This window comes from Molothrus ater, chromosome 26, assembly GCF_012460135.2.
Source record: "Molothrus ater isolate BHLD 08-10-18 breed brown headed cowbird chromosome 26, BPBGC_Mater_1.1, whole genome shotgun sequence".
In the NCBI taxonomy this organism is placed as follows: Eukaryota; Metazoa; Chordata; class Aves; order Passeriformes; family Icteridae; genus Molothrus; species Molothrus ater.
The window spans coordinates 1,128,407-1,250,302 of record NC_050503.2 but is presented as its reverse complement, the minus strand read 5'-3'; the positions used below and the strand labels follow the sequence as shown (position 1 = coordinate 1,250,302).

The 121,896-nt window shown below is 54.4% G+C and overlaps 3 protein-coding genes across 13 annotated transcripts; all 3 read left to right on the top strand.

Moving 5' to 3' along the window:
- The first annotated feature begins 211 nt into the window (after positions 1 to 211).
- Positions 212 to 85,319, top strand: TCF3 (transcription factor 3). 9 transcript variants are annotated; one of them, XM_036399323.2, is made up of 20 exons: positions 212 to 342; positions 2,420 to 2,521; positions 9,761 to 9,833; positions 43,639 to 43,712; positions 44,748 to 44,841; positions 53,946 to 54,013; positions 57,523 to 57,652; positions 59,229 to 59,278; positions 65,796 to 65,898; positions 66,422 to 66,561; positions 66,650 to 66,776; positions 67,613 to 67,671; positions 68,324 to 68,402; positions 69,421 to 69,494; positions 70,095 to 70,298; positions 71,738 to 71,861; positions 72,568 to 72,715; positions 76,810 to 77,036; positions 77,731 to 77,875; positions 78,775 to 85,319. In XM_036399323.2, exons 2-19 carry the CDS (start codon positions 2,447 to 2,449, stop codon positions 77,871 to 77,873), a joined length of 1,992 nt encoding a protein of 663 aa, XP_036255216.1. In that variant the 5' UTR covers positions 212 to 342; positions 2,420 to 2,446; the 3' UTR covers positions 77,874 to 77,875; positions 78,775 to 85,319. The 9 variants fall into 9 exon arrangements, with proteins under 9 accessions (XP_036255216.1, XP_036255215.1, XP_036255211.1 ...); XM_036399322.2 differs by lacking the exon at positions 76,810 to 77,036 and adding an exon at positions 73,638 to 73,876; XM_036399318.2 differs by lacking the exon at positions 76,810 to 77,036 and adding an exon at positions 73,638 to 73,876 and having other exon boundaries at positions 72,568 to 72,730.
- Positions 85,320 to 87,908: 2,589 nt separating this feature from the next.
- Positions 87,909 to 91,579, top strand: LOC118697102 (cytochrome b-c1 complex subunit 10). Its single transcript, XM_036399589.2, has 3 exons — positions 87,909 to 88,023; positions 89,172 to 89,306; positions 91,337 to 91,579. The coding sequence occupies exons 1-2, from the start codon at positions 87,974 to 87,976 to the stop codon at positions 89,290 to 89,292; spliced, it is 171 nt and encodes a 56-aa protein (XP_036255482.1). The 5' UTR covers positions 87,909 to 87,973; the 3' UTR covers positions 89,293 to 89,306; positions 91,337 to 91,579.
- A 5,380-nt stretch (positions 91,580 to 96,959) lies between these two features.
- On the top strand, positions 96,960 to 114,834 carry MBD3 (methyl-CpG binding domain protein 3). Of its 3 annotated transcripts, none has more exons than XM_036399542.2 (8): positions 96,960 to 97,158; positions 100,976 to 101,032; positions 103,024 to 103,183; positions 105,258 to 105,395; positions 108,856 to 108,946; positions 110,303 to 110,480; positions 111,662 to 111,859; positions 112,998 to 114,834. In XM_036399542.2, exons 1-7 carry the CDS (start codon positions 97,145 to 97,147, stop codon positions 111,852 to 111,854), a joined length of 831 nt encoding a protein of 276 aa, XP_036255435.1. In that variant the 5' UTR covers positions 96,960 to 97,144; the 3' UTR covers positions 111,855 to 111,859; positions 112,998 to 114,834. The 3 variants fall into 3 exon arrangements, with proteins under 3 accessions (XP_036255435.1, XP_036255436.1, XP_036255437.1); XM_036399544.2 differs by lacking the exon at positions 96,960 to 97,158 and adding an exon at positions 97,968 to 98,015; XM_036399543.2 differs by lacking the exon at positions 100,976 to 101,032 and having other exon boundaries at positions 96,961 to 97,158.
- Positions 114,835 to 121,896: the final 7,062 nt, after the last annotated feature.

Sequence of the window (121,896 nt, the reverse complement as noted above, 5' to 3'; positions counted from 1 at the left end):
GCTGCCGCCGCCGCGCGGGGAACTATGCAGGGACCGCGGGGCGGGCGGGCGGAACAGCGGCGGGAGGCGGAGCGGCAGCGGCGGCCCCGGCGGCAGCAGCAGCAGCAGCAGCGTTAGGGCCCGGCCCGGCGCGGGGCGGGGCCGCGGGGCGGGCCGGGGCGCACGCGCCGCCCGGTGCGGGGCGATCGCGCCGCTTCGCTACATTGTATCCGCCGGCGGCGGAGAACAATAGGCGCCGCCGCCGCCCCCGGGCCTGGGCGCCGCGGCCGCCCCCGCCCCCGCCGCGACCCCCGACACCCTTCATGCGCTTCCCCTGCCCCGGGCGCGCCGGGCCTGGAACAGGTAAAAAACAAAATAAAATAAAATGTAGGAATAATAAAATAATAACCAAGCCAAGCCGGCCGCGCCGCCCTGGGGCTGCGCGGAGCGGGGGTCCCGGCGCAGCGAGCGCGGGGGTGCCGGAGCTGTGGGTGCCGGTGCGGAGGGGCTCGGAGCGCTCGCGGTGCGGGCGCGGAGCGGGACGGGACGGGCTCGGCGCTATTGTCCCCTCGGCAAAGTTTGCCGGGGCCGGGGGAAGGGGGGCGGCAGCGGCGGGGCGGGCTCGGGGGCGTGCGGGCCACGGGGAGGGGGTGCGCGGTCCCCTGCCGGGGAGGGGGGCCCGGTGCTCGGTCCTGCCGCGAACTTCAGCCGAGCACAGCCCGCCGCGGCCCCCCGGGGGTCCCGGAGCCCCTTCCCGGCTCGGGGGCTGCGGGAGCCGCGGGACCCAGCGCGGGGGCGGCAGCTTCGGCTTTCCAGCCCCGGCAGGGAGGGGAGGCTCGTGGGGGCCGCTTCGCCCTCCTGCGCTCCCCGGTCTGGGCGGGCCTGCCGGCCGGGACCCCCCTCCCTACGGCATGGGGGGCAGCGAACAACTTCAGCCCCGGCCCGCGGCCGTCCTGGGGCAGCCGAGCCTTTGTCCGGGCTGGGGAGGGACTCCGGGGGCGCGGACACTTCGGGGAGGGGGTCCTGGCCCGGCGCCCCGGCCCCGCGGGCTGCTTTGGGGTCAGAAAGTGTGCGTGGAATAAATAAAAATAACCCTCCCAGCCTGGCTTTGGGGCGGCCAAGGGTTTTGTTCACGTTGTCCCCGAGTGCTTCGGGGGTGCAGGGTTTGGGGGGCTGGGAAGAGATGTGCCCTCCTCCTTCCACGGCTTCTCCTGGGTCTCGTGTCCCCCAGCCCCGCTTGAGGCACCGGGACAGAAGGTTGGGAAAGTGGCTTTAAAAACACTGACCAGATGCACTGATGACACTTTGAAAAAGGCTTTTCAAAGAAAATGAAAATAAGAAAAAAAAAAAAAAGAAAATTCCCGGGCTGTTTTTTATAGTGGTGAAGGCTTTTTACACGCTGGGCTGATTTCAGCCTTTTTTTATGAAACTTCATTGAAATGTAGTGGCTGATCCTACAAACACTTTGGATCGTGTGGAGTTTTCTTTTTTTTCTTTTTTTCTTCTTTTTTTCTTTTTTTTTTTTTTAACCTTATGATTAATGAGTTAAATTTATTGGCCAGCTGCCCTTTGTAACCATGAATGAGTTCCTAAAAAAAAGGCCAAAAAAAAAAAGGAATCTTTTATCTCATCCCAGGCCTCTCTTCCTCCCTCCCAAAGAAATATTTTTCTATCATAGCAAGCTGGCCAAAAAGATCAATCTCCCTTTTGAAAAAAAATAATCTGTAAAATTAGGAAGAATAATATTTACCTATCTTGCAAGGTTGCCTGGAGGGCTTTATTTTTGCAAAAACACTCCGAAAACAAAATTTTTTTGTTTCCAGCCCCTTTTGGGAGTGGAGAGGTTCAGTTCTCACTGAGCACGGCCTGGCTGGGCATCCCCAAACACAGCCCCTGAAAAAGCAGCTGCAGGTGCTCGGCGACCCGAAGGAAAGAGCTGTAACATCAGACTTTTTTTTTTTTTTCTTTTCTTTTTTTTTTTTTAAACAAAACTCGGCAAGGACAAGAGAGCCTCCTGCGGGGAGCAAGTGTGGGGGAAGGCGAGGGGGCGAGCTGAGCCAGACAAGCGCCTGAGTGATAACTTGCCTGAACCCTTTGATAAATGAGTTCACTCTTTTTCCCCCCCCCTTTTTTTTTTTTTTCCTTCTTTTCCCCCCTTCATTCGCCACACGCCAGGAACAGAATTGGCCTGAACTAGTGGAATTGGCAGCAAAAAACTAACATACAAGTGTGTCTGGTCAATAGAAGGCTTGTTCCTGCCGCTGGGTGCTGTGTGAGGACTCCGACTGTGCTCTGGCCCCAGAGTTGGACGCTGCAGACACGCTCAGGGTTTTTCTTTTCTTGCCCCTCCACTCTGTCTTTTTAAAATATTCATCAATGGGGTGGGTAGTTTGCTGTAGTCATTAAAATATCTCTCTCCCCTCCCCCTCGCTTTCTGCAGGACTGCCACTGTTGAGTCTGTGGGAATATGAATCAGCAGCAGCAGAGAATGGCTGCAGTTGGGACAGACAAAGAGCTCAGTGACCTGCTGGACTTCAGTATGGTGAGTGAGCGCGGCCGGGGGCTGCGCAGCCCCGGGGCTGGGAGCTGCACAGGGGAGGAAATGTGAGCCTGTAAATTGGACATGATGGGTTTCAGATGTGCCGTGTTTGTGTGCGTGCACATGTGCTGCAACTTGTTTATTTTCAAGTTAAAGCAAAGCCTCTGCCCCTCCTCTCCCCCTCTTCCCCTCAAACGTGTGTTGTTCCCTCGCAGGGAAGGCAGAGAGGTTTCTTCTCTGGATGGGAAATTTTGGGGGAATTAACAGAGTTGTGTGTTCTCTGTTTAAATGCTCACTGGGTGACTGTTTCTGCAGCCATGCAGGGATGTAACTTCAGTAGCTGATTAATCAAGCCTTTTTTCCTCTCCCTAGATCCAGACTATTAAACTTTTGCTCCCACAGGTTATTTTGTCACAGTTTGAAATGTGTCCAAGCTCTCCAGCGCATTATTTTTGCAGGAGTTGGACACTTGTGCTCCCCATGCTCTGCTCTTCTGTATCCTGGAAACCTTGAGCTGCATTTAGGAGCTGTTTATTTTCAAAGAAACAGGACCTAAGAGTTCCCCCTGAAGGGTGTGCACAGCTCGGAGGGAGGAGAAGTCCCTTTAGTCACAGCAGAGCGGGGTTAGTCCCTGGCACATCCCGCTGTGGCACTGCCAGCGCTGCTGCCTCTCCTTGGCAGGTGACTCGTGGAGGGCAGAGCTGCTGTTCAAAGGCACATAACTGTCTGTTGGGTTCCTCTGTTGTGTGCTGCACCCTCATGGCACTCCAAGCCTGTGTCTTGCTGTGGAGATAAGCAAACGTGCTGCAGAGATAGAAACGACAGCTCCAGGAGGGGGAATGGCCCTGAGAGTCACCCCAGCCTGGGTCACCCAGCCCACAGCCCTGCTGGGCTGATGTTCCTGCCCCGTGGAGGAGAAGGGACAGAAGGTGGTGGCAGAGCTAGGGTCACCTGCTGTCCTGGTGGCTGTGGCACCTGGGGGTGTGCTGAGGCTCGTCTGCTTTTCTGCATCCGCACACTGAGGTTCAGCCCTGGGAAATAAAGCTTTTTCTACAGCTGGGGGTTGTACCTGTCCTGACAGGGCTCTGTGCTGCAGGGGGCAGGGGGGTGTCTCTCAGCCCCCCAGGAGCAATTCTCCTGCAGGAGAGGCCCAGTTCTCCCAGTTTCATCCTTCTACTGGGAGGCTGGTTCTGTTAAATTGCTGGTAATGGGCTTTTCTGGCAGAATGTTTTAAAGTGGCTACAGGGACTGCAGTGATGGTATCCCTGTAAAACCAGGCATCTGTTCAGAGTTTTCTGTGGTTATTTGTCCCTCTCAGAGATCCTGCAGGTTGGCAGGAGCCCTGGGGCTTTCCATCAACTGCACTTGGAGTCAGTAACCCAGAATCTGCTCCCTGATGGGGGCTGCAGCAGCTCCTGCTTCGCTTTTTCTCTTCCTTGGAAAAAAATCAAATCCCATTCACCATTTAGAGCTTTAAAAAAACCCCAAGACCTTATTTTCCAATTTAACCAACCATCCTCATTTGCATGCCTAGAGCTGTATTCCCAGGAGGAGTCTTGACCTGGTCCCTCTGTCCACAAATGTTTCTGTCCTTGGAGGTGAATCCACACCAAAAAGGTTAAATTTGGGGTTGGATTCAACGCTCTTGCACTGCTGTAATTCTGGGAAGGACCAGAACTTATCCTGTGCTCTCCAAGGCTGGTGTGGGGGTGCTGGGGGTTGCTGGTCACAGCACCAGGGCCTGTGGATGTCATTTGCCAGCAAATGACTCGAAGATGTTCCCTGCAGGATCCGTTGGCCGATGGGCTCCGGCGCAGCCTGGACTGCAGCCAGCTCTGTTTCACAAACCCTCATCTCCACACACCCTTCTCCTCTCTTTGCATAAAGGGAATATTAACAGCTCTCCTCGAGGATGAGGAGCTGAAATGGAAAAGCTTCCTAGAGAGTAGATGGGTCTGTTGAAGAGGTGCTCCATGGTCTGCTCTCTGTGTCCTTGGGATACAGGATTTTTGACCACAAAGCTCGCTCTTTCAAGCGTATTTATATTTTTCTTTGAATAAACAGGAGTGGAGCATTGGTTCAGTAATCCTCTGCAGGAGAGTAGAGAGGAGGGAAAAGTAGAGATACTCAGAGCAGCTGGAAGCATTTGCTTCAGATCAGTATTTTGATTCCTTTTTTCTAGGAAAAATGTGTTCAGCCCCAGCAGTCTGTGGTCCAGCCCTGCAATGTGTTTTGCTGTGCAGGGAGGGAATTTTAAGGCCCTTAGGGGGTGGCATGGCCTGCCATGAGTTCCTGGGGTCAGTAAATGACAGGGTTGTGTGAGATGCTGAAAACTGGGCTTGCAGTCCTGAAAGAAGAGACTCATCCCTCTTTAATAAATAAATCTCTTGGGTAGATATTGAACTCCAAAGCACTCAACAAAAGCTTTGTGCCACTGTAATTTGCCAAAAAGGGTGAAAATCAAAGGAATCAGTAAGTGAGCAGGAGTCAAAGGAAAGGCCCAGTGATGGTTTGGGGTGTGCATGGCAGCACACTTGCCTCTACCCCCAGATAAATTGCCTTTTCTAATTACCCCAAAGTGCAGGTAATTTGTAAGCTTGCCTTCACCACTGCTCCCTGGCAGCAGGCCCAGATGGGCTGCCAGATCTGGAGAGGAGCTTTCGAGAAAACATCCTGCCTATAGACCCGAGTGGGCAGCTCAGCCTATTGATTAGGCTGGGCTTTGGTGGCTGCCAGGCTTTACAGCTCAGCCTATTGATTAGGCTGGGCTTTGGTGGCTGCCAGGCTTTACAGCTCAGCCCATTGATTAGGCTGGGCTTTGGTGGCTGCCAGGCTTTGCAGCTCAGCCTATTGATTAGGCTGGGCTTTGGTGGCTGCCAGGCTTTGCAGCTCAGCCTATTGATTAGGCTGGGCTTTGGTGGCTGCCAGGCTTTACAGCTCAGCCTATTGATTAGGCTGGGCTTTGGTGGCTGCCAGGCTTTACAGCTCAGCCTATTGATTAGGCTGGGCTTTGGTGGCTGCCAGGCTTTGCAGCTCAGCCTGATGGGCACAGCCTGTGTATGGGGGAGCTGCCCTTGGCCTCTGCTGTTGGGAGATGCTCAACCACAAGGACTTGGATATGAGGAAAAGGTTCTTTCCCCCGAGGCTGCTGGGCACTGCCCAGGCTCCCCTGGGAATGGTCCCAAGGCTGCCAGAGCTCCAGGAGCGTTTGGACAGCGCTCCCAGGGTGGAATTGTTGGGTGGCTGTGCAGGGACAGGGGCTGGACTGGGTGATCTTTGTGGGCCCCTTCCAGCTCAGGATATTCCAGGATTCTAGGACTTTTTGTAGTTACTGGTTATCCCAGGCAGTGTCTCAGCTGTGCCAGGGCTGCTGTGCAGTGGGGAGGTGCCACACAGGTGTCCTGGCTGGGCTGGGCTGCTCTGGAGGACAGGGACAGCCCAGGCAGGGGACAGGGGAGCAGAGCAGCCCTGGGGGTGTTGGTGCCACCGAGCGCCAGCCGAGCTGGGAGCGGCCGCGTGCCAGTGCCAGCCGGGGGCTCTGGCAGGAGCGAGGTGCTGTTAACAGCCATGATTATTAGCAGAGTATTAACCATATGCTGCGGGGAGCTGCCTGGCAGAGGGGGTTTCTGGCTCGCTGCAGGGTGGGCAGGGGCTTGAGCAGTCACGCAGGACCTGCCGCTCATCGCTGCTCCCGCTGCGCCGCGGCTCCCGCGGCTCCTGCCCCGCATCCGGGGGTGGCAGCCGAAGTGTTGGCAGCAAGCAGGGCTGGAGCAGCTCCTGCTGCTCTGCTGGAGGATGCTGAGGCTGTGCCCTGCTCCGGCCAAGGCCCAGCACCTGCATTTCCATGGTAAAACTCGGAGTTCTGTTCAGAGTGAAGCAGCTGTGGAGTTTAAAGTTTGACTACACACACACAGGGGGCATTTGGGACTGTAGACAGGAAGGTCTGTCTTAAGTGAACATGTATAACATGTCCTGCTGTATGTATTTTGAGTCAAATTCCCTCTTCTCCCCAAATTAACAGCTGGATGCTTTCCATGCTGCAAAATAGATTTCGGGTTTGGAGTTCAGGCCTGAGGTTGGTTCAGCCTGGAGTTCATCAGGTGGGAGAGGAGAGAGAATGAGCACTGATTTAATTTGAAAAGAAGTGCACTTCTAGATGTGCACAATGAATGACATGCTGCTTGATGTTCCTCGTTTCTGGCAAATTCCCTTTCTTTCTTGGGGGTTGCTGTATGAAGTGTGGGGTCTCTTGCCTGTAACCTTCTCAGGGGAGGGTGCAGGCATTTAGATCTTCTCATGCTCTGGATTTGCCTCTTTTACCCAGGGGGAAATGAAGGGAGAATAAATTCTTTGGAAGGGGTGGAAATTGAGCTAGGAGGGAACGAAGAAGTTGTCACCTCTCAGGGAGGTTGGAGATAGGACTTGAAAAACCAAATACATCAACTTAAGATAGGGGATTTTACATAACCGTTCAAATCTACATTATTCAAATCTAACAAAAGCCAACTAATGACCCAATTACAACTCTTGAGAGCTCGTGCCTGGGTCCCTCAATGCCTGGGTCCCCTGGTAGGTGCCAGCTCTGGTTCATCTCCTCCCTCCCCCCAGTTTATTTTTAAAGCAGCATTTAAAAGCAGAAAGGAAATTTGCAGTGGGTGGATGAACTTTGCCTCTGAGCAACACACGCCAGCGAAGGCACTTCACGTATGACTTGTGCCGGGCTCCTCAGGGCAGCTTCAGCCCACACCACAGTGGAAAAAGAGGCTGGGAGCAAGTAAAAAGCCCAAAACGCCTCCTGTGGTTGGCAAGTGATAGGTGTGGAGGGGTAATCTGGGGTTCTCTGCTCCCCATCATCCCTCTTTGACATCATGAGGTTGTGCCAGGCCTTGGCATGGAGCTCAGGGCAAGGTTCTTCCCCCCGAGGCTGCTGGGCACTGCCCAGGCTCCCCAGGGAATGGTGCCAAGGCTGCCACAGCTCCAGGAGCTCCCAGGGGTGTTGGGGTGGCTGTGCAGGACAGGAGCTGGGCTGATCATCCCTGAGGGTCTCTTCCAGCTCAGGATATTCCAGGATTCTTTCCTTTAGCATCTCTACTTGCCCTGCTGCAGGAAGGGGTCCATGACTCCTAAATCCCCTGGGGAGGGAGAGCAGGAAGGTGTTGCATCAGCCTCAAAATCTCTCTCCAAGCAGTTGGAGGAGGGGAGAGGTTCTCTGGGCTGTGTGGGGGTGTTTTGGGGGTGCTGGACATTGCTGTCCTGGGGGGACACTCCTGTTCTGCACAAGCAGAAGGTGCTGGGTGCATTATGGAACAAGGCTGTTCCTTTTCTTCCTTCATGTTTGCTGCTCAAACCTTGCACTTTTCATCCTCAGCAAGTGCTGAGCAGAAATGCTCATGAAAAGAGCCAGCAGTGCCGTTTTGGGAGGGGGGGGTTGTTTGTTTGTTTGTTTGGGGTTTTTTTTGGGTTTTTTTTTTGTTTTTTGTGTGAGTGTGCTTTTTGCTAGTCAGTTCATGATGCATCCCTTCCCCCCTGCTCGCACATGCAGACCTGCCCCTTGCCACTTGGCAAAAAGGGAGTTTGATCTCAATCTTCCCTACCTTGAGAAGAGGGAGTGAGCGCAGGCAGGGTGGGATCAGCCACCTAAGTTCAATTTTCAGCACGACTGGAGATGTTTGCAGAGCCCCCCTGCAAGGGGGAGGGGATGCAGGGAAGCCCTGCAGCAGTGCAGAGGAGGGTGAGCTGCAATCTTTGGGGTTTGTTTTTATTTTCTAGCCCAACTTCCTGAGGAAACAAAGCTCATCCGATGGTGGGGCTGCTGGGCCACCCCAAACACCTCGGGGTGAGCAGCAGCCTCGGGGCACATCTGAGGGGGCCAGGGGGCTGTGTGCAGGCAGGTGAGGGCAGGTGTGTGCAGGCAGCTGGGATGAACACTAAACACTGTTTACACCTTCATTTAAATCTGTGTATAAAACATCTACACCCTGCACATGCATATATATGATCCCAAATTTGTGCTCTTTATGAATGGCAGTTGGTTCCTTAACTGCTCTCTTTGCATCTTTACCACATTTAACTGTTTTTTGTTGGTTTTTTTTTTTTTTTTTCTCCTTCCCAGCATTTGTGAAAACAAAGCTGGGCAGACGGTTCTGTACAAAGGAATGTTTCTGACCACAGCCAGACATCAGCTATGTCAGGGCATGAAACGTTGCCTTTCTGTAGGCTCTTGTGCCATTACATTGTTTAATCTTCAAAGCATTAAACTTTTGAGTTATTCAGACATTACAAAGCTAAAAATAATAAAAATTCAAATGACTTGGTGGTGAAAGTATCTTGAGTAGAAAAAGGATATTAAAATGTTAATTCACTAAGCGTTTTCCCACCAGTTGTTTTATTGGCTGGAGCTCCATTTGTGTGCAGGAGAATTAGTTTTCTTTTCTGCTGCACGCAGGTGCATGTAAATTATTAAATAGCAGCCTCTGAAACTCTCCCAACTTTTATTAAAAATATTTATACAGGTTAGGTGACGAGGTGTGTTTTTGAGGAAGCTCCTGGCAGGAGAGGCTCAGTTGTGATAATGAAGCTGTAGTGATAGAGCAAACAAGTCCCCAGAGTGACTAATTCTGTGAAATATATTAATTTTTTAAATCCTGAGTAACTGTATTTGCCCTTGGAGCAGCTTCCTCTCCCCAGGCCCCAGGTCTGTGTCAGGTCCTGGTGCTGCTGGAGCCCCTAAAGCAGCAGGGTGGGAGCTGCTCCATGAGGATGGGGGCTCATCTGTGAGCCCTTGTCCTGCCCAGGCACTGCACGTGGCTGGAGGTGTGGGATGGGACCAGGACTCCTGTGGGAGCTGGGATAGTGAGGGATAAAACAGCTTTGCTGTCATTATCCTGCTGGCCTTTTATCAATGGAGTCGGCCTTTCCCCAGGGCTCACCTGTAGCCAGGGTGAGCAGCTTTGGCATGGAATGTTGGTTTGGAGCACGGCAGGGATGCTCCCTGGCTGGTCTCCAGCCGCCCCTGCAGAAGCAGGGGTTGTACACGAGGGAATGTGTGTGAGAGCAGGGCTGGGCCTCCCTCCTGCCCCTCCTGAGCGATGGAGCAGGGACGCCAGGAAAGGTTTTTGCATCAATAATGGGCTGCCTTCCCCCTCCCCTCCCCCAGTGTGACCCCTTTGCAGCAGCACAGTAAAACCAACATACTGAAATCTCTTTTCTCTTCCCTTCTCTCTCATCTCCTTGTTTTTCTAGATGTTTCCCTTGCCAGTGGCTAATGGAAAAAACAGACCCACGACCCTTGCGAGCACTCAGTTTGGAGGATCAGGTACTGTCATCTTGTTTTTCCCCTTATACCATAATGTTTCTTGCAATAAATTTGTGTTTGGTTCCAGAGACACCATAGAGGAGGGTGTTCTGTGTTTTGGTGATGTATTTTTCGGGTGGTGCTCTGCTGCTGTTTCTCTGGATGGTTTCCTTGTTGCTCCATGTGTCTCTGGGTGGGCAAAGCTGCTCTTGCTGAGCTGTCTCCCATTAAGATGTTGCTGCCTGAGCTGGAGGTTGTTGTCCCACTGCTCCAGCAGCCTGGGAGCAGACAGGGCTGCTCTCTAAGCTGCTTAGATGTGTCTGCACTGCCCTGGAAGACTTTTGCTGTTCCCTTTTGAAGATGGGTGGTGGTGGCTCATTCCTGGCACACTCTGGGGATCTGCTCCATGCAGCCCCTCCAGCAGCTCGCTGCTGTTGGGTGGGATCTCAGCATTCCCAAAGGGATCTTGCAAAGCCTTCCAGGGTGCCAAGAGGGGAGCAGGGATACCAGCATCCAAGGGCTTTGGGAGCAGGGCAGTGGGGAGGAGTGGGCTGGAGAAGTGGCTGCAATTGGAGGCTGAAAATGTGCTGGTTGGTTTGAGGCTCAGGGGGAGGATTGCTGGACAGTGCTGGGCCAGGGTTTTAATGCCCAGGGAAGCTGCTCTGTGCAGGGCTCACACAGCCCCTGGCACGAGGGAAGTTCAGCTAATCTGCCCTCCTTGCTGAATACTTTGTGGATGGTTAAACTCGACCTTCCCTGTGCAGGGAAACTCCTGGCTGTGCTGTGACACTGGGAGCATCCCAGAGACTGGGCTGGGATTTCTGGAGAGCAGCTTTGATGCCCCAGTGGGGCACTGGGAACCTGCAGCAGCAGGGTGGGAGCTCTGCCCTGCCTTGCCCTCCTGCTCCTGCCCTCCTGGAGCAGGCAAATGTGATGCTCTCCAACTGAGCTGTTTAGCTGCGTGTCAAGATGGTTTTGAGCAAACACTTTGGCAGGGAGGGAAGCTGTTGAGTGGGTGCTGGAGGAAATTGGAGGGGAGAAAACTCTCGGGTTAGCCCAGATGGAAGCTGATCTCTTCAGCGAGTGTTCCTTGTGTGCCTTCTGCTGTTAAAATAATCCACAAAAGACGTGCTGCACACTGGGGGGAGTAGAGCAGAGCAGGAGCTCCCATTAACCCTTTTCCTGCTCAGAGCCTGCCTTGGCTGCCAGCTCCGTGGTGCTGGCCAGGAGCAGAGCCTGGAGCAGGGCCCTGCAGCACAGCCAGACCCCCTCCAGCCCAAACGACACCAAATCTTTGATTCTCCCCCCACCTCTTCTTTTCTTTCGGGTGAGTGAAAGGTAATGTTGACACCACCCTTCCTCTGGGCTGCTGCTCTCTGGGCCTGACTGGGAGCAGTTCATAAAAACAGAGCACTGGTGTTATACAACTGCACTGAGGGACATTGCACAACCCCTGCTGTCCCAGCCTCGGACACAGCAGAGGCTCCCTCATCCTGCTGTGGGCATCCTGCCTTGGGAATGCAGCTCAGGGCTGGGTGTAGGGAAAGAGCTTTGCTCCAGCAGCAGATTTATCCCTTGGTCAGCCATCCTTGGTCTCACCTGGAGTTCAGGGGACAAATTTCATTTAAGTGTCAGCTTTGGGACTTCTTCCTGCTCCTGCATCTTTGGCTTTTTGCTGGTGGGTGAATAACTGCAGTATGACATCAGCGAGCTGTGCCATGCAGAAGGCTGTGCCCTGCCTGTTAGAAGGATCCAAGGTGCCTAAACAAGGCCCTAGAAAATGGCAAGAGGTTGTTCTCAGAAATTGTTGCTTTGTTGGTTTAGCTTTATTCACAGATGCAATCAGGTACTAGTTAGAATTGCAGAATCATGGAAGGCTTTGGGTTGGAAGGGACCTTAAAGCTCATCTTTTTCCATCTCTTGCCATGGGCAGGGACATCTTCCACTAAACCAGGCTGCTCCAAGCCCCTTCCAACCTGCCCTTGGTCATCCCCCAGAGTAGTTCATCCCCAAGACACAGGCAGTCATCCAGCTCAAAATTTGATTTGAAGTCATCATTAACCTTGATGTGGTCACAGGGTGGAGAACAAAGGTCTGGGGGAGCAGAGCACCTCACAGCCACACCATAACCTGGACCTGGAGGTGACCACCCTAGATCTTGCCGTGCAGGAAGGCCTGGGCTTCTTCTTTAATGTGCCACATGTGTTCCAAGCACTTCTCAGCCAGGGGCCTGGACCAGCAGTGAAGGCAGTGCAGCATTTCCCCTCTGCCTGCAAAGAAGAAGCAAACACTGATTTGTCTGAGTCTTAGCTTGGTGCTGTGCACCACAGCACCAGGATCTCTTTATTTGGGCTTGTTGTGGTAACCTTAAGATAACAAACTGATGTTGTCTTGTGTGCCAAGAAATAATGGTGTTTTATCCTTCCCCCAGGATGGGAGCCAGTCCCTGGGTTGGTGTAATTGGGTTGGACATGGGAATTCATGATCTCCTCTTCCCATCTCAATGTGGAAATGCTGGGGCAATGTGCAGCTTTTATTCTTTTTCCCCTCCAAAAGAGCTGTTATCTCCAGGCTCTTTCCTCCCCAGGGAAGTGAGGAGGGAAGGAGGGAAGGGAGCAAAGCACTGACTGATCAGTCCTGGCCAAAATGAGATTTTTGCTTCCAAAGCCCAGCTGGTAAATAAAGGAACAGAAGCATTTGAAACAGGCAATCCCAGTGATAAAATTGTCCCAAATTCAAATCCTTTTCAAATTCAACATTTCTTTACCAGAAGTGTTGTTAACCATTGCCTGCCCAGAGCAGGAATGGAATCACCCTCCCTGGAAGTGCTGAGAACAGGTGTTGATGTGGCACTTGAGGACATGCTTTAGTGGTGAACATGGTGCTGGGCTGACAGTTGCACTTGAACATCCTAAAGATCTTTTCCAACCTTAACAATTCCATGTTTCTAATAACTGCCCTGGCCAAGCTGCTGGTGGCTTCTTTACCAAGGGAACCCCTTTTTCTCCCTGGGACCAGAAAAATTCAAAGTTTTTATGCAAACCCTCCAGCTTCGACATCCCTTTGCTTTCCTATTTACCTCCTGCTTTTATTTTAAGCCCTGCCACTGTTTCCCTCATTTCTGTCCTCAAATGCTCCGGGGAGGAACTGGTTTTGCTCCCCCGCCGCATGGACAATTCAGCACCTCCGCTTTGCCTTTTCTTGGCAAGGAGAGACCCAACAATTGCCACAAGGATGGAGCTGACGTCACCCAGCCCGTGGCTGCAGCATTTATAGCACATATAGGTCACCGCGGGAAGTTGGTCTTCCTGGGGCTGGGAGCTGCAGCCAGTGTTTGCCAGCATGGGCTGTTTTCTGCTGGGCTTTTATTTTAGCCAGGGTGCTCAGCCCATGCCTCTAAGGGGTTCACCTTCCCTTCCCCAAAGTGTGTTTGTTACTTGCAGTAGCAAAACATCTCAAAGCGTGTCCCCCGTCGTATCATAGTTCATAAATGACTAATCTGAGCTGCAGCAAGCTCCCTCCCAGTGCTTCATCGAGCCCTGCCTCAAGCAGGAAACCACTGGGGCTGAATTTCACATGGAAATGACCATTTTAATTGACATCGAGGCAGTGGGAGTGGCTGGAGGCAGCAGAGTTGTGCTGTGGCCTCGTGGCTGCTGAGTTTTCGGCAGGGTTGGTGCGTGCCGGCTGCGCCTTTGCTCCAGCAAAGGGGTTTGGGCTCTGCAGAGAAGGGAAATAAACCCAAGGCATGTGCTTGTGTGTGAGGGAAAACATCTCCTGGAGCAGCAGACGAGCAGCACTTCCACCTGTGGGTAGTGTGGGGGGTGTGCAACCATCTCCCTTCCCATCCCAAATGTTGTGGGGTGCCAGGACTGCGTCCTCATGGGACGGGAGCCATGGGGTCTCCTGCTGACAAATTATTCTGCTCTCAACAAGAAAAACCTCTGTTAATTTTTGTTTTTCTTTCCCTCCCTTTTAAAATAAGCGAATTCAGCATTAATGCCTTTTTCTTCATGCTTTGTGCCAAAGTGGGTTGGGCTCTTTGCTTGGGCTCTGGGGTGGGTTTGGGAGGCAGAGTCCCCTCCTGGCCCATGCTGTGATTCCCACCCCCAAAATTCGTTGGGTGCTTCCTTGCTCGTGAGCTGAGGCTCCCTGTGAGGGAATTGCTTTGATCAGGGGAAGTTCATCAAGTCCATTTGAAGCTGGTGGAGCAGGGAGTTTTTCAAAGGCTTACAAGCTGGTGCATGTAACAAATTTTAAGTTATAGTCTGGTGAACAAAGCAAATGGATTCTCCCTGGAGGGAGGCGAGCCCGGATCCCCTTTGAAACTCTCTTTAAACAGTGCACAAACTCAGATACCTGTGGCAACAGCACCGAGAGTCATAAATTCTATGAAAGCTGGGGTTGTCTCTTTAATTGGTGCTATGGGGGAGCTGTTTGAAGGTTTAATTATTTTGAGTGTACAGGCAGCCCTGCGTTGGGAAGCACTGAGCAGGATGGGCAGGGTCTGGTACAGCAGGATGGTGCTGGGCTCCCCTCTGCCCCTGGAGCTGGGTGGTTTGCAGGGACACCACGGCAGGCAGGGCTGGGAAGAGCCAAGCACAGCGTTTCTGTCACCATGCTGTCAGCAGTCGAGTCCCAGGCTGCAGAAACCCATTTGCAACTGTTTTCCATAGTGAGGAAAGCAGGAGCTTTTATTAGCAAGGCTGTATCACGTTTTCCTACTAACTGCCTCGAGTTCCCACATGTTTTGCTTATGCTGAAGTGGGAGTGCTGGGCTCTGCTTGCTATTTTGATGGATGATGAAAGGCAGACATGAGGTGTGCAATATGGGACTCGATATTTAGAACTGGCACTTCCCCTTCAAGTTTGGGATCCGGGCTGCGTGTTTTTGTGGTGTGCCCATGCAAACTGTCACCAAACACACCAAACACAAAGCCACCACAACACAAAAAGGCAAAGCAGGAAAATTCACTTGCCAGGCTGTTGGTGTGACCATTTGTTTCCAAGTAAATGTTATTGTTTAGCCATTATCAACTGAAATCAAAGGAGAGCTGGGAGTGTTCACCTGGAGAAGAGGAGGATCCAGGGAGAGCTCAGAGCCCCTGGCAGGGCCTGAAGGGGCTCCAGGAGAGCTGCAGAGGGACTGGGGACAAGGCCTGCAGGGACAGGAGCCAGGCAATGGCTCCCAGTGCCAGAGGGCAGGGCTGGATGGGATCTTGGCAATCAGGAATTGTTCCCTGTGAGGGTGGGCAGGCCCTGGCACAGGGTGCCCAGAGCAGCTGGGGCTGCCCCTGCATCCCTGGCAGTGCCCAAGGCCAGGCTGGACAGGGCTGGGAGCAGCCTGGGACAGTAGAAGGTGAACCTGGCCACAGCAGGTGTTTGGAAGGAGAGGAGCTTTAAGGTCTCTTCCAACCCAAAAACCATTCTGGGATTCCATGGAAAATCCTTGCCATGGCCAGGTCCAGCTTGCTCATTCCTCCAAGTACAGTCCCTGCCACCCCTGCTGTCCACAGTGCTGGAGCCTTTCCATTGCTGCTGCTGGGATGCAGGAGGATGCTCCAGCCATGGCAGGGACACACCTGTGTGCTGCTAACAAAGCCTGGGCACTCTCAGTGAGTTCATCTCCTCTGTGCCAGTCAGGCTTTCTGCTTTGGTTTTGTCTTTGCCCTTGGGAAGCTCCTGTTCTCCTCCCTCTCCCCTTTCTGCTCCCTGTTTTTCCCATGGGCCACATCCCATTTACCAGGATATGGAAAGCAAGGTCTGGAAGAAAAGAGTTGGAGGGCCCAAAAGCTGGGGGCAGGAAACAACATGTTTGGGCAACAAATATCAGGGGGAGGTCTTCACACCTGTGTGCCTTAATGCAGGGTCACACCCCAGCTCTGATCCTCCTGTCCTGGGCTGCATGTTCCTGCTCCCAGAGGCTTCTCCTGGGCCCTTGCAGTGATGTTGAAACACAATCCCAGAATGATTTGGACCCATCTCATTCCATCTCCTGCCATGGGCAGGGGCACCTTCCACTATCCCAGGTTGCTCCAAGCCTTGTCCAGCCTGGCTTGAAATATGAAGGGCTCTCTCTTTCTTGTGGTTAATTGCTTCCCCTTGAATTTTATTTCACTCTTGGGACTGAGGGTGTCCTGTCCTGCCAGAGGGCAGCTGGTTTCTAATGGACACACGAGGAGCAAGTCTGGGAAGAGCAGGGACATGGTGACAGTGCTGTGGGGATGCTCTGGCAGCAGCTCAGGGCTCCTCTAGCAGCTGGGGAGAGGCAAATATAACCCAGTGCCTGTCTCCCAGTGTGTTTAACTTGAGGGGTGAAGGGTGCATGCCTTCAAGGGAAGGTTTTGGGGGGGTTTTTTTGTTCATCTTCCACCTTGAGAAGAATTCTCCTGACTGGATTTAAGATCTTTAACTGTGAAAGAGTACAGAGAATGCTGGGTGTGCCAGAGCCAAAGCTGTACTGAGATAAGTGACAGCTTTTGTTTAGAAACTGCCAGTTTGCCACAGACCTTGTTTAAGCACAGTTTTAACTTTGCCAGAATTGCTGAGGCAGTGCAGGGCTCTCTTCCCAGCAGAGCTCTTTCCTCCTCCCATGGATGAGGCAGTTCCAGGCTGTGAGGCTCAAGGGGCTCTGATGGGATCAGTGTGTGTTGTGTAAAAATCTGAGGGGCTGAGGGGAAGCTGGGCTTGGTGTGCACCCTCTGAAAGAACAGGTACAAGCTCCAGCACTGCCCTGGCTTTAATGAGAGAGCAGTAATTAGTAACTTCAGCTTTGATATTGGGAAGAAATTCTGCCCTGGCAGGGTGGGCAGGCCCTGGCACAGGGTGCCCAGAGCAGCTGGGGCTGCCCCTGCATCCCTGGCAGTGCCCAAGGCCAGGCTGGACAGGGCTGGGAGCAGCCTGGGACAGTGGGAGGTGTCCCTGCCATGGCAGGGGTGGCACTGGGTGGGTTTTAAGGTCTCTTCTAATCCAAACCATTCTGGGATTCTGTGAATTCCCTCTGCCTTGTTCCTCAGGGCTCTCCTGTCCATTCTGAGCTCTTAGATGGTCTCTGGGGGCAGGACTCAGGGGTTTGGTGCAGCTCTGCCTGAGCTCACCTCCAGTCCTGCCCCAACCCAGGGCTGCCTGAGCAGCACATGTTGGCTCAGCCTTCCAGCTCCAGGCCTCCACGCTCCTTGTGCCCTTTCCAAAGGGGAGAGATGGCTTTGGAAGGGGCCCAGCAGGTCTGGCAAGTGTTGCTGCTGGACCTGGCTGCTGCTAATTTGCAATTCCTCATGCCCTGTGGGGTGCCCTGCTGCAGCACGTGTCCCACGTGTGACCAGCTCCTCAGCCTGGTGCATCTCCATTGTTAATGGTGGTGCGCAGTGACACTCAAACTGCAATTATTAGTAGTATTTTTAATTAGAGGCAACAAATGGGTGTCTTCAGGGGGTGGATTTCATGCAAAGTGCTGTTTGTTACTCTGGAGGGCCTCATCTCTCACCTGGCACTACATTCCCAGTGAACACAGCTGAAGGACACTGTGTTGTACCTGACTCCTGACTGTTGTCTCTGGTGTCTTGGTGGCCTGGAGAGGATCCTCTTCACTCCTGCCCAGCCTGTGCTCCCTGCTCTGGGTGCAGGATTCACTCAGGGCCATTTCCATCATGGAAAGGGCTGAGCCCAGGGGAGCCAGTGGTGGATGTAGGGACAATAGAGCTGTCTCAGGGATGTCACAACGTTTACCTACATCAGGTGAGAGGAGGCCACAGAGATGCTGCAAGGGCTGGAGCCCCTCTGCTCTGGAGCCAGCCTGGCACAGCTGGGGCTGCTCACCTGGACAAGAGAAGGCTCCAGGGACACCCCAGAGCCCCTGGCAGGGCCTGAAGGGGCTCCAGGAGAGCTGCAGAGGGACTGGGGACAAGGCCTGCAGGGACAGGAGCCAGGCAATGGCTCCCAGTGCCAGAGGGCAGGGCTGGATGGGATCTTGGCAATCAGGAATTGTTCCCTGTGCAGGGTGGGCAGCCCTGGCACAGGGTGCCCAGAGCAGCTGGGGCTGCCCCTGCATCCCTGGCAGTGCCCAAGGCCAGGCTGGACAGGGCTGGGAGCAGCCTGGGACAGTGGGAGGTGTCCCTGCCATGGCAGGGGTGGGAATGAGCTTTAAGGTCCCTTCCAGCTCTCATCACTCTGTGGTTCTGTCTGCCTGTTAGATTCCATCTGTCTGGGTTGGGATATCCTGCCCTCTTTGAGCACCTCCAACAGCTGGAAGTGGGGACACTGAATTGCCCCCACCAGTCCCTGTGTGGCCAGGACCAGGGACCTGGGCAGTGCCAGGACCAGGTGCTGTTGTTTCCCTGGCACATCCCAAGCCCAGCTGGATCCTTGCAGCAGCCTCAGTCTGATGAGCCTGGGAATGGCAATGATCCTCTGGGTGCCCCTTCTCCCCAGGGCAGGCACAGGGGCAGGGGCTGAGCTCTGCTCTGGGACAGGGACAGGAGCCCAGCAAGGGCTGGAGCTGGGCCAGGCCTTGGCATGGAGCTCAGGGCAAGGTTCTGCCCCCCGAGGCTGCTGGGCACTGCCCAGGCTCCCCAGGGAATGGTGCCAAGGCTGCCACAGCTCCAGGAGCTCCCAGGGCTGCTCAGGGTGGGGTTCTTGGGGTGCCTGGGCAGGGATGGGGCTGGATCAGTGATCCCTGAGGGTCCCTTCCAGCTCAGGATATTCCAGGATTCTGTGATTTCCAGCCAGTGGCAGCTCCCGCACCCTCAAAGCCCTGGGATGATGAGTTGGCCTCACTGCAGGTGCCTGGTGCTGCTGGAGGAGGGGTTGCATTTTAGGAAATCTGAGCTCTTTCAGGGGCTGGTGGCTTTCCCTGTGCTTGGGCAGTGCCTGGTCCCCTCCAAGCTGAGCCCATCCTGTGCAAACCTCAGAGCCCCCTCTGCCAGGAGGTCCCCAAGTACCTGGCAAGCTTTGATTAGCACATTAGCTTAAACAAATTGAGTTATTCACCCAGGGAGGGAAGAGGTGCTGCACTCCTTCAGTGGTGACTTAGAGTTTAATTAATTTTGTTACCAAATGAGGCATGAAATACAGTTTGAAATACATTGTGGTGCTGAACATGTAATTGTACAGGGGCCTGGGAGCACGGCTGAGGATTGGGGATCACCTGAGGCAAGCCAGGCACAGAGCTCTCGTGGCCCCAAAACGGGGCTGTGTGACAGCAGAGAGCCCATCTGGGGGACAGACAGACAGACAGAACCTTCATAATGCTCCCCAGTGGGGACCAGGCCAACCCCCCATCACAGCAAAGATGTCATTGTGCCCACAGGTGTGGCACTGTTTGGGTTTTCCTGCCAGAGGAGCCAACTCCTGGGCAGGATTCAGAGTGGTGGCAGTGTCCCCAGGTGTGTCCCCAGGAGCAGCCACTGTGGCCATGCTGCCTTTGCCATCCAAACAGGGATTTGCCTTGGCTTTGGGTGAGGATGGAGGGTGGGGGTTTTGCCAGTGGATTGCAGAGATCCTGGCCTGTCTGGCCCTGTCTTGCAGGGTGGAAGTACATCTGAATAAACATCAGAAAGGGAAAATCTGAGCCATGAGAGGAGATTCTTGTTCAGCTTTTGAGGGTTTCTGCAGTGGCTGTTTGGATGCTCTTCTCCCTGCCCTGATTAATGTTTCTGGAGGGAAGTTGCCTCCAGTGCCTCACTCCCCCAGTAAAGAAGGGAAAGAGGCAGTCCAGGACATCTGCCCTCATTTTTTAATCCTGAATTTTTCAATTAACCCACCAGGTAGGCCCAGCTCCAAAGCCAGCAGGGAGAAAAATCTAAAAAACACTGTCCATCTGCCTGTGAAACCTGGGAAGCACATCCCCACCTCCAAAGTGACCTCAGGCAATGTCTTCCTCTAAATTTAGCTGGGGATTGCGTCAGGAGTAAGAAGGAGGTGAAGTTAATGTGGCATAAGCTTTTTCTAGCAGGGGAGTTTGCCTGGTTAGACAGGGACTGAAAATAAATAAATGAGCTTCATATCAGAGCCTCTGGGGCCAAGGCTGGGAGGGAGGGCAGCCTCAGCACGCAGGGACATGAGGAGGTGGCTTTTTTGGGACCAAGCAGGGCAAGGGACAGTCATCTATAAGCCTTGACTTGTCCTGGCTGGGAATAACCCTGCAGGAGAGTGGGTGGGCACTGGATGTGGCCAGCAAGCTCTGGGGTCACCTCTGGTGGTGGCACCTGCCTGTCCTGGGGCAGGTTTTCTGGTGGCTGCTGGGCACTGCTCAAAGCAGAGCTGTTCCTCCCCTTCTTAGGGAGTTCTGAACCATCTTCTGCCCATCACTGCTGCATCCCTGGCCCCTGGGGTGAGGACTTGGTAACGTTTTCCCCCCCCCTCCAAAAGCCCTCTCAGATGTGTGTGTGTGTGGCACCTGGGGACAACCTGACCTGGAAGAAGCCAAAATCCTCCAGGAAAAGCCTTGGGGTCACTGGTGTTGCCAAGCCCCTCTCTTACCTTTGTGCCTCATCCTTGCCAAGCTGGGGGGACAAATCTCACTTTTGACAAGTGACAAAACCCATCCTGGTGGCGGTGAGTGCGTGACCTTCCCTGAGAGCGGGGGTGGCCTGGGCCCCTTCTGCTTTCTGGGACATTTTATTCTGCAGTGATGTGGTCTCCCTTGCAAAGGCTCCTCCTGCCCTGTTAACATTGTTATACAAAGCAGCAGTTTGCCATCTAATTAGGAAAAATACGCACTAACCTCTACCATATGTTGCTCTCCTCCTCGGATTTGCATTTGAAAGTCCAGCTGAATTTCAATGTGAAACTGGATTTTATCCAAATGATGAATGGCCCAAAAAGCTGTGGGAAGGTGGATGTGCCTCCCCATCACATATGGTTGGTTGGGGTTTTTTTTGTCCTTTTTGAAGAAAAATTTTAAGGCAGGGTTCCTTCATTTCTTGTCCCATGGTTCAAAGTGTTCACACCTTTCCTCCCAAACTGGATTTGTCTGGCTGGGTGGTCATTGCAAGGCCTGTGAGGTGCTGGAGCTCCAGCCCCATGAGGGAGACGGATTAGATTTGCTTTTAACAACTCATTTTTGGTGGCAGCTCCACTCCTGGCTGTGTCCTGGGCTGAGCCCCCAGCGTGGGCAGCAGGGGACGGGGGGGATTCTGCCCCTGTGCCCCTGTGCTCAGGTGAGACCCCACCTGCAGAGCTGCCCCAGCCCTGGGCACCAGCAGCAGGAGGACGTGGAGCTGCTGGAGCCAGGCCAGAGGAGGCACGGAGATGCTGCAAGGGCTGGAGCCCCTCTGCTCTGGAGCCAGCCTGGCACAGCTGGGGCTGCTCACCTGGACAAGAGAAGGCTCCAGGGACACCCCAGAGCCCCTGGCAGGGCCTGAAGGGGCTCCAGGAGAGCTGCAGAGGGACTGGGGACAAGGCCTGCAGGGACAGGAGCCAGGCAATGGCTCCCAGTGCCAGAGGGCAGGGCTGGATGGGATCTTGGCAATCAGGAATTGTTCCCTGGCAGGGTGGGCAGGCCCTGGCACAGGGTGCCCAGAGCAGCTGGGGCTGCCCCTGCATCCCTGGCAGTGCCCAAGGCCAGGCTGGACAGGGCTGGGAGCAGCTTGGGACAGTGGGAGGTGTCCCTGCCATGGCAGGGGTGGCTCTGGGTGGCTTTGAGGTCTCTTTCAGCCCAAACCAGGTGGGATTCAGTGCATTTCCCAGCCCATTCAGGTGGGTTTGTGCAGGAGCCCCTCGTGTTGCTCCTGCTGCTCCCTGCAGGGGCTCTGGCTGCAGCCCCAGGCTGGGGATTGAAGCTTTTTGGTTTTTCACTTCAGTTGGAGCAGTGGCTGCTCCAAGCCCCTTCCCACACAGGGCCCTGCTTGGGCAGTGCTCCCCAGGTACCCAGGAACAGGAGCAGGGCTTTGGGAGCCAGAGGATTGCTGAGCCAACTCTGCACATCCCCACAGTCCCTCCGCGCTGCCTGGACTTCCCCCTTGGCTCGAGGCTGGATTTTTCCCCTCGGCTGAGGTCTGTTTAAGCTGAGTTAAGCTCTGTGACAAGCTCAGCGTTACGTTGCTGAGCTGGGTGTGCTCACATGGCTCTTACTGACCTTTTACCTCACCTACCTGGCAGAAAGAGCTCTTAAAAATCACATCACATCCTGATTATTTCACATCCTCCATGAGTCTGTCATCAGAGAGTGTCTTGGGTGCCGGGCTGGCCATGGTGCTCACAGGGGGAGCTGCTTGCTTTGGGTTTCTGACTTTTGTTCTCCTTTCTCTTCACTCCTTGGAGATCAATTCAATTTTTAAGACAGTTTTTGTTGGGGTTTTTTGTTGTGTTAATGCAGCTGAACTAATATGATTACATTTCCAGATTTGGGTAATGGAATAACAAGTCAGGAAGCTTTTTTTTTTTTTTTTTTTTCTTTTTTTAAAGAAAGGAGAACTTATGTCACTTCCAAGTCTCCAGTTGGGAAGCCCTTTCCCTTTATCAGTTACTCAGAAAGGTTGGGGGATCTCCGTCCCTGGGAGTTTCCAAGGCCAGGTTGGACAGGGCTTGGAGCACCCAGGGATAGTGGAAGGGGTGAAATGAGATGGGCTTTGAAGTCTCTTTCCACCCAAACCATTCCTTGATTCCATGTTCTGCTCCTGGGGGCTGTGGCCATGAGGGACACCTTGGGCCAGGGTGCTGCACTTTGTGCTCCGTGTCCTGGTCAGCCACAAACACAGAGAAGTGATAGAGATGATCTGGGTGCCCAAAACGATGCATCTTCCCTTTGCCCTGAGAGCTGCCAGGCCAGAGGGGCAGTGTCCTCTGCTTGGGGCAGAGGCCCTGGCACACCCACCCCTCCTGGGGCAGTTCAGTTCCACCAGCATCTTGAGACATGTTGCCTTTCCTCATCTCTGTGCTTGCTCTCAGGTTTAGGGCAGGGATCTGGAAAACAGCTCAGCCAAAGCATCTCACAGTGGCAACTTCCTTTCTAAAAAGAGAAGGATGTTGTGGAGTTGGTGGCTTCCCATTATTTGCCCCAATTTGAGCTTTCTTGCCACTGATCCTGCAGTGTCAGAAGGAGCCAAAGCTGTTGGAGAGTGGCCAAAGGAGGGACACGGAGCTGGGGAAGGGCTGAGGAGCAGCTGAGGGCACTTGGCTGGTTCAGCTGGAGCCCAGGAGACTGAGGGGAGGCTCCTGGGGGCTGCAGCTCCTGCCCAGGGCAGGCACAGGGGCAGGGGCTGAGCTCTGCTCTGGGACAGGGACAGGAGCCCAGCAAGGGCTGGAGCTGGGCCAGGCCTTGGCATGGAGCTCAGGGCAAGGTTCTGCCCCCCGAGGCTGCTGGGCACTGCCCAGGCTCCCCAGGGAATGGTGCCAAGGCTGCCAGAGCTCCAGGAGCTCCCAGGGCTGCTCAGGGCGTTGGGGTCTCCTGGTTAATGCCTGGATGATCCCTGTGGGTCCCTTCCAGCTCAGGCTATTCCAGGATTCTGTGATTCTGTGTGTGTCAGGCTGTGTGTCCTGCTCTGCTGCTGGAGCTCGCTGTGGCTCAGGGTGTCACACATTGTGTCACCACCTTGTGTCCCCGAGCTGCTGCTGCCCTCAGGATGGGGTCCTGGCCAGTGGAGCAGAGCAGGAATGGGGCCGTGGTGTTTTCCCTTTTTGGGAATGCTGTAAGAAGGTAGTGACTCACTTTCCATGGGGCTGATAGTTACCCTGCTCCTGTCTTGGATTTGTGTTGTGTAGCCAGCAGGATTATTTATAACTTAGCCAGCATCCCGAGTCTATTGTTTCTGCAAAGAGCAGGAATGACTAGATGACTTCCTGAGATTTTTTTTTTTGCCACCCCCTCATTTTTTATTTTTTTTAAAATCTACTTTTCCTTCCAAGTATTATATTTGCCAGTTGGATGCTTTCCCCCCACATCTTCCCCTCCTGATTGTGCATTTGTGCTGCTGACAATCCCACTACCGGTGTTGCTTTAACTCTAAAATCTCTCCCAGGAAAGGCTGGGGGCTGTGCCCCAGGAGGGCTGGGGCACCTTCCCATGGCAGGAGAGGCTCTCTGGCCCTGCAGGTGCTGGACACTGAGGCAGGAGGCTCTGAAGTGCCATCAGTGGCAGGACTGTCACCTCTGTACTCTGTGGATGCTTTGGGATGGGAGGTGCATGCCCAGAGCAGGGTTGGTCTGATCTGGGATTGCACCAGCTCTGGGTCAGCCTTGTTGTCTCTGCCTCTCTGAGGGGTCACTTGGGACAATCCAAAGGTGTCCCTGAGCCCAGGGATGTGCAGAGCAAGAGCCATTTCCATCCTGGCACAGCCAGCCTTGGGGATGTGGCACAGGTGGCCATGGAAGGAGTGGGTCCTGAGCCCTGTCCTCAGGTGTGTGGCTGCTCTCTCAGGGGCAGTGATCCCATCTGGGCAGTGTTTGCCCCAAACCCTGGAGCCCTCCTGGTTCTTGTCCCCCTTCTCTTTGCCCACCCACCTGATTCCCTGTTGGTATCATGAAGCCCAGCAGCCATCACCACTTTAATTAATTAATAAAGCACTTCCATGGAAGTCAGTGGGGAGTGAAGGTGCAGGATGGAAAGAAAGGGCAGGGTGGGTTTGGCCAGCTGAGCTGATCTGAACCTTTGGGGGGTCCTGCATGTTGAGCTTCCTTGGGGAGCACCCCCAGTGCCCCAAGGCTGCCATCCACAGCTTCTCCTCACCCAAGCAGCTCCACTTTGCACATTCTTGCTTGACCCTCACACCTGAGACTCCTGGTTTGGGTTTGGTGGAATCCAGCTCCCTTTTGGCCAAGTGTGAGGCTCAGTGGTGCCTGTGCCAGCTGTGCTTCCCTCACTGTCTGCAGCCTGGCTGTGATGTAGGAGCAGCCTCTGAGGCTGGGGGTGAAACAGCTGAAGGGGAAGGAGCCTGGGCTGCCTTGTGGGCAGCAGAGCCCTGCTCAGGTCCTCTCAGTTTCCATCAGTTCAGAACTCAGAACCTGGGGCTTGGTGAATGTTAAGCTGCTGTTTCTGCCTGAGGTGCCTGAGGTCTCTGCCCCATGGGTCACCAAGAGCTGCCTCGTGTCCCCTCCAGCTCTGGCTCCTGCCCAAGCTGCAGGGGAGCCCTGGAACAGGCTGGCAGTTCTGGTGCTCCCCCTTTGCAGGGCTCGTGGCACTGAGGTGTTGCTGTCCCTGTGCTGACTTTCCAGGAACTGCCTGGCTCTGCAGGGAAGCGTGAGGTTGATCCAAGTGGAGTTTTGTCATGCTGGAAACACCACTTGGATAGGAGCAGCTTGGAGTGGAAAATGAGTCCTGAATTCTGTCCTGTGGGGTTTTTACATGCTCTTCACAGAATTCCAGACTGGTTTGGGATGAAAGGGACCTCAAAGCTCATCCAGTGCCACCCCTGCCATGGCAGGGACACCTCCCACTGTCCCAGGCTGCTCCCAGCCCTGTCCAGCCTGGCCTTGGGCACTGCCAGGGATGCAGGGGCAGCCCCAGCTGCTCTGGGCACCCTGTGCCAGGGCCTGCCCACCCTCACAGGGAACAATTCCTGGTTCCCAAGATCCCATCCAGCCCTGCCCTCTGGCACTGGGAGCCATTGCCTGGCTCCTGTCCCTCCAGGTCTTCTCTTCCAGGTTTCCTGTGGCACAGAGCACCAGGTGTAGGTCAGAAACTGGAGGAGTGTCTGTCACCTCAGATCCTGGGCTTGGGGGAGAGATGGTGCTCTGAGAAGGGTCTGGGAATTGAGGCATCTCAGGGAAGTGATGTCTGGAATCATGGGTTCACACCAAACTTCTGGGGCTCTCTTTGGTCACTGTTTTAGTCACCACTGGAGGTTCCTTAGGCCTGGACTTCACTTGCTTCCCCTGGGAGCTGCTCCTGACACCCTTACAGCCCGAGCAGAACAGGTTTGTGCATCCCAGGGTGCCTGTGCTGGGCTGCTCCTGCTGCTGCTTGGCTTCATTCCTGTGAGGTTTTCCAGCTGCCAGGGCACCCTTGTGCTGGCTCCTTCCCATCCCAGACTCTCAGTGATTTGGGGTTTCTCCTGAGCTGGAGCTTACAGGCACTGAGTGATGTCCCAGGTGAAGGCTGGTTCAGTTCCATCCCATCTGGCTCACTGCAGGCTTTCCCTGCAGCACTGGGCAAAGCACTGGGTGCCACTGAATTCCCAATTCCTGCTGGCCCTCAGGTTCATTAAATTGAAACACAGGGGAAATAAAGCTGGGTGAAAAGATGGGGAGCTCCCTACAGCCCCCATGGACCTGAGAGCCAGGCAGGAGCATCCCCCAGCTCCCTGCCCTGCCCAACCCTCCTGGGTCAGCTCAGAAATAGAGAAGAGCCCTTTTCCCCCAGCTTGCTTTGTATTTTTAAAATCATTGTGGTTTTTTGTTCTGTATTCTTTAAATAATTTTCTAAAAAGTTGAAACTATAGAACTGGGGTTTTTTTAGTTGGTTTTTTTTTTTTGCCTTTTTTTTTTTAACCCAAAAAAGAAAACTGAAAGATGGGTGAGACGTTGTGGTTTGGAGCACCAGTTGTAAATAAATTTTTGGGTGCTCCAGCATGCCAGGCTTTCCCACCTGGAGAGTGAGTGCTTCTCCCAGGAGCTGTGTTTGTCACACAGCTCTTCCAGGGATAATCTGTGCCACTGTACTTTATGCCAATAAAAAGCTGAGCTGGCTCAGCTCTGGGCTCTGCTGCCTCCCTTAGCTCTGCCCTCATTTTTGGGCAAGTGTCTCCATCTGTACAATAGCAGAAAGAGTTTTGTTCCCTGGAGAGGCTTCGAGGTTTAACGTTTACAAAGTGCTTTGAGATCTGCAGATAAAGGAAAGCCAAACAATAACCCGTGCTCAGGGTTGTGCCAAAGGAGTCCCTGGATCACCATGGCAGAGCTGAGCAGGGTTGGGTGGAGGTGGCTTTTGTGAGGGGGCAAAAACTGCTCCAGCTGCAGCACTGGTGCTGACCTGGCCTTTAAAGGGCTCCTGGCAAGGAGATTACAAGAACATTATGGGATCACAGAGTGCTTTGGGCTGGAAGAGACCTTAGGGATCATCCAGAGCCACCCCTGCCATGGCAGGGACACCTCCCACTGTGCCAGGCTGCTCCCAGCCCTGTCCAGCCTGGCCTTGGGCACTGCCAGGGATGCAGGGGCAGCCCCAGCTGCTCTGGGCACCCTGTGCCAGGGCCTGCCCACCCTCATGATCTGTAGATCAGAGCATGACTGAAGCACTTGGGTGATTTTTGTCCAGGGCTCCCTATGAACAATCCTGCTCTACATTGTTCAGCAGGTGCTGCCCGTTTGCTCTTTGCTCTCCAGGCAGCGCTTCATAAACACCCCGGTAAACCTGATCTACCCCATAAACTTCATTCAGTTTCCTTTCCCTGCCCCTGCCTGTGCCAGCAGCGAGCTCCCTGCAGTCCCCAGACAAAGGCAGGCGGTGGTGGGCAGGACGGGACGGGACAGCGGCCCCGGGGCTGCTCCTCCCTCCCGGGGCTGGGCTGGAGCTCTGGGCGCAGGGGCCGCTCCTGCCTGCCGGCGGCTCGGGGCCATGGCAGCCCACAACGGCCTGCCCAGGGGTACGTGCTCCTGCCACACGGCTGGCAGCGTGTTTGGTGAGGGCTGGGAGGATGGACTGGGAAGGGCTGGTTTGTGGTGGGTCAGATGGGAGTTGGACTCTCGAGGGATTGGGGGGCAGGTGGGCTGTGGAGGGGCAGGCTGGAATTGTGCAGGGATCTTCTTCCTCATGTTCTGGGTGCTTTTTGGTGCTGTTGGGCAGGAACTGAGAGCCTTAAAGCTGCTTGAGGACACCCAACCCTCTCTGGGAGCAGGAACAGCTCAGCTGTGTCTGCTGCCTGCCCACTGTGTGTGCCCAAGTCCCCTAAGCCTGTTAGAGCTGTGACCAGGGCAGGTCTGTAGGCTGGGGACACAGCACCAAGTCCAGGTGCCAGCTGAGGGTGTCCTGTGTAGGGTCACCGTGGCCCCCACCCCGTGAGCCCATCGCTGGCACTGTTAATTGCTGTATTGTTAATTGCTGTATTGTTAATTGCTGTATTGTTAATTGCTGTGGTGACACGGCCTGGGTGTGGGGTTTCCTTGCCCTACAAGGGGCTCGTGGGATGGTTTTTATTTCAGGTGATTTTAGATACGAATCGAGGCACAGCTCCCTGGAGGTGGTCTGGCTTTGATTGGAGTTTTTTGTGTGTGGAGTTGTAACTTAAGAGGAACCATTTAGTCTGAATCGTTGCTGCACGTGGTGCCTGCTTTGAACTGAGGTGGGGTACAGGGACACCTTGGGAAATCTGCACCTCTGAGTTTTAAATAAACATGGGCTTGTGTGTAGGTGATGCAGCATCCTGGGTGCAGCCTGGGCTCTCTCTGGGATGCCAGGGAGCAGCTGAGGCTTTGGGATGCTGCAAGATCAGGGGGAATTGCAGGGTGGACAGAGCTGTGCAAGCCCAGGAGCAGGTTCTCATGAGCACCCTGGGATAGGGGAGGGTGTCCCTACCCATGGCAGGAGGTGGAACAAGATGAGCTTTAAGGTCCCTTCCAACCCAGCCAATTGTGGGACTCTCTGAGAGAGTTCAAGCTCTGTGCCCGAGGTGGGCAGAGGTTGGTGTGTGCTCCTCGCCCTGACCACAGCAGTGTGGGCAGGAGCTGCATGAACCAGCCCAGAGTGTGGTGGATCCTGGGCACCAAAGAGATTGATAACAGCTTGTTTCCCCTTGATTCTGTTGGGAGATGAGGGCTCTGGTGGGAGCAGCCAGGGCAGTTCATTCCCTGTGCCATGGTGGCACCAGCGCTGGGGCTCTGAGAGGAGAAGGTGTGGGGCTGTGGTTTTGCAAACCAGCTGCCAGCTGAGATCTTCCTCTTCCTGTCCATCCTGGCCTGCCCCATCTTGGGGGCTTCTGGGGCACGTTGTGCTCCAAATGGGGAACTGATTTTCTTTGGGTTTCCTGCTGCCTTACGTGTTCAGCAGCCCCTGGAAAGTCCAGCAAGCCCAGAACTCACTCAAGAGAAATGCAGGGTGGGAAGGGCCCTTTCCTCCCACAGCAGCCAGTGCTGCCATGCCCTGAGCCACCCAGGAACCTGGTGCAGTGAGCACCTGGAGGGAGCTTTGTCAGGGGCCAGCATGGCCCTGGGTGTCCCCAGAGCAGAGGTGGGAGCTGCCAGCAGAGCTCACATGCTGGAGGCAGTCCAGGGATTTGGGGATGACTTTGGTCTTTGTTTTCCTTGCAGCACTAGTCTGAGAATGGCGTGCTTTTTTCCCCCCATTCTCACTTTTATACATATAATTTTAATTTTTTTTTGTTTGTTTCAAACTTGCATTTGCAAAATGCAGCCACTTTCCCTCAAGACAGCAGCTTCTCATCCACAGTGGTGAGCTCAGCTCTCACCATCCCAGCAAACTGCAGCTCCAGGTTTTTAACTGCTGCAGCTCTTTTTGTTCATGTAGGAAAACATAGATAGTTAAAAGAAAGCAATCTTTGAGCAAAATATCAGAGGAGCTTGTTAATGGTCAATTTTCCTAGACAGTTGTATTAGGATTCCTGATAAGGAGTGTTAGTGCTTGGCTTGACAAAAGCACAGAAATCGAAGGCTCATGTAGAGGAGACACAGACAAGATAATCTAATGGGTGTCTTTTTGTCTCCAGCTTGTTCTGAGCAGCAGAGAGCCCTGCAGGGGCTGGGATGGGCTCTGAGGCCAGGCTGGTGCTGCTGTGGGTTTGCCTGTGGAGCAGGGAGGGGAAACTGCCTCCCCCCTTCCCAGGGTCACCTATCCACAATGGCCAGCCTGTGCCCAGGGTAATGTGAGAGATGTCAAGAAAAATCATAAAATCTGCTTTCCTGACATCTCTGGGCTTCCAGGGGACTGGGCAGTGGGGATTTTTTGGGGCATTTTGGGGATAAGACCAAGGAGCACCAGCTCCTGCCAGCTGCTGTTGAGTGATGCCAAAGCTGCACCCAGGCAATGGTTTGAAATGTGCAGGCAGGAGGAAGGTGCTGGTTGGTCCTGGGAAAGAGGAGGATCCGTGCTACTCATTGAGTGCCATCTACTGGCACCTCACCCGTGCCACCGTTATCCCAGGGCAGTGGGTGCCCAGCCTGCAGGGATGCTGAGGGTGGGCTCCCTTTGCTCCTCCAGCCCTGCACTCCCTGCCCCTCGTGGGGCAGGAGGAGCCTGGCAGCACCTGCTGAGGTGGCACGTGCCAGCCAGAGCTGGTGCCACCAGGATCCATCACACACAGGCTGGATCCAGCCCTTGGCTCTGTCCTGTCCTCCCCCTGGGGCTGCCCCAAGCTCTTCTCTACATCCAGGTGACACATTGACATTTATAAAACCTTCCTCCCCACCACCTCAGTGCCTCAATCCTCCACCAGTGTTTAGGCACTGCTTGGAGATGTGTGTTGGAGCTGGATTTAGGGACAAGGGGCTGAGGGCACGAGGGGCTGGAGCAGCTATTTGGTGTCCCCTGAGTAGTGTGTGGCAGACAGGCCCTGGAGGGCTGATTGGCAGCCTGAGCCCACAGTGCCAGGCATCAGTGACTCCTGCCAAGGGCACGGGGTGATGGCCCTGCCCCATACACACCACAGCCTTGGTGGCCTTAAAGCTGATGGATTGGGATTTGTCTTCAGGTAAACTCTTCCTATAACTTGTCCTTTTGGCATCAGGGCTACAAGGGGAATTCAGGGCATGGGGTATGGTTATACAAAGATGTGAATCCTTTCAGGGCAAGGGACAAGTGAACATCTTGAAGTGTTTATGTTTAAAGAGGGGGAAAAAGAGTTGTTCATGGAAATGGTGCTTTGTAGGAGCAAGTGGATTGAATTCAGCCCTTTTAAATGCAATTTAAATAATCAATGGTCTATTCAATTACAGAAATATTTGGCAGAGCTCTAAATAGGTCACATCTGTCTTTAAATTGTTCTTCAGGTAAATACCTCACTGTGTGGTGTCACATGGACCAGATTCTGTAAGAGTTGTTGTCTGGGAGGGAGAACTCCTTGGCTGTACATGCAGTTATCCCCAAAACTCTGCACCTGGTGTGCTCTGACCCATGGATTTGCTTTAGGGATTCCTTGGGAAGCCTGGCTCGTGTATTTTGGGTTATCCAGCTCCTGAAGCCTGCGAGCCCTGAGGTTGCTGGCTGTAACTGGACATGGCCAGGGGCTTTGTTGGCAGCCTCTGTGTTGCTCTTGGGGGCCAGGATGGGATCCTGAGCCCGCTGTGCCCCAGGAATGCTCACCTTGGGAAAGGGGAAAACAAAAACACCGACTTTTGTTGTGGTGACCAGAGCCCCGAGGTTACTCGCGAGCAGGAGCCGGGGCTGAGGGAGGCAGGTGGTGCTGAGAATGCTTTGTTTGGGAAAGTTTTCCTCATTGTGTCCAGCAATTCTTCTGAGATGATCCTTCCTGTGGGCTGAATCATCGTCTGGGCCAGCGCTGGCTCTCGGGCTGCGCCCGCATCCTGAGCCCCAGGGGCATCCACAGGAGCCCAGCAGCCCCCAGGATCACAGGATCACAGCCCCTGGTTGGAACAATCACCCCGGGCTGTCTCCCTCACCCTTTGGGGGCTGTTTTCCCCGAGGAAGCTCACAGGGACTGGTGCATTAGAGCACAAGTCATTCCCCACCATCCCTCTCCCCGCTGGAGGAGGCTCACAAACAAACTGCCAAGGCCACCCTGGTAGGGGTGTACGTGTGTTTGGCCACTTCCCCACATCATTTCCACATTATTTGGAAGCCATCCTTAATTTGTCTAATTTTTAACAGCCTCTGGCCTCCCTACCTGTAGGGCTGCAGCAGTGCAGGGCTGGGAGGGAGGGCTCACATACACACGGCTGGCACTGCCTGCCTGTTTGATCTCAAATGCCTCTCTGGCAAACTTCTGGGGGTTTTTCTGGTCACTTGTAAGTAAACAAGCTTCTGTCCCCATTCGTCTTCTTGGTGAGTAATGGAAACCAAGTGGGAGAAGATTTTTGTTCCCCAGTGTTCCGGTTGCATCTCTGCGGCTGTAATTTGATTTTACATTGCAAATTAAACAATACTTGGAAAGATGCAAATCACAGCGGAAGTAGAGGTGGCTGCTGCTAAGTGGAGTAAGTGGGGGTGTTGCAGCTCCTCTGTGCATCTGTGGGGGTGTGCAAAACACCCCATGGCTGGAGGAACACGAGAGGTCACTGAGAGTGTCCCAGGGGACCTGGTGTGTTTCAGTCCTCGCTGCCTCCAGGCTGCTGAGTTCCCTTGCTCACTCAGCAGAATGAGTTTTGTCTCTTTGGACACCAATCCATGTGTGAGTGAGCAGTGTCTGCCCTGCCATGAGTGTGCAGCTCTGTGGCACAATAAATGACCTGGAAAAACTAGGATTTGGATTTCGACTCAGTCTTTTCCCTGAAGCTTTCTGTTTAATGGAATATAACCCCTGACTTTGGGAATTGCCCCATATCTCCTGAATTTCAATTGTTTTGTGGTAGCAAATGGGTTTATCTTGTTGAGTGTGTGTGAGGCAGAAATAGGGAAGGTTCTCCATGGGGCTGTCTGTGTGTTTGTGGGAGAATGGATCAGGAGCAGCCCTGGGGGAAGGACTTGGGGTGTTGGTGGGTGAGAGGCTCAGGCTGCCCCGGCCATGGGCACTGAGCCAGAACCCCCCCCTGGGCTGGGCTGAGCCCCCAGCGTGGGCAGCAGGGGAGGGGGGGATTCTGCCCCTGTGCCCCTGTGCTCAGGTGAGACCCCACCTGCAGAGCTGCCCCAGCCCTGGGCACCAGCAGCAGGAGGACGTGGAGCTGCTGGAGCCAGGCCAGAGGAGGCACGGAGATGCTGCAAGGGCTGGAGCCCCTCTGCTCTGGAGCCAGCCTGGCACAGCTGGGGCTGCTCACCTGGACAAGAGAAGGCTCCAGGGACACCTCAGAGCCTCTGGCAGGGCCTGAAGGGGCTCCAGGAGAGCTGCAGAGGGACTGGGGACAAGGCCTGCAGGGACAGGAGCCAGGCAATGGCTCCCAGTGCCAGAGGGCAGGGCTGGATGGGATCTTGGCAATCAGGAATTGTTCCCTGTGAGGGTGGGCAGGCCCTGGCACAGGGTGCCCAGAGCAGCTGGGGCTGCCCCTGCATCCCTGGCAGTGCCCAAGGCCAGGCTGGACAGGGCTGGGAGCAGCCTGGGACAGTGGGAGGTGTCCCTGCCATGGCAGGGGTGGCACTGGATGGGCTTCAGCATCCCTTCCATCCCAAACCTCTCCTCTGTGATTCTGTAATGACAAACATGGTGCTGTGTGCACCTTCCTGTAAAGGGGGTACCACAGCTTTGGGTCTGGCCACCTCCTTGTTGTTCTGCAGGGCTGGGTTTATCCCAAGCTACTTCCAGAGCTTGGGGACATCCCCTTGTGCCCTCCCAGCCTCCATGGTCCCTGTCACCCACCCTGTCACAGTGGCTGGCCAGGCTGGCTGTGGGTCCCCACTGTCACCTCCCCCTGGGTCTCTGTGTCCGTTGCACAGGGGGAGCAGAGCTGCCCCTCCAGAGCAGAACTGATCCCAGGACAGTGAGGAACAGCGACTCCTCTGACACCTGTTGTGGGTCTGACTCAGCCCAGTGTTATTCTTGGTCTGTTTCCCTGCACTATTGTCCCTTGGACCCTCGATGACATCCTGCTTCTTGCAGGGCTGTCAGGCTTGGATGGAGGCTGGGGCTGAGGGACAGGGATAGGTTTGTCCTGAAGAGGCTGGGGACAAGGGACACGGTGGGTTCGTCCTGCAGGCTGGTGACCTTTAAAAAGCCCTGACTGTGTTATCCTCCATCCCCTTCTCCTGCCTCTCCTTTGTGCTCGTGTTTGGTCACTGCTGGCCTTTGTTTTTACAGCTGGGGGAAGTGTTTTGAGCTTTAAAGTTTATTTTCTTCCCTCTGGTTGTCGTCACAGGTTTGTTTTCCTTCTCCGTGTGGCATCTTGCTGGCTCTCCCAGAGGCTGGGAGAGAGACTGGCTGCTGCACTTGGGGCTTTCCTGCTGGAGGGAGCAGGATCTTCCCTGCATTTGGGAGGCCCAAAAGCCTCTCTGCCTTCACTTCTTTTACTGAATTTTTATCAAAAAATCCCAGAATGGCTTGGGCTGGAAGGGACCTCAAAGCCCATCTCATCCCACCCCTGCCATGGAGGGACATCTTCCACCATCCCAGGCTGCTCCCAGCCCTGTCCAGCCTGGCCTTGGGCACTGCCAGGGATGCAGGGGCAGCCCCAGCTGCTCTGGGCACCCTGTGCCAGGGCCTGCCCACCCTGCCAGGGAACAATTCCTGATTGCCAAGATCCCATCCAGCCCTGCCCTCTGGCACTGGGAGCCATTGCCTGGCTCCTGTCCCTGCAGGCCTTGTCCCCAGTCCCTCTGCAGCTCTCCTGGAGCCCCTTCAGGCCCTGCCAGGGGCTCTGGGGTGTCCCTGGAGCCTTCTCTTGTCCAGGTGAGCACCCCCAGCTGTGCCAGGCTGGCTCCAGAGCAGAGGGGCTCCAGCCCTTGCAGCATCTCCGTGCCTCCTCTGGCCTGGCTCCAGCAGCTCCACGTCCTCCTGCTGCTGGTGCCCAGGGCTGGGGCAGCTCTGCAGGTGGGGTCTCACCTGAGCACAGGGGCACAGGGGCAGAATCCCCCCCTCCCCTGCTGCCCACGCTGGGGGCTCAGCCCAGCCCAGGGGGGGTTTCTGGCTCAGTGCCCATGGCCGGGGCAGCCTGAGCCTCTCACCCACCAACACCCCAAGTCCTTCCCCCAGGGCTGCTTGCTTCCATCCCTCCATCCATCCATCCATCCATCCATCCATCCATCCATCCATCCATCCATCCATCCATCCATCCATCCATCCATCCATCCATCCATCCATCCCCTTTTTTTGAGTTTAATAAATCCTTTCCAGTCTGACCCATTCTCCAGGAGGAGCACAGCCCAACACTTCACTACTGGTGTGAACCTTGGCACCCTGAGTCAGGTCTTTGGCCATGTTCTGGGCACAGGGGATGGTGGCTGTCACCCAGTGCCACCATGGGCACCCTGTGCAGTTGTTTTGCAAGGCCTTGATGAGACTTGGGCTGGCCCAAGTCATTAATTTCCTTAATGATGGCTTAAAATAAAGGCAAGCTTTTATTTTGATTACCATAAAACCACTCTGTAAAAAATGCAGTGGGGACCTTCCTATACATCTGCAAATGTGATTTGTGTCTAGTTTGAGGGATGGCCAGATTTGCTGGTTGGGTTCTGTTGATTTTTCCAGAACTTCCTCACTCCTGTGCTGGGCACTGGTTTGTACATTTATTATTGCGTATAATTATTACTGTTTCTGCACATGGTGGGATTGTTGGGGTGTCCTGAGCAGGGACAGGAGTTGGACTCAGTGATCCTTGTGGATCCCTTCTGGCTCAGGACATTCCAGGATTCTGTTTCTGGGATGCCACACCAGCATCCCCAAAACCAGCCCAGGGTTTGCCATGGAGCCTGCCCTGCCCTTTGAGAGTAGGTTCAGTGATGCCAGAGCATCTTCCAAATGACCAGGAGATGCTAAAGAGCTTCTTTGACTCTTTTCCCTCTTTCTGGCTTTGTTTGGTTTTGGTCTAGGTTCTGTTTCTCCCCATAGTTACCCCTCATGGAAAGCCATTGGGGAATGGATCAGTTTCCTCCACTCCTTCCCTGGTTCTCTCCTATTTTTCCCCAGCCCCAAACATTTCCTAAACTCCATCTGTGTGTGCAGAAACTGCTGAACTGGAATACAGTGCAGGAGATGCTGAGCAGAGGAATTAACAATCACCAAAGTGGTGGCATCAGCTTTTTGAAGTCAAAAATTATCCCTGAGTGCACATTTGGGGAGGGGGTGGCAGCAGCAGGTGCTTCCCTGGATCAGGGCTGTGTGTGGGGTGGATGGGGCTGTGGTGGCTTTGGGTTCTGGGTTCATTCATCATCACAAAGGTAAAGGGGCAGAAGCTGCCCCAGAAATGGTGCAGGGACCTGTGAGTTTGATGTGGGTGCTGTGTCCCCCCTGGGGTGCCTGCTCTGGGGGATGATGTCACTGGGCTCTCCTGGGCCAGAGCATCTGTTCATGGAATCCTGGAATATCCTGAGGGGAAAGGACCCTCAGGGACGATCAGTGCAGCCCCAGCCTGCACAGGCACCCAACCCCTGAGCAGCCCTGGGAGCTCCTGGAGCTCTGGCAGCCTTGGCACCATTCCCTGGGGAGCCTGGGCAGTGCCCAGCAGCCTCAGGGGGGCAGAACCTTGCCCTGAGCTCCATGCCAAGGCCTGGCCCAGCTCCAGCCCTTGCTGGGCTCCTGTCCCTGTCCCAGAGGGAATGGGGGAAATGCCACCTGAGCCACTTGGTGCCCCTGGGCAGGTCAGGAGTGGCAGCACATTCCACCCCTGCCATGGCAGGGACACCTTCCAGTGTCCCAGGCTGCTCCAAGCCCTGTCCAGCCTGGCCTTGGGCACTGCCAGGGCAGCTGAGCCTCACTGTCCCCACAGTCAGCTCTGGTCCAACCTCACATTTCATAGCAGTGAAGGGGTAAAACATCCCCTGCCCTGCCCCATGAGCAGAGCCCTCCAGGGTGGCATTGCCAGGGACCTCGTGCTGCCCTCCAGGTGTTCAGGGTGGGTTTTTTTATCCAGCCCCCCCTTATTTTTATTTTAATTGTTTTGTCGTGCACCGGGAAAAGGAAGTGAACAAATTGTATGGTCCCCTCTACAATCGACGTCCTGTAAACAGCTCCCGGCTGCCTTCCACTCACAGCTGTTTTTTCCTATTTGGGGGTGGATGGGGCTGGTAAATAAACAGGAATTCTGGGAGCTGCTTCCAGCACCCCCTTCTCCCCCCCAGGGCCTGTGCCAGCACCTCTGAGCCTTTCCTGGGGGTGCCAGGGTGGGCTGATCCTCACGGTGTGGAGCAAACTCTCCTCAGGAAAAACAACTTTGCTGGTTTTCCTGCGACTAAAGCTAATTACTAGTCAACTAATTTTATTGATTTCCAATCCCTTTTAGCAGAGATTTTGCTGTGGGGCTGATTGCCAGAGCGATTAGCACACAAAGCTGCTTAATTTGGAAGTGTTTATCAAGCAGCCTTCTGTCACCTCTGCTTCAAATCAAATTACAGTGGCACTGGTGGCCCTGCCTGTGGTGGCTTGTGCTGTCCCACCCCCGAGGGAGGCAGGTGGGGAGCAGGGCTTCTCTGCCTTAAATAACTGTGCCAGGCTGTTTGGAACTACGTGGTCTTTAAGGCTCCTTCCAACCCAAACCACTCCATGGATCTAAGTATTCCATGAGCTGCAAAAGCTGCTGGCTCTGGGGTTTTTCCTCCCAGCTGCCACCACATCCTTGTCCTGCTCCAATCCTTGGGCACTGCTGTGGCTGCAGAGCTGGAATTTCCCTCCTGGCCCTCAAATCCCCACCGTGGGCACTGTGTGGTCTCTCTGAGCATGGAAGATGCACCTTCATGGCAGCCACAGCTGCTTCCAAACCTCCTCTAGCCACAGGAGGGATTTGGCCTAAATATTTTTAATAGAATTTCAAAACAAAACAAAACAAACAAAAAATAAATAGGCAAGCCTGGCCCAGTGGTTTTGCTGGAATCAGATTAGGGAGGGCAGATTGTGGAGGCCAGGGGGAGGGAGAGGCTGAGCCTGGCTCAGTCACAGCTCCAGCAGCACAGAGACCCCAGCAGTGTCCCCCAGTGTCAGCCCTGGGGCTGCTGGGAGGGTCCCTCGCTGCCTCCTCCTCCTGACACACAAAAACAAGGTGCCTTTGAGACATTCTGAGTCACAGAAATCCCAGAAATTCCTCCCTGGCACAGGGTGCCCAGAGCAGCTGGGGCTGCCCCTGCATCCCTGGAAGTGTTCAAGGACAGGTTGGATGGGGCTTGGGGACAATGAAAGGTGTCCCTGCCATGGCAGGGGTGGCCCTGGATGGGTTTGAGGTCCCTTCCCACCCAACCATTCCATGATTTGAGCCTGCAGCACTGCAGCTTTCCAGCACTGCATGTTCTCCTCAGGGTATCCCTTGGTACAGGATTTAAGAGCAAAAACTCTGTATTTGCTTTACAAATGGTATCTGAGAGGGTTCAGGAGCACAATATCCCATTCTCCATCCCTGCATGTCCTCTGGATGCAGAGGGATGGCTGCACACCCCACGAGCTGTGCTTTGAGCAAGGCAATCGTTAGGGACTGAGCTTGTTCTAAAAGACCTTTCACAGACTCCTGGAATATCCTGAGCTAGGAGGGGCACACAGGGACCACTGAGTCCAGCTGCTGACCTGTGCCATTCACACAAAGGCTGAGGGGTCCTTGGCTGTGTCCAGGTGGTCAGAGCTGCCTCCAGAGCCACATTCCCTCCCGCACCACCTCCAAGTGCTGTGCTCAGTCTGGGGTTCAGAGCTCAGGGCTCAAGGACCAGCACCTGTGCCCACGTGGGTTTGGGGACTCTGGAAACCAGGGCAGCCTCTCCAGGGCAGCTGGAAAGCACAGGCTGGGAACTGAGCTGGAAGGGTGTGGGATGAATCACAAAACCCTGACTCCTTTAATGCTTTTACATAGAATCCTGGAATAGTTTGGGGTGGAGGGACCCCAGAGCCCATCCTGTGCTACCTCTGCCATGGCAGGGACACCTCCCACTGTCCCAGGCTGCTCCCAGCCCTGTCCAGCCTGGCCTTGGGCACTGCCAGGGATGCAGGGGCAGCCCCAGCTGCCCTGGGCACCCTGTGCCAGGGCCTGCCCACCCTCACAGGGGAGAATTCCCTCCCAGTATCTCAGGTAAATCTGTTCTCCTTTAGGTCAAACAGGTCCCCTTTCCTGTCACTCTCCTGTGTTTTCTTGTTGCACTTGTGTGTCCAAAGTGGTTCTGTTCCTCCTGGGTGGGAGCAGCTGTCGTGGCTCTGTGTCACTGGACACTTGTCCACAGCCTCTACTGGGGTTCATTGCTGCACTAAGGATGCTTTTTCTGAGCCTAAAATGTGGTTAAATTATTTTTATCCCTGCTGAAGCTTAGGACAGCTCTTGTCTATCAGCTCTACTTGGCTGTGGCAGGAAAACCGTGAGGAAAAAAAAATGACTGTCTGACAGCTACATCTTATTCTATTAGTATGTTTTAATTAGAACATGAGCAAGAAATGTGTTATGAATATTCATGCTCAGGGTTATTAAAATGCACAATTAATCTGTACTCAGTTTAATAACTGTATTAATGGCGAGAGGAGGTAGCTCCTATTTTTGTCATTTCTCAATTGAAAGTGTGCCTTAACTTGGGTAGCTGGGAAATGGGGTTATTTTAAAATCAGCTTGGATCCTGCCAGCAGCACGGGCACGTGGGTGTCTCCAAAACTCACACACCTCAGGGTGGGAGAGCACTGGAGGGGTGGCAAAAGCGAGCCCTGCCACGATGGAGCTCCCTTGTGCAGACAGAATTCAGCTCAGTGCCATGGGAGTTTTCAAAATCACAAAATCCCAGAAAGGTTTGGCTTGGGAAAGACCTTAAAGCCCATCCAGTGCCACCCCTGCCATGGCAGGGACACCTCCCACTGTCCCAGGCTGCTCCCAGCCCTGTCCAGCCTGGCCTTGGGCACTGCCAGGGATGCAGGGGCAGCCCCAGCTGCTCTGGGCACCCTGTGCCAGGGCCTGCCCACCCTGCCAGGGAACAATTCCTGATTGCCAAGATCCCATCCAGCCCTGCCCTCTGGCACTGGGAGCCATTGCCTGGCTCCTGTCCCTGCAGGCCTTGTCCCCAGTCCCTCTGCAGCTCTCCTGGAGCCCCTTCAGGCCCTGCCAGGGGCTCTGGGGTGTCCCTGGAGCCTTCTCTTGTCCAGGTGAGCAGCCCCAGCTGTGCCAGGCTGGCTCCAGAGCAGAGGGGCTCCAGCCCTTGCAGCATCTCTGTGGCCCTTTGGCCATGATTGATCTCTTTGGTGACTTGGATTTATGGGTTTTTTTGCCAGCCCTGGGGTGTTTTAAGGCAGCTGATGTGTCCACAAGTATGGAGCAGTTGGGGCCCAGAAGATTCTCAGGGGATCTCCATCTCACCTGGGGCAGCTCCTGGGCAGGAAACACCCACGTGCCCCAGGGTGCCTCTGACCCTTCCTGGGCACCTGGGTCACCTCTACAGCTGCTGGGGTGGCCTTGGATGAGCCTTGGGGCTGCTGAGCCGTGTTCTTCCCCCCTTTCCCCTTCCTCTCCCTCCCTTCATGTCCAGCCTGGCCGCTCCCAGAGCCAGGGTGTGGGGCTGTGTTTGGGGTGACTCTGTGCTCAGGGCTTTGTGCTGTGAGTGAGCAAACCCTGCTGATGGGAGCTGCTCCAGACACACCTGCCCATGGTCAGACACTGGGCTTTGCAGGGCTGCCTGGGGGCGTTTGCTGCCAAGTTGTAGATCCTTAGGAATACGAAGGGAGGGGAGAGTGGGCTGGCAGGGAATGTAGGACAGATGCCAGACGTTGAAAGAGGGCAGTCTGCTTTTTCCTGGCTTCATCCCAGAAATCCCTGAATTCCTAAAACACCTGCAGGTGCTGAAAATAAGGAGATTTTTTGCTGTCACTTTTCAAGCCAGTAGCTGCAGCTTGGGAAGGTGCAAGACTTTATTTTCCAGGAGACATCAGACAGAGCTGGCATGGGCGCCTTCAGAGGTGCTTCCAGAACCTTGGGATGCTCTTGCTGCTTTGTGGGAGAGGGGAATCACATTTCACCTTGGCAGCCACAGGAACTGGAGGCTTTTCTACCCTTGGAGGGTGCAAAAAACCTTTTGGGTTTCCTTGGGGGTTGTAGAATCCCAGACCAGTTTTTGGTTGGGAGAGACCTTAAATCCCACCCAGTGCCACCCCTGCCATGGCAGGGACACCTCCCACTGTCCCAGGGTGCCCCAAGCCCTGTCCAGCCTGGCCTTGGGCACTGCCAGGGATGCAGGGGCAGCCCCAGCTGCTCTGGGCACCCTGTGCCAGGGCCTGCCCACCCTGCCAGGGAGAATTTCTTCCTGAAAGAAAGGGTTGGTTTGCTGTGACCCCATTTGGGGTGACAAAGGGGCCAAGGAGGAGCTGGGGACCTGTCCTTGCTCTGGATGAGTGGCTCATGCTCTGCAGCTGCTGTTGGAGCACTCAGGGCTTTGCCCCTCTCCAGGCTCTGTGCCATGCTGGTGGCACCACAGGATGCAGCAGCTCCAGGTGCCAGGGCTGTGTCCTTGTGGAGGGGATGTGTGACCCTCACCCTCAGTCTTTGCCTCCTGTGCCACTCTGTCTCCTCTCCTTCCCTCCTTGGGGAGACCAGGCAAGGATTTAATTTTATTTTTCAGGAATTTTGGCACAGAATCCCAAAATGGGGCAGGTTGGAAGGACCACAGTGGCTCCTCTGGGCCCATCTCACAGGGCACAGGATTGTGTCCAGACTGTTTTGGCATAACTCAGAGAATATCTGAAGGGACATTCAAGGGAGGAAAACTCCACATCCTGAGGAAGATTTCCCTGGTCTTCCAAGGCCCCTATCTCCCTCCAGAGCCCCCTGAGCATCCTCTCCAGGCATATTCCAGCCTGGGAATGCTGCTCTGTTGTCTGTGGGGTGGTGGCAGGACCAAGGGCTCTGTGAGGGGTCTGGGTGATCCAGGGTGACCCAGGATCCCCAAAGCCCATCCTGCATGGGGCAGGGGTGGCTGTGAGGGTCTGGACCCCCATACCTTGGCTTCCCCTCTGCCTCTGAGGCTCCTGGGGTTCCTCATGGGCACTGTGGTGCTGCAGTCCTTGTCCTTCCAGCCTGAAGGGACCATTTTTCCAACCATGTCCAAGGCTGCTGATGCTGCTCATGTCTTCTCCCCGACCCTTGGGGAGCTTTAAAATCACCCGTGACAGCAAAATGACTCAAAGGAGCATTTCTGCCTCCTGCCTCGCCAGGGTTTGCAGGGATTGCAGATGAATTGCTTTGGAAAAACACATTAGCAAAGCAAAAGTTTATTCTAGGAAGTAGGAGGTGGGAGAATTGGCAGTAATTCTCCCTAGTATCCAAGGTATTATTAGAGGCTTATCCCTGCTCTGCACAGTAATCACATTGGAAATTTTTGATTAGAAAACAAAATCTAAATGAGAATTATGAATATTCATTAGGTGTGGAGATTAATATGCATAATTATGCAAATTAGACAGCAATTAAACACCAATTCTCTGGGGAAATGATTAACACAAAGGCACAGAAATAGAAGGATGTAATTTGAAAGAAGTTTCTGGTTAAATGAACAGTGAGGGGAGCGGAGGAGACAAATCTGAGGCATGTTTGCCATAATAATCAGCTTTGCCAAGCGAAATGGGAGTGAGCCCTGACCCCCTGCCCCCCTGTCCTTGCTGCCACTCAGCTCCTGCTCCCAAAAGGGCATCCTGGGGCACCTGGAGGTGCCACCCCCGTTGGAAGAACCAGCACAGGACAGGTCCCCAGAGAGCCACAGGGCCCTGGTGCTGCTGCTGGGAGGGTCTGGTGTCACCCCAGTGTGCCCCTGCTGGGGACAGGGGGTGTCCATGGCTTGGGAGTGTCCATGGCTGGTGCCACCCTCACTCTCAGCCTTCTGCAGATCTGGGATTTTTTCTGTCCAACCCAGCAGAGTTTGTGCAGCACCTCAAAAGATGATGGATGCCCCCACCCTGCCCAGCCCCTCTCAAATCCCTGGATGTGCCCCCTTAGAACACCAACTGCTGCTCCCCAGCCCCATGTCACCCACTGGAGCAGGAGGTGGAGCAGCACAGTCAGAGAGCCTGCAGCTGAGTCAGGTCGAGGCTGTTTTCCAGAAGGTTCCTTCCGTGTGGTTGTGGTATCAGCTGGAACTGTGGGAGCTGTGCTGATGCAACATCCCAAGGATTTTGTGTCATGGTGGACATTCCCAGCTCACTGAAGGGGCTCCAGGAGAGCTGCAGAGGGACTGGGGACAAGGCCTGCAGGGACAGGAGCCAGGCAATGGCTCCCAGTGCCAGAGGGCAGGGCTGGATGGGATCTTGGCAATCAGGAATTGTTCCCTGGCAGGGTGGGCAGGCCCTGGCACAGGGTGCCCAGAGCAGCTGGGGCTGCCCCTGCATCCCTGGCAGTGCCCAAGGCCAGGCTGGGTGGTGGAAGGTGTCCCTGCCATGGCAGGGCTGGCATGGGATGAGCTTTGAGGTCCCTCCCAGCCCAGCCCATCCCATGTTCTCTGCCTGCCCCGGGTGCAGCCCAGGAGGTGCCGCCTGCCTGGGCTTGGCAGGGGATGAAAGGAGCCGAGCTCCCACCGCAGCCTGTGCAGGAACATTGCAAAACCTTCTGCCTGCTCCTCTGCTGCTTGGGGTCCCTTTGTGCTGAGGATACTCTGGGGATGGCTAAAGCTGAGAAGGCTGGGGCTGTGCTCTGATGGCCCCACTTCCTCAGGGGGACCTTGGGGGGCTGAAAGAGCACCCCCAGACAGGTGACTCTGTCATGGTGGACCCCCAGAATTCCCACCTGAGGATTTCACCTCTGGGCACTCTTTCACTCTGCTCAGATTGAATAGAGTTTGGCCCATGATCTTGTACCACCATGGGCAAAATTCAAGTCCTGCTGGAGCATCCAGATGGATGCAATGTGGTTTTGATTTATAGTTCAGTCCCTTTACTGCTGCTCTCCGGGGGAAGGAGCTTCGTGGGTGCTCTCTGCAATAAAGGAGTTAAAATTCTTGTTTCTCCTCTTCCCACTGTCCCATGTTTTGAACCATTTCCAGGCTGTGGTGGGATGTGCTTTGAAGTTTGTGGAATAACTCCCAGTGGGAGTGGGAAGGTGAGGAGGCAGAGGGGAGGCTCGGTCACGCCAAGTGGAAGTGGTTTATTAATGAAAATATTGTTTTGTTTGTAGAAGGAAGAGTTAATTTTACGAGAACACCTTTGAGGCTTTGCTGATAAAGCAAAGTGTAACCTTTGTTCTTCCTGTTTTTCCGTAGGCTTGGATGAAAGGCCGGGATCAGGTTCCTGGGGAACGGCAGATCAAAACAGCTCCACGTTTGACCAAGGAAGGGTAAGGACAAAGCACAAACACCAAACTCCAACCAAAACAGACGGGGTCTTTCCCAGGCCTTTCAGAGCCAGGTCTAACCCTGGAACAGCTTTTCTTGCCCCACTTTGGACATGGGTTCTGTGAACTCTCTAGGGTTTTTCCCATCCTCATCTCCCCAGGCTTTGCTGCCTTGAGGTCCCCTTGAGGTTCCTCCTCCAAAAACCTCTCCCAGAGCTGCACTAGGATGGGCTCCTGTGGCTGCTCAGGCATCTCCCCCCCTGCACCCAGTGCTGGTGTGGGGAGAGGGGACCCAGGGGATGGGACAGGTCCCCAAAGGAGACACAGATGGGTGGGTCGAGGGATCTGAGTGGGTTGAGGGATCTCATCTGATGGCAAAGCTTCCTGAGCATCCACCCCACAAGACTTTGGGAACCTGAGGAGGGAACCCCTACAATCCACCATGTTGTCTGGCCATGGCACCCTTGGTGGGGATGGAGACCTTGGGAAGGGTTTTGCAGGGAAGGAGTTGAGGCTGCAACACTCATGAATGGGGTCTGAGTATGGGAAGAGAGAAATGCCACAAACTTCATGGAAATGGTGTAATTTTTGTTTTAATGGGTTTGTGTGATTCATTTTTGCAATGGCACCTTTCCCTCCCCTCCCATCAGCAGCAGAGCTGGGGCTGTGCTGTCAACTCTCATTTGTGTATTTAGAATTTATGCATTTATATAAATATATCTAAAAATATACATTTTTATTTATCCAGCCTTTTTCCCCTTCACCCCCCTGGTTCAGGGAGGGGCTGCCTGGCTCTTACCTGGTGGGTGCCAAAGAGCTGCCAGCATGGGGCAAAGTGTGGTTCCATGTCCCCTCTTGCCATGTTCCCTCCCTACAGCCTCTGCACTGCCCAGCTCTCCCTTGGCACGAGGATAAAATCCTTTCCATGCCTTTTCACAAGGAGCCTTTGGCTTTGCCCCTTCCTGGGGGTGGCTGGGCCCTGTCAGCCTCATGTTTCATCCCCCTGCTGTGTGTGACTGTCCCCTGTTGTCCCAGCAGAGCTATGGTGAAGGCCCCCACTACGGCGAGCACCGGGACCTGCCGTCCCACAACAGCATCTCCTCGTCCCCGTTCCTGGGAGCTGGACTCGTGGGTGAGTGCCTGCAGCTGCCTGCCAGCTCCCCAAGTGTTCTCCAGGGAGGTGGTACCCAGAGGGTTCCATCAGTGCCAGCTGTGCCAGCTGTTTCATGTCTGTGGTTATGTTTCCCTGCTTTATGGTAGCACCCTGAGGCAGGGGTGTCCCCTCCAGGTCGATGCCCCCCCAGGATGGGCTGAGTGTGCCCCTGGGAGCTGGGAATTAGGGGTGGAAGAGATGCTCATTGTTGAGGATTTATGAAGGACTCAGGATGACCCTGCTTGAGTGGGGAGGTGGCACCAGATGATCCCACCATGGTCACTTCCAACCAGACCAGACCCCCTGGGTTACTGTGATGTGCAGTGTGGCTGTGTCACCTCCCAGAGAGCTGGGGGTGCTCCCTTTGCTGCAGTGGGGTTTGGAGGGGCCTCCTCCCATATCCTGCCAGGCTCCAGCAGCCTCGTGTGGCCCCTCCATGCCCAGCTCCAGGCAGGCAGCATGAGGAGCTCACAGGGACCATTCACCCAGTCACCTCTCCCAGCTCAGGGGTGGGAGGGGAGATTAAGAGCAGAAAATATCCCTGCTGGAGGGCTTAGAGAGCTCTAATGGCATTAGGTCAGGAATTGGGGTTAGTCCTCCCCATCTTTGCCCACGCAGGGGTGGTTAAAATGCTCCAGCACATGTGGAAGCAGCGGGGCTGGGGCAGGGCTTGCTCGTGGTTGGAAAAGGAGGGGTAAGAAAAGGGAATCGTGTTTGAAACAGAAAATTCCCAACACAAAATCCCCCCTGTGGAGGTGGTGGCAAAGGGGAAGAGCAGAGCAGGGTGGTGCTGGGACAGGAGCAGCCACACGTGTGCCCCTCCTGGCCTGGGTCAGGGCTTGGGGCTCACTGTGAGCTCTGCCTCCCCCTTGCACCCCTTGTGCTCTTGGGGACAACGTTTGGGTGTCCCTTGGAGACCTGTGCAGGGGGAGGAGCCTTTCCAAGCCCTGTCCCTCTGCAAGGGAGGATCTTCCCTCTCCCTCTGTGCCCAGGAGGGTGTAAGTGGAGCACAGAGAGGTTTTTGGGTAGCACAGGGGAGCCTTGCTGCAGCTCAGCGGGGCTTGTGGGGGGACCCAGCCCAGCCCAGCCCAGCCCACACCTGGGGCCAGGGCAGCCCTGAGAGTTTCCAGCTGAGAAGAAGCTGCCTGGGGAGGAACACGGAGGTTTCCCCTTTGATGTGTGTGGGGAAGATGCCTCTGGCTGCCTCTCCCTGTGAGCCCAACCTGTCCCTGGCCTCCCTGGGGGATTCCAGTGGCTCTGTGGCCACACTGAGCCCAGGCTCAGGGAGCTGTGTCTCCCCAGGGGGCTCAGGGGCAGCACCAGGAGCTCCACCACTGAGATAGGGAACAGGCAGGGGGGAAGGGTTCCTCACATTTCCAAGTCCCCTTTGTTTCTAAAATTGAACGTGGTTAAAGTAGAAAGCATCGATTCAGGGAGCAGGTTACAAAATACATAAATCACTTTTCATTGTAAAATCAAAGAATCAGAGAGTGCTTTGGGTGGGAAGGGACCCTAAAGCCCATCCAGTGGCTTTTTGGGGACATCTTCATTCTGTAGATGACACAATCCCAGAATGGTTTGTGTTGGAAAGGACCTTCAAGCCCATCCAGTGCCACCCCTGCCATGGCAGGGACACCTCCCACTGTCCCAGGCTGCTCCCAGCCCTGTCCAGCCTGGCCTTGGGCACTGCCAGGGATGCAGGGGCAGCCCCAGCTGCTCTGGGCACCCTGTGCCAGGGCCTGCCCACCCTCAGAGCCAGCAGTTTTCTCCCAGTATCCAATCTAAACCTCCCTCTTTGCTCATGTGCTGGGAAGGAAGGACATGGGGAAGTGCAGGGGTTTTCTCTTCCTCTTTTCCAAACTGCTTCTGAAAACTTTTAGAGTGGCAAACTGCAAAGGGATAAGAGACAAACTGCAAAAGGACAGGCAGGAAAATAAAATAATGCTTCTGTAAAAGCAGAGGAAAAATGGGAGGGAAAGGGGAGTTTTGGCAATGGGTCCCACTTCTGCCAGGCCCTGGTTGCCAGCAAGGTGCCCCTCAGGGTGGGAAGTTCAATTCATGTTAATGGGGTGGTTGAGTGGAACCAGACGATTTCAAAATCTGGGGAGGTGGAGGGAGCATATGAGGATGAACATGTTGGGGTTGTTGATGGATGAAAGGTGTGTGAAACATCTGAGCCCTTCTCCAAGATCCGAATTTTTCTCTCTTTCCCACTCAGCCTCTGTTTCTTCAAGGAGGATCAGGAGCTGTGGGCAGAACCATTTTGGGAGCAGCCTGGATGCTCTGTGTTGGCACTGCTGGCTTGGGCCAGCAGAGAGGGAGGCTGAGCTCAAGGGGCCCCTCAAAGTCAGCACTGGGGCTCTGAGCACTCAGGGTGGTGATGGCTCCTTCTGGGACCCCCATCCTTTGGATTTTGTGTTCCTGCAGTCTGTGCATGTCCCAGGGCCAGGCTCCAGCCCCCTGTCCTCTGGGCATGGGCTTTAGGGACAGGGAGCACCTTTCCCCAGCAAAGGGACACTACAGCAGGCAGCACTTGTTGGAGAAATTGAGCACATGGTGATTTCTTGCCTCAATTTTCCACATGGAAAAGGAAGCTGTGCTCTGACAGTCTGGTGGGCTGAGGAGCTCCTGCCAGCCTGAGCTTTGAAGCAGTGATCACATCCCTTCCAGGGTGGAGCCTTCCCCTGTCCCTGCAGGCTGGGGCATTCTGGGGCCCTGGAGGGGGATCCCAGATCCAGCCAGTGCTCACCCTCCTGCACAGGCCCTGTCACCACTCAGACTGATCTGACAGGAGCAGGGAGCAAGCAGAGGAGCTGGGAGGCTGCAGGGTGGAGTGGCCCTTTGGGTAAGGGAGCAGTGGAATGTGTCCAGCCAGATTTCTGTGCTGGGAGCTGGTGTCACAAACTCCACGAGCAGCAAACCCCATGGGATAGGCAGGGCTGGAGGGATCTGCCTGGCCCAGGAGAGAAGGAAAGCAGGTCTGGTTTGAGGGGAGCAGGACACTGTCAGCACATCCCTGAAACCCCCACAGGCTGCATCCCTGCCCTTTGTTCCTGTCCTGGCTGGGCCCTTTGGTGTCAGCCCAGCCCAAGCCCTCTTCCCCTGCCCAGGGCAGTGAGGAAGGGGCTGGGGGAGTACAAAGCTCTGATTTAATCCCTGTTGTTCCCTGCAGTGGCCCCAGGGAGGGACAGCCACTGCTCCTCACCCCAGTCCAGCCCAGTCCTGGGGTGGTGACCTTGTGGATCACAGGGTGCACACCTGATCCAAAAGCAGCTGGAAGGAAAAGCACTGATTTCTGTTCAGCTGTTGAGTTTGAGCTCTTTGGATGAACGTGGGGCACAAAGGGAGCTTGGCTTTAGGAGGCACCTTCAGCATGGAGCCTTCTGCTCCCCCCAGCCAGGCTCCCACAGAGCTCTGGGTGATGCCCCTGCTGCTCTCATTAAAGGCACAGTGTGAGGGGAACCTTCAGTTACTGCCCTCAGCCACAGCTTCAGCTCCACAGGTGATGGGGAAAATCAGAGTCCCTCAGGATGGACTGGGCAGGGATCTCTGGGCTGTGTTGCACAGGATGGAATTTGTCCAAAATTTGTCAAAAGAATAAGAAAATAAATTAGGGGGGACATGGAGCTGGGGAAGGGCTGAGGAGCAGCTGAGGGCACTTGGCTGGTTCAGCTGGAGCCCAGGAGACTGAGGGGAGGCTCCTGGGGGCTGCAGCTCCTGCCCAGGGCAGGCACAGGGGCAGGGGCTGAGCTCTGCTCTGGGACAGGGACAGGAGCCCAGCAAGGGCTGGAGCTGGGCCAGGCCTTGGCATGGAGCTCAGGGCAAGGTTCTGCCCCCCGAGGCTGCTGGGCACTGCCCAGGCTCCCCAGGGAATGGTGCCAAGGCTGCCACAGCTCCAGGAGCTCCCAGGGCTGCTCAGGGTGTTGGGGTCTCCTGGTTAATGCCTGGATGATCCCTGTGGGTCCCTTCCAGCTCAGGATATTCCAGGATTCTGTGATTCTAAACCCCTGAATGGAGACACCATCAGTGCTCTGAATGAGGAGCATCCCAGGTGGGGGCTTTGAACCAGGTGAGCAGGGGCAGGACCAATGTCTGAGCCCTCCATTGCTCCCTCCTCCAAGTTTCCCAGCTTTGAGCCTTTGGTGCTGCTCCTGGAGGACTGGGAACCTCCTGGGGAGTTCTGAGCTGCCCAGCCTGGGGTGGGGAGGAGTGACAGGAGCATCCGTGGATGTCCCAGGTCAGTGCCAGGACACCACACAGTGACAAACCAGCTCAGCTCGTCCCAGAGGATGAGGAGGGTGAGGAGGGCTTTTCTAAGTCACCAATTTCACAATTTAGCATTCATCTTCAACAGGGGCAGGCGAGGAGTGGGGTGGTTAAACAGCAAGGAAACTGATAAGCCATAACAGATTTCTTTCTGGTAATTATTTCTAGTAATTAGCTGCCTTTCAGAGCAGTGTTCCTAATCGGGTGGGTATTGTTGGTGCCTGTAGATTGGGGTCTTCCTGGACAATGGGTTTAATCAGGGGGTGGTCGCTGCTCCTGCTTTTTTAACTTCTTTTTTTCCTCCCTGTTTTTAATCCCTGGCTGTGTTTTGCCTCCCCTTTCCCCCCAGGCCAGAATTCTAATGGAATTCTAATGGAATTAGCAGTGTGGGGCTGGGGGAGGTGCGTGGTGGGTGGTGGCTCTGCTGGGGCTAGGGTGATGTGGGGGCACTGGTTCTGCCAGTGGCTGCTGGAAAAACTTGTAGGCAGCATTTAAATAATTTTTCTTGGCCTGTCAAGTGCAGGGCCAGGAGTTGGACTTCGATGATCCTGTGGATCCCTTCCAACTCAGGCGAGTTCCTTCCCTCCACCCCCATATTTCAGGCTGTTCTGTGATTCTGTGGTCTGTGAGAGAAATGGCAAACCCATGATTTATTATTATTTAAAAGCAGTTTGCTCCAGTGGAGGTGAGATGCTGCCCTGATCCAGGGTGCCAGAGCCAATCCCTGACACTGCCAGAGTGGGTGGGAACCTCTGGGAAGAGCAGTTTATATTTTTCCACCTCGTCTCCAAGCTCAGAAGCAGATGTGCACTGGAGGAGTGGCACAAACAGCGTGGGGGGTTCCTCTGGAAAAGCCCTGGGTGAAGGCAGGGCTGGGGGAGCCTTCCCAGAGCCCCACACAGGCAGATCCTGCAAGAGGGAACATGCTGGGAGAGCAGGGAGGCTGGGAAAGGCTCCTTAGGCAGGGCTGGAGGCAGCACAGGCAGATGGGGGGCAGGAGAAGGAGCTGGCAGGGGGAAGGGCAGGAAGGGGATGCCAGGAAGATCTGGGAATGCTGAATGCTCTCAGCCAGTGTGTGGGTGCACTGACTCGAGGTGCCTCCACTGGGCTTCCCCTCCTTTCCAAAGCAAACCCCTTTCCTCTTTGAGGATTTATTCCCACTATATCCTCCTCCTCCTCCTCCTCCCACCTTCACCCTTCACGTCCATCTGCAGGATTTCAGTAATTCTGCTGGGAGCCAGGTGGGGTTTGGGGAGATTCCTGGTGGCTTTTCCCAGGTTACTGAGACTTGTCTCCATCCTGGTCCTTGCCTCCTTCCTGAGGCTTTGCCACCTTTCCCGGTTGGTGCCCCGGGCTGTGGCTGCCAAGGGGTGACAGGGTGGGTCTGGGCTTGCCACCTGTGCCATCTGCATGCCCACAGAAACAGCTCCTTCTGCTGGCAAGCTCAGCCTTTCCTTGCCTAGCTGTGCACCTTATGAGTTTCAGCAGGTTTAGGTACATTCCAATCCAGAAAGGTGCCACTCTTCCTTCTGCCTTGTTTTCATAGACAGTTAAATGTAAAATCTCTTGTGCTGAATTTTGTTCTGTTTTTCCCTTGTTCTGTGATGATGGAGGGTGCAGGAGCTGGGGCTGGCCAGGGCTGCCCTCCCTTTGCCAATGTCCCCCATCCCATGGGGCACCCACAGACCCAGGGGTGCAGCAGGTGCTGAGTGAGGAATGAGAGACATCCAGAGAAGGTTGTGGGTTTGGAGCAGTGCAGAGCTGGCACTGGGTTCACAGATTCCTGGAATATCCTGAGCTGAAAGGGACCCTCAGGGATCATTGATCCCAGCCCCATCCCTGCACAGCCACCCCAAGAACCCCACCCTGAGCAGCCCTGGGAGCTCCTGGAGCTCTGGCAGCCTTGGCACCATTCCCTGGGGAGCCTGGGCAGTGCCCAGCAGCCTCGGGGGGAAGAACCTTGCCCTGAGCTCCATGCCAAGGCCTGGCCCAGCTCCAGCCCTTGCTGGGCTCCTGTCCCTGTCCCAGAGCAGAGCTCAGCCCCTGCCCCTGTGCCTGCCCTGGGCAGGAGCTGCAGCCCCCAGGAGCCTCCCCTCAGTCTCCTGGGCTCCAGCTGAACCAGCCAAGTGCCCTCAGCTGCTCCTCAGCCCTTCCCCAGCTCCGTGTCCCTCCTTTGGCCACTCTCCAACAGCTTTGGCTCCTTCTGATCTCGTGGTGCCCAAAGTGCCCCCAGCACTGGAGGTGAGGCTGCCCCAGGGCAGAGCAGAGTGGGACAATCCCTCCCTGGGCCTGGTGCCCCCAGCACAGGGTGGCCCTTGGGGCTGCCAGGGCCCAGCAGTGACTCAGATCCAACTTGCCCCTGACCAGGACCCCAGGGCCCTTCCCACGGCGCTGCTCTCCAGCCTCTCATTCCCAGTCTGTCCCTGCATCCAGGGCTGCCCCATCCCAGGGCAGGATCCAACACTTGCCCTGTTAAAGTTCACATGGTTGGGGATTGCCCAGTGTCCCTTCACCTTCCCACACACATCAGGAGCCCCTGGTTCAGCCCAAGTTCTCTGGTGATGGCAGAGGCTGCTGGATGGGGTTTGGAGTAACCTGGGACAGTGGAAGGTGTCCCTGCCCATGGCAGGGGTGGCACTGGATGAGCTTTAGGGCCCCTTCCAGCCCAAACCATTCTGTGATTCCCCACTGCAGTCGCACATGGAAGCTGCAGTGTGTTATCAGAGGGAGACCTGGCTGCTGCTGTCCAGCCAACCCCCCCTGGCATTACCCTGCTTTTCCTCTGCTTTAGGAGTAATCAGAACCTGCCTGATGCCACAACCTGCTGTGTCCTTTGTGCCCGTGGCTGGTGCTGCAGTGGATCGAGCTCTTAAGCTCTTTTAGAAATTAGGTCATTTAGGAGATCCATCCTCTGACATTCTGACCTTTGTTTACTTAACGTTTAAGCCTCTGAAAAGAAATGGCAGCAGCACCCAGGGCCTCCTGCTGTCACTGCATGGAGGGAGGGGAGGCTGAGCTCTACCAGGACCTTCCCAGCAGGAATGGGGGTCTGTGCCTTGGGGGTCAGAGTGGGGGAATCCTCTCTAAAATTTTTGGGTTGAGTTCAAGACCTCCATGGTAAGGTTGCAAAATGAGCAGCCTCCTCTCTCTTCCCATCTGGCACAGGAATGTAAGAATCCTGGAATATCCTGAGCTGGGAGGGACCCACAGGTCCATGAGTCCAGCCCCAGAGCAGCTGGGGCTGCCCCTGCATCCCTGGCAGTGCCCAAGGCCAGGCTGGACAGGGCTGGGAGCAGCCTGGGACAGTGGGAGGTGTCCTGCCATGGCAGGGGTGGCACTGGGTGGGCTTTGAGATCCCTTTCAGCCCAAACCACTCAGGCATTCTCTGGTCTCTGGGCCTTGTGCTTCAGGGGGGATGGTTTGAGGCATTTTGCTTCCTCTCTCCTGTTCACCTGCTTCCCCAAAGCTCTCAGTGGTGTGGGGAGGGTCCTGCCAGCCCAGCATTGCCCCAGTGCATCAACAACCTGCATCTTAATGGCCTGGGGCTGGCTTTAGGCTAAGCAGATTGGCAAAATCCTGCCCCTCCCAATTTTGCTCACTAAGCCAGACCAGAGGCAGGATGTGATGTGTGATCCCCTTTTCAGGAAGGCTTTGGGGGTGGGGCTGGTGGCCTGCCTGTTCCCCACTAGAAGAGTGTCTGGTTGTGCTTTAGAGGGATGGAGAGGATCCCAAAGGACACTGTTGTACCTCCAGGCACAGCACTGAACCATTCCCTTCTCCCTTCCTTGTGTCCTTTGCTGCCCTGGCACCCCTGGGTGCTGCTGGCTGGGCCATGCTGTGCCCAGGGCAGTGACCATGAGAGTGCCAGGATGTTTTGGAGAGGGAACATCCCACCAGGTATCTGGGCTCCTTTTCTTTTTTTGGCCCTTCAAAACTTTATTTTCAGCTGCACGTGTGCAGGGTGAGGTGGTTGTGAGAGAAGCCCTCATTGATCCTGAGTGCCAGGACAAGGCAGAATGGCTCCCACTGCCAGAGGGCAGGGCTGGATGGGATCTTGGGCAGGAATTGTTCCCTGGCAGGGTGGGCAGGCCCTGGCACAGGGTGCCCAGAGCAGCTGGGGCTGCCCCTGCATCCCTGGCAGTGCCCAAGGTCATGTTGGATGGAGCTTGGAGTACCTGGGAGGGTGGAAGGTGTCCCTGCCATGGCAGGGGTGGCACTGGATGGGCTTTAGGGTCCTTTCCAACCCAAATCCTTCTGGGAATCTGTAACTTCCCAGGGGCACCGCTGGCATGGGGCTGTGCCCACACAGATCCCAGCTGGCTCTGAGGAGCTGCAGGTTTTGGGAAGTTGCACCTCCCTCAGGAGAGGGGCAGAAGGTGCCCAGTGGCCTTTGCAGAGCAGGAGCTCAGCTCTCCTTGGCTGGGATTGCATTTCCTGCTGTCTGGAAAGAACTCCTGAGGTCTGGTCACTTGTCCTGGCCCTTGGTGTGCTCCAGCCCTGCCCCTGCCAAGTCCAGCTCTCAGTGTGTGCAGGGAGCTTTTGGCAGGGGGCTGACACTCTCAGTTTCCATGGCCACAAACACTCCCCTGTGCCACTGCAGCTCCAGGCTTTTGGTGGTTTTGGACCTGCTCTCTGTGAACTTAAAGCAGCTCCTGCTTTGCACAAGCTGTCAGGCTGTCCCTTCATGGGAGGGCAGGGTGAGCTGCTTTATGGGGACAGGATTTGTCCCTTGGCAGGATCCACGTGCCTGGGGGCAAAAAAATCCCCTCCACTTCCCTCTTACCCCAAACCTTGTCTTTTCTCTTCTCCTTCTGCAGGGAAGAGCAGTGAAAGAGCCTCATACTCCACGTTTGGAAGAGACACAGGGATGCCAGGACTAAACCAGGTAATGATAAAATGCAGTGAGATTTTCTGCTTCATTTACTGGCTCCCAAGAGGGGGAGTCTGGTAATGAAACCAGCTTGGATTTACATCTCATCTCCATGCACGGGGTCCTGGGAAGCCTCTGCTCTGCTCCAAAACCTCTGTGGAGTGTTGGAGGCTCATATTGGTGTGTGCTGCTGGCTCAGAGGAGGTGAGAGGAGGTGAGAGGTTTGTCAGAGGTTAGAAAATGTTGGTTGTAGCAGCCTCTCACTTCTTTGCCAATCTTCTTCAGCCTCGCTCATTTTGTTATTGTTACTCCTGGTTTGTATTTGACCAGCCCTGACCCAGCCTTGCTGGGGAGTTCCAGGCAGCCAGATCCAAGCAGCTCCTTTCCCTGTGCCAGGCTGGCTGTAGGGCAGGGAGCATTCCAGGAGGCTCCTTCCCCTCCACTGCCTGCCCTGGGCTTTGCCTCTCCCTCTTCAGCAGCATCTCCCACCTCCCTGGCCAGTGGCCAGTTCTGGGGAGGGTCTCTGAGGTGGTTTCTGTGCTGCTGCAGCATCATTTGAGTGAGTGCCAGGTGGAGCTTTGGCTTTATGGTGGGGCTGTGGGTGCAGGACCTGCAGCAGGAGCTCTGTCCAGCCCTGGGGCAGCAGCAGGAGACGTGGAGCTGCTGGAGCCAGGCCAGAGGAGGCACGGAGATGCTGCAAGGGCTGGAGCCCCTCTGCTCTGGAGCCAGCCTGGCACAGCTGGGGCTGCTCACCTGGACAAGAGAGGCTCCAGGGACACCCCAGAGCCCCTGGCAGGGCCTGAAGGGGCTCCAGGAGAGCTGCAGAGGGACTGGGGACAAGGCCTGCAGGGACAGGAGCCAGGCAATGGCTCCCAGTGCCAGAGGGCAGGGCTGGATGGGATCTTGGCAATCAGGAATTGTTCCCTGGCAGGGTGGGCAGGCCCTGGCACAGGGTGCCCAGAGCAGCTGGGGCTGCCCCTGCATCCCTGGCAGTGCCCAAGGCCAGGCTGGACAGGGCTGGGAGCAGCCTGGGACAGTGGGAGGTGTCCCTGCCATGGCAGGGGTGGCACTGGATGGGCTTTGAGGTCTTTCCCAACACAAATCCTTCTGGCACTCCATGATCTCCACAACCCTGGAAGGGACCCAGCACACCAGAGGCACCTCTTGCAGACACAGCCCAGCCCTGTTGGGTCACCCCATGTGAACCCCGGGCTCTGCTGGGGGGAACAGCTTTGCTTCCTGTGGGGAATACCAGAGGTGTCAATCTGGGCTTGGAACACAGCAGAGCAGCCCTGAGATAACCTCTCCTGCTGCCAGCAGCATCCAGAAATAGCTTTTTGGGAAGGAGTGAGCACCTCCCTTTGATGTGTGGCTCCAAGTGCCCCCTCCGTGCCCGGCCTGCCCTGGGGAAGCAGTCCCAGCACCGGAGCCAAGGGAGGAGCTTTTGGCTGGACAGCTTTTATTTTATCCATGTACACACACACACATTACATGTTTTAATTTTACACAAATTTGTCATAATTTCCTCCTCTCTGAAGTGAGGATGTTTCCTTTGCTGGAGCAGCTGTGCTGGCTGTGCCAGAGTGGATTTCATTTACCACTGAAGCTGCTCAAAGAAAACCGGGCCCAGTGCCAAGTGTTGCTTTTGGATGTGATGGTTTTGCTGGGCTTTTGTGGAGGAGGGGGAATATAAGGTAACAGAAATGGGGGGGCAAATGGCCGGGAGAGGCCCCGGGAGAGGCGGGCACAGGACTCGGGATCGGGTGGCAAATCCCACTTGAGGTGGAGAGGAGACAAAACCCCCTTGTGGGGGTGGGGGGAGGCCAATGGAGCCTCTGTGGCCCCCAGAGCAGTTGTTGCTTCTGGCTCCAGTTTGGGGGAGTGAGGGGGGTTGACTTTTTGTTTTGTTTTTGAAAAGATGAAAAATTGTGTGGTGGAGATGCCCTGGATGGGGATCGGGTTCTTGCCCAAAAAAGCCTTGCTCTGGTAGGGCAGAGCTGGCAGGGCATTTCCCCTTTGTTTAACCCTGAACCATCTCCTGGGGCATTCCCAGGCAGAGGAAATGGGAAGAAAACCCCTTTCTCTGAAATTGCTCAAAGTCCCAGTGTGTCTCCTGCCTGCAGGAGGAGCAGCTCCGGGATCCCTCCGGGTGCTTTCCTTGGCCATGCTCAGAGCGGCTCCGGAGCAGAGGAAACCTGAGCAGTGGAACAGATTGCAGGAATGTCACCAGCTGTGAACACACGAGCTCCTCTTTCCCTCCCTGACCCCTTTCTGGAGGAGACAGAGTTTGAAAGCAAAGGGGTTTTTTTCCAGTTTCTCAAAAGCCTGAAATCCTCCTTTATTTCCATGTGTTGCCCTCGGAAGATGGGTCAAAGCTGAGCTTTTGGGACTTGAGGGCCCTTTGGCAGCCCTGTGCAATTCCATGTAAATACACTGAACTTCCTCCTGAGGTGAGAGTGCTGGAGGAGAGGCTCCATCCCAGGAGGGAGCACCCTGGGCTCTGGCTCTGCTGCTTCCCAGCGTGCCCAAGGTCAGCTGGGATAAACAGAGGGAGGAGTTTCCTGGCTTTACAAAGAGGGATTTGGCTTTTCCCTGATAAAACTCAGGAGAAAACCACCCTGAGCAGTGGCAGCACCATTCCAGGGCACTGACCATGACACGGGCTGGTGACATGGGGCTCATGCTGTCCTCCTGGACATCAAGGTGAGCATGGCACCACACTGATCCTACCATGGCACCTGCAAGGTGACAGTGGGACCACAATGTCCCCCAGCATGGCACCTACAAGGTGGCTGTAGGAGCAGAGTGACCCCCAGCATGGCACCTACAAGGTGACCATAGGAACACAATGTCCCCCAACATGGCACCTGCAAGGTGACCGTGGGACCACAGTGTCCCCCAGCATGGCACCTACAAGGTGACCATGGGACCACAGTGTCCCCCACCATGGCACCTACAAGGTGACCATAGGAACACAATGTCCCCCAGCATGGCACCTACAAGGTGACCATAGGAACACAATGTCCCCCAGCATGGCACCTACAAGGTGACCATGGGACCACAGTGTCCCCCACCATGGCACCTACAAGGTGACCATAGGAACACAATGTCCCCCAGCATGGCACCTACAAGGTGACCATGGGACCAGTGTCCCCCAGCATGGCACCTACAAGGTGACCATGGGACCACAGTGTCCCCCAGCATGGCACCTACAAGGTGGCTGTAGGAGCACAGTGTCCCCCAGCATGGCACCTGCTGGTTTGCATCCCTGGTGTGCAGAGGTTCCTTGCTGGGGTGCAGCAGGGAAGCACAAGCTGAAAGCCTCTTTTGTTCCTCCACACCTATTCCCCCACCTCCACCCCCATATTTACGGATTTGCTTTCCCTCCTGGCCCCTTGGCTCGTGTTTATTTTTCCCCTCAGCTGAATTGGTGTGAAGGTGGCTCAAAGCAGCTCTGTTCTCTCCCAGTGAGTCGTTTTGCAGTGTAATTCCATGCAAGGGCTTTTCTCTCTGCTTGTTTGCAGCCTGGTTTCCTGCCCAGCGAGATGGGAATCGCCAGCCCGAGCACGCTTTCCCCCACTGGGGGCAAAGGGGGGGCTCAGTATTTTTCTTACCCCAACAATCCTCGCAGGAGAGGTGCTGAGAGCAGCATAGGTGAGTGACTGCGTGTCCCTGGGTGCCACCATGCCACCTGGGCAGGTGCCCTGCTCAGACCTGCCTTTGGGAATGAGGATACTGATGCTGGGAATGAGGGATTGATGTTGCCATGTGTGCCCCTGGCATGAATCTGGTGTTTGCTCTTTTTTGGGGAGGGAATGTATCTAAATATCTCTTTTATATATATAGAGAGAGAGAGATCTAACCTCAAAAAAGAGTCAGGTACAATTTCTCTCTTTCTGGAAAATGCCAGATTAGCTGAAAGCAGCAAATGGCTTAAGGTTCTTGTAAAAACACCTCCAGCCACACTGCACATCACTCATCCTTCCTGGCAATCCCTGGGCTGCTGTGGAGGCTGTTCTGTGGCTGGTGGCCCTCCTGGAGCTGCAGCAGGCAGAACTGGCAGGAGCAGGGTGTATAGGAGGCAGCAGGAGGGGCTGGAGCTGTGCCTGGCACCCAGGAATGTTTGCTCCAGGAGCTCTCCCTGCCCGCTCTGCTGTTCCCAAGCAGGGCTGGCCCATGCCTGGATGGATCTGGCCATAAGCTTTTACCAAAGGCTGGGTCAGGTGTGAGTTTAACTTGAGAGGGAGCACAAGCTCCAGTTCCCCAGAACTGCTGTTTCTCGTCAGAGTTCCCCTGCACCCTCCAGAGCCACTTTCCTGCTGCTATTTTGGGCTTTCCCCAACGAGTGAAACCAGAAGTGACCCTGTGGTGGGTGCACTTTTCAGTGCTTTTCAGAAAAAGGCACCTACTCTGGTGCTGCCACTTCAGCCTGGAAAATGATTCTCTAGCATTCTGTGGGATGAATTTCTGCTCTGGAGCTACATCCCAGCAGAGTCCCTGGCTTGGCAGGTTGCTGTGTTGGCACCCTGCACCCCCAGCCAGGGCTTTCCTTAATTATGAATTTTTAAAAATATTATTAAAAATAATTTTTAAAAATATGGGAAAATAGTTATAAAAATAATAATTATGAAAAATAGAATTTAAAAAAAATTCACCATTGCTTCCCTTTAAACCACTTCTGGATGTTTCCCTACCACTTCCTGAACTGTCCCCTTCCCCCAGGACACTGTGTCCCCTCCAGAGCTGGGACCAGAGGGATGGGGCTGGGGTCTGTCCCTGGGAAGCACATCCCTGCCTCCTGCAGCACTAAAGCTTTCCCAAGTCTATCCCTGTGTAGGAAGCAAATGAAAATACAGCCCAGCCTTGCATGTGTTCCCTTTCTGCATCCTCTCTCCACAAACCCACTTCAAGTTTAAAGTGTTTCCAAAAAAACCCCAATGAGGGGTTATAACATTAAATGTTATTATATTTATGGGCTCAGTCTCTCCCAACAAACCCTTCCTGTCCTGGGATCTCTGTGTGAGTGTGAAACCTGCCCCCAAAGGGAGCAGACAAGATTTGGAGAGGCTCAGCCTTGGACATTTTCACTGTTGATGCTTCCTTGGCCACGGGACATTTGGGATCTCAGTCCTGTCTGTACCTGCAGTTTCCTACCCTGGAGACTTTTCCTGCAGCTCATTTCCCCTCCCTCTAACCCCCTGAGAACTCAGATCCTCTCTTGTCTGCACAGATGGACAGCCCAAAAAGGTTCGGAAGGTGCCTCCTGGACTCCCCTCCTCGGTAAGTGACAGCATCATGGTCCCCTTCCCTGCCCTGGGAGCCATCCCTGCTCCCTGTGCCCCAAAATGCTGGGTCCTGCAGCCCCAAACTGGCCAGCAGTGGGGTGCTGATGGCAACATTGCAAACTTTGCAGGATTTCTCCCAAACCAAAGCAGGACCAGGTTCTCTCCAAACCAGCAGCTGGGACCCTGCCTGCTGATAGAGCCCCAAACTCCACCTTTAATCTGATACCCAGACCCTGGGGAAATGATTCTTTTTCCCAATGAAAATGGCCTCCATTTGTGGCCACTCACACTGGGCCGCACTGGGGAGCCAACCTAAAAATTTGCAAACTTTGCTTGATTTCTCCCAAACTAAAACTTGCAGAAAATAGGACTGAGTGTTCCCTTAAAACCCCAAACACCACCTCTGAACTGATACCTGTTGCAGTGTGATCTCATAGGGTATTTAATTTCAATAGATACCCAGAGCCTGGGGAAATGACTTCTCTTTCCCATGGAAAATGGCCTCCATTTGGGGCCACTCACCCTGGCAGACACTGGGGTGCCAACCTAAAAATTCACAAACTTTGCTTGATTTCTCCCAAACTAAAGCTGCCAGCAGCTGGGACCCTCCCTGCTGATAGAGCCCCAAACTTCACCTTTAATCTGATACCCAGAGCCTGGGGAAATGATTCTTTTTCCCATGGAAAATGCCCTCCATTTGGGGCCACTCACACTGGCCCACACTGGGGTGCCAACTTAAAAATTTGCAAACTTTGCAGGATTTCTCCCAAACTAAAACTTGCAGAAACTAGGACCAAGCATTCCCTTAAAATCCCAAACACCACCTCTGAACTGATACCTGTTGCAGTGTGATCTCATAGGGTATTTAATTTCAATAGATACCCAGAGCCTGGGGAAATGACTTCTCTTTCCCATGGGAAATGCCTCAGTTTGTGGTCACTCACACTGGGCCACACTGGGGTGCCAACCTAAAAATTTGCAAACTTGCTTGATTTCTCCAAAGCTAAAGCTTGCAGAAACTCGGACTGAGTGTTCCCTTAAAATCCCAAACATCACCTCTGAGCTGATACCCATTGCCTGGGGAAATGACTTCTCTTTCCCATGGGAAATGGCCTCAGTTTGGGACCACTCGCCCTGGCAGACACTGGGGTGCCAAACCTAAAGATTCGCAAACTTTGCTTGATTTCTCCCAAACTAAAGCTGCCAGCAGCTGGGACCCCGCATGCCCCGCATGCATCGCGGGCTGGGATTGCGGCGGGATGGGATGGGATGGGGAAGGGAATTCCCGGGCGGGAGAAGGGGCAGCGATGGGGGGAGCTCGGGGAAGGAGCCGTGGAGCCCGTGCCGTGTTTGCTGCGCTGTCCGCCTGAAAGGCGACACCGCGGGCTCGGGTTTCGGGCTGGCGCTGGGGGCCGGCAGCTGAGCCCGCTCCAGGTGTGCGCTGCTTTATAGGAAAGCTGAGCAGGCTGCAGGAATATCCCTGCTCCCGCGGCTGTTCCAGGGGAATCAACTGAACAATGTCTTTGTGGCTGCGAGTAACGGGATCTCCAGGAAAGCTAATTGGAGCGGGCTGCGGGGTTCCTGCAGGAGCACGGGGGCTGCATTCCTGCCTGGAATGTCTGTGTGCTCTGTCCCCAGCCCGGGGCTGTGCTGTGCTGGAGACGTGCCCTCAGTCTCTGCCCCATTCCCCAGGGAACAGCCCCATCCCTGGGGGAAATCCCTGCTGTGGCATTCCCTGGCTGCTGGTGCACAGCTGGAACCTGCACCACAGGCTCTGCCTTTGGGATTGGACCCCGAGGTGCTGGTTCTGGAGGAGGGAGGGAGGGGAGGGCATCGAGGCCTTGCCAGCTTGGGCTCACAGACCTGGGGGTGTTGGAGGGTCTGTGTGGATCCACGTGAGGCAGAAACCAGCTCCAAGAGTGTGTGTTTTGACAGGGAAAACCTGCTTGAGTCACAGTCTGTGTCACTGCCTCGAATTTCTGTGGGAAATTTGGAGCTTTAAACCCCAGTCAACATGTGGGGAAAACATCGCTCCAACAAATGGCCTTTATTGGCCTCGAATTTCAAAGTGCTGGGGCTTGGCCCATCCTGCTGGCAGAGCCCTGCAGGACCCTGATTCCCACAGGAAGAGCTGCTTGGCATTTGCCACAGCTCAGCCCCTTCCCTGTGTCTGAGTGACACCTGCACTCCAGCCTTTCATAGGATCGTGGAATGCTTTGGGTTGGCAGGGACATTAAAGTTCGTCCAGTGCCACCTCTGCCATGGCCAGGGGCACCTCCACTATCCCAGGGTGTTCAAAGCCCCATCCAACCTGGTGTTAGACACTTCCAGGGAGCCAGGGCACCCACAGCTTCTCTGGGAAACCTGTGCCAGGAAGGAATTTTTCCCCAACATCCAACCTAAATCTCTGTCTCTGCCCTGGCTGTTGCCTCAGCTGCCTCTTGATGCCAAAGCTTCAGTTTTCAGAGCAGGGGTTGGTTCTGCCTCTTTCCCTCACCCTCCCTGTGCTGGGAGCTCCAGCTTCCTGGTTTGTTTTTGAACTTCCACACCTGGGGAGACAGATCTGTGCCTAGGCAGCAGCAGAAGTGTGAGGCAGGAGTGGCCTCAAAGGCAGTGGATCAAAGGCTCTTTCTTGTCTGACTCGCCCATGCAGGAGCCCGCCCCGTGTTATCGCTGGACCCCGTGCAAAATAAATAGGTTAATCAGCATCTTATTCAAATGAAGTGCTTTAATCTGTAATTCCCGAGCTGCTTTGAAAACTCGCCGAGGTCAGCGGCTGCAGGAGCTGAGGCTGGGTGGGTGACAGGGAGTGATGCCAGGGGCAGCGAGAGGGGTTCAGGGGTGTGAGCAGCAGTGCCAGGCAGGGATGGGCACAGAGGAGCTGTGCTCTGAACCCAGGGCCCTTGGGCTCAGTGCTTTTGTGCCAAGGACATCACAGAGCTGCTCCCAGGGCTGGAGCCCCTCTGGAGCCAGGCTGGGAGAGCTGGAGGTGCTCACCTGGACAGGAGAAGGCCCCAGGGACACCTCCGAGCCCCTTGCAGGGCCTGAAGGGGCTCAAGGAGTCAAAGGGCTGGGCTGGATGGGATCTTGGCAATCAGGAATTGTTCCCTGGCAGGGTGGGCAGGCCCTGGCACAGGGTGCCCAGAGCAGCTGGGGCTGCCCCTGCATCCCTGGCAGTGCCCAAGGCCAGGCTGGACAGGGCTGGGAGCAGCCTGGGATGATGGAAGGTGTCCCTGCCATGGCAGGGGATTATGAGATGGGCTTTGAAGTCCCTCTGAACCCAAACCATTCCATGGTTCTATGCAGTAGGTGCTGGCTTGGGGCTGCCCTCAGGGCATGGAGCCCCTTGGAGGCTCCCCGCAGCTCTTGAGCTCCTGGCCAGGGGCTGCTGTGTCTGGGCACAGGATCCAGAGCTGGATGTGGCTCCACATTGGCTGCAGTGCCAGAGGAACCCGGGCAGGGATTCTGTACAAGTTGCTTCCTGCAGGATTTTGTTGCCACAGCAAGTTCAGTGCCTGGGAGCTGTTTCAGGCTGTGCATTCCCAGTCTGGTCACTGCTCTGTTTAGCCTCAGTCTGCCCAAAGTCCCACCCCAGCTCCTGCATTTAAGCAAGAAAAACAGGGAGGGAAAAACATCCCCAGACCACAAAGCGCTGCGAATCCCAGCACTGGGGCTTTTCGAGCGCCTCTCGCCGCGCTGGCAAATTTTCACCGGAGGAAATGACCTCACCTGGAGGTCCCCGGGGCTGCTGGCCTGAGGGCTGGGGCCAGGGGCTGGGGCTGGGGCTGGGGAGGGGGGCCTGGCCTTGATTTCCAGCTGCCTGCAGCGCCCAGCCCAGCCCCACCATGCCCGCACATGGCTCTCGGTGGAATTTGCTTTTCACGGCCTCCCCTGTGCTGGACAGCAAAAGGAACAATTAGCAGGGTCAGGGCAGGAGTGTGCTGAAACTTGGCCCCCCAGGATCCGGCAGGAGATGTTCCAGGGGTGCTGGAGCAGGGTGGGGACACAGTAAGGTGAATTTCCCCTGCTTTGCAGCCCTGGTCCCTCCATCCCTGCCATTTTCTGGCCGTTGTTTTCTCCCTGGGTTCCTGGCTGGGCTGTTGGTGCAGCTGCCGGGCGCTGGCCCCGAGCCAGCCCCTGCCAGATGGCGCGGGGCTCTCAGACGTGCTGCACTCCATTCCCCAGCCCGCTCCCGCTATTTAATCAAATTATAGGAAAAGTCAATTTGCTGGATTCCCGCTCTGCAGTGCCTCCCCCACCCCCCCAGCCCACGCGCGGCTCCCTCTGCCCACAGCACCCGGCAGCATCCCGGGGACCAGGGCCTGGAATTCTCTGTTTGGAGCAAGGGACAAAGGGCAGCTGCCTGTGTCTGTCAGGATTTGCCCTTCCCCCCCTCTCTTTATTTTTTTGTCTTTATTTTACGAGTTCTCTGTAGAGTCACAGAGTCATTAAGGTTGGAAAAGCCCTCTAAGGGTCACAGAGTCCAACTGTTCCCCAGCACTGCCAAGGCCACTGCTGACCCGTGTCCCCAAGTGCCACATTCACACATTGTTTGAACACTTCAGGGATGGTGACTCCACTCCTACCTTGGGCAGTCTGTTCCAATGCTTCCCAACACTTTCAGTGAAGAAATTTTCCCAATTTCCAATCTAAACTCCCCTGGCCCAGCCTGAGGCCGTTCCCTCTCCTCCTGTCCCTGTTCCCTGGAGCACAGCCCAGCTGTCCCCTCCTGTCAGGAGCTGTGCAGAGCCACAAGGGCCCCCTGAGCCTCCTTTGCTCCAGGCTGAGCCCCTTCCCAGCTCCCTGAGCCTCTCCTGGTGCTCCAGACCCTTCCCCAGCTCCACTGACCCTTGCTGGATTTCTGGGGGGCTTTGGGGTTGTTTTTTAAACAAAAAGAAGCCTGGCACAGCTGTCCAGGGCCATGGTGGAGTCACCACCTTGGAATTGTTCAAAAAACATGTGGATGTGGCACTTGAGGACATGAGTTAGTGGTGAACATGGTGGTGCTGCTGCTTTCATGGTTAGACTTGATCTTAAAGGTCGCTTCCAACCTTAAGGGTTCTCTGATTGTGTCTTTTATTTCCCACCATCAATTTTGTCCCTTTTTACTGGTGAGGACACAGGCTGGAAGGGAGCAGCTGGCTGTGGGGAAAAAGAAACTCAGGCAAGTTTCCTTCCCAAAGAGAACTGTGTGTGCCAGGCAGAGCCTGGCCCCTGCCCCACCTCTGCTTTCGTCTGGATTAAAAAAAAAAAGATTATCGGTTTCAGAATGAATCAAAGGAGATGAAAATAACCTGTGACAAAAGTTCTCACATCATCTGAGAGCTATTTCAGTTTCTTTGAATGCCATTTCGGTTTCTTTGCATGTTGAATTTCTGCTTTAAAAAAAGAAAAGTCTGTTTTTGTCCTGGCAGAAGATGATTTTCGGTCAGGGCTTTCTAGGATGGGTTTGGTTAATTTAGTAGGGAAGGAGAAGCTTTTTCTTCTGCTTAATGTGCTGTTAAATCACAGAGCCGAGCAGTGCTGCAGAAATGTGACCCAAGAGCTGTGTGAGGGCTGTCTGAGGTTTGTCCCTCCCCTGTGACAATGGCTGTGAGGGGCTCTCAGCCCCACGTGCCTCAGTTTCCCCTCAGCCTGGTTTTCCTGAGGGATTTGAGTGGGGGCTGTGCTCAGGAGCCTGGCACAGGGCAGGGTTGGCACAGGGGGGTCCCAAGGCCACACAGGTGCCCGCTGCCACTGCCCAGCCTGTTCCCCCCAGAGTGGGGTCACTGCAGCAGTGGTGGCTTTTGTGGTTACCCAGAAAAAGTTATAACCATGGAAAACGGAACTGGAGCGGAGTCGAAACTTCTGCTGGAGCTGGGCAGGTTCTGGGGACCAGGGAGGGTGACAGGAACAAACAGAAAGGAACACTGTACCCTGTCCTGTGTGCCCTCTGCCCTGTCCTCTGTGCCCTGGCCCCTGCTCTGCTCCATGTACGGCTGTGCCCTTTGAGGACTTTGGCTGAGCTGCTCCAGTTCTCCCCCCAGAGCTGCTGTGGGATGAATAAAAGCAAAGCTCCTGGACTCATCAGATGGTTTGGGTTGGAATGGACATTAAATCCCATCCCGTGCCACCCCTGCCATGGCAGGGACACCTCCCACTGTCCCAGGCTGCTCCAAGCCCTGTCCAGCCTGGCCTTGGGCACTGCCAGGGATGCAGGGGCAGCCCCAGCTGCTCTGGGCACCCTGTGCCAGGGCCTGCCCACCCTGCCAGGGAACAATTCCTGATTGCCAAGATCCCATCCAGCCCTGCCCTCTGGCACTGGGAGCCATTGCCTGGCTCCTGTCCCTCCTTCCCTTGAAAGGTCAGCTGAGTGAAGCACTTGCTGCTCTGTTGCCATGGGAGAGGTGGTCAAACACTGCTGAAGTTTGAGTTTTGAAGTTTAACTGTGCAGGGCTGGGGGCAGCCATGGTGAGGGTGTGGGGCTATGGACTGACCAAGGCCTTCTCTTCAACCCCTCTCCTGCCCCACAGGTGTATCCATCCAACTCAGGTGATGACTACAGCAGGGATCCAGCTGGATATACTCCCTCAAAACCTCCCAGCACTGTGTATCCTGGAGCCTTTTACATGACAGGTGAGTTATTCCCAGCCCTGTGATCCCACAAACCAGGCAGAGCAGGGGCAGCCTTGCCCATTATGGACTATGGGAGGGATTGCACATCTGGAGGGAGCTCAGGGCAGGAGTGCATGAGGCACAGTGCAGCCCCAAAAGCCTGAGTGGGAAGGGATCCAAAGCGATCATCAGTGCAGTCCCTGCCCTGCCACCCCAAGAACCCCACCCTGAGCAGCCCTGAGAGCTCCTGGAGCTCTGGCAGCCTTGGCACCATTCCCTGGGGAGCCTGGGCAGTGCCCAGCAGCCTCGGGGGGCAGAACCTTGCCCTGAGCTCCATGCCAGGCCCTGGCCCAGCTCCAGCCCTTGCTGGGCTCCTGTCCCTGTCCCAGAGAGTTTGTCCTGATTGCTCAGTGGGTGATGCTCAGCACAGGCAGGATGTGGTGGGGACAGTCCAGTCCCCTCATCCAGGGCTGACCTGTTCCCCCCTGGGGCTGGGGGCTGCCTGCTGCTGTCCCTGCCCCACTCAGCTCTGGGCTCCTTGCAGATGGACTCCATAACTCTGCAGACCTGTGGAGTTCCCCGGGTGCCATGAGCCAGTCGAGTTACGGTGCCATGCTGGGCAGCTCCTCGTCCCCGCTCCCGCAGTCCAGCGGCTTCAACAGTTTACACCAGCACGAGCGCATGGTAACGTGTCCCCATGGCCCTGGCACCTCCTGCCCCAGCTGCTGAACCCCACAGCTTTTCCTCTGAGCCCGCTCTCCCTCCCTGGCAGAACTACCAGCTGCATTCAGCAGAGGTGAACGGCGGGCTGCCCTCCGTGTCCGGCTTCTCCTCGGCGCCCACGGCGTACGGAGTGTCCAGCCACACCCCCCCGATCAGCGGCACCGACACCATCATGGGTATGGCCAGTGTCACACTGACCCCACAGCCGGGCACAGCTCACCTGGACAGCCTGGGCTTGTGCACACCTGCTGCCTGAGGCATCCAACACACCCAGACACCCCTGATCCTCGTGTGTCACCTGTGCCTGCAGTCCCTGCCCGGGGAAGAGGCACAGGGAGGTTCTGGGTGCTGCTCTGGGGGTTTACAGCTTGTGGGGTGGGTCTGGGAGGAGCCCAGCAGCTCTGGTATTATCTCCTGGAGGTGCTGTGGCTTAGATGAGTTGTGGGATGGATTTCTATGTGAAGCTGCTCCCCTAGATCCAGAATGGGAATGTTCCTGCTGGGTTTGGGTACCACATTAACCCCTGAGTGCTTTAATCTCTGACCCTGTTACTGAAATGAGCTCATGCTCCCCAGGAAATGAGGATCCTGACACAGATTTGTAGAAAATGCCTTGCTTTTCTATGGAGAAGGAAGTTTGGGATTCATAGAATGAAAGTGTCATTAAGGTTGGAAGACATCTCTAGGCTCATCAAGTGCATTGGTGGTTGCTGGGGTTTGAGATGCCCCATGGCAATGGCTCTGCTGCAGCAGAGATGTCTGATTGCTGTTGGTGGCACTACACCTCCAGCCCAGGGCTTGGAGAGATGTCCCTGCAGCCCCTTGATGGCTTCCAGGGGAAGGTGCCCCATGTCCGAGCTGCTCTGAGCTGCACAAACATGTAATTTTCAAGCAAAGCACTAAAAGCAGAGAATTTCCTCCCCAGAGCAGGTGACCCCAAAGAGGGTCCTGTAGGGTGCTGTGTCCTGCTGGGGTCTGTGGCCTTGGCAGTGGCACCTGTGTCTCTCTTGCAGGTAACAGAGGAACCACGGCCGGGAGCTCCGGGGACGCGCTTGGGAAGGCTCTGGCCTCGGTGAGAGCTTGGGGTGGTCCTGACCCAGTCCCAGTCCTGCTGCTGCAGGGACCCTCTACCCAGCAGGGAGCATGCACCCCAAATCCACAGCAGCCTTTAGGGAGGGGTTTCCCCTCTCCATGTGCTGTCATCTCAGTCCCAGCACCTTTTGGTGGATGGGGAAACTGAGGCACTGAGGTTGTGGTGGCCCTGCAGTCACATTTGCTGCTCTGTGCCCTCCCAGCCTGGTGCTGCTCTGCCAAGACCACCCTACACAAACCTTGTGGCAGGACTTGCAGGTCCCAGTAGTCCTTGCCCTGTGTGTGCTGGTTCAAACTGGAGGGCACTGGTCTGACTGGGTTACCAGAGAGTTTCCTCTGTCCTGTTCAGTGATCTCTGCATGGATGCAGAGGGGTGCTGACAGTGACCCTGCAACAATTCCTGAGAGCTCCTGCTTCCTCCTGAGAGGGGTCCTGAAGGGCAGAGGCTGCACTCAGGGGTGGTGACAGTGGGGACAGACCCTGAGGTTGATGGGGGAACTGGGGGGAACTGGGCTCGGTCATTGTGCTGGCTCTGGGTTTGGGACAGGAGGTCCCAGCAGGTGCTGGGTGTCACTGGGAGGGGACAGCTAGCTCAGGTGGCACTGCTGACCATCCCCCTTCTGTCCCTGCAGATTTACTCCCCTGACCACTCTAGCAATAACTTCTCCTCCAACCCCTCCACCCCGGTCGGGTCCCCGCAGGGCCTCGCAGGTGAGTGACAATGTGAAGGTGAGGGCGGTGGGGTTTGCTTTGGGGAGCTCACAGGCAGTGAATTTCCCAAGTCAGCCCCTAAACCTCAGCCCAGGGCTGGCAGCAACCCTGGGACCTTCTCCTGCCCTTCCTGACCCTGTCCCTGCATGTCCCATCCCAGAGAGGCTGTGGCTGGATTTGCCTCCGTGGGAGAAGTGCAGTGGGATGTGGGAAGCAGCCAGTGGTTCAAACCCACATTCAGCATCTGCTGAAGGCCCTTTCCTGTTCTCCTCGGGCAGGACAGGTCCTGTGGTGCCCAGCAGAGCTGGTGCCCAGGCTCCCTGTGCCCAGGGTGCAGCATAAGCTGGCCCTGAGGTCACAGCGAGTCACTGAGACCGGGGACACTGGGGACACCTCTCGAGGCCTGAAGGGCTGAGCCAGAGCAGAGCTGCACAGTGCCACTCAGTGCCACAGTGCCCATGCAGTGCCACACAGCCCTGTGGTGGCCCATGTGGTGCCATGGTGATCCATGGAGTGCCAGGGAGTGCCGCAGTGCCCATGCAGTGCCACACAGCCCTGTGGTGGCCCATGAGGTGCTGTGGTGGCCCATGTGGTGCCATGGTGATCCATGCAGTGCCATGCAGTGCTGTGTGGCCTGAGCCGTACTGTAGTGATCCACGCAGTGCCATATGGTGCCACAGTGGCCTGTGCAGGGCCAGGTGTTGCTGCTGTGGCCTGAGCCGAGCCGTGCCGTGCCATGCTGTGCCGTGCTGTGCTGTGCCGTGCCGAGCCATGCCGTGCCATGCCATGCTGTGCCGTGCCGAGCAGTGCCGAGCAGTGCCGTGCCGAGCAGTGCCGTGCCGAGCCGTGCCGAGCCAAGCAGTGCCGAGCCGAGCAGTGCCGTGTGTGCCGTGCCGTGCCGTGCCGAGCAGTGCCGTGCCGTGCGGTGGCCGGTGCGCTGCCGCGGTGTCCCAGCTTCCAGCCCCATCTAGCGGCAGCCGTGGCTATGGCCGGTCCCCAGCTCTGCGTTTGTCCCCAGGCTCGTCGCAGTGGCCGCGGGCGGGCGGAGCGGGTGCCTTATCTCCCAGTTACGAAGGGAGCCTCCACACTTTGGTGAGTGGCACCAAAAATTCCGGGTTCTCCTTTTCTCTGTCTTCCCTCAGGGCTTGGTGGTGAAGGGTTTTGGGTGGCACCCTCTCCCCTGGACGCCTGGAATCAGCTGGGTGGCCAGGGATGGATATGTGGGGAGCAGCAGCTGAGCAGAGCCCAGTGCTGCATCCCTGACCTGGAGTCCCCCGGCAGCCCCAGGCCCATCCCGGGGCTCTGGCCCAGCCCTGGGGATTCCTGGCAGGTTTTGCCTGTCCTCAGCAGTTCCACTCGTGTCACCCATCGTGCCTTTGGGGAATGGCACTGGCTGGGGGGGTTATTGCTCCCCATCCCTGCCCTGTGGCACCCAAGTCCAGGATTGCCACCAGCCATTCTGTAGTGCAGAGCAGCAGGGGGCTGCTGGCTTTATGGGATTGCAGTCATGGAATTGGATTGGAATCATGGAAAGGTTTGGGTTGGGAGAGATCTTAAAGCTCATACAGTTGCACCCCTGCCATGGGCAGAGACACCTTCTGCTAGACCAAGGTGCTCCAAGCCCCATCCAACCTTGGACACTTCCAGGGATGGGGCACTTAACACAGACCTGTCTCTGTCCTGCCCTTCCAGCAAAACAAAATGGAAGACAGGTTGGATGAAGCCATCCACGTGCTGAGGAACCACGCCGTGGGCCAGACCTCTGCCATGGCCAGCAACCACGGGGACATGCACGGGCTGCTGGGCTCAGCACCAGCACACAGTGCTGCCGTGGGCAGCCTGGGCCAGGCCTTCCCTGCCTCAGTCATGGCCCTGGGGAGCAGGCACCCGAGTCTGGTGAGTGTGGGAGCAGTGTGGCTGCTGGCAGGGACACGTTGGGGACACGTGTCACATGTGGTGTGACGTGGCATTCAGGGGGACGTCGCCTTTGGTGCAGGAACAGCCCAGTGTGGTCAGCCTGGGTCAGGTGCTGGCAGCATTGCAGGGGTGACAGGCACAGAAGCCACTTTCCATGTTCCTGCAAGGGAGAGCTGAGTCACAGAATCCCAGAGTGGTTTGGGTTGAAGAGACCTCAAAGCTCATCTTGTTCCACCCCCTGCCATGGCAGGGACACCTCCCACTGTCCCAGGCTGCTCCAAGCCCTGTCCAGCCTGGCCTTGGGCACTGCCAGGGACCCAGGGGCAGCCCCAGCTGCTCTGGGGACATTGAGTCCAGCCTTGGCACAAGGCCCTTCCCTTGTGCCCCTTCTCAGGGCAGGCAGGGGTGGTGAGAGAGCTGCTCTTCTTTCCCTGCAACATGATTGAAAATCCCTCAAAACAACTTCAAGGTGTCCCTGGGATATGCAGGGAGTAGAAGGGGGATCCAGTGGGTACAGGAGTGCCAGGTGTCACCAGGAACTCTGAATGGTTTGGGATCCAATGAGTACAGGAGTGCCAGGTGTCACCAGGAACTCTGAATGGTTTGGGCAGGCATCACATCCCTGTGTGGTGTGTGAGGGCTCATTCCAGCTGCAGGGAATGGGATGGATCCAGGGCGCTCTGGGCAGGTGGATGCTGGGGTCCCATGCGGGGTCACCTGGGTCCCCCCTTGTCCAGAGGTTGGTGACCACAGCAGCACATTTTTGGCAGAGCTGCTTTGCTGCTGCAGCAAGCAGTGACACATCTGCAGTCTCCAGAGAAGCAGCTGTGATCCCCTTCCAGGCTCCCTGGGTTCTGCTCCTGAGCAGGGAATGAGATGTGTCCTCTGTAGGCTGCTGCCAGCTGGGGAGCCAGCAGGGCTCTGTCCCCTCAGTGCCCAGCCTGTGTGGCACTGCCTCGGGGCTGTGGGCTCAGAAGGGGCCCTCACCCTTTGCCTCCAGCCCTTTGGAGCCAAGTTCATGTTGCTGGGATGTCCCTTGCTCTGGTGGCACTGGGGAGGTGGCAGTGGTGCTCAATGACACAGGACATGTGTCATCTCTGCTGTGCTGGCCTTGCACCAGGCACAGAGGGACTTTCATGGGGCAGGGGACAGCAGTGACAGGGCTCTGGGTGCAGCCCCTGCTCAGAGCAGGGAGCTGCAGTGTCCCCAGCGGTCCCAGAGAGCTGCTGCTGCACAGGCTGGCTCTTCCCTCCTGCATTCCAGAGCTCCAGGGGTGGGAGGTGAGGGGAGCACCCAGAGCACCCAGCTGTGCCTCAGCCTGCTCCATGGAGCCTGGGGTGACAGCTCAGGTGAATGTCCCCTCTGCCTGCTGGCAGTGACCCATCCCTCCCTGAGGCTCACTCTGCTCCTTGCTGCAGGTGGGAGGAGGCCACCCTGAGGATGGGCTGTCCAGCAACCCCAGCTTGCTCCACAACCACGTCACGCTTCCATCCCAGCCCAGCTCGCTGCCGGAGCTCAGCAGGCAGCAGGACACGTACAGTGGTAAGGCAGCTCTGCAGGGGGGGTCACCTGTGCTCAGGGTCACCTGCTGGGGGCTCTGGGGACTCACCTGTGGGGCTGGGCCCAGGCCTGTGCAGCCTGGGAGGAGATGGATGATCTCTCTGCAAGGCTGGTGCTCCCTTGCAGCATTCACAGGGCAGTTTCTACCTGGAGCCTTTTCCAGAGGTTTCACAGAGTCCCAGAATGGTCTGGATTGGAAGAGACCTTGAAGCTCATCCCCTTTCACCCTGTCCCATAGGCAGGGACACCTTCCACTGTCCCAGGCTGCTCCAAGCCCCAGTGTCCAGCCTGGCCTTGGGCACTGCCAGGGATGCAGGGGCAGCCCCAGCTGCTCTGGGCACCCTGTGCCAGGGCCTGCCCACCCTGCCAGGGAACAATTCCTGATTCTCAATATCTCATCTAACCCTACATCCCTACCTGTTCAACCTGTATTTTCCCATTCCCCCCGCCAGGTGTGGGTGCACAGTTCCCAGTGCTCTGCTGTGTAGGTTGGGTTCCCAAATTGGAAGTAAGAGGGAGAAGGGGGAGCATCAGCAGAGGCAGCACCCTCACATCTTCCCCGAGTGTGGAGCAGCAATGCAGGATGAGTTTGGGCTGCAGGAGCAGAGCCTGGGGCCCCCCCAGCCTCCTCTGTGGGTCAGGCCCCTCAGGTTCTCAGGTTCTGCACGTGGCTCTGCTCTCTCTGCAGGTTTGTCTGGGGGGCTGGGCCGGAGCAGCGTCTCCTCAGGAACGAGCGAGATAAAGAGGGAGGAGAAGGAGGATGAGGAGAACACGTCGGTGGCAGATAACTCAGAAGAGGAGAAGAAGGAGCTGAAACCCTCCCGGAACAGAACAAGGTGCTCTTTGAACAGGTCTCTCCCTTCACTTTCTCTGTTCCCAGGCCAGGGCTGTTTGGGCTGGGGTCCAGCTGCCAGGACCCACCAGGCACTGACTGGGCTTGGCCCGGTTTGGCCTGGGGTCATCCTGTGGCACAGACCCCCCAGCCCTGCCCATCTGGAGCCTGGTGTGGTCTCACACAGCCTGGGCTCCTGCTACCGCCCCAGGGGAAGGGTCCCTGCCACCCTCCTGCTGGCTCCTGTCCCTGTGGCCTCAGGGCATCCTCATGCTCCTAAAGCAGAGCGATGCACCTCATCCCCCACCTGCCTGTGTGGGCACTTGGGGCTGTGCAGGGAAGGAGCCAGTGCTCCCAGTCAGACACAGTTTGACCCCCTCCCTGCCTTGGGGCATCTCTGCTGTCTGCTTTGGGCTCCTGTATCCTCTGTCACATCCAGCCAGAGGAGTGGCAGTGGCTCAGGTGGAGTCCTTCAGCGTGTTGGCTGCTCTGTGGCCTTGCCACCAGCTCGGAGACCTCAGCAGGGTGATGGTGCCCAGAGAGGCAGCACCAGCCCCACTCCTGCCCTGGAGGCAGAGGCCTGCATCTTCCCAGATTCCAGATGGGGATTCCAGTGTTGGCCTTCACCTTGTCTGAGCCACCCTGCACACTCCTGGCAACAAGCTCAGGCCTTAATCACATTGTGTGTTCTTTCTTTGCTGTTTAAAACCAAAAGAAAACAAAAAAGAGGCAGAAGAAGAGCCTTAACTGGTTGTGTCCGAAGCCCCTGCATGTCCCTGCACGTGGCACAGGCCGGCAGGTCCTGGCAGGGCACACGGGGGGCTCTCATCTCGCTGCGTCACCGTGTGTTTCTTGTCTGTGAGTTGACCAGTGCTGAGAGTGCACACGAGGAATGTCCCTGTCTCGTTCTTATTTTAAACCATTAGTCAAGATGAGGATGAGGAGGACGATCTTCTTCCCCCAGAGCAAAAAGCCGAGAGAGAGAGAGAAAGGAGGGTCGCCAATAATGCCCGTGAGCGCCTGCGGGTTCGTGACATCAACGAGGCCTTTAAGGAGCTCGGACGCATGTGCCAGCTGCACCTAAACAGCGAAAAACCGCAGACCAAACTGCTAATCCTACACCAGGCCGTATCAGTCATACTGAACCTGGAGCAACAAGTTAGAGGTCAGTGAGGGTCCCGGAGTGGTGATATTTACGTACCTGATCGGCACGGGGCTGTCTGTCTGTCTGTCTCCTGTGACGTGCTGTGGTGCCTCGCACTGTCTCTCTCCCCTGTGGCCTTGGGGACCAACCCAAGGCTGTTGATGTCCTTTTAATTTTTTTTTTTTTTTTTTCCTTTTTTGCATCCATCCCTGCTGTTCTCTCCTTTGTCCCCCGCTGCCACTGCGTGTGCTGCATGCTGGTCCCCGTGGGGACGCCTGTGCCATGTCCTGCTTCCCTACAGCCAGGAGTGCTCAGTGCTTGGCCAGCAAAGTGACAGAAACCCCACTAGAGAATCTCTCAGAGGGGTCCAGCTCTGCCATCTCCAAGGGCTGCTCTGAGCACCGAGCCCGTTCCTTTACCCTCGGTGTGCCCGATGGGGCTCTGTGCTGCTGTCCCCCAGTGTGGCACCTGGCAAAGCCCTGGGGCACGGCAGCCGTGCGAGGGCAGCGGGATGCCCGGGCTGATCGCTGCCTGCACTGGTGTGGGAGCGCTGTGCATTCTGAGCCTGGAGCCGCCAGCGGGGTCCTGCAGCCTCTGCCCTCCCCGGGCCACGCTCAGGGCTCGCTCCCTCCCACCACGGAGTGTGCACCCATCGCAGGGGGGAAGCGAGGGGGCAGTCCCGGCTGTCCCCGCAGGCCGAGGGGGGCAGTCCCGGCTGTCCCCCCAGGCCGAGGGTGGCAGTCCCGGCTGTCCCCCCAGGCCGAGGGTGGCAGTCCCGGCTGTCCCCCCAGGCCGAGGGTGGCAGTCCCGCCTGTCCCCGCAGGCCGAGGGTGGCAGTCCCGGCTGTCCCCCCAGGCCGAGGGTGGCAGTCCCGGCTGTCCCCCCAGGCCGAGGCCGCTTTGTCCCCATCCCGCAGTGCATGTGCTCCTGGCCCGCCCCTGCCCCGCCTGCAGCGCGCCCCGGGCAGGTTAACCCCTTTCTCTCTGCAGAGCTGTGTAACACGCGTCGGGGGCTGTGCCTGCCTGTGCTCCTCTCTGCTGGCCTTGCTGTGCCTTGATGTTGGAGTCCTTTGTGCCTCTCTTCAGTTTGTAATTTTTTGCCTTTCATAACATGTATATTTTTTCCTGTCTTCTTTTTTAATTTCCCCTTCCTTTTGATTTTTTTTTTTATTTCAAGTTTTTACTTTTTGGTTCTGTTCTTTCCAATCTCCTACAGACATGCCCCAGCCGTGACCTCTCGGTGGTCCCACTCTACCTTGTACTTGCTGCTCACGGATCCCAGGCAGGACCGAGGGTGGGGCAGGGCTTAGGCAGAGTTGGCACCGTGTTCACTTTGGTCTCCCACGCTTGTCCCTTTTTAAACCCTTCCTGAGGGCAGCCAGAGGAGGCTGAGCCCTGCAGGCTCCCTCAGCAGATAGTGCAGACAGGCAGTGTCCCCTCCTTGGCTTTGAGCTGCTTTCCAGGAGAGAATCCCTCCCTCCCAGCCCCTCTGGCAGTGCTGCCATCAGGTCCCTGTGTGCCGTGGGGGCTGCCAGGATCCTCCCACTGCCGCAGCAGCTGCAGGAAGGGAAAGGAGGAGACTGAGGAGTTTTAGGCTGGCTGGTGACCCCCAGGGGCACAAGGCAGCCAAAGCATCCCATCCTCACACAGTGCAAGCTGCCAGTGGTACGTGCTGGTGCTGGGGACACAACTCTGTCTTGCCCAGGTGTGACATCCAAGCCTTGTCCCTGCTGGGGGAGCCACCAGCTAGGACTGGCCACCAGCAAGGAGCTGCAGCCACCAGCCTGTGCTGGAGGAGGGATCTGGGGTCCTTTGTGGGGACACAGGTGCCAGGATGGCCCCGTCCCCCCGCCTGTGCTGGGCCTGTGGAGAGGAGGTGGCAGCTGGGGCAGCGAGGAGGGGACACAGGCAGGGACAGGGCAGTGAGGAGAGGGTGCAGCAGGGCCAGTGGGCAGCCCTCAGTCCCACACAGGCAGTGCTTGCCAGGGAGCCCCTGCTCCCCCTTCACACGGCCCTGCACTGTCCGGAGGCTCTCCAGGAGGGCTCTGCGGCCCCTCTTTGCTAAAGGCTGATCCCCACATGGCTCCCCAGGAGGCCACAGGCTGTCCCAGTGTCAGGTCTCACCCAAGGACCCTCCTCAGATAGGTGTCTTCCTGCAACAAGTTTTGCTCTGGGGGAGAAGGTCGTCTGTATTTAAATTGGGGCTTTCGAGGGGGTGGGCAAGGCCACGGCTCAAGATGCTGCCAGCACAACTTTGCTTCCCCCATCCCTGCCTGTGTCAGGCATCCCTGGGGTGCTGTCAGCAGTGGGGGCTCTCACAGAGCTTCTGACTGTGCCTGGAAAAAAAAAAAATCACCCCTTCTGGCCGTGTTTTGGCTGTGTGGAAAGATCTGGATTCAGTGTCTGCCTCCGAGTCTGATCCTCAGAGCAGCTCCTGCTCCCAATGCTGCCCTGGCCCCTCAGAGGGTGCCAGGCCAGGCTGCTCCTGCTGCTGCAGCACCACTGCTCCAAACACCAGCACTGGAAGCTGCAGATGGAATTTGGGAAGGAAATCTTACAGAGAAGGATTTGCTTCCTGCCAAAATCTTTCCATGGGGGACAAACCTGACGTTTTTGCCAGAGAGCCTCCCCCAGTCTTCGAGTTTTCAGTTGAAAACAAACAGGAAGGCAAAATTTTGCAGAGGGTGGAAGGTGTTGGTGGGTGATGCTGCATCAATGCCCACCCTGGCCCCTCCAGCCCCCTGGGCACCTGGCCCTGTGCTGGCAGCACCTTCCCTGGGCTTGCAGAGGTGACACAGCCTGGGCTGCTCTGGGAAGCACCCGGAGGAATTGGCTTTGCAAAGTGAGGCCGTTTGGGCCATTTCCAGTGGACACCCGGAGCACTTCCAGCACGGCAACATAGAGAGCCCCCCTCGTGGCACCCCCTGACTAACCCCTGTGGTGCTGTGAACCCAGCAGTACAGACGAGGCCTTGTCACTGGAGGACAAAGATCTGAGGGACCGGGAGAGGCGAATGGCCAATAACGCCAGGGAAAGGGTGCGAGTGCGGGACATTAACGAGGCCTTTAAAGAGCTGGGACGAATGTGCCAGATGCACTTAAAAACGGACAAAGCACAGACCAAACTGATCATCCTGCAGCAGGCCGTGCAGGTCATTCTGGGCCTGGAGCAGCAAGTACGAGGTATGGTACCGCTGGCAGGTGCATTTCGGGGCCTGTCTCTCCCCTGTCTCTGCATGCTCCTGCTTCTCTGTCCTGACTCTGCTTTCTGTCTGAGCTGTGTGTTTGCAGCACCAGCAGCACCTCTGGCTGCTGAGCTCTCCCCAGCCCGGGGTGGATTTGAGGCTGCTCTCTCTCTCTGCTCATGCTTAATATAATTTTGCACCTGGATCCCATTAAGCGGCTTTGGAAAATTCAGTCCTCAGCTCTGAGTGCTGGCTGAGGCACTTGGGGCTTCCTGTAACAAGCACATGGAGATGCCCTGGCACAGGGTGCCCAGAGCAGCTGGGGCTGCCCCTGGATCCCTGGCAGTGCCCAAGGACAGGTTGGCTGGGGCTTGGAGCAGCCTGGGACAGTGAGATGTGTCCCTGCCCATGGCAGGGGGTTGGAACAAAATGGACTTTAATATTCCTTCCAACCCAAACCATTCCATGATTCCCTGGTGAAGTGGGGGTGCAGCTGGGCCTGGGGTTCTGCTCGAGCAGGGGCCTGGCAGGATCCTGCAGGGACTGGGGCAGCAGCGAGCGCTGCACGGAGCTCATCTCCTCACACAGGCCTGCCTGGCATGGTCCCCTCTGTCCCTCTGGGGTGCTGCTGCCAGGGGTGATGCTGGTGCCCAGACTGAGGTTGCTCCCCTCCCTTGCTGTTTTGGGCACAGAGCGCAATCTGAACCCAAAAGCCGCCTGCTTGAAGCGTCGGGAAGAGGAGAAAGTGTCCGGAGTGGTAGGAGACCCCCAGATGACACTGTCAGCTTCCCATCCTGGTCTAGGAGACGGTCACAACCCTGTTGGACACATGTAAAGGTACCATTCCCCACCTGTGATCCCACATCCCAGCGTGGCTCCAGCCCTGTGCCCGTGCCCTGCTCTGCTCTGGCTGCTCAGCCCCGCTCCCTCAGCAGCAGCCACAGCTCTGCTTCATGTCCCTGAAATCAATGACCTACATGTGTGCAAGGCCTGGCACAGGTGCCCACAGCAGCTGGGGCTGCCCCATCCCTGAAGGCCAGGTTGGAGGGGCTTGGAGCAACCTGAGATGGTGGGAGGTGTCCCTTCCATGGCAAGGGGTGCAATAAGATGATCTTTAAGGTCCCTTCCAGCCCAACCCATTCCATGATTTTCTCTCTCTGTGTGTCATGTGCCCCATCCAGAGCCTCTGGCCCACAGGAAAGTGCAACCCCATAGCTGGGATGGGGGGTTTGGAGCTCTCTGGGTGGGCTCAGCTCTGCTCTGCACCTCCCAGTCCTGCCCCAGTTGGCTGCTGGAAACCAGCAATTCCTTTTCCTTGTGGCTCTATGAGAGGGAATGGGCAGGTCCCAGAAATGCCAAGAGAGTCAGAGAAGGTGAAAATCCCCCAGTGAGGCTGTGGCAGGCACTGGTTCCCATGGGCTGTTCCCACTTTTAAGGGACCCTAGGAGCATCTGAGCAGTGCAGAGGTGGTGGATGGGGGGATTGAGCAGATCCAGGAGTGGTAGGTCAGGAGCTGATCCCATGCAGTGCAAGGAGACGACACAGTCCCTTAGTGTCCCCTGTCCCGGTGGGTGCCTGGGGATGGCCTGACCAAAACAAAGGCCAAGCTCAGCTGCAGCCCTGCCCAGCCCTGCAGGGACTGACAGCCTTGGGGCCCCCTGTGCAAGGAGTTTTATTCTCATTTGGGCTTCTATCACTTCAGACTTTTTTATTATTTTATTTTCTTTTATTTGTAGATCTTTTTGTTCCTCTGGCTACGGAGGTGTGTAGGAAGAAAACCCTTGGTGTGACCTGCAGCCCTGTTGAACCATGAACTGTAGTACTGCTCATACTGACACACGCAGCCGGATCCTGGCGTGACGTAAGGAGTGGAAAAAACACTTTGTCAGAAACAAAACGGAAACAAAAAATTGCCTTAAGTATAAAGTGCAGAACAGTCAATACATATCACTCAGTTAGGAGGGGGTGGCGTGTTCTCTTGGCTTGTTCACAAGCAGCCAGCAGCAAAATTGTGCCTAAGCTTGATATTTCTTTTTTAAAAAAAAAAGAACATTAGTTATGAGATTTTTTATGTAGAACAAATAGCAATGCCTTTTGGTTTTTTTAGCTTCTTTTGCATATGTTTTGTAAGCAACGAAAAAAAATTTTTTTTTTTGTATAAAAACATGTCTTGTACCCTCCGCTTTTCTGCTGCTGTTTCTATAGTTAACGTTGCATCTTTAGGATCAACCAGAATATTAAAATTGTATTAAGAGAGACTGGATATAAAGAGAGGAATTCTCAGATTCGGCTCGGAAAGCCACTAAAAGCGAATGTAGCCACAGTGAGGGAATGTTCTTCCTTGCCTGGCTTGTACCTTCCATGACAACAAACAAACTTGTGCTGAATTCACCATCTCTTATCTTCGGCCACTTCTCATTTGGGAAAAGGAAGTTAAACAGCAAAGCAGTGGCAGCAGTGCTCCCCTCCCCGGGCAGTGACTGAGGTGCTCGCTGGGGTTTGCTTTGTTCTGGAGATGCCCCCGGGTCAGAGGATGTGACCACGGCTGTTCCAGAGTGTCACCGTGGGGAGGAGGAGCTGGAAGAGCAGCCCCAGGTGGAGGAGAACCAAGGGACTGAGGCACTTCAGGTGAGCAGAGCAGCGAGGGATGCACAGGGAAGCTCCTGTTCCCACGGGCCAGAGCTGCCAGAGGCACTTCCAGGAGCAGCACTGAACAAAGACCAAGTGAACAAAGCTGCAGCACTGGGAAGAGGCAGAGGCAGCTGGAGCAGCAGTGGGACACAGGGCCAGGAGGCCGGGCAGCAGCAGCAGCAGAGGGTGCTGGAGGCAGGGAAGGAGCAGAGACCCGGCCACTCCAGCCTGGGCAAAGCCCTGAGCAGCTGCAGGATCCCTTCTGGCACTGGAGCCATTGGAAATGCACAATGCTGGCTCGGGGAGAGGGGTGGCCTCACAGCCCGCTGTCACCTGCTGTCACATCTCCCAGGCGTCCCCGGAGGCAGACTGAGCTCAGCCCTGCCACGGGATGGGAGTGGCCACCTCACCTGCACACGGGCTCCTCTCTTGGCACTGGGAAGGGGGCAGCAGGAGCTCCTGTCCCTGTGCTCCAGCAGCCAAGCTGGGCCAGCTGTCCCTTCACTCCAAGGGATTCCCCTGGAGTCACTCCAGACCACTCTGGTGTCCCCAGCAGGAGGAGGATCCCTGGCAGCCCCTCTGGGTGCCCTGGAGGTGTGGAGCAAACAAAGAGGTGCTGGGCAGTGCTGAGCTGCAGCTGCCAGTCTGGAGATGGCCATGCAAAAACATCCACCAGGAATTTACTCTTGTTTCTTCCCTCTCCTTGTGAAACATTTTGTGCCTGGTTCTTCCCAGCTCTGCAGAGCCCAGTCAGGCAGGATGGTGCACGAGACATGGCTGCTGGTCTGGGGGGATGTGGGGAGCTCCCCTCTCCCCTGCAGGCTCCATCTCTCCCTGTGCTGCTCCAGCCTGGGCTCCTGGGGAAGCTGTGTTGCTTTGGCACAGGGAAAGGGAGGGACTGGCACGCAGGATTAGCTCCTGTGGCACTTCCCAGGTACCCCAGGCTCTTGGCATAACCTGGTGCTCCTCCACGTGCTTTGTGCCCTGGCAAGCCCTGCTGGAAGTGCTCAGGGCTGTGCTTATCCCCCACCCACACCTGGGCACTGTGGCCTCACCCTGTGGCAGCTCCAGGCTGAGCCACTCCAAGTGCCAGGGCAGGATGGGACTGTCCCTGCTGCCCCTGGCCCTGCCTGGGGCTCCCCAGCATCCAACCATCCCTCTGAAGCTTTTGGGTGCTCCCACCATTCCTTCTGCATGGTGAGACCTCAGCAGCCCCAGCTCTGTCCCTGGGAAGGGCAGGAAACTCAGTGGTTCCATAACCCAGGTGCTTCTTGCCGGTGTCAACAGACACATTTTAGCCTAATCAGCTCAACAGGTTACAACACTTCCCTCCCTGGGGCTCTTCTGGCTGCTGAAGCAGTGGGCAGGGAGATGGATGAGGTTTTGCTCCCTGTGTGGCAGCCCTGACTCCCATTCATGCTCTGGAGTGCAAACTGCAGGGCTCAGCAGCTGCTTTCTGTTTCATCCATGAGAGTTCCTGCTCCACTGGTGAGAGTGCTGGGGCTGCAAAGTGCCCACTGCTCAGGGCTCTTGGCTGGCTCAGTGCCCCTGTCCCAGGGCCAGGAGGGATGGAGCAGTGTCCCAGCCCTGGAAAGCTTGAAACCCTACAAAAAATAGTTAAAAGTGGTTCACAAACCCTTTGATTTTGCCCCAAGAATTGGAGGTGGCAGTAATGGACAACTGGACTTAAAGGGACTAGTCAAGAAAAATCCATAAATTCAACAAAAGTGGAAACCTGAGAAGATTTATGAGTTGTTCACAAATTTGCTGAACTTCTTTATCCCCTCCGAGTCCTGCAGGCCAAGGAGGAACCCTGATGAGCCAGAGCCTTTCTCACCATCCCTGAATCCCCAGGCATCACAACAAAAATGGAGCATTTCAGCTGCATTTAGGTGGTTTAAGATGTTACTTTGACAGCAAATCCAGCCAACTTCCATCCATGGCAAGGCTTGGGTGAAGATCCTCGAGCATTAGCCCTCAGAGGCAGGGTTTGGAGAGACCATCTCAAAAGCACAGTGTAGGGGTGGCAGTGCTGTCCCTGGAGCTGCCTCGATGGCACAGGGTGACAGCTGTGTGTGCCAGCCCAGTGTGGCCTCAGTGGCATCTCTGCTTTTCAGGTGCTCAGGGAACAATTGGGAAGAGCAGCAAGGAAAATTTCCTTTGTCTTGCCAGTGTGTTTGGCTCAGTGTGAGCTTGGTGCCTGTAACCTGCCAGGGAAAGTGGCTTTTCTAAAAACAACCACTGCCAGGTGCTCTCCCCAAAATCCCACCAGCCCAGCCCTGAAATGTCACCCTGTAGCAATGAAACTCTTGTCTTTAGGTGTTGTGGTCAGCGAGGTCTGCACCCTCCCCAGCCCACAGCTCTGCTCCATTCCACTTGGGATCTTAGAGATCCCCAGACCTGTTCCTGTGCCCGTCTGTGTGTCCCCCACAGCAGTGGTGCTGCCAGGAGAGGTGTCACAGGGGGGTGACATGCTGTGTGGTGCCATTTATTCCATTTCCTCCTTCCTCTCTCAGCCTTTGCTTGCATGGCTGCTCCCGGGGGCACATGTCCTCCTCTTTGGGGGGCCACTGAGCCCCCCCAAGCTTCCTTCATCACATGGGGGGCTGCCTTCCCTTCTGTGCAGCTTCTTCTAGTTCCTCTTTGCCCAGGCTGCCTCAGTGAAGCAGCAGAACTGGGACACTGCCATGGGACATTTCCTGTGTCCCCAGCCCAGGGGCCTCCTGTTGCCCCGCTCAGCCAGCCCCCTGCCTGCCTGCACACAGGCTGTGCATGCCACAGGACTGGGGAGCATCTGGAATCCAGTCTATGAACAGTAAAGTTGCAGATTGTTGTTTTTTCTCCCTTTTCACCTGCTTTTTCCCCAGAACAAAGCAGCTGCAGCCTCCCATGGGTTGGTGTTCAGGCAGTGGTGGCTGCTCCCAGCCCAGGGAGCAGAATTCCAGCTGTGTGGCACTCACCCCTGCCCTGACCCCTCAGATCCCCTCACAGCCCCAGCCAGCAGCTCCTGGGGCTCTCTGCTCCCCTGCTTCCCCCAGAGCTGGGCTGCAGGAAGGATGGACTCAAGCTGTGGTTGTGTCAGGCTGTAATTCCAGAGTCAGGGCAGAAACTGCTCTCCAAGGTCCTTTGTGTCTCACCAGTGTCCCCACTGAAGCCAGCAGAGCCTTTGGGCCCTTGCTGGGTGGTTCCAGTTGTGGGGGCTCGAGAAACAGGAGGCTTTGCAAACCCCCAGTCCCCTGCACCCCTTGAGCTTTGCTGCCAACTTTGTGGCCAGTGGAACCCAAGTTCCTCTTGCAGGCCCTGCTGTGCTGTATTGGGGAGCCTGAGCCAGCTCCAGTTCCATCCCTGGGCTCTGGGAGGTGAAGCAAAGCTGGGGATGGAGCTGGGCCAGAAGAAGCTTTCAGCCCCCACCTGCAGTGCTGGCTAACCCAGAGCAAGCCTGGCCCCTGGACTCCCCCATTCCTGCCCAACACCAGCAATAGCAAGGCCTGTTTTCTGTACCCTGAGCTTGCACAAGGTCTTTGCCCTGTTAAAAATCCTATGCAAATCTTACCCCTCTCCCCTCTCCCGGGGCTCTGCAGATCCCAGCCCAGCCCATTCTCTCTGCTCTTGTCTGTGATTCCTGCTCCCTGCTGCCCTCAGGGTCCAGCGTCATTCCTGGCAGCTCCAAAAGCATTTTGAGACCTGTGCTCTGGAGCTGGGAGGGGGCAGATGAGACTGTAGGAGCACCCAGCTCATACTGAGCACTGAACTGGAGGGGACAGGGCCTGGTCCTGGGGCTCCTCCACGCACCCTTCATCCTCCTGTGCCTTCTGCTCAATGCTGGTGGGGCTCTGCCAGCATCCCTCATCCCCCAGCCCCCTGACAGGAGAAGCTCTGTTCCACCTTGCTGCTGCCCAGACTGCCCTGTCCTAACCCCTGAGCCTCAGCCTTGGCTGGGGCTGCTCTTCCTTCAGCCACCCCAAGCCTGCAGGGCTGTTTCCCTTCCTGCCACGCTCCCCAGTCTGTCCAGCCAGCATCTCTGAGCTGTTTCCCTTTGCAGAGGGGCAGCCCATGCCAGCAGCTGGGGTGGGTGCTGCCAGTGTCCCAAAGCACAGCTGCCTCTCCCTGCCCCTGGGGACCTGGTGCTCTGTACTTTGATTTCCAGGACAATTCAGCCCTTTTGGGGAGCCAGCACTGCTGTGCCTTGGCCTGCAGGACTCCCAGGGGGAGGGGGGCTCTGCTTAGGAGGGTGATGCAGGCTCCTCATGACCTTCTGCCAAACTTTGTGTGTCCATCTGCAGCCCAGCTCCGGGCCAAGGGCACTCCTGTCGTGGGTGTCCACATTGGTGTCTCTGTTCCCCTGGCTTTGTACTCCTCCTGCTCCTCAGGGCTCCCCATTCCCACCCTGGCACAGCCAAGCCCGTGCTGTGCTGGAGGGCAAGGCTGTAACACTCACCCTGAGACCTCTCAGCCCAGCGTGGCTGCAGCAGCAGCCCAGGAGAGCAAAGGGGTTTCTGCTTCCAAAGGGGTGTCCTGGTACCGAGGCCTTTGGCCAAAGAGCACCCCTGGGCTGTGCCCTGCACCCCTGGGCTGTGCTCTGCACCCCTGGGTTGTGCTCTGCACCCCTGGGCTGTGCTTTCCATCCCTGGGCTGTGCCCTGCACCCCTGGGCTGTGCCCTGCACCCCTGGGCTGTGCTCTGCACCCCTGGGCTGTGCCCTGCACCCCTGGGTTGTGCCCTGCACCCCTGGGCTGTGCTCTGCACCCCTGGGCTGTGCCCTGCACCCCTGGGTTGTGCCCTGCACCCCTGGGCTGTGCTTTCCATCCCTGGGCTGTGCCCTGCACCCCTGGGTTGTGCCCAGGGAGCCGTGGAGCTCCTGGAGACAGCGAGCTGGGGACACCAGCAGTCCCTTTGCCAGGGCCACGTCTTCCCAAGTCACCAGAAGCCAGCAGCCTTTGAGCAAACCTTGTACCGTGGAGCCACTGGGAGGGAAGGAGCCGCGGGAGCCCCGCAGCAGCCACTGCTGCTGTGTGTGCCTGGAGAGGGGACAGGGGCAGGACAGGGAGGATCCCAGCTGGGAATGACCTGTCACTGCAGAGGGCTCCAGCTCTCCGGGGAAACAAAGCATTCCTGGGATGTTCTTTATATTTTTGTAGGAATGGGGGGTGGGAGAGCAGATGGGAGATGCCTGCGGAAGTTGTTTATTTTTAACCCTGTAGAAAGTTATGGGTTGTTTTGGTTTTTGGCCTTTAAAATAAAAATGGTCCTTGCTTTTGATGTTTATGCTGCCTACCTGTAAATCCAGATGTACTTAAGTGGCTGAAATCCTTGTTCTTAAATCAGATACACATTATAGTTTTGAACTATATATATAGTAAATATATATATATATATGCCTAACCCAGCAAAAAAAAAAAAAAAAAAAGTATTTGGGGGTGGGAAATGCGTTGCTCTTTGAAATGAATCACAATTGGGGGATGAAATTGTGTTTCTGAGTGCCTCAAGATATGAATTGTTTTCATTTTTTTAAATAATTTTATACAAGTGTCAAAACAGCTGGCTGGATTATTTGGAATTTTTAAATAATCCTAACTTTTTTAAAGTAGATTTTGAGAACTGTCCTGTATATAACAGTAATGTAGCAATAAATGTGACATTTTATAACAATATTACTTTTTTTATCCCCATGTGTGTCCTTCAGGTGTTGTATCCCTAGGAATGAAAAGTTGGAATAAAGGCCTTGCCTTGTACTAAAAACCAAAAAACAAAAGCAAACACCAGACAGGTTTTCAGACACTTGCTCTGGGTGTGGATCCTGCCCCCTGCATCTCTGTTGTTTCCTTGCCTCTGCCCCTGGGGAGCACCCACAAAAAATCCACTTCAATCCAGTTAAATGCCCCCAGCCCGTGCAGGAGCCCAGCAGAGACTGGTGATGGGAGAAATTCATCAAATCAGAGTCGTTAAGGGTGAAAAGACCTTTCAGATCATCGAGTCCAACAGTCAGTTCAGCACTAACCCATGCCCCAAGCACCACATCCATTGTTTGAACACTTCTGCCCCAGGCAGCCTGTGCCAGTACCTGGCAACCCTCTTTGGGAAGAAATTATTCCTAATATCCAACCTAAACTTTCCCTGGCACAACCTGGGGCCATTTCCTCTTGTCCTGTCCCTTGCTCCTGGGAGCAGAGCCCAACCCCACCTGGCTCCATTCTCCTGCCCTGCAGGCTCCAAGGTCCCCCAGGACTGTCACAGAATTACAGATGGATTTGGGCTGGAAAGGACCACAAAGCCCATCTCATTCCACTCGCTGCCACAAGTGGGGACATCTTCCACCAGACCACAAGCTCCATCCAACCTGGCCTTGGACACTTGCAGAGCCAAGGCCTCTGCCTGGGAGCAGCCTTCCTTCCCCGGGTTTGCTGCCTGTGCTCTCACTGTGCTGCTCCAGAGCAGGACAAACAGCCCAGACTGACTGAGAAGTGGCTCTGGCAGTGGCTGCTTAAATCTCCCTTAGCCTTGGGTGCCTTCTGTCAGCAGTGAGGCAGCTCTGCCCTTCCCGAGCTGCTCTGGGTGCACGGATCCTTCCTTAGACTGCATCATAAAACCACAGAATCATTAAAATTGGGAAAGACTTTGAAGATCACCCAGTCCAACCATTAACCCAGCAGCACTGCCATGTCCACCACTAAAAATCAAGAGCCACTTCCACACATTTTTTTAATGTTTCTAGGGATGGTGACTCCACCACTGCCCTGGGCAGCCTGTGCCAGCTGTTTACAGCTCAGCTCCAGGCAAGGGAGAAGTGCTTGGGAGCAGCCTGGAAGATGGATGCTCAACAAATACACAAGGTGGAGCATTAAGCAGGCGAGTGCCCAGAGCAGGCTTTGGGCTGGGAGAGCCGGTGAGGACAGGAGCAAGGAGCAGCACAGAGGAGCTGCTGAGAGCATACACAGCTTCCCAAGAGCAGAGCAGTGGCCACCAAGCGAGCTCCTGCCAGCGCTCCCTCCCTGGAGATGAGCTGGGATGAGGCTACCAGATGTTGTGGCAAATGTCATGTCATGCTTGCACCGCCACACAGTCTCAGAATCACAGATTGGTTTGGGTTCTAAGGGATCTTAAAGCTCATCCCGTGGGCAGGGACACCTTCCACCATCCCAGGGTGCTCCAGCCTGGCCTTGGACACTTCCAGGGATCCAGGGGCAGCCACAGCTGCTCTGGGGTGTTTGTTCCAGAGTTCCTCCTGCATGTTCACAAGAGGCTGAGCAGGCTCTGAGCAGAGCCTGGGGAACATTATGGAATTGATGGTATTTTATGATCCTCTCCTGAAAAACCTGGCTGGAAACTCCCTCTCCTGCTGGGAGAGACTGAGCGGCCGTGACAGGGGGGTTTGCAGGGGCACTGACAGGCTCTGGGCACACCCCTTTGGGAAGGGGCACTTCCCTCCAGCACAAGAGGCTGAGAAGCAGTCCCAGCCCAGTGTGGGGACACTGCCACCCATTAGGGCCCGTGTCCCCTCTCCAAAGTGGAGACATCCTGTCCCCTCAGGGCTCGTGTCCCCTCTCTGGTGCAAAGACAGGCCTCACATCCCCTCTGCAGTGCAGGGGCAGCCGGTGTCCCCCGGGCAGCTGCTGTCCTCCCTGTGCTTTGGGGACAGCCCGTCCCCTCGGTCCGTGTCCCTTCAGGGTTCGTGTCCCACTCCAACACAGAGACAAGCCCGTCCTCTCAGGGCTCATGTCCCACCTGGGCTGGTGTCCCCTCGGCTGGCGTTTCCTCAGTGCCCGTGTCCCCTCAGGGTGGTTTGTGTCCCCTCAGGGTGGCCCGTGTCACCTCAGGGTGGCTCATGTCCCCTCAGGGCCCATGTCACCTCAGGGTGGCTCAGGTCCCCTCAGGATGGCCCATGTCCCCTCAGAGTGGCCCGTGTCCCCTCAGAGTGGCCCGTGTCCCCTCAGGGTGGCCCGTGTCCCCTCAGGGCTCGTGTCCCCTCAGTGCCCGTGTCCCCTCAGGGTGGCCCGTGTCCCCTCAGAGTGGCCCGTGTACCCTCAGAGTGGCCCGTGTCCCCTCAGTGCCCGTGTACCCTCAGAGTGGCCCGTGTCCCCTCAGTGCCCGTGTCCCCTCAGGGTGGCCCATGTCCCCTCAGGGTGGCCCGTGTCCGCTCAGGCTGGCCCGTGTCCCCCCACGGCCGCCCGCGCCCCCTCACGTTCGCGCACAGCCCCGCGCGCGGGCCGGTTCCGCCGCAGCCCCGCCCCGCTGCAGCCCCGCGCGTGCTCGGAGCGGCCCCGCCGCCGGCGCTCGGGGTCACTTTGAGTGAGGCGGCGCCATCGCCATGTTGAGCCAGCTGCTGGGGCCGCGCTACGCGGAACTGCTGCGGACCTGGTGAGGAGCTGCCGGGCTGCCCACGCCGCGCTGGGGCTGCCCGCTTCCACCCGGGGCTCTCTGTCCGCTCTGAGCCGGGCTCTGCTCGCCCCGTCCGGGTCTGTCCGCTCGGCCCGGGGCTCCGCGCTCCCCTCACCGCGTCCTCGGGGCACGGCCGCGCTCGCAGCGCGCTCTGTGGGAGCCGGACAGAGCCTGAAGGGCATCCCGGCTCCTTCCCGAAGCCCTGCCCGAGGCCTCCCCGTTCCCTCTGCGCTCTATGCGGGTCGCTGGGGACGGTGCTGGGGTGCGGAGCAGCGCTCGGGCCGGGCTGAGGGGCCGGGGAAAGGGCTTGCGGCCCACCCGGCGCTGGCTGTTTCACGTGCGGTAATACAGCAGTGCCGTGGGTGCCCCTTGCAGGGCTGTGGGAGGCAGAACGACGGGGCAGAACCGACGGCATGTGGCGGCAGCCATGTATGGTAGTGTGTCTTCTCTTCGCTGTGCAGTAGTCTTTTTAAGTAAAAGACTATGAGCTTTTTCCTGTCAAATATCTTGGCTGCCCTGAGGACTAATGCTGTTCCGTGTCTGTGAGGTTGTTTCAGTATTTCTGTGTCCAGCTTGGTCACCACAAGATCAGAAGGAGCCAAAGCTGTTGGAGAGTGGCCAAAGGAGGGACACGGAGCTGGGGAAGGGCTGAGGAGCAGCTGAGGGCACTTGGCTGGTTCAGCTGGAGCCCAGGAGACTGAGGGGAGGCTCCTGGGGGCTGCAGCTCCTGCCCAGGGCAGGCACAGGGGCAGGGGCTGAGCTCTGCTCTGGGACAGGGACAGGAGCCCAGCAAGGGCTGGAGCTGGGCCAGGCCTTGGCATGGAGCTCAGGGCAAGGTTCTGCCCCCCGAGGCTGCTGGGCACTGCCCAGGCTCCCCAGGGAATGGTGCCAAGGCTGCCAGAGCTCCAGGAGCTCCCAGGGCTGCTCAGGGTGGGGTTCTTGGGGTGCCTGTGCAGGCACAGGGGCTGGGATCAATGATCCCTATGGATACCTTTCAGCTCAGGTTATTCTGGAATTCTAAGCTCTTTCCCTGATTGAAGTGCCTTTTCAGGTACCTCAGCCATGAGCATCTGCCAGGCCTTTCCCAGTGGTAATTTGTTGTTTCCCTGGGTGTGTCTCTCCTTTAGGACCCCCACCCTGGCAACATGGGGTGGTGTGGCTGGCGTTGGTGTGATCTGGGCCACAGACTGGAAGCTGGTCTTGCAGTACGTTCCCTACATCGGCGGCAAGTACAAAACTGAAGACTGAGCTTCCCCCTAATGGTGAGTTTTGTTTGTGCATCTCTTGGCTTAATCAATAGAATTATAAAATCACAGAATCCCAGATGGGTTTGGGTTGGAAGGACCTTAAAGCTCACCCTGCTTATCCCCTGCCATGGGCAGGGACACCTTCCACTATCCCAGGTTGCTCCAAGCCCTGTCCAGGACAGCCTAGCCTGGAACACTTGAACACAATAACCCTGTGTTGGTGTGACAGTGGATATTTCCTCTTTGCCTGGGGCACAATCATATTTGTTTTCTATTTTTTAACTGGAAATTCACAGAGAGCCAGAAGGATGAAATATTCATTAGAATCTGTTTTTCAAGTGATTATTTTGCAAGCAGCAGGTTTTCCACAACATAGTGCACTTCTTAAGAGGTCAAATCAAGCTAATTTGGAACTTTTGACTTACCTGTTTAATTCTGTTCCTGAGCAGAAGAGCTACAAGCTCAGGGCTAGTTTTGTGACTAGGCAAATTCAGACTCCCCTCTGCTCCTTGTAACTGGCATGAAAAGTAAATTGAATTTTCAGAGCTAGTTATTGTATTCCACAAATTCATTGGAAGATTTGCTTTCTCAAGGTTTTGGTTGTTTTCCTTCTTTAAATGCATATCAGAAGTGCTGTTCTGAATGTTCTGGAAGTCTGAGCATTCCTAAAGCTGGAGCAGCAATTAGACAATCCTTCTGTAGGGACTCTAACTGCATATTCTTTCTAGTAGGCAGGCTTTGGATTTCTTTATTCCTTGCTGCAGAGAGAAGGGAGTCAGGAAGATTTTTCCATTCATTAAAGCATGCTAATGGAGAAACTGAGTCCAGAGGAAACTGTTCACCTCAGTGTTTGTTTCTTCTGGTCAGAATAACAGTTCCATCTAAATGTTGATTAATGAATGTGAGCTATTTGTGTTCCAGCTACACAGTATTTTGTAGGGAAGTCAGTCCATTTAAAAAGCACAGACAGGTACTTTTTAAGTCCTTTTTCAGCTGTAGTTGTTGCAGTTTAAACAATTTACCGTTTGCAAACTTTGTATTGCACAGATCCTTCTGTTACCAAGAGAGGGATGAAACTTGTTTTGGAAGTCAGCTGAACTTGGAGGCATTGTGGGTCATTGTGATGTTTACAGCCAAGTCATAGAACCATAAAATCACCCAATGGCTTGGGTGGGAAGGGTCCTCAAAGCCCCTTCAGTCCCACCCCTGCCATGGGCAGGGACACCTTCCACCATCCAAGCCCTGTCTAACCTGGATGGAGAAAAGTTTTCAATTGGAAAAGCTCTCAAGTTATGTAGAGGCAATTCACTTGCCTTCTAAGGGCTTTCCTTCTTTAAAAATTGTCAGTAGTAGGAGCACAGCTCCATTCCCGAGCCAAGAGCCTCTGTTTCCCATTTTGAAGTAAGAACTTTGTGGGAAGAGGAGCAGAGAAAGGGGATGTTTCTGTGGTGGGCTGTGCTCCCTTCCAAAGGGACTCCAGGCCTGCCCACCCTCACCTGCATCAGCTTCTGTACCTGAAACTCCCTGCCTGGATCCTGGAGGATCCTGAAGTCTCTCCTGTGGCTGCTGTATGGAAATGTGCCCTTTGTTGATAGAGTGACAAAACTACCTTTTGTCTCCTTAAAAAGGAATAGAGCCTACAAGTTTCTCTTCAATTAGGTGAAATTACACCTCATAGAACTTGGGAGATTTCACCATAAACTTAAGGGTAGCTAATTGAACAAAAGCCAAAAAGTCCCACCTGAGCAATTTACTAGAAAAAGAAGAGAACAATGGAACTAATGGCTTTTGTGAGGTGTTTTGCCAGGAGCAAGAACCTCTTGCACCTGGCTCGGTGTTATTTTGCCTTTTATTAAATTTTTCTGTTTCCAACACTACCACAGAAGCCATCCTGCTGATTTTATGCCTTCTAAGGTAGCTGAGCTGTCTTGGGTGTGAAATAGATCTCCAAGAGCTGATGAGGCCTGGCTTGAGGACACCCCTGTTTCACTGCTGTGGCTCTGTGCAGGAAGCTCTGCTTAACCTCTGCTCTGTGTTTGTTGTAGGATTCTATTGCTGGAGAGTGTCTGGAGCCATCCGTCCCTGAGACCCTGCTGGGGTGACCCTGAAATCAGTACAGATTCTGCAACAAGCTGTGGTCTGTCTGTCTGTCTGTCTGTCTGTCCCATGAACAGCTGTGAGCAAATTCACCCTCACTGACCACTTCCTCTGAGCACTTTCCCAGCTCATCTTGCCTTGATGGGAGCAGGTTATAAACCTGGTGTACAAAATAAACCAAGTGAATGATTTTTGGGGGCTGGGGTTTTTTAGGATTTTGTGTGTGTGTGTGTGTCTTACCTGCTTAGTCCATATTCTTAAGATCAGACTCCAGGTTTGGTTTTGGCTCATAGAATCATGGAATCCCAGACTGGTTTGGGTTGGGACACCTGCCACTGTCCCAGGTTGCTCCAAGCCCTGTCCAGCCTGGCCCTGGGCAATGCCAGGGATCCAGGGGCACCCCCAGCTGCTCTGGGCACTGTGTTACATCTTCAGCTTCTTGGACTGTGTGTCCCTAAGGCAGGTCTGCCACATGTTTGCCTCTTTTCCTGTGCAGGTTCCTCAGGAATCAACCACTGGCTGCTGGGATGCTGGGCTTGATGATTTATTTATGTCAATTACAGCTCTTGAGCTGCTCTTAGGGATGTGTTGATTTTAGGCTCATCATTCCTGGATCACTGTGGCCTCATGGATGCAGTTAACTTTTCACAGCCAATATTGCAGAGTTTCATGGTAGCAGGTTCCTCAAATTTGGTTTAAAGAAAGGATTTGGGGTTTTTAACATCAATTCATGGACCCCTTAAATGGTCTATTTTTTTAAACTTTTCTGGCTTAATCTAGAGGCTTGAGGAAGGCAGGCCCCAAATCTGGCTGTCTTTGTACCAGGATGAAAACCAGGGCTTCAGAGAGCTGCTCAGTTCTTAATTTGGGGTTTAAGTAGAAAAATCTATATTCTCAATTTATATATCTGTTTATTTGTGAACTTAAATTGGTGGTGAAACAGCCCCCAAACACAACAAGAGCTTTTAGCTGTTAGAAAAAAGAAGAACGAGGATTATTTTGCTCTGGTCTCTGCCACTCAGCCACAGATGACTCAGACTCAGGGGGGAAAAGTTCATCCCTTTTCACAAAGACCAGAATTTACAAACAAACTTCCTCTCTGTGAGAACAGGGTCTCTGTTTTCTCTCTGCTTAGTGCCCAATTTCATCTTACTAGAATGTTTGGCTGTAATGCAAGGTTTGAATCTCTTTAGGGGAAAATCCCAGTTGTAGCTGTGCTGCCCATGTGTCACTGTCAGGGCTGTGTCACCCTCAGGGATGTTTCTGTGGAAAACTGGTGGAAAACCTGCCCAAACAGTGGCACTATGCAGGACACTTGGATTACTTAATTAACAGTAAAATTTGTTAGTGTTGCTTCAGCATCAGCATTGTTAATTAATTGGGGGCAAAGAATATCATTTTCACATGCAAAAACTGCTTTTGCTGCTCTGAGATGCAATCACAGAATCCTGGAATATCCTGAGTGGGGAGGGACTCTCAGGGATCATCAGTGCAGCCCCTGTCCCTGCAGAGCCACGCCAACAACCCCACCCTGAGCACCCCTGGGAGCTCCTGGAGCTCTGGCAGCCTTGGGGCAGCTTTCCTGGGATGTGGAATAATGGGATAATGGTGCTGATTGCTCAGGCTGTCCCATCCCTGCTCCAGCAGGGCTCCTGACTGACCTGCAGGAGGCCAGAGCCTCACCTTAACCTCAGGGTGCTGGGAGTGCAGCTTTGACAGCAGCAGCCCCTGCCTTGCATAGGGGGGCTGATACTGATCCATTTCCAGCCAAATTGTACCTGGAGAGTGGATATTCTTGGGAAGTGATGTTCTGTCAGCCTGTCCTTGCACAGCAGCAGGATTGTAACCTCAGGTCTGGACAGCTCAGTCCCTGCTCTTACTTCACCTGTGTGACACACCTGGGCAGGATGGGTGTAACCTGCTGCTTCAGAAATTCCCTGCTTTTGCCTTGTTCCATGGCTTGGAGATCTTTGGGAAGGCTGGAGCTGGGGATCTGTGGTGTCTGAGAACCCCGGGGTCCCTGAGCTGCGATCAGTGGTGACAGTGACCTTACAGAGCCCCAGTGGCAGAGGTGTGCCCAGCTGGTGAGAGGAGATACTGAAAGGAGGAAAAACATATTTTAAATCCCAGCTATGTGCCAGGCAGCTCTGCAAGGAGTGCACAGACCTTGGATTTGTTTGGGGATTGTTCAGCTCCTTGTTCTTCGTGCAGCACTTCCAGTGGTGGATTTATTGCTAATTAACCCTAGAACTAGTGTATAACTGGTTTAATTGCTGTATTTCTTTTGCTACAAGAGCAAGAAACACACTCTTGAAAATACCTTCTGCATTCTTGGGCAAGTCTCTGTTAAAATTCAAATCATTACTGTTCCAAGTAGCATGGGTGATCTTTCTAATTTTTAATATCCTAGCATTGCCTCTCTTCTAACAGTTAATTATTTTCATAATGAGCTGTGAATGCCACATATGTTAGAAACAAAATAAAAGCAATGACCTGACAGAGGGGGAAAAAGCTTCCCCTTCCAAACCTGGAGAGGGCACAGCTTTGGAATTACATCCGTGGGTTGATGATGTAACTTTGAAACAGCCCCTAAGAAAAGGGAAACTTTGCATTCCTGCCTGCCTCTTCCAAGTGTTGGCCCTTGTGGTGCTGCCCCCACTTCACTTCTCTCCTGGAATGTGCCAGTGGAGGTGGGACAGGGATTTTAACTGCAGCCACCTCAGCACTGGGAGCCTGCCCAGCCCCTGTTGGTCTCTGCTCCTGGAGGAGCCTCTGCTCGGGCTCCTGGGCTGGGAATTCCATGGCAAATCCTGCTCTGGAATAAGCTCCTCAGTTGGCTCTGGGAATGCAGAGTAGGAAGCTTCAAACCAGGGGTACCTACAGAGTGAAATCAAGAGTTTTTCTGTCAGGATATCCTGCTGCTTCCTTTCATGTCTGACAACAACTGATTTTGGTGATTTTGGGGATTACCTGCTCATCCTGGGGCAACACAGAGTCTCTGGCAGCTGAATCCACTTTCAACTGGTGCTTCTACCTGCAAATATTTCACCTTGGCAGTGTTCCCAGAGGAACACTGGAATATTTTCCCTTCAGCTCAAGAGTTCATTTCTACCCAAACATTTCACGCAGTCCTAGGAGAGAGTAAATGTTTCCCTTCCACAGACCGGTGCCAGCTGCCAGTGGAAACTGATTTTCTACCTCCTGATACCCTCAGCTCGAGGTCCAGAGGATGCAGGGATCCTCTCACAGACTGGCTGTGACACTTCTACATCCAAACAGCTCCACTTGCTCCCAGCTCTGCCAGTTCATTCTTAAAAAACACCACTGAAGGTTTCATCGTGCTTCAGTTTCCCTTTCGCACTCCAGAGCTCCACATCAGTACAAGTTTTTGGTTACAACAGTATAAATTGAGCTGGATTTGAGGTTTGGGGTGTTTTTATTACAAAAAAAACAGGGAAGTGCATTTATGGAAAATAGCGTAGGTTTGATCAATAGTGGGAATTGGAAGTTTTCCATCTCTTTTGTGCAAGATTGCAGGAAATAACAGCAATGGCAGAGCGAGACATTTCCTACCTGTGAGGCCAGAGGAGACAACATAAACTACCCCAGCCGGTCCCTGGGGAGCTGCAATGCCTTCAGGGCAAAGCCCAGCATCGATCACACTAAAGACACCACCACCTCCACTCGCATGGATCTTAAACCTTTTTAAACAAAGTAAATGTAACCCGGCACCTACAGGCGCACCTGGCTCTGGGAAATTGTTTCCAGTTTCTACTCCCGAGTCTGGACAATTTGCAGCCCGTTGTGGGGGTGTGGGCTTCCCTCGCATCCCTGGCAAGTCTCACATCCTCCCTCAATCTCCTGCTGCTTTTCAAACGAGGGAGTTTGAAACGAGTGAGTGAGCCCCGACTTGAAAAGAAAAAGGCAGTAAGTAATCCCCAACCATGTGATGTTTAACGATGACAGTACTGGTTCCTGCCCTTGGGACAGACTGGGAATGAAGGGCCCTGGGGGTCCTGGTCAGGGGCAAGTTGGATCTGAGTCACTGCTGGGCCCTGGCAGCCCCAAGGGCCACCCTGTGCTGGGGGCACCAGGCCCAGGGAGGGATTGTCCCACTCTGCTCTGCCCTGGGGCAGCCTCACCTCCAGTGCTGGGGGCACTTTGGGCACCACGAGATCAGAAGGAGCCAAAGCTGTTGGAGAGTGGCCAAAGGAGGGACACGGAGCTGGGGAAGGGCTGAGGAGCAGCTGAGGGCACTTGGCTGGTTCAGCTGGAGCCCAGGAGACTGAGGGGAGGCTCCTGGGGGCTGCAGCTCCTGCCCAGGGCAGGCACAGGGGCAGGGGCTGAGCTCTGCTCTGGGACAGGGACAGGAGCCCAGCAAGGGCTGGAGCTGGGCCAGGCCTTGGCATGGAGCTCAGGGCAAGGTTCTGCCCCCCGAGGCTGCTGGGCACTGCCCAGGCTCCCCAGGGAATGGTGCCAAGGCTGCCAGAGCTCCAGGAGCTCCCAGGGCTGCTCAGGGTGGGGTTCTTGGGGTGCCTGGGCAGGGCCAGGGGCTGCACTGATCATCCCTGTGGGTCCCTTCCAGCTCAGGATATTCCAGGACTCTTTAAGTTACTGCCAGCTGGGGACTGGAGGAAGCACTGGTTATTGACACAAATGGAGTTTGATGTGAGACCAGAGCAGTGGCCAGAGAGAGTGGACACACTGCTGTGCACCTCTGCTGTAGTGTCTGACACTGATCCCTTCCAACTGCTGCTCCAAGCAGGATTCTTAACAAAAAGCTAATACATCATTCATTAAAGGAAAATTGATTTCTCCGACTTGCTTTGGGAAGGAGGCTGCCTTGTGGTGTTTCTCAGCGTGTGGATACTGGAATGGAATGGCGAGGAGCACAGCAGCTGGAATTCGGGTGCTGGCTGGTGTCTCATTCCCAAAGCTGGGGTTCCCAGTGGCTGTTCCTCGGCAGACACCTCTCCTGGCGGTACCACAGCCGGGAATTTGCCACTGCAGCTGCAGTAGGTGTTGGTTTACACGCTTTCCTGGAAAACTTTTCATTGCTTTGTCTTCTCTCCAGTTCCTCGTGTGCAGATTTCCCCCTTTTTTTTTTTTTTTTTTTTTGTTGTGTTTTGTTGTTGTTGTTGTTGGGTTTTTTTGAGCGGTTTTTTTGGTATGCCGCTGTTGCACGGAACGAACCCCCGAGCCCCCACCGGGGGCAGCCCCAGGGCGAGGGGCCGGTTCTCCCCGGGGGTCCGGGCGGGTCCGCGTCCCCGGGGCGCGGGGCGGGGCCGGGGGTCGCGGGGCCGCCAGTGCGGCCGGGGCGGGCGCGGGGGAAGATGCCCAAAGCGGCGCTGCCGGGACACCGGGGGGGCCCGCGGCGCTCGGCGCTGGGGTAAGGCCGGGACCGTGGGGGTTCGCCGGGGGGAGCGGGGCTGGCACGGGGGGGGGCACCACGCGGGGGCGGCGGGGGGAGGGACTATATGCGGGCGGAGGGATCCGGGCGCGGCGGGCGGTGGGAGGCGGCTCGGTGGGTGGAAGGGGCGGGCGGAGGGAGCGGCGCGCACCGGACGGCGGGAGCGGGGCCAGGGCCGGGACCGGCACCGGGAGCGCAGCGGGAGCGGGACGAGCCGGGCCGCGGCGCCGCCTCCCGGGGGCAGCGGGAGCGCGGAAGGGCCGGCGGCGGCAGGAGAGCGCGGCGGCCGGGAGGAGCCGGCGGGAGGCGGCCGGAGCCAGGCGGGAGCGGGCCGGGAGGAGCCGCCATGGAGCGGAAGAGGTGGGAGCGCTCGGCGGGGCCGCCCCGGGCGCGGGGGGCCGGGCCGGGGCTGCAGCCACAGGTGGAGGGGAAGGGAGCGGGGAGCCGGCCCGGGGCGGCCGCGGGGGGCCGGGGATGCTCGGCCCCGCTCAGGGATCGGGGAGCGTCGTGAGGAGCCCCCGCGTCCCCTCAGAGCGGCTGCTGCCCTGCGGGCACTCGCGGTTCTTTATTCTCGAAGGAGCAGCGCGGGGGGGGTTCCTCCTCCCTCGGGGCTCGCTCCGCTGCCTTTTGGGTGTACTCGGGGATTGTGGGGAGGGAGCCTGGGCTGCTCGCGGTGCTGGCCCCGGGGCGGGTCGGGATGCGCCTTGCCGGGAGTGTGGCTGCGGAGGGAGCACATGGCCCGGGAGCTGGAGGGGTTCTATTTATAGCCCTGCATGGCTCATATGGCTGTAGGTGGCCATATGGATCCTCCCCGCACCCACGAGGCACCCGCGGGCTGAGGTGTGAAACTCGGGTCCAGCGGGAGCTGGGAACGCAGCAGGAGCTGTCCCTGTGTCCTCACCTGGCCCTGCCTGTCGGGAAAATCCAAACCCTCAACTTCTGCCTCTGACACAGGATCCTCACAGCATGGTTTGGGTTGGGAGGGACCTTGAAGCCCATCTCATCCCACGCTGCCATGGGCAGGACACCTTCCACTGGACCGGGTGGCTCCCAGCCCCGTCCAACCTGGCCTTGGACACTTCCAGGGATGGGACAGACGCAGCTTTAGCTCCAGGTTTCATTTTTAGAATCAGGTTATGGTTGTGAGAAAAGGGGGAGTGAACCAGAAAGTGCCATCCTCGAGAACGTGAAGCCGATTCTGCTGCTGCAGCTCGGAGGTGAGGGCAGGATGAGACCACCACCAGCAGCTGAAAGCTTCAGAGATTCTGTTTTTCCCAGAACTTGTTAAGTTGCAGTGTCGGAGATGAACTTAAGAAAAAGGGGAAGAGAGGATAAGTAGCATATTTTTATTCCCAAATGATGATGGGTTTTCCCTTTGTATCAATTTGGACAGAGATCAAAGGTAGCATAGAGCTTTGTTGCACTAATTTTTGGTTTCTGTTGCATTTTGCATTACCTCAGAGTGGCAAATACAGGTGTGGCAGTTCAGTAATATCTGTGAGAGTTCTGCCTGTTGTTTACCTGGGTGATTGTTCTGTCCAGCTCCCAGGCACGTACAGATGCAGGGAGGGTTTGTGGAAAGCCCCTGTGAGATGTGTGTGTGAGCCAGTCCCAGGCTGGAATTTCCATCTTCCTCGAGGTCTGAGTACCTGGGCAGGTTTTTACAGCCAGTCCTCGAACCTCATCCTTAGGAGGGTTTCTGGCTGAGAGGGTGGGACCTGTGTGCAGGAGAAGTGCAGGGATGGAGGATTTCAGGAAGAAAATCGTGTCAGGGATTTTGTCAAAGTGGCAGGTTGTCTTTGGGAGAGTTCTGGCTCTCTTCAGACTCAGGGTTCTCACATGGGGGAAGGAGAATTTAGTGCTGCTTTGTGGGGCTTTTTTTCTTCAGAGTGTTTTTCTCCTGAAGCTTTGATGACCAAGTGTCAGAAATTTGGGATCACTGTTCATCTGTGCCTCAGGATGTTGACACCACTGTGCTGGGAAACTTCACACTCTTGTGTGAAACTTATTTTGTGGAGAATTCCTTACCTTTGCAGCACAAATGTAAGAAGTTGGAAGGGAATGTTTTTAACACTCCTCCAAGGATATTTTGATCAGTACAGTCTTTTCAAAAAAAATTGTGGAGCAAAATGCTTTCACTGAGTCTGTGCTTTGCTTTTCCTCTGTTGCTCTGGTTTGCCTGCAGGGAAGCTCATCATTTCTCACATGAGAAGGAAATGGCCTCAGGTTGCACTAGGGGACATTTAGGTTGAGTATTAGGGAGATTTTTTTTCATGGAAAGAGTTATAAAGGATTAGAACAGGCTGCCCAGGGCAGTGGTGGCGTCATCATCCCTGGAAATATTCAAAAAACGTGGATGTGACACCTGGGACATGGTTTAATGGTGAACATGGTGGTGCTGGGGTGATGGTTGGATCTGATGATCTTAAAGGTCTTTTCCATCTTTAACAATTCCAAAATTCCACGATGCCTGAGTTGAGCCCTGCAAAATCATCTGGTTGTAATTTTGTTTGTCCCGGTGTTATGGAGCTGCCATTTGGGCTCTTCTTTAGGGATGTGATGCTTCTGGAAATTTGGGAGATTTTGTGTGTCTCCAAGTGCTTTGTTGGGGTTTTTTGGGGGCGTTTATTTTTGGTATGGTTTGAGTCCAAGTTGCTGAACGAAGACCCCCCCTGTTGCCCTATGGCATCATCCCTTGGGACAGCCCCACGGGACAGGGACAGTTCTGGTCCCCGAGGCTGCTCCCTAGGATGGGGCTGTGGCTGTGTGGGGGTGTGGGGTGCTCTGTGGCAGCTGGAGGTGTCGCCCACCTGGCCTGGTGTGGTGTCCATGGCCGTGCCAGCCCATGCCAGGATGGCCCAGCTGAGTGTGGAGCCCGGGGCAGGGCTGGCTGTGGATGCTGCCCCCAGGGCTGCCGTGGGGATGCTGTGACAGAGGTGCTGGCACTGGTGGTTGTGCAGTGTTTTGGGGTCCCCATCTCCCTGCCAGCATCATCAGGAGCCCCTGGTGCCGGGATTTGCCTGGAGCAGAGCTGGGGAGAGGAGTGAGGGAGGGAGCACGATGGAAAGCAAGAAGGAGAATCATTTTGTGTTCTTCCCTTGCCCCCTCCAGCGAGGACACAGGCTCTGAGTGTCTGCTTTCAGTGACCCGTTTTCCCTGGGCTGTTCCTGCCTCCATTCCTTCCACAGGCAGGCGGTGGCTGGGTTTGCTCAGGGTTGGTTTGTTTTGTTTTTTTTTGTTTTGCCTTTTGTCCCTTGCTTCCCAAGTTGTGCAGATCCTGTGCAGGCTAAATGGGAGAGCGGAGGGGAGGAGACTCTGATGAGGGAGGAGGGGAGAGGGCCTGGGCAGCCGCTCTCTCCTTAAGGATATAATATAGGCAGGAAACAAAGGGTGAGCTGCACATGGAGAGCAGGGGCACCTGGCAGGCCTGGCCCTTCAATGGGCTGCCCCGAACGCGGCTTCATCTGCCCGGAAAAGTCTGGGAATGAGAGCCGGGGGTGGCTCGGGGTGGCTCCCGGCAGCCGGGTCTGTTTTGTTAGCGGGAGCCAGGCGGCCCAAGCGAATAAAGCCCCGGAGCTGGTGATGGACGAGCGTGGCAAATCCTTTGCAAGTTGTAAACTCCTTTGCAAGTCGGCCGTGTCCTTGCCTTTCACGCAGGGAGCTCTGGCACAGCCTAATTCGGGATCAATCCGGGCTCTCAGCGTCGCTGCCTGGGGGGGTGTTACAGAGCAGAGGTTGGGCTTTGCAGCTTTGTACCAAAATGTCTCGTTTCTGGGCCTCTTTGTGCAAAAGCAGCAGTGCAGGAGGAGCAGAAGAAAGTAAATTCTGTATTTTGTGACATTTAAAGTCACTTTAACAGGGCTCAGAGTTCTGTGGTACTGGAGGAGTTTCCGTGTGTCCTGGTGTGCGTCAGGGATCCCATGCAAGTTTTGGGTTCCTCTGGCTCCCCCCACACCTCTGACCCTCCCAGGTGTGTGTAGGTGCCCCAATGTCCTGCATGGTCCTGCCAGAGGGTCCCCAGGAGCTCCAGGGCCCCCATCCCTTCCTTTCTCAGTTCACTGTCACCTTTAGCTCATAGCTTTGCTCCCTGGTGTGCTGTTGTCCCAGAGAGCCTGGGGATGATCCTGCCTTTTGCAAGACCTAATCAGAATAAAAGTTTTTCTTCTGAACATTTCAGTGCTTTTCCTTTGGGCCAAGCTTCCCCAGGAAGAGACAGGACTCTCAGTCATTTCAGGTGGGTTTTTTGAGAATCTGAGCAGCTTTTGAGTTCTTCCTTGCAAAATGACCACAGCACATACTAAACACACAGAGATGAAGGGCTCTGTTCACTTAAAATCATGTCTTTGACTGTACTGACTGTTCTGGAAGTTACTCTGCACTTTAATGCATTATTTTTAAACCTGCTAAGACACTAAACCCTAAATTAGAGCAGCAGATCTTGGAACAGGGAGCAGTGCCATGTTCTTCATGTAGCAGGAGTTTTTCTTCCTGGCTTCACTGGCAGCAACAGCCCTGCCCTAAAGCTGCTGGAGTTGGTAATTCCTCTCTCTGGATTGAGGCAAATAACTCCCTTTAGAGTTTGAAAAAGTGATTCACAAATCTGGGGCTGGACACAGCCTCTGCTCCTTGGTCCTACTCTGTGTTGTGTCCTGGCCCAAGTGCAGCTCCACAGGGAGCTGGTCCAGCTGAGGAATAACCAGTGGGGAGTGTTTCCTCCTCCTCCCCTGCCCTCCAAAGATGGATTATTTTCCTCAGCTGGTTCATTTGCATGAGCACTGGGCTGTGTGAGCAGTGGTGGTGGCAGGGAGGGGATCCAGGCAGGATAAGCAGCTTGGGAGCAGTTGGAGCCAGGAGCTTCCTCAGCAGATGCTGTGTGGGATCACCACAACCTTTCAGGCTTAACTCCTTCGAGAGACTTTTTCTAATTTCAGTTTTAGTGTAATTCATATTAAATTGATCTCAGTTTTTGGAGACCTTTTAATACTTCGGTACTTTCTAGTTTTGGTTTTTTTTGTAATTATTTTTTTCATGCACAGCCTGACTTAACCTAATTGCTTTGTCACTGTCCTATACCAGAAATTCTCTGCTTATGCTGGTTTTCCCCTAATAAAGCTTCAGGGCAGGAGACAATATGTGAAAATAGACTTTTCCTTTTGTTTTGTTTTGTTGTTAAGACCTTGGTAAGGTTATCAGCATCTCACCAGTGTGAGATAAGGTGGTAACTGGCATTTTTGGTCTTAAAATGCTTTCCAGCCCATTGAGCTGTGATAGTGGGATGGATGTAAGGGAGTGAGCTTCTCCTGGATGTCATCTAGGACTGAATATGCAAGTTGTAAAGTGGAGAAAACCAGAAGTGAAAGTAATTGACAGAATAAAGAGATGTTGTTATGGTGCTCAGTGAGAAGGTGAAGAATACTTGGTGCTTATTGTCTTTACAGTCCTACACTGCAGCCATAACACACTGGCTTACTTTTCTTTATGAATAAAAAAATAGCTTATGTTGGATTATTAAAAAAAAAAAAAAAACAAAAAAAAACCCAAAAAAACCCAAAAAAAAAAAACCCCAAAGAAAACATCAATAAAGATTTGGAATAATTTGTAACTTCTCTTCAGGTTGAGTCTTAGCGGAAACCCAGGAGAGTCTCTCTTCCCTTTTGCCATTAATGGAAAGTTTTAGGGGGTTTTGACATTTATCTTTGCATCACTTTGTGATTCTTTGTTTTGCAGCTTGTCAGTAGTTAACTTCTGGTTTTCTCTTTTTCTGAAGTCTTCAGGATGCTACAAAAGACATAGAATCAAACCTGAATGTGCTGTTCAAGGGGTGGGGAGAGGAGACAAGGAGCATTTTTGGTGCTGGTCAGATGCAACAGTCCTGGGAGAAGAAATTATACTTAAAAATGTGCATTTACTGTGAGAGACAGCTGAATGAAAAGTGCATCTGTGCTGAGATCTCCCTTGATGGTTATTGTGTGCATTGTGCTACATTTGTTTATCTGATCTGAATCTTCCTCTTGACATACAAAACCATTTTAACTTAATTTGTGTGTTCCACATCAGAAGCAGTCGATATGAAAACATTTTAGAGTCGAACGTCAGCTTCATTCTGCAAAGTCCAACATGTGGTTTTTTAGCATGGCAATAAAAATCCTCCCTCTGCTGAGCTGCAGAGGAGGTGCAGAGGGTGGAGGTGTCCCTGGGGGTGGACACCTGGTGTGTTTCTTGCAGCCCCAGTGGGAAGAAGTTCCGCAGCAAGCCGCAGCTGGCGCGGTACCTGGGCAGCTCCATGGACCTGGGCACCTTCGACTTCCGCACGGGGAAGATGCTGATGAACAAAATGAACAAGAACAGGCAGAGGATGCGCTACGACTGCTCCAACCAGGCCAAAGTAAGAGTGAGAGGCGCTGCTGCTGCTCCCCCTCCCTGCTGAGGAACTGCCAGAGCAGCCTGGGAGAGAGGGAGAATGCAGCAGTTCGTAGCTGGAGTGTGAATTGGAGCTGTGTCAGAACAGCTCTGCTGCTGGGGGTTGGACAAATGCTGCTCCCAGGGGGCTGGTGCTGGGGAGGAGAGTTGTGTCACTGCTCAGTCTTCTGTGGAGGAGGGCAGGGAAGAGACTGTCACCTTCCTCAGTTCCCAGCACGAGAAAGGCATTGCCCTCTGGGGATGAGTGCAGAGGAGCCCCTCTGCTCTGGAGCCAGCCTGGCACAGCTGGGGCTGCTCACCTGGACAAGAGAAGGCTCCAGGGACACCCCAGAGCCCCCGGCAGGGCCTGAAGGGGCTCCAGGAGAGCTGCAGAGGGACTGGGGACAAGGCCTGCAGGGACAGGAGCCAGGCAATGGCTCCCAGTGCCAGAGGGCAGGGCTGGATGGGATCTTGGCAATCAGGAATTGTTCCCTGGCAGGGTGGGCAGGCCCTGGCACAGGGTGCCCAGAGCAGCTGGGGCTGCCCCTGCATCCCTGGCAGTGCCCAAGGCCAGGCTGGACAGGGCTGGGAGCAGCCTGGGACAGTGGGAGGTGTCCCTGCCATGGCAGGGGTGGCACTGGATGGGATTTAGGATCCCTTCCAATCTAAACCATTCTGGGATTCTGTGATCTCCCTCTCTGGAGTGTGAGCTCACCTCCTCCAGCACAATCTGCTCCAGAGCCCCACATTTCCTGGAGCTGTGCAGCAGCTCTGCCCTGCCCTTGCCTTTGGTTTGAGAGGAGAGGAGGGGTTTGGGTCCTCAGGGATGAGGAGATGCTGCAGCTCCTCCAGTGCTGTGCTGCTGACCCAGCTTTGGCACCGATGGAAGGGGAGGTGGCATTTGGGGCAAAAAGCCTGAGAGGGAGGAGGGCTGTGAGGCCTATTTGTAGAACAGAATAAAAGATTCTCTAGCTGCTAATTCAGATTGTTGAGGTGTCAGGGTGGCAGTGACAGGCTCCCTGTCTGGATTGATTGTCCCAAGTCATTCCTAAGGATCTTCATCAGATGCTCAAATCTTTCCCAGAACCCAAGAGCTGCTGTGTATGCACCTAAACACGGAATGTGGAAAAGGCACAATGCTCATTTCTGAAATACATCAGCCAGTCAAGGATCATCATCACGAGAGTGCTGGGAACATTTCTTACAGTCCTGGTGCTGCAGGGATATTTTGAGACCTGCCTTGAGGCACAGAGCAGCAGCTCACACACCTCTCAGGCTAAAAATTCTGCCCAAAACTCTCAATAAATGTACAAATGTTATCACTGGCTTCTGAAAGGATTAGCACCCAGATGGTTCAGAATTATATTTGTCCTGAATACATCTTTTCTACATCTCATGAATAAATCTGTGAAGCAGACACAGTGTTTGCATCCCTGAGAACAAAGCGTGTCCTACAGCCATTCCAAGAGTTGTGTGTTGGATTTTGGGAATGAGGAACAGTTTCCTATGCTTCCCCTAACAGAAAATGCAGTCATGTAGTGCAAAATTGATTATGAGCTGCATTTAAAAGCTGAGCTTTGTTCAGAACCAAAGGTAAAAAAAGGGATTCAGCTTTCAGTGGTGTTGGTTTGTTTATTGGTCACTACTGGATTTAGAAGGAATGGTTTGGAGTGGTTTCTGGATTCAGAAACCAGCCTAAATCTCTGCTTGAAATTTTTTTATTTATTACAAATATTGTGTTGTAGTCCTCTCTTTTAGTGATTACACATGGTTTGTTCTGACTCCTAAAGTCATTAAAAATGGGAGTAAAACTGATGTGTGTGAACTCACATGGGAGGAGGCTGCTATGTTAAACAGAATGAGTGGAAAACTTTGATAGGTCTAAGGCAAGATTTGAATTTAGTTATGTATTTTTAGCAGCCTAACTTGTATAACTTGAGATTTGACAAGATTTGAAGCCCAGGAACTGTTCCCTGCTGCACTTCTTTGTGGCTGTAGTAGCATTTCAGCAAACTGAAAACATTTCTGTGGGTTTTTCCTTTTCTTTTTGTGTGAAACAGGGCAAGCCTGATTTGAACACAGCCCTGCCTGTGAGACAGACAGCCTCTATCTTCAAACAGCCTGTCACCAAGATCACAAACCACCCCAGCAACAAGGTGAAGAGTGACCCCCAGAAAGCTGTGGACCAGCCCAGGCAGGTAAGGCTGAGAAACTCCTGGATTTCCTACTGGGAGGATCCCAAAATAATCTGCTTTAATTTTGTGATGCTGAACAAATACTCCCTGGCAATTCCTGATCTCATTTCAGAATTCAGAAAAATCGGATCTTTCAGAAGCAGTGGCTTGCAGTGCTCCCAGCTCTTAAAATCAGAACAAATCCCATTCCCAGTCTCTAGTTATGGACTCTGCATACTGGGATTTACAAACTCCAGCCTTTGGTTAGATCCCAATTCTGTTGTAGCTAAACCTGAATTTCCTTCATGCTGAAATTCAGTAATATCTACAAAATTCTTCAGACATTGTAACCACTTCAGAGGACACTTGGGTTTAGAACCACTGTCAAATGTTGCAGTTGTGTAAGAATTCCATGTTCCATTAAATCTTTGTTCCATTAAATCCTTGTTCCTGCAGAGATCACATCCATTGTGGTGTTTGTTGCAGTGCAAGGGACTGTACATTAGTAGGAGTAAACTCTGCCAGTATAAGATCATAAATTCACTTTGAATGTTATTGTTAATACAAAATCAGTGGTTTTATTATCATAGTGTGTATTTGCAAGCAAGAGAGCACACCAAAATTAAAGGAAAGGGTGCTCAGGACAAGGGAAGGTAAAATAAGCTGTACCTGTTGGAACACTGAAAAGCTTTTCTGAAAACTTCAAAAACCACTTTTTGAAGGCAGTTTTTAAGAATTTAATAAACCCAGTTCAACTAGAACCCAGGTATGAGATGGAACTTATCTGAAATGGGTGGGGTTTTTGGTGGCTGGGGTGGGTTTTTTGCTTATTAAGCAGGTTGGCAGGGCCTTACCATGGTTTTCTGGGGAAGCAGATCCTGTATGTTCACAGTGTGGTTGCTATTCCTGCAGCTTTTATAGTTAAGGCAAAAAAGAGAACACTAAAGATAAAATACCCTCTCCCAGTTGTGAGCTGGATTTGTGTTCCTGTTTAAGATATTTTACTGGAGTGCAGAATATTTTGACTTTTTCTCAGCAGACTCCAGATGTTTCTCCAAAATTTGAAAGTGGTGCCAAGTCCCATCATGCACTGGCTTAAAAATCCCAGAATTCTTGGGGGCTGGAAGGGATCTTAAAGATGATCCCATTCCACCCTCCCACCATGGGTTGGGACACTTTGCACTATCCCAGGTTGCTCCAAACCCCATCCAGCCTGGTTTTGGTCAATTCCAGGACTGGGACAGCCACAGCTTTTCTGGGTAACAAAAAAAACCCCAAAAAACAAACAAATCACCTATTTGAAGGGCTAAGGAATATCCAGGCTGTGTTTGGGCTGTGACTGCCTCATTCCCCTTTTTGGAAAAGTCATGTGGGGTTAGTTGCACTTGGATTTTGACAGGCAGGAAAAAAGGGTGGGATGTGCATGGACTGTTGGAGGTGAATTCTTAATTTCTCAAAACCTTGATAAAAATGGGGTTTTTTGCAAGGCAGTTGATCCTCCAGCTGTGCATTGCTATCCTCCTGATATCTCTCCTGCACCAGGTGCAGAGTTAAAGGTGTATCAGGGTGATGTATTTGAATTTCTACCACATCACACATTCAGCCTTTTAAGCCTGGGGAGAACCTGTGACTCAAAATCTGGTAAAGGAGAGACGTGGGGAAAGGACCAAACTGAAGGAAGAAAAGAATAATTTACCTTGAATTCTTGCATTCCTAACTTTCTATGGATATGTAGGAGAGAAACAGGGTGCAAACAAGGCTGTCTCATGTTCACAGGGGTCTGAGGATGAGGGAAGAGATGAGGATCTGACTCCATGTTTCAGAAGGCTTGATTTATTATTTTATCATATATATTATATTAAAACTATACTAAAAGAATAGAAGAAAGGATTTCATCAGAAGGCTTGCTAAGAATAGAAAAAGAAAGAATGAATAACGAAGGCTTGTGGCTCAGACAGAGAGTCCAAGCCAGCTGGGCTGTGATTGGCCATTAATTAGAAACAACCACATGAGACCAATCCCAGATCCACCTGTTGCATTCCAGAGCAGCAGATAAGCATTGGTTACATTTTGTTCCTGAGGCCTCTCAGCTTCTCAGGAAGAAAAATCTTAAGGAAAGGATTTTTCAGAAAATATCATGGCTGCAGTCTCACACTGTGGGCTTGCAGCTGAAAGTCAGCAAGCCTGGCCTTGTGCTGCAGCCCAGAGCAGTGAAAGTTCCAGGCCCTGGAAGAAAATAGAGTTTTCCAAGGCAGCAAACGGGGAGAGAGGAGATGTGGGGCTGTGTTGGAGCCCTGGCTGCTGAGAATTTCAGACTTTCTGTGCTGCCAGGCACTGACCCCCCAGAGAACACTGCATTGACCTGAGGCTGTGGAGAAGGCTTCTAAAATGGAATCACAGAACTGGGATTGTGGGAGTGGAGTTTGAATAGAAATGTGTGATATCACAGGGTGGGAAACAGAGTTTAAGGTTTTAGAATATAATAGTATATATAAAGCAAGATGGAGGTTTTAGGGTAGAGGCTGGTCCTTTTTCTGCACCTCCTTCTTCTCCTTCCTTCTTCTCCTTCCTTCTTCTCCTTCCTTCTTCTCCTCCTTCCTTCTTCTCCTCCTTCCTTCTCCTTCCTTCTCCTTCCTTCTCCTTCCTTCTCCTCCTTCCTTCTCCTCCTTCCTTCTCCTTCCTTCTCCTCCTTCCTTCTCCTCCTTCCTTCTCCTCCTTCCTTCTCCTCCTTCCTTCTCCTCCTTCCTTCTCCTCCTTCCTTCTCCTCCTTCCTTCTCCTCCTTCCTTCTCCTCCTTCCTTCTCCTCCTTCCTTCTCCTCCTTCCTTCTCCTCCTTCCTTCTCCTCCTTCCTTCTCCTCCTTCCTTCTTCTCCTTCCTTCTTCTCCTTCCTTCTTCTCCTTCCTTCTTCTCCTTCCTTCTTCTCCTTCCTTCTTCTCCTTCCTTCTTCTTTCTTCTCCTTCTTTCTTCTCCTTCTTCTCCATGGGTTTGGGTGGTTTTGTGTAATTGGATAAAAAAGTCCACATTATGAGCCATGGGTTGGTTGTTTATTGGGTAAAAAGTAAAAATAATTTAGGTGTCATTTCTTAATTGGACAGTTTATCCTTAAAAGGATAAGCTATCTCTCTCTCTTGTAGAGAGAGATAGGGCTCTGTTTTTAGTGTGTTGGAGTGAAGTGATGTAGAACTCAGGCTGGTGAGACTGTAACATAGATTAGAGCTAATAAACATCTGAGTCCCAACAAGAAATACCATCTCACACATTTAATCCCAGCCCTGGCACAAAGAAGCTAAGACTCGACAGGGCTGATTGGCAGTGAGGATTGTTCCTGCTGTTGGAGGTGGCAGATCCCTTCTGTGGTAAATCCACATTAAATGTCCCCAGCCCTGCTGTTCCCTGTCTGCACAGGAAGCAGGGATTCTGTGGAGCTGGCAGTTCCACTCCTGGCTGTGCCAGTAACACCAATAACCACCTGCTTTGACTGCAGCTCTTCTGGGAGAAGAAGTTGAGTGGCCTGAATGCCTTTGACATTGCAGAGGAGCTGGTGAAGACAATGGACCTTCCCAAAGGGCTGCAAGGTAATCAGAGGGTGCCCTTCACTCAGGGCTGGCATTGGGCACCTGGCAGGAGGGGGTGAAGGTGCTGGGGGTGTTCCCAGAGCCTGGCAGGGCCGTGGCCATTCCTGCTGCAGCAGGAGCTGTGGTGCTGCCTGGGCTCCCAGTGCCCTTTGTTCTGAGGGGACACTGAAGCAAAGCTTCTCAGTCTTTTGGGGATTCATTTTCAGAAACAGCAGAGCATCCCAAATTGCTGTTTGACTTTGGGTTGGAAGGGACCTCAAAGCCCATCCCACTTCACCCAGTGCCATGGACAGGGACACCTGCCACTGACCCCACTGAAGGGCACCCAGGTCCCTGCAGGGGTGCAGGGCACCCCAAGGCCCCCAGAGCCTCCCCTCATGGCAGGGACTCCAGCTCACCCTGGCCCTGCTGGGGCTCCAGCACCTCTGGGTGTCCCACTGCCCCTGGGTGCCACTGTCTGTGCCCACTGCCCCTGGGTGCCACTCTCCAGGGTGTCACTGTGTGCAGATCCGTGGGTTTGCTGCGGCCTCTGTGTCCCCTCAGCCCTGGGTGCTGCTGGCCTCAGGTCCCTGCTGTCCCCACACGGGGCCTGAGGGGCCTGGCCAGCCCTGCAGGGCCAGAGTGAAACCCTGGTGCCACACGGAGGGTGGGTACAGCTGGGACAGTGACAATGAGGTGGCCAAGTGAGTGAGGGATCACGAGCATGGAGAAAGGTTTGGGTTGGGAGGGACCTCAAAGCCCATCCAGTGCCACCCCTGCCATGGCAGGGACACCTCCCACTGTCCCAGGTGCTCCCAGCCCTGTCCAGCCTGGCCTTGGGCACTGCCAGGGATGCAGGGGCAGCCCCAGCTGCTCTGGGCACCCTGTGCCAGGGCCTGCCCACCCTGCCAGGGAACAATTCCTGATTGCCAAGATCCCATCCAGCCCTGCCCTCTGGCACTGGGAGCCATTGCCTGGCTCCTGTCCCTGCAGGCCTTGTCCCCAGTCCCTCTGCAGCTCTCCTGGAGCCCCTTCAGGCCCTGCCAGGGGCTCGGGGGTGTCCCTGGAGCCTTCTCTTGTCCAGGTGAGCACCCCCAGCTCTCCCAGCCTTGTTCAAGCAGAATGGAAACATCTTCCTTTCCCAGCTTGGTGATTTTTATTATCTTTTTGGTTCTAACAATGAGGAACTGCTCTAAGTTTCAATACCCTCAGAGAGCTGCAAAGGTGCTGTTAGAAGCATTTAGGTCTGAGATTTATGTCATGTGAGCTTTCCAACTGACAGCCTGTTCTTTGCCATTAAAATTTCATTCCCATTGTCCTGATTTCCTGCTCCCTGCCTGGGGCAGTGCTGCTCATGGATTTCCCTCCCCCTTGCAGGGGTTGGCCCTGGCTGCACAGATGAGACTCTGCTCTCTGCCATCGCCAGTGCCCTGCACACCAGCACCATGCCCATCACTGGGCAGCTCTCTGCAGCTGTGGAGAAGAACCCTGGGGTCTGGCTCAACACCTCCCAGCCTCTCTGCAAAGCCTTCATGGTGACAGATGAAGATATCAGGTAGGAGCTGGAAATAGCTCTTGCTGTTCTGGAGCGAGGTTCCTTGTGCTCAAACAGTGCTTTGCTTTTTCTTTCTGGGTGTCTGATGGAACACTGTGCCTTGGGAATTCATTGGAATGGCTCTCTAGCAAGAGAGTAGACAAAAGTAGTTACACTAAACTCTGTCATGTGCTTAAAGCCCACTGTTTTTTATTTTGGCCATGCTCAGTTACTCTGCAGTTTCAGGCTCATGTTTGTTTTTCGTGTCAAGATCCCTTTTATTACAAAAGTGTCTGAGCTGGGAGAACTTTGACTGAGGCACCTCTGAGCAGAAATAGCATTGGAGAAATCCTGTACAGTGGGATTGGATTCTTTCACCTTCCTCTGTGTCTGTAAATGAATTAAATAAAATTTCTGGATTGACCAAACCCAAGCCATGCCTGCTGACAGGGAACAAGGATGCAGCTTATTCTGCTATAGGTTCTGTAGTAATTAAATATTGTTAAATCAGGATTGGTCAAACTCAGCTTTAAGCTTTTAATGGAGAACTGACTATACCAAAGGCCTGCAGCATGCAATTTGCATTCATTAAGTGTTTAAAGGCAGTCCTTGCTTTGACTGCTTGATAAATCTTTTGGAATTGCAGGATGATTTTTCTGGGCTTGATTGAGACATAAATGGCCAGGAAAAAGAGTCTGTTTGTAACTTTGATGTCCTGTGGCTGAGGTGAAATAGGAGCCCCATGAGCCACTGATTGTTGATCACTTCTTTGCTGTGCTTTGACTTCTTAGGGTTAGGACTCAAAAGGAAAATGAGCAGAAAGAAATGGCCTGAAACTTAATTTTCTTCAGTCACATTTTTGAAAGTCTGTGCAGGGTAGGCTGACTTGTTAGATATTAGTAGTTAAAAATTAGCATTAGGCTAAAAAAAAGCTGCTAGGTTACCAAATTTCAGCCAGAAATCAACAGGTCCAGGACACATAATATAAATACTGGACAAATTCTTAAAATGTTTTTCATCTTCACTCAGAGTACAATGCCAGGTGGGGTTTTTTGGTTTTTGGTTTTTTTTTTTTGTTATACAGTGGAGTTCTTAGAGGGCTGTTCCAGTCCATGCTTGTCTGATGTTGGAGGGATTGGAGACTCTTTTCCCTTGCCAGGGGCAGCCCTGGGGCTGATGTTGGGTGTGCTTGTGTTGGGCAGGAAGCAGGAGGAGCTGGTGCAGCAGGTGAGGAAGAGGCTGGAGGAGGCCCTGATGGCTGACATGCTGGCCCACGTGGAGGAGATTGCCAGGGATGGGGAGCCTCCCTCGGAGAAAGAAGGAGCAGAGGAGGAAGGAGAAGAAGAAGAGGAGGAGGAGGAGCAGGACCATGACCAGGAGATGGAAAATGTATAGTCCAGGTGGGTGATTGTGCTGTGTCTCACCTTAAACACTGGGGACAGGAAAGTTTTCAGGAGGAACCTTAAATATTGATCAATCTTTGCTTTTTAGCCTGGGCTTTGAAAGGTGTGGGGGCCTTGGGTCAGGAATGGGGGAGGTGGGCATGAGACCCCCCCTGCAGAGCTGCCCCAGCCCTGGGCACCAGCAGCAGGAGGACGTGGAGCTGCTGGAGCCAGGCCAGAGGAGGCACGGAGATGCTGCAAGGGCTGGAGCCCCTCTGCTCTGGAGCCAGCCTGGCACAGCTGGGGGTGCTCACCTGGACAAGAGAAGGCTCCAGGGACACCCCAGAGCCCCTGGCAGGGCCTGAAGGGGCTCCAGGAGAGCTGCAGAGGGACTGGGGACAAGGCCTGCAGGGACAGGAGCCAGGCAATGGCTCCCAGTGCCAGAGGGCAGGGCTGGATGGGATCTTGGCAATCAGGAATTGTTCCCTGGCAGGGTGGGCAGGCCCTGGCACAGGGTGCCCAGAGCAGCTGGGGCTGCCCCTGCATCCCTGGCAGTGCCCAAGGCCAGGCTGGACATGGGCTGGGAGCACCAGGAGGGACTGAGGGAGCTGGGGGGGCTCAGCCTGGAGAAAAGGAGGCTCAGGGTTCAGCCCCAGTTGTCTCAGCCTGTCTCCATAGGAAAGGTTCTCCAGCCTTAAGATCAACTTAGTGGCCTCCTCTGGAGCCTTTGAGACAAGAATCAAGAATGTGGTGGGGGGAAAAAGGGACTTTTTAGGATGAATAGCTGAGGAGCTCCTTTGAAGGGAATGAGGATTTCAGGTGGGAGGAAGATTGATTTTGTTTAGCAATCCTTGAAGCTTGAGGATTGATTATAATGTGCAATCTGCTTGGCCTTTGGGAGATCCCATCTTTTATCTGGGCTCTTTTTTCCCATTTTCCCCTATCACCAGCAGTGGCTGTATTTGGACAGTGAATGGCTTGAATTCCTTTCTGCTGTAGAGGTCTGGCAACAGGCAGGAGCCAGAACAAACTGAGTGCTGCAGGTGAAACCCAGGAGATAAAGACATGGATGTGTTAAGACAGTGGGATTTCTCCTTTTAAGAAAAGATACAAAAATTCTTTTTGAGTTACAAGGTCTTTGTTTTTCCTCTTTCAGGGAGTTCCATGTAAGAATTCCCAGTATAAACCCATTCAGCAGGGTCAGCACAACCATTCACAGAGCCAAGAGTGCACCATCAGTCCAAGTGTACCCCAGAGCCTTTGGATGGACTTCAGGAAACGTGGAAGCTGATGGTTCATTCACTGCAGGGGAGTTCTGCAGATGGAACTTGACTAAACTCTGCTCCCCTTCCTTTTTCTACAGGGGTAGGGTGCTTGGGAATGCAAAAGTGGGAGGGGATAAAGAATATCACATGGTGGGAGGGAAAATCCTAGGAACTGAATTTGCTGGCTCTTTTTTTGGGGTTTTTTTTTGGTATTACTTTTTGTGGGTCAGTGCTGGGTGATACATTTTTAAGCTTTTCTATCAAAGTACTTTTAATGACCCACAGAAACAATTTTCTCTCTAACTCAAGGGAGGGAGATGCTGTTTCACTCCTTGGCTACTCTGCTGTGGGCTACCTGTTTGTACCTGACTGTAGGGAGGTCATTTCATGTTGTGAATGGTTCATTCCATGTGTGAATTGCTGTTTCCTCACAAGACCACATTGGTCTTGGAAGTGTTTGGAAGTGTAGTCTCAGAGCTGAGCTGCCAGTGCCTCTCCCACCTGAGCTGGGGTGAGGAGGGGAAGCTGCACTCGAGGACTTGGGCTGCCAGCTCTGGGAATTTGGGTATTTGGTTATTCCACACCACAGTTTGGATCCAGAGCTCTGTGTGTCCAGACATTTGCCTCCAAGACTCTGTTCAGAATATACCCAGCCTGAGGTATATTTTACTTTGGTTTAAGTCCAGTCAGAAGGACTTTCTCAACTGGGGATGGAAGGATGACTCATTTCTGACTGATAATGAGGAAAACTTCCTCCTTTTTCTCTTCTGGTGCCAAGAACCTGCCCTCTGTTACTCAGTGTGGAGGGAAGGGGATCCATTCCAGCAGGTGTGGCTACACACCTGCTTTTGTGTGCAGTAATGTTCTGACCTCTTTAAAAAAAAAAAAAAAGGAAAAAGGTTGATTTTTCTATAATTGATATCTAAAAAAGGAATTTAAAGCTTTTTATTAAGTATTGAATCTTTCTTATTTGCATGTGCAGTGAAGTGACCAGCATTTTGTGTCAACAATTGGACTGATGTGAAACCTGCCTTAATGTGTTTATAAATATTGGGCTTCACCATGGGTACCTTGATTGATCCCTCAGTCTCTTCCAGTACATCTTTGAGCATATTGGGGTAACTTGTGGCTAAAAACGGATTTCTCTGGGAAGGGAGACCAGGAGAGGGGAGGAAGATGAGAGTTGATAGCTTGGGGAATGTGTTTGACTGGGTTGCAGAATTCTTTTAGTCTTAGGGTATCCATTGCTTAACTGTGCGTGGCCGTCTCGGCTGAGAGAACACTACACAGTGGTGCATTAAATACTGTGCCACCAACCAATTGTACAAGTTGTTGGTATCCCAAAACTTGGGGAAGAAAGTAGCTCCCAGAGCCTTTATTGTGTGAGAAAGATTAGCAGGGACAGCCAGGGGCCAGGGAATTGCCTTTGGGAGTAGTGCAGCTTAGTGATCCCTGAAAAATATCCCATGCCAAGGTGATTGATCCTTTATTCACTCTTTTCTTAAAGGTTTGAAAACACAAAATTGGTTGATATTGCTCATTTGAGTACTGCAAGGAGACTGAATTCTACTTTGCTGATGCTCTGCCAGGTGCTGCTTTGGGGAGCTTTACCTGGCACTGCAGGCAGCAACCATTATTTTCCTTTCTGAACAGTCTGTTACAGTTACTACTCTGTAAATCTGTCCTCTTGTAAGTCATGGTGTTGAATTAAATGTTTCTCACAAAGAAGAGGTTCTTCTAGTCTGCCTCAAGCCCCTACCTGGAGTTTTGTGCTCTGCCCTTTCCATTTCCCCCAGTGGAGGTGCTCTGGGGGTTCAGCTGGGGGCTCCAGTCTGAGATTTGGCTCTGGACATCTGGAGCCTGGCAGAGGGCAGAGTGTGGAGGGAAACTTGTGGAAAGCAGTTCAGTCATGTGCAGAATCCTCTCCTGTGTCCCCAGCAAGGGAGAGGCTGCCAGGGTGTCCCATCTCTCGGCAGGTTGGTGATAGAGTCACAGAATTGTTAAGGTGGGAAAAGATCTTTAAGGTAATAAAGTCCAACCATCAGCCCAGCTCCACCACATTCACCACTAAACCCTGTCCCCAAGTGTCACATCCACACTGCTTTTGAACACTCCCAGGGATGATGGCTCCACCACTGCCTTGGGCAGCCTGTGCCAGGCATGGACAATCCTTTCTGTGGGGAAAAAAACCAAAAAGTATAAAAATATATCCCTAATATCCAATCTAAACCTTCCTGGCTCAACCTGAGTCTTATTCCTATGTGGCCCTTTGAATCTCAGCTCCAGCAGTTCATATCCCACCCCAGAGCTGTCCTTGTAACCAGAGCAATCTTATTCTGACACTGGCTTCTTGAAAACCTGTTTAATATCTGGAGATGTCTTTATCTACTTTTACTTGGATCTAAACATACCATTGAGGCACCATACCACAGGTCATTGAGATGTTGACACTTTTATTTTGATGCACTAAATACCAATTTAAATTGCTGCCAACTCGTTTCATCCCCCTACCCCTTTCCCAGTTCAGTTCTCTTTCCTTCAGTTTACAAAGTTCATGATGTTTTCATTGATATGGAGAAGTTGCTTGGGCAAAGTGCCAAAAAAGGACCTAGGACTCCTCTCACAGGCAGAGAAAGTGAAATAACTTTACCTGCTTACCAAGGTGAGGAAATCAAGTGTTTGTTTTCACTGACCATGGTGTCTGTTTCATGTTGCTGCAATAACAACTGGATTAGTTTGTGTTATCTCAGCCCTGGACGTGACTGACGGGCATGAAGTGTCTGCCATCATCAAATCTATCCCCAGGGTGGAGAAAGGAGCAGGTTTGAGGTACAACTTGTTAGGCATATGATTAGTAAATAATTTACTTAAGAGCAATGAGTGGAATTGGAGCAACACTTATATTGCATTAATTAATATTCTCTGCTGCTTAGGGTCTTGATGGCTACAATTTTTTCCTCTCCACTTTGTTTTACAAAACTTCAAGATTTAAAGGGAATGTCATTTTCCTGCTGTTTGGGGAGTGTTGTTTTTCCTGAATTCTAGCTGGATTGAATTTTGTGCAAACCATAGAATGAATTGGAATGGATATTGGTGCAGTCTGGATTTGGCCAGCAGAGCTCTTGGAGGTGGTTCTGCCCAGGAAAAGTTGGCTCGATTCACATCTGAAATTGAGCTTGCTGAACTGGCTGTTGAGCAAGGAAAGGGAGGAGTTTTCTTGCTTGTAAACTCAGCCCAGCAGGAAGAGCAGAGTCAGGGATGACATGGCTGGACTCTGGGAGTGCAGGCACGTCCAACCCTGCCTGGGGAGGCTCTGCTGTCATGGCTGGACTTTGGGTTGGGAAGGACCTTAAAGCTCATCCAGTGCCACCCCTGCCATGGCAGGGACACCTTCACTATGGCCTTGGGCACTGCCAGGGCTCCAGGGGCAGCCCCAGCTGCTCTGGGCACCCTGTGCCAGGGCCTGCCCACCCTGCCAGCCAGGAATCCCTTCCCAATATCCCATTAAATTCTCATTGCTGCTCTGTGGGATGTGAATGAAGCAGGACACCTGGAAGGACTCCTGGGTCATGTGCTTTTGTCTTGTTTTAAGAAGGGACCATTCTGTCTGGACTGATTGTCCTGGTCCTTGGAAAGAGTGGGATAATGTGTTTGAAGGGAGAGGAGGCAGGAGAATGCTTCATGGAGAAAAAGGAAGTTTTTTGGTAATAACTCTCCAGTCAGGAAATCCTGGTTATTTGGGATTATGTGCATAAGAACAATCTCCAAGAGTCCAGATGCCCATGCAAATACTTGGATAATACCAATTCTCCCCTATCACATAAAATGCATATTCCTCACTGTTGTCACTCTGAACAGGAATTTCTGCATCTGCTGGAATTGCTCCAGACATTGGGGTCGATTGAGGATCCCAGTGTTGCCTATTTTACCTTCCTGCTTTAATGAAACACAGCCATGGGAAGGTGGTGTCCTAATTCTGCAGCACAGAAAATAATGTCCTCTATGGGCTGTAGTGAGCTAAAAATTTGGATTTGTTCTCAGATTAGCAGGGATCAACTTGAATTAATGAGGGAAAACCTTTCTCCCCCTCCTCCTCAGGCTGATCCCGTGAGTAGCTGGAGTGTAGGAGAGAACAGCACAGAACAGAGTGTGCTAAATGGTATTTACAGTGACAGAACATTTGGGAGGGTGGGGAGAGAAAAACGTTTTGAACTCCAGAATGACCCACCAAATGCACTTGGAATTGTCAGGGCATTGCTCAGCAATCTCATTTAGTGCTGCTGATTTCTTACCAATATCCATAACTACTGCTGACTAGCTAATAACAATAACTACTGGTAAGAAATAATATTGGCCTCCAATGGGAAAGCTCTAGGTCAATTCGTTAAATAAGTCTCAGATTGGATTTTTCTTACCTTGCAGAGTCACCAACAGCAGCAGTTGGAGACTGCACAGAACTGGGTAATGAGTGACCTGAACAGGTTTGTCTTCAATGGCAAAATTCAGAAATGCTGTGCTGAAGAAGTCTGGTTTCATTTGCATTTAGAAATGTCAAGTTTTCTGATACAAGGAATTCCAGAATGGTTTGAGTTGGAAGGGACCTCAAAGCCCACCCAGTGCCACCCCTGCCATGGCAGGGACACCTCCCACTGTCCCAGGCTGCTCCCAGCCCTGTCCAGCCTGGCCTTGGGCACTGCCAGGGATGCAGGGGCAGCCCCAGCTGCTCTGGGCACCCTGTGCCAGGGCCTGCCCACCCTGCCAGGGAACAATTCCTGATTGCCAAGATCCCATCCAGCCCTGCCCTCTGGCACTGGGAGCCATTGCCTGGCTCCTGTCCCTGCAGGCCTTGTCCCCAGTCCCTCTGCAGCTCTCCTGGAGCCCCTTCAGGCCCTGCCAGGGGCTCTGGGGTGTCCCTGGAGCCTCCTCTTGTCCAGGTGAGCACCCCCAGCTGTGCCAGGCTGGCTCAGAGCAGAGGGGCTCCAGCAGCTCCACGTCCTCCTGATGGTGGATGGGGGCCCAGAGCTGGACATGGTGCTCAGGGTGGGGAATGGACCCCAAGCTTGAGCTTCTGGGAAAAGTTGAATCCCAAAAAGTTCCTGATGTGTTTTTGTTTGCACGATGAGCTCAGTTCCATGTCCTGGATTTGCCTGCTGGGCACATTTTGTGGGGTTTAGGGATCTGAAGGGCTGTGAAACCTGAAAGCGTGGTGTACCAGCTTTTATTTTTTCATGCTTTTGTCTGATCTGCAATTAATTCTTAGCTTTCCATCAAGTTGGCTTCTCCACAACTCCAAAGTCATTACCTGACAGCTCAATTCCTCATTCATCTAATGCATGAAAAAGAGCCCTCTGCTAATGGCTTCCCCCAAGGTGCCTCTTTCATGTCCTGCTGTAGGGAGGGAGTCTCTGAAGGTGCTGTGGTAGAGAAAGGGCTGCTGGGCCTGCTGGCACTGAGGGATCACAGAGGGCCAGGCCTTGGGTGACCTCATCTTGTGCCTGTGCTGCAGCTGTGGCACCAGGGTGACACTGAGCCTCCTCACCTTGAGCTGTCCCCCTGTGCTGTTCCCTCAGTCAGCGACTTTGTGGGATGATTGATCTCGGGCTGAGGTCATCTTTCAAGTTCCACATCTTGTCAATCTGTCTGGCTCCACCCACATGCAGTGATTCAGCTCCTGATGTGCTGAAATATTCCCTTTAGCCTTCCCACACAGAGTAAGGGCTTTTTTGTGATTCTGCTCCGAGCTGCAGCACCTCTTCTGTGCTCTGCTCCAAGCCTGTGCCTTCTGTGCTTGGAGAGCTGCAGAAAGTGGAGTTTGACCTCCTAAAGAGGAGAAGAGCAGCTATAATTGTTCTTTAAAAGTATTTTTTCCTCTAAATTTTGGATCCCATTTTATAGGATTTGGCCAATGTGCCATGATTTAGACAAATGGTGAAAAATACAGAGAGCAGCCCTGGGGGAAGGACTTGGGGTGTTGGTGGGTGAGAGGCTCAGGCTGCCCCGGCCATGGGCACTGAGCCAGAAACCCCCCCTGTGCTGGGCTGAGCCCCCAGCGTGGGCAGCAGGGGAGGGGGGGATTCTGCCCCTGTGCCCCTGTGCTCAGGTGAGACCCCACCTGCAGAGCTGCCCCAGCCCTGGGCAACAGCAGCAGGAGGACGTGGAGCTGCTGGAGCCAGGCCAGAGGAGGCACGGAGATGCTGCAAGGGCTGCAGCCCCTCTGCTCTGGAGCCAGCCTGGCACAGCTGGGGCTGCTCACCTGGACAAGAGAAGGCTCCAGGGACACCCCAGAGCCCCTGGCAGGGCCTGAAGGGGCTCCAGGAGAGCTGCAGAGGGACTGGGGACAAGGCCTGCAGGGACAGGAGCCAGGCAATGGCTCCCAGTGCCAGAGGGCAGGGCTGGATGGGATCTTGGCAATCAGGAATTGTTCCCTGGCAGGGTGGGCAGGCCCTGGCACAGGGTGCCCAGAGCAGCTGGGGCTGCCCCTGCATCCCTGGCAGTGCCCAAGGCCAGGCTGGACAGGGCTGGGAGCAGCCTGGGACAGTGGGAGGTGTCCCTGCCATGGCAGGGGTGGCACTGGATGATCTTTAGCCTCCCTTCCAACCCAAATCAGTCTGGGATGATTCTATGACAAATGTGGGGTTTTTTGGAGGGAGGGGCAGGAGGGTTCTCCTGTCTCTGTTCACTAATCCCATCTTTAGGGGTGCATCTACAAAGGATGCTCTCTTTTGCAGAATAAATATTCCAGCTCAGGTATTGTCACCTGTGCCATTGCACACTTGGCCTGGAGTGAGCAGCAGCTGCAGAGCTGTTCCTGAGGGAGCTGGAGCTGTGGTGGCCCTGATGCTCTGCTGAACTTCTGTTGCTTTTTCTCTGTATAGGAAACCCCTTAATGGGCTGTGACACCTGGTGTGCTTCTGTCCATGTTCTGGAACCCCCGTCTGTACATGGGATTCAGTTGTTCTTTTGGGGACATCTTCATTCTGTAGATTAGACAATCCAGAATGGCTTGTTTTGGAAAGGATCTTCAAGCCCATCCAGTGCCACCCCTGCCATGGCAGGGACACCTTCCTCTGTCCCAGGCTGCTCCAAGCCCTGTCCAGCCTGGCCTTGGGCACTGCCAGGGATGCAGGGGCAGCCACAGCTTTAATGGTCAGACACCAAATTGTTACAGGTGCCACAAACATCTGGGAATGAGTTCTGCTGGGAGATGGGGAAGCACCTGGACAGATGGGCTTGGAAGCAGCAAGTGCCTTCTCTTTCCTCTTGTGTTCAGTGAAGTTGGTTCTTCTGCATGGTCATGTTCTGGTAAAGAAACAGAGTTGTGCTGCACAACTTCCCTGCTTTGTAGACTCATTTCCTCTGTTAATGGGAGACACAAGTCTCTTTAAGAACTGCTAATTGCTCAGGTTAAAAAAACCCCAAAGGCTGCTTGGTGTCATGTGTGGAAGTCAGACTCTCAGAAGAAAGTGTGAGCTAGTTCTGCTGAAAATGGAACAGATCAGAGGCACAACATCTACAAACCAGGTTTGCCAAAGTGCTTAAAATAACAACTGGCAGCTTCCCTGGGTGTTGTTGGAGTTGATGTAGAAATTTCCCAAAAGGACTGAGAGAGCAGAGACAGAAATGGCAGCGTTGGGAGTGCAGCTCCTGAGGGGGTTTTGAAAGGGACTTCTCAGTGGCTTCAGAGCTGCTGATGTGGTGGCCAGGAGTGTGTTTGGTGTTGGAACTGCAGCAAGGACATCCCTGAGGAGCTGCTCAGGGCCCTGTGCAGCACTCTTGGCTTGCTCAAGGCTGCCTGGTGGAGTTACCAGAGGCAGTGTTGGTCATGCCTGAGTTTCCTCCATTACCTGGGAGCAAAAGGAGCTCAGCCAGGAGGTGTTGTACCCTTCTGTCTCAAGTTATGGAAACCCCACTATTTTTAGTTGTTTCTACTTACTGTATTAAATATTTTGGGAGGTGAAGGAGTGGAGGGGGAGATGTCTCAAGCTCAGATTTGGATTTCCTGTGTCTGTCCCTGGAGGAGAAGCTTCTCTCGATACGTGCAAACCCTCGTGCCAGAACTGGCATGGAGCTTGGCATGTGCCAGGCCTTGGCATGGAGCTCAGGGCAAGGTTCTTCCCCCCGAGGCTGCTGGGCACTGCCCAGGCTCCCCAGGGAATGGTGCCAAGGCTGCCAGAGCTCCAGGAGCTCCCAGGGCTGCTCAGGGTGGGGTTCTTGGGGTGCCTGTGCAGGGACAGGGTTTCCTGTGGGTCCCTTCCAAGCTGGGATATTCAAGCATCCCGTGCAATAATCCTGGTGCCTGCCAGCTCTCTGAACACCTCATGGCATGGAGAAGGCAGGTCTGGAGTGGGAGGATTCCCAGAGCTGTGCTGATGCTGTTGGATCTGTGTAAGCTCAGGAATTGGGATGGATATGGAGACATCTTCATGAAATTGAGCTTTCTGGGGGGAAAACAGAAGTTATTCACCTTTCTCTGCAAGAGCCACAGAAGAAAAGTGCTGGTGGCAGTTCACAGCTGAGTCCTCTGGAGAGAAAGCAGGAGGAGAGGAAGAAGAGACAAAGCAGGAGGGGAAGCAGCTTGTTAACTGTTTTCATTGAACTTTTTAGCATCTGGAAGATGATGAGTTAGTTGTCAGGTGAGAGGAGGGGAAAGAATTAAGGAGGCAGTTCCTGGTGGCTGTTACCTTGCTGGAAAGATCCCACAGAAGTTTCAGGTGTCCTTTTCAAAGTATCAGAATGTGTAATTTTGTCCATAGAAGAGTCACCAGCTTTGAAGCACAGAGCCAGCCCATG

Coding starts and splice junctions, on each gene's coding strand:
- TCF3 (XM_036399317.2), top strand. CDS start 2,447: ATGAATCAGCAGCAGCAGAGAATGGCTGCAGTTGGGACAGACAAAGAG. Junction 54,014..57,522: donor GGATGCCAGGACTAAACCAG/GTAATGATAAAA, acceptor GCTTGTTTGCAG/CCTGGTTTCCTGCCCAGCGA. Junction 66,562..66,649: donor TACACCAGCACGAGCGCATG/GTAACGTGTCCC, acceptor CCTCCCTGGCAG/AACTACCAGCTGCATTCAGC.
- LOC118697102 (XM_036399589.2), top strand. CDS start 87,974: ATGTTGAGCCAGCTGCTGGGGCCGCGCTACGCGGAACTGCTGCGGACC. Junction 88,024..89,171: donor GCGGAACTGCTGCGGACCTG/GTGAGGAGCTGC, acceptor TCTCTCCTTTAG/GACCCCCACCCTGGCAACAT.
- MBD3 (XM_036399542.2), top strand. Junction 103,184..105,257: donor ACTGCTCCAACCAGGCCAAA/GTAAGAGTGAGA, acceptor TGTGTGAAACAG/GGCAAGCCTGATTTGAACAC. Junction 110,481..111,661: donor GTGACAGATGAAGATATCAG/GTAGGAGCTGGA, acceptor TGTGTTGGGCAG/GAAGCAGGAGGAGCTGGTGC.